Genomic DNA, 135860 nt, shown 5'->3' with positions numbered 1-135860 from the left:
TTCATTACCGCTCCAGAGATTAGAGGGTTCTATTGGACGAGAATGCCTTTCATTCTCTCATCCTTGATCTCGCCTACAAAATCCATCTGGCGTTTCAACCCTAGAAGCCTGAGATTGGTATCCATCAGAGCTTAACTGAGAAATGACAAAGAGGACCAGCTTGGCATTCTAAATATAACTCGCCCTCTTAATACATCATAATGAGCAACTACATGATGAGTTGATACGATGCAAGAGTGCAATCTTCAAGAATCAAGGTCATTATTGCCAACGCCTAAATTTATCAGGAAAAGGGCACCTCAACTGTCACATCAAAGAGGCAACATCACCTTGATTATGCTAAGAACCGTCAGGATGAGTTGATCGAGAAGTGAATTGACGTGAGATGTTTGACCATTACGTCTCACACATCTGCTGCTGCTCGCCTAATATAGGGGACCGAAAAGGTAAAATAGAGATGAGGATATCTAGGTAAGTTTTAGTCCTAAAAGAAGGCAATATCTACATAAATAATAATACCTATATATCCATGATCACATATATCTGGGAGCAAGATATGCCAGCACGTTTATATACCTATGCTCATTAATGTATGGTATTGCCTCCTTCTAGTCTTAAAGCTTATCCTAACGGAGCAGCAAGACTAAAAAGGCTAAATTTAGGAGTGATCAAATATAAGGAGGAAATACTTAAACATCTGAATCTGAGATGGATATATATATATATATATGTATGTATGTATGTATATATATATGTATATGTATATGTATATGTATATGTATATGTATATGTATATGTATATGTATATGTATATACATATGTATCTACATATGTATCTACATATGTACATACATATGTATATATATATACATATGTACATATATACATACATATATATTTATATATGTACATATATACATATATGTATGTATATATGTACATATGTATACATATATGTATACATATATGTATATATATACATATATGTATATGTATATATATATATATATACATATATATATACATATACATATATGTATATATATATACATATATGTATACATATATATACGTATACATATATGTATACATATATATACGTATACATATATGTACATACACGTATATATATGTATACATATATGTATATATATATATATATATGTATATGTATACATATATACATATATAGATATATCTATACATATATACATATATATACATACATACATATATGTATATATACATGTATATACATACATATACATATACATATACACATACATATATGTATATATATATACATACATATATATATACATACATATACATACCTATACATATACATATACATATACACATACATATATGTATATATACATACATACATACATACATATATATATATATACATACATATACATACATATACATACATATATATATATATATATATGTATATGTATGTATATATATGTATATATACATATATGTATGTATGTATATATACATATATGTATGTATATACACACACACACACACACACACATATATATATATATACAAATGTGAATCAAGGATCTAACTTAATATAGGTGTTAAGATGTGTGTGTGTGTGTGTGTGTGTGTGTGTGTGTGTACAAAATGCTTATATATCTATAAAGAGAATATTAATACATGTGTTGGGGATGAAAGTGCTTATCTATCCCAGATAATTCATGAAAGGGTCCTGGGCTGCAAGAATGTGAGATTATACTTGCATATACATACATACATATATATACATACATACATACATATATATATATATATATATATATATATATATATATATATATATATATATATATATATATATATATATATATATATGTGTGCAGGTGTGAGGCTAAATATAAGGATGGATGTCTGAGTCAAGGTGTGAGTCTAATAATGAAAGTTCTCAGATAAGTATATACAAAAATATTAGACGAGGGGCCTCTCATTGGGCTAAAGGATGGAAGACTAAATGGGTATGAAGGAGAGCTATAAAAATATATGATTGAGATTTGTGTTTTAATGATTATATCAGACCATGGATTGAGCCTAACTACCTGAGTTAAAGTCTGGGAGAACAGATATATGGGCATATTTAAACTGAATGTTTTTCTTAGTATATATACATATATACAGGGGGCAGGGAGAGGTCTAAATAAGGGGGTTAAAATAGAGTTTGGGCAAGAGAAACATAAGGGGATGAAAGGAGAAACATGCTAACAAACACTTAGGACTCAAAAACAAAAGAGGGGGTTGCCTTAAGGTGGCACAGACAGGAGTTTGATGCCATCAGATCCCATGTTGGCCAACTCATCCGCTCTTTTATTGCCTTCCCTATAAATATGATTGACTGTGAACCTATCAAAATCTCTGCATAAGTCAAGAGCTTTTGATAGCAAAGTGTTTAGTCTCCAATTAGGCATACTACCTTTCCTCAGAGCATTGACAATTATAGCCGAATCTCCTTCAATATCCAATTTCTTAACTCCTAGTTTCCTACATAAATGCAGACCCTCCACCAGGGCCATAAGTTCCGCCCAATTGTTGGTATTGATGTCAACTAGAGAGGCAAGGGTTGCTAGTTCTTTGCCTTCACAATTATGAACAACACATCCTATCCCTACTTGCCTTGGATTGCCACAGGATGCCCCATCAAAGTTTAGCTTCACCCAACCTTCACCTAGTGGCTGCCATATGCATGCATCCCTTGATCGAAGACTTGCAATAGGACCATCTCCTACAAAGGGAGGAAAGGATAAGCCTTCCCAATGTTTTTTCATCTTTTCATCCCAATAAGTGGTAGAGGCATTCTTCAATGTGCCTGATGACAGTCGGTTTTTCATGAGCTCAGTGATAGTTGATTCTATCATGTTAATGATTTTGGGAACCTCTAGTTTTTCATTCTTAAAGAGACGTCTATTTCTCTCCTTCCATAGTTCCCACATTATGGAAGAAGGAAGAGTTGTCCATAAGCCTTCAAATAGATAGCCACATCTGAGGAGAGGCCATGCCTTGAGCATTTCAAAGATGGTGTGGGGGAGGGCTGCAGACCATTCAAGTTTGTTGGTGAACCAGATCCAACATTTGTGAGCAAAGGGGCAGTTAAGGAGGATATGATTGGTGTCTTCCTCGTCTGCCTTGCAAAGAGGAAATCTACTAGGGCCATCATACCCCATTCTTCTAAATTTGTCCACAGTTAGGAGCTTGTTCTGAACCGCAAGCCAGGAGAAGATACCTGCCTTAGGCAGACAGTATTTATCCTAGCAAAGTTTCAAGGGAAGCTCAGTCATAGGTCTTATAAACGATTTGGAGATGAGAGAGTACCCATCCTTGGAGTTGTATTCTCCTCTTAGGGAGCCATCCCAGATGAGCTTTTCCTCATTATGACCTAAGGCAATGTTCCTTGATTTGAGAATTGCCATAAGTTTTTGTTTATCCTTTACCAGGATATCCTCTTCCTTCTCAATCCACTGCCAATCGGCCCCATCCTCTGAAAGGGAGATATAGTTATTTAATAGGGGTCCTTTATGTGATTCAAAAAGGATACGAGTAGCACCAAAGTCATGGATATTATCAATAGCCTTATACCCACCCCATGAATCAGACCAGAAAAGAGCTTTATCCCCAGACCCCAGGTTCCAAGTAAGTCTGTTAGAGATAATCCTCCTACAATCTAGCATAAAATTCCATAGGTAGGACCCTCTGGGAGGGTTGGTTTCTCTGAAGATTTGGATAGGATTCCCTCCATTAAGGTATTTGTGGTGCAGCAGGCGAGCCCATTTGAGGTTGGGGGCTATGAACATTATCCAAACCAGCTTGGCACCAAGGCTTTGCCCTGATCACAAAGGTTTTTAATGCCAACTCCTCCTTCTTCTTTAGGTTTGCATATCTTGTCCCAAGATATGAGTGATATTTTACGGTTGTCATCAGCACCTTGCCAAAAGAAAGTCCTGAGATGCTTGTTGAGCTCTGCAAGTTTAGAAGAAGATAAATGTTGACAAGAGAGCTGGTAAATGGGCATAGCTGACAAGACCGATCTAACCAAGGTTGCCCTACCTGCAAATGAAAGCCATTTTCCTTTCCAAGTGTTAATCCTAGACTTGATTTTATCCACCAAGTTGTCCCATAATTTTGAGGGTCTTCTATCCTTGTCAAGGGGAATGCCTAGGTATTTGCAAGGAAGAGTTCCTTAACTAATCTCCAGGACATTGTAGATCACTTTTCCTAAAGAGGGGTCTATGTTGAACATAAAAACTACAGACTTAGCTAGATTCACCTCTTGACCCGAGGCTAACATATAGGAATTAAGGATGCATTTGAAGGCGCTAGCTTCCCTTACACTTCCCTACCCAAAAAGCATCATGTCGTTGACAAATTGCTGGTGGGTAAAGGGAGGGAGGCCGCTAGTAATGGGGATTCCTTGGATCCCACCTTCCTCTTTAACCTTAGAGATGGATCTACCTAGGGCTTCAGCCATGATGATGAAGAGAAAGGGGGACATAGGATCTCCTTGCCTGAGCCCTCTCAAGCTACTGAAGAAACCTTCCGGGGAACCATTAACCAAGACAGAGAATTTGGGGGTAGATATACATTCAAAGATTAGGTTGATCCAAGATTTGGAAAATCCAAAGGCCTCCAAGAATTTATATAGGAAGCGCCAATCAACTTTGTCATAAGCTTTACTTATGTCTAATTTGACTAGCATACTTGGGGCCCTGTTGAGCTGGACCGAATGAATGGCCTCTTGGGCTATAATAACCCCACATAGATTGATCTATCTTTTATGAAGCCAATTTGTTCTTCACTAATGATAATGGGGAGAAAATTCTGGAGTCTAGCTACTAGGGTTTTGGTTAAGAGTTTGTACAGAGTGTTGCAAAGGGCTATTGGTTTGAAGTCATTAAAGCTTTCAGGATTCTCTTTTTTGGGGATGAGAGCTAGCAAGGTATTGTTGATCTCTTTGAGAATCTTACCAGAGTTCCTAACACTTTCTAAGGCGTCAGTGATCTCTGTCCCCATAAAACCCCAACATTTTTGGAAAAAGCTAGTGGGGAAGCCATCCGGGCCCGGGGCCTTGTCTGGATTCATCTTCATAAGGCAAGATTTAACCTCCTCAGAAAATTTCTTTAATAGGATATTATTGTGGTCATCGTTAACGAGTTTTGGAAGATTCTTGATAATATTGAGTTGGCCTCTGAGGTTGGAGCCTTCAATATTGTTTAAGATTTTATCAAAAAACCTTACTGCCTCGGAGGCAACATCATCCGGTTCAGACAGGATGGAGCCCTGACAATTCTTAATTTTATAAATTCGGTTGACCCATTGCCTCTGCTTAGTACTATTGTGGAAAAATAGTATTTCGGTCCCCATCACTCAACCAAGTCTCCCTCGATTTTTGTTTCCAGAAGATCTCTTCATTTGAGAGTGTCTTTTCATACTCAGAGAGTAGACCCTTTTCTTTGAGGAAGAGATGTTCATCCATCCCCTTCTCAAGAACCTCAATGTTACATTCTTAAGATCATTTTCTATTAAGAGTTTTTTTATCGAAAACATTTCCAAAATTGGTCTTGTTCCATTCTAAGAGCTTCCTTTCAATAAGCTTTAACTTGCTTGTGATAATAAACATCTTCGAACCAGAGAAAACATATCTTCTCCACTAGTTCTCAATTAAGTTTAAAAAGTTATCATCTCTAAACCACATGCTCCCAAATTTGAAGGGACATTTTTTAGGGGAGTAGTCAGATAATAAGTTTAGTTGGAGTGGGAAATGGTCAGATCCTAATAAAGGGAGGGGTTTTGCATTCAGGGTAAAATTAAGCTCCGAGAGCCCCCCATGGATAAAGAACCTATCTAGTTTATCAACAATGTTACAAAAACCAAGCCTTCTGTTGTTCCAGGTGAAGGAATTCTTTGTCGTTTGGAGTTCCAACAGGGAGTTCCTATTGATCCAATGATTGAAATCTGCAGCCGCTGGAGGAAGTTTGTTGCTACCTCCTCTTTTATCTGCTACCTTAGTGATAGCATTGAAATCTCCCCCAATGATGCATACATCGTTTGGGAAACTTCTAAGGAAAAACTCTAGTTCCACCCACACCCTAGCCTTATCCCTATTTTGGATAGGGCCATAAATGTTAATCAATTTGAATCTTAGGTTATTTTTATAACTTACTACTTCTCCTCCCATCCAATTTTGCTTAATCTCTAAAGGTGTAAATGAGATGAATCTAGAGTCCCAAATGATAGCTAAGCCCCCTGAGGCCCCTGTAGCAAGGGAATGCTTTAGCTGTCTAACGCCTAGTTTTTTCTCAAAAAGGACAATCTCAGAGGAATTCATTTTTGTTTGTTGGATTAACATTATATCTGGTTTAGAATCAGAGATGCAACACTTTAAGATGCGCTCTTTGTTAGGGGCATTCAGACCCCTAACATTCCATGTTATGATTTTCATGGCTCTGTGGGGAGGAACTTCCCCTCCCCTGCATTAAAAAGAGTATTTTAGACTGACCCTTGGCATCTCCATCCTTTGATCTTAGTTCAGCAAGGGATCTCCTACCTCTTCTCTTAATGTGTTTAGCACGGTGATGAGAGTCTTTACTTCTATTAGAGTTAAGAATGCCTAGAGTATTTGGGTTATCATTTTCTAAGTTATCTAATGCTATAAATGGTTCATCTGTTTCTAAGTCGACTCTGGTAACATCCACTAGATTTTTGACTAAGAGATCCCTATGTCTTTTGAACTCCTCATCATCACAAATTTCAGCAACCAATTGATCCATGAGGTCGTTTACTACTTCTTCCCCAACAAAATTGGCAATGATGTTAACTTCCCTAGCCACTCGATCACTTGAAGATTCTACAATTGTATCAAAAATAGCCTTCAAAGGTGGAGGGCAATCCTCTGCCTCCTCAAAGCCCTCCAATCTTGAGGCTAGAGAGATTGGTTGATCTTGCAAGGATGCCAATCCTGGATCCGGGGAAAGCCTATCCATCACTGCCGATTGCTCAGAGGTAATTAGTTCCATTAAAGGGGGAGACCCCAAGGGACTCAACGTCTTTGGTGGAATGAGAGATCTAGATGATGACATATTTGTTAGACCGAGCTACTCTTTCTAAGGGATAACCTCATTGATTTCACCATCTTCCAGATCTCGATTCTTGAGAAGAGAGTCAGCTATAGGTGAATTTATAATTAGCAGTGGAGGAAGAGAGGAACAAGAGGGCTTAATAGGGGAGCTATGAGGATATAGGTCCGTGGTGAGATGATTAGGGTTAATATCAATCTTATAGCCCTCTAGGGTGAAACACCCTCTTTCCATGAATCTGAATGGTGCAACATTAGCCTTGAGCAACGATTCAGGGAAAGGTTTCTCGAAGGGGATCTTCCTTGGCATATAATCTTCAAAAGGACCATTATAAAAGGGTAATTCTAGGGTTAAACAAGATTTATTGCATTTTAGAGTTATAGGCTCTAAAGATTTAATGTTAATATTCGTATTAACGATTAACAGCTGGTTAAAGAAGCTTAGGGTTGATTTTTTGACTTCTACAAATTTACCTATTTTGTTGCCTATTATTCTTAAAAAGTCATTATTTCACAATTCTACAGGAAATTTATCAAGTGAAATTGCTCTATTAACCATGCAGGAATTGAATTGAGATGGGAGAAAGAGAGGTTGCCATTCCCAACAAGCAAACCCTAGACCCTTAAATGTTAATATATCCTCGTTTAGCAATGAATTTCTCAGACTCTGATTACCACATTCAATAGCTAAGAAATTATCAGGAAGGATGTCAATTTTTACTTGGTTATTGAAGGAAGACGACACCCAGTTGGCAATTTGTTCAGACGGAATCCCCCAACCTTTCCACCGAGCAAAGATCATTCTATCGCTGCAATGCATTTGATACCTAGCTTGGGTATGATTAGCAATTTCAATGACCAACCCGTTAGGAGTAGCTGGGGAATTTGAAGGTAGATCCAACATTGGGTGCTCAACTTCCTTAGAATTGTGATAGCCAGGGGTTTCCATATCCTCTGATAATTTACCCAGAGATTTTCGTGGAGGAAAAATATGGCAAGCAGAGGAACTCTTTGACTGGTTAGGTTTTACAAAACCCTCCTCCCGACAATGATTGGAATTCCGTTTGGGGCCGTTTGGTTGCCCTAAAGCCCTTTTATTTCTGCGGCTCACCAAATGCCAATCTCGATCCCATCCCTTATAAAGAGGGGAGGGGAGCCCTAACTGCATTAACCAAAGAGTATTTTGTTTTTGCAAAGAAGGCCTCTTGATCGCGGGTTCGTGATATGACCCTACCAAGATCCTTAGTCCCAAAGTTATTAGCCAAAACAGTGAATCGATTTGTAGAGCCTCTATAATTTCCCCGCGACGGATAAGAACGCTCTAAAAAGGATGTTGATGCATTGCATCGCTTTTTCGCACGCAGAGGCATTTTCGCTTTCTAATTAATTATAATATTGATAGTTTTTATCATGTATATATAAATTGAATTAAATAAATCATGAAATTATGAATTGATTTTTTATCTTATTAATAGGTTTCATTTAATTTAGATTTGAAATTGAGATTTATTATAATTATTTATATCTTTTTTATAAAATTATAAATAATAATTAAAATTAATTAAAATAAATAAAAAATACTATACATAAATTTTATTAATATTAATAATTATTATCAGGTATATATAAGTTGAATTAAATAAATCACAAAATTATGGATTGATTTTTCATCTTTTTAGTAGGTTTCATTTTAATTTAGATTTAATCTTGGAATTTGTTTTTATTATTTATGTATTTGTTATGGTTACAAATAATAAATAAAATTAATTAACAATTTGGCTCATTATCTCTACCTCCCTCTTTTTCACTCCATCTCTCCTCTTTATCTCCATCGAGCTCAATTTCTCTCTCCTAACTCCTTGCTCCTTTTTATCTCTTTTTGTCCATACCCCCCCTCTCTCTCTCTCTCCATATCTTTGTCCACCTCTATCTCCCTATCCCTCTCAATCTCTCTATATCACTCACTAGTTATCTCTCTCTCTCTCTCTCTCTCTCTATATATATATATATATATATATATCACCCTTCACCCTCTAGTTATCTCTTTACCTATCTCTCCTCTCCCTCCTCTTCTCTCTCTTCCTCCTCTACCTATCTCCCCCCCATTCCCTCCCTCCCTCTCTCTGTCTCTCCCTACTAAACTAACCACACTATTGATAGGAACTTGACACATTACATCTCTTGTTTACTTATGCTAAAAAAAATTCATCACCCTTAACATAAACATAGAATGGATGCGAAATATAGTAATATTTTCGTCCAATATACAAAGGGTTCATTGATAAGAAGCTTATAAACTTTACAATGATGATATATTGAGGTCCATGGAAACAAAAGACATAAATCATGTAGGATGAAGTAAGTACAAATTTGTTAACAAAATAATTAGTTCAATCATAAAAGAGGCTTAAGGAAAACATATTGCACTACATGAATTATTCTATTCATAATGGTAACATGCTTTTATTCAAATATTATGTTTGCATTCATTTGAAGAAAATAAATTAAATTAATTAATTTTTGTGTGGGGGAAAAAGTGACACTAAGCAAACATGCCCTAATCTCACTTTCAATCACACACTTGTGGAATACAAAAGAGCCTAGAGGTATCACACAATTGGCTACTTCTTTTTGTGGAAGAGAGAGCCACGGGCTACCTATTAGGATTTCTATTCCTTTGTTGCAAATGATAGATAAGATGATGCAAGTTCAACTATTAACCCTAAAGTGTAAGTATGAACTAATAACAAGATTGCAGAATTGAGATTAAACAATGGAAAGCTGTAAACACAAGGATAAAAGGAGAATGCAGATGTGTACCTGGGGTTAAAATCTGAGTGAAAATGTTCAGGACGGGGGCGCGGGTGCCACTGTCCTGATTCTGCTGTTTTGCAACTTGAAAAGCTGTCGAAAAGTGCTGAAAACTTGCTGTCTGACAGAAGGACCAGGGCGCCCAGCGCCCCTGTCCTGGCAGGACTAGGGCGCCCCACGCCCCCTGTCCTAGCTTTCTGGGCTGGAATTTGGTGTGAAGTTTAGTCTCCGTCTGCTTCCGTCGGATCTACAACTTGCGGCATCGTCCGAATCCCAAAACCTGCACTTATATCTGAAAAGGTATGGTGGGTGGCTATATAGGGTTTTGCCTTAGTCAAACCCCCGCTTTGGTGATTTCCACCTCCACGAATAGCCAAGTTGTATTGTAAAAGTAGTGTGTGTGCAAGATCCTAAAATGCAAGTAAGCAAACTAGAGCAACCTAGAAAGTAAACCCTAATTGCTTGTAAATGACAATGTAAATGCTCCAAATCAAGATGCAAAGTGATCTAAAGCATGGATACAAATGATATAATGAGGCTTATGCAAAGACATGAAAACAACATGAAATCATACCCAACCCCAAGGGAGGGGTACAAGCCAATCTTCAGTCGGTAATCCCCTATTGCTCTTTAATGTCTTCAAAGCCCTAAATGGATGAATGAAATTGATGAATGCTTGATGGATGGATGTTGAATGTTGTTGAAGTCTTCAAAGATCTTCTCTTTCGCTGCATAGAAGGCCCCTTAAACCAAAATTTCGGATCCTTTCAAATGAAGAAAGAGAGCTCTTATGTATGAAACCCTAGGTCTTAATTTCAACTTTTGGCCGACCTAGAGATTGAATTTCCTGCCAATTTCTTGGGGTTAAGCTTTATTTTATGATTGGATCGCGCTCCTAAAATTTCGGGAAAAATGTCCGGGACCATGTGCACTCCGGGCGCCATGGTCCCGACAACTTTTCACCAAATTTTCAGGGCCGTCGGATATGATGATTTTAGAGCGAATCCCGAAGTTACAGGTGATTTCGAGATGTTTCGACCCCCGAAATCAAGCCCCCAACTTCAAAATAGGACCTAATTAGGGTTTTTGATTAAATGATGTATTAGAGGAATAAAATGAAAGGGGCACACTTTAATGAAAAGGGCCCAACTTTATGATATGGGAGATGATAAAATAGAACCTTAGACTTAATTAAATTAATTAATTAAGTGCTAAAGGGGAAATGCAATGCAAAATGCGCCAAGGCGGGTGCTAAACTAGGTGTGAAATTGTACCACCCTAGTAAGTGCGTACAATTTACGACGCTACAATTTTATTTGTAAAAACAACATAAAAATTTGAGCATGATGATGTACTGATATGAGCTTGAAAGTTGGGGGTGTAAGAAAAGATAAGTAATTGATGTCAAAAGGGAAACCCCCACTAGATATGTGAGAAGGCATTTGTTGGTAATTATTTTTCATGGAGTCTTCTTCCTCATTTTAAATTTGACTAATGGACTACCTTTTATTTTTACATATTGTTGGAAGGAGGAAGTAATGTAGATATGAATGTAATTGAAGAACCTAAATTCTAAAAATCTTATGATATCTTATATAAAATATTTTAAACATCGAATATTTATGAGTTTATATTTTTTTATGATTTTTGTGAATATAATTACATTATCAATATTTTTATTTATTTAATGTAAAAATTATTGTAATAAATATAATGTTATTCATAATTTCTTTGTAATGAAAATTAGTCTAACTAATTTAAACAAAACATCATTTTTGCTACTATACCTAGGTTAGGTAGTTAGGAGCTACAAAAAAAGTGTTAAAAGTTCAAATTAATAACAGTTCCATGGGGTTCACCAAATCCATTGAACACTAATAGTATCTCAAAATATTATAGAAAAAAAACCACCCCAAAACCAAACTAGAAAAGAAGCTACAAATAGCAAACCAACTTTATTAGAGAGCTTCCATTGTACAACCATACAAAATCAAAATATACAACCCAAATGCATATATTTAGACCCATCTAGTTATTGCCTCCATAGTGTAATATATACACATGCCCATGATGCATATATTTAGACCCATGATTCATAGTGTAATAAACTAACGGTTATAAAAAAATTAGGAAATTTGATCATTAGAAAAATGTGGACACACAACAAAAAACAAAGTTGGGGCCAAGTGATGTAGAAGCATCCTTGATATAGGGGCATTCCTCATCAACAAAAAATACATTTAATTTCAATTTCCATAGTTTAGGTGAACAAATGTTGTAGTTTGAATGAATATTTGTAATTAGCATAAATTATTTGTCAAATTTTGATCAAGTTGTAATGTTGCAACATTATGATGATTTGGAACCTAGTAATGACATCTTCTAAGCATATTTTTCGGAACATTCATCTTGGCATGAAAATGGGAGCTACATGATAGTAAATTATTCAAAATATTACATTTTCAATGTTTAGTCCAAGTGACAAGTGACAGTGCATGTCTTACAACATATTCTTGTGGAGTTATGGAGCTGTCATAGTTGACCAATTTTATTGGTTGTTAGAGGAGGTGGCTTATGACAATAGTTATGAAGCATCTTGTATTTTATTTATTATTTTATGCTGGTCTTCTTATTTGTATGTGGTATTTAGGGAAAATATGATTTTACATCGATAATTTATATTATTTTTCATTGATGGAAGTTAAGGTGGAGTTGTGTAACATTGTGACAACATTTAATGCAAATTTGAATGATTTTTGGAGAGATTTTCAATCTATACGTGTGATTTGGTTGGGTTACCCAAAAATGGGTTGTGGTAAACATATGGTGGTTTTCATGGCATCACATTTCAAAAAAGATTGAAGATAGGAATTGGAGGATTTAGTTTTATAGCTCCAGGTTGAAGCATGTGTAGCTAGTTGAAGGTATAAGGTCTTGTTGATGGTTATAGTTTGCAGGTAGAAGTGTGAGAGAACTTAGGAGAAGGTCTTGGATGATATATTACTATAGCATCATTTTGTTACAAGTTTATTTCAATTTTTAATAAGATTTTCATATTTGAATTAAAATCCAATAGGCTTGCCTAAATGTATTTTAGCTTTATTTCAATATTTGAATAGAAATTCCTCTATATTTCTTGCATCTTCTTGTGAGATTTTTGCCTTGAGTTTGTTGTTGTAAATCAGATTTGTCAAAGGTAGAGAATCCCTTTGCATCACCAAGGCAAATTGCATAGTCTCCCCCATTACTTTATGTGTCACATTTTCCATCCTTCGTCATGAATTGGGTGAGAAGCAACTATCTTCGTCTCCTTAGATGATTTGTCATAACAACATACCAACATGTTAAAGCTAGTCTTGAATGATAATTTCACATTCAATCTCTTCACTAATTTTGCATTTGCCTTGAGGAGACAACACACATTCTCACTCTATCCATGAAAAATACTTAAGATGACAATTAAGTAAAGCTTATACTTGGTTCTCAACACCGCTAATGTCATTGCGAAGAAGTTGCATGCTAGCATTAGAGGACATGATGACAAAATAAAAAAAATAACAATGAACCACAAACTATTTATGGTTTAGTATACCATTTGCATCATTGCAATACTAATCCCAATCCTTGGTGAGCTATCCACCTCCTTTGCCAATTCCCAAATTCTCATAATCCACAATTTGAAATTTAGATTCCTTGTCTCTTAAAAAGTAGAGAAATTATCTAGCATGTCCTCTCCATACACTTTTTCCTTTTACTCTTGCTCCTCATTTCTAATCCTATCACACTCCTCTATTAACTTTCCTTTACCTTTCCCCAAATTCAAAGAAGCAACCATATTCTTTGAAGAACACTATTATAGTTAGCCTAAAAACATGGGCCAAACACTAAATGCAAAAGAACAACAAACTCCAGAATGATTCAAACACCATTCTTTTGCAACATTATATGCATTAAATTGGAGAGATATACAAAACCATCTACTACGCCATGTCATCATCATACCCTACACCTCCCACACTTATATCTCCAACACTTCACCAATTGCATGAATGCCACTCTATCACCAAATCACTACTCTATGTCCTTGCCCCTTATAAGGCCACCCTAACTAAAACATTTTAGTTCTAGAATGTCTATATGAATTATTTAATATATGCATTATTAGTCTTTTTCCCATTTATCTTTTAATATAAGATTTTGTTCATTATTTCTTGGCTCTTTAATGAAAATAATTATGAATGAACAATATAATCAAAGTTAGTGTAATTATGTTGAAAGGTATTTGACAATGACTTTTAAAGAGCCTTATTTTAAAGTATATACAATTTAATTTTTATCTTAAATTTGATAACCTACATGTCAAAATATTTCTAACTATTTAAAAAATTAAAATTAATGATATCATTTAATAACAAAATAGATCTCAAATGCTAAGATGTTTATCTTAGATAAATCTATATAAAAGACCTTGAAAGAAATGTTGACCTGTTTTACATATCTAAAATTGGTGTTAACAAATGAAATGGAGAACTTTTAAAATGTAATCAAATATATATAAATAAATAAATAATCAAATATATATAAATATACAATATTTATTCGACAGTGCTAGGGTTTATTGCAATTCCCGCATAAGAAACCAGTTTTTGCTCGTTTGGCCTAATAAGATCCGGTAGTATTGAAATTATTTGCAGTCTTCTTTCCAGGGAGAATAAAAAATGTTGGGGTTGAAGGGACATCAGTATTATGCGACATCTCTGGTGAAGGGGGTGGCTGGGATGTTGAAGAATTTGCATGAATTGCAAAAGGGGTAACACATTTCTGTTTACATTCTTTGTGTTTCTTTAACCGCTTTAACAATTGACTTCGAATGCCATTACTTTTTGAATTCTATTATTGTAAAATTTTAAAGAACTTGTTATTATTACCCAGATTGTCATCTGGTTAATCTTCAAGTTTTAAAATTGGTTTGGGATTCCCCATTTTCATCCTACTACTTCCAAAGCATCTCTAGAGTCCCCGCATCATGGCTTTATCTACAATTTAAATGCCCCGAAGTTATGTTTCGAAAACAACATTTTTCAATTGATACGTTGAATAACTGTGCTGCTTCCCAACGACCACTTTAGAAATACTGGAAGAAAAATGTAGGTTGACGAAGAATATGCGGCAATATTGAATTTTTACATTTACTATTAGATTATTGATTATTTTATGATTGAATGGTGTTTTGTATGCGTATAGAATTTTCATAAAAACTTATCATTTAATGTGTCTGAGGATTATTCCCGAAGGTTTTGTCCTCTCTAATTGATCTACATGGTAGATGCATTGGGAGATGGGCATTCTTCTAGCCATATCTTAAAACCAGAAAACTCTTCTGACTCAGCTAAATCTCAATAACAACTGAACTTATTCTTTTATTTTCATTCAGTTTGTAAGTGACCGCTAACTATATGGAACTTTGAATGCCCAAAATGAATCCTGAGGGTGAAATTCAGCAGTTGATAAGAAACAACAGCACAGTAATTGAAAGTAGGGAATCCATTTGCTGAAGAAGCACCTGAAAGCTCATCCATGATGATATTCCATTGGTTCCTTATTTTAACCAAACAATACAAATTTTAACGTGTCCACAAAAATGAAAGTCTTATAGTTTCAAGTTTTTTGTTTTATTTCTCACAAAAAACGCTTAGTTTTTTTGGAAATCTGTATGAAATGAATTTATGGCCTAGGCCCTATCATATGAATGAATGAAAGATTTTAATGACGTCCACAAGACCAAATGGTTCAAGGGACCTAAGGCAGCAACCAAGAAAAAGCACTTGATTCAACCCAGGAAAACAAGGGGCCCACAGAAGCGTTAAGCAGTTTTGAGACTGTTTTTGATGTCAGATCATCTTCTGTGGATCCCTACGAAACCTGGGGACGCGTCCCCTACCTGAAAACCCCCGTCCCAGTCCCGGGGACGTTTCGGGGACTTGGGGACGGCCAGGGGACGTCCCCCCCCCGTCCCCAAATTGTCAAAATTTTGAGGGGACGTCCCCGAAACGGGGGGACGGCTTCCCTAGCTGTGGGGGACGTCCGTACGTCCCGGGGACAGCTGGGGACGGATTGGGGACGTCCCAGCCGTCCTGGGGACGGCCAGACGTCCCCCACATCTAGGGCTAGGGAAAAATATTAAAATAAAAAAAGTCGTATTTTCAAATTTTTTTTAATGATGTTTTTTGCGTAATTGAGGGAGTGAAATATCTCATGAAGGGTTTTTTGCCAATAGAAAAATAACACCCGATGCCTATATAAAATAATAAAAGTATTTTTGGCCTCGCGGGGCGCTGCCCCTCGACCCCGCCCTGTATCGCGACAGGGAGCGCGCAAGGGGCACTGCCCCTTGACCCCGCAAGGGGCGATGCCCCTTGACCCCAAGTTGGGGGCGCTGCCCCCAAACCCCCGTCAAAAAATATAGGGGGGAACTGCGCTGATGGAAGTAGTGAAAATTTAACCTCTGAGTCTGATTAGGCTCCATTATGTATTTTATTTCTTTAATATCTATTATGATATGCATATTGACAATGTGAATGAATTGAAATTCTGAATTATGAGTGCATATTGAGTATTGAGTCTATTGATAATGTTGTATGTTCGATGTTTGCATTCTAAAATGTTTTCATAGTATCATACACATGCTATATCCATGTTTTCATATGAATATAATGTATAGATGCATGCTTTATTCATGTTTTCATATGAACATTTAGAATTTTCCTATATATTTTAAATTTTCCCTATATTTTATACAGCCGTCCCCTTTGCTGTCCCCCCCCGTCCCCAAATTTGGCAAAAACATTTGCCGTCCCGGAAACTCGTCCCCTCGTCCCCCCGTCCCCCCGTCCCGGAAACTTGGGGTAACGTAGGACTGGATCCTGATAAATTTTTTTCCATTGATGAAGGTATTTATTACTGTTAATAGTGTTATGTTTTTGTGCATCACTGTAACACCCTCTTTGTGTTATATAAAACATTTAAAAACCACCTTTTTAATGGATTACTATTATTGCTTTCATTGGTCATGCTCACTTTGTATCACAATTAGTAGGCACTCAGGTAATTCATTATTTTCATTTTATCTCGTAACGGAAATAGTTCATTCACATTTAACATTGAAAACAGATAATCAAATGATCACGTCTATCTCAGACACATTAATTTTTTTGTTCTTGCAATTCGAATTGAATATTCTGCAACACTGCAATGATGATACAATAACTTTGAGATACACATAAAGATGTGCTACTACAATCTCTTCAAAGTCTGCTACAGTCTCCATGTTTTCCTTGTTCATCAGATGTAGCTTATCCTTAAAAGGAATACAGCCATCACTGTAGAGCACATGGACAGTCATACAGCCATCAAGATTAATCTCAATAGCCAATAGCTTCCTTAGTGTCTCAGAGCTTTGGCATTCACTTTTTTTCATTTATTGAACTTCTCAATTCTCCAAGGACCAATGATCTGCATGAATGGCAACTGTTGTGATACTAAGGGTCTTGCCTACTACGTGTTGCCACAGGAGTTTGGGATATTGGATAATTCATATCTGAATTCTATTTTTCTAAAAGTCCCTACAGGTCAATCATCAAGATTGCAACACTTGTCAAAATCCTAGGGATTGGTGTTGCTCATTCCTTTGAATAAGTAAATATTCACACATACTCAAGATTTTGTGTTTGGTTAAACAAACCTTAGTTTGTTCTTTCGTTTCTTGAGGTCTTGGAGACTTTGAAGTTTCACATTCATCCAGTTATATTGCAAAGAGTTGAGTTCTTGTGATTGTGACAGTTGCTACAGCCTTGGTTACTAATGGTTTTCAACATCATACTTATGCACTCTTAGATTTTTAAAATGTGGAGAGCCAAAGAATGATGATTGCCTTGACTCACCTGGGTAGCTCACAATTAGTTAACATATCTAGTGTTGCTTGATCATTGAGCAAATCAAGCCCTTAAAGACCTTTTACAAGGTCCAAGGGACAAATGAATTAGAATCTTTGAAAATAACAATAGTAAGCCTTGGGTCATATTGATTCAGCTTGGACATTAGGCAAAAATAAGCCTTGTTCAAAACAACTCGAATTAGATGACCTACAGTTGAATGTGGGTTACTTGAAGTATTGAAGAGGAGAAAGTTCATGCCTCAATACTCCTGAGCATTTGGATTATGATGTTATTCATTATCTCAAACTTAAACTAGGGCATTTATAATGAAAAAGCATTAGAAGTGCTGTTGCTAAGAGCCTAAGACAATTGGCTCTTAAATAAATTCATTTCTTCCTTAGATCTTAGTAAGATTAATACTCAAGGCCGTAGTTGATAAAACTTTATGAGTTGAGAGTTTCATGATTGTGACACTTGTTGAGATCTTGGACCTTGAGCTTTCAAGTTATTTGAAACACAACTCAAGCCTCTCCTAGGCAAATACTTTTGAGAACTCACTTTCAATCAAACAACATGATTGCATCAAAAAGTCCACATCCTCATGGGCATGCACATGAGACATCTATATGAATCATTTGGATTTCAGTAAGAATCTTAACTCTTTGTGAAGAACATCCTTCACTCAAGGTTCTTAGGATAGCGAAGTTTGGGATCTTGATGTTGTATAGTTTTAGGCTCTAAGAGACCACAATGATTACACTTATTGAAATCATGGGCCTTTGCTTCTCACCCCTTTTGTTGACTAGGATCTTACAAATCTAAACTTAGCATCTCAAAGGGTCCTGTTGTGACCTAATCACACATCACCCCATCTCAGATAGGGACCCCCTTAACTTTTAGCCCCTTTTGGTCATTTGGTCTTGGTTTTTTGTGGGTTTTGGTGGCAGTCTCGTCAATCTCTCCGCTTTGCGGATGTTCGGGGGTCAGTTAGAGTTGATCTGCTTCTCTGTCGAGCGAGTTCTATGAAGTCTAGGGCCTGTTTTGTTCCTTTTTAAGGTTTCTGCCTTTTGTCCTAGATTTTAGGGGTTTCTGTTAGGGTTTTGGGAAAACTGAACATACAACTGGAATCAGGACTCTTCAAGGAACCTCCTAGTAAAATTTGAGCCCAAACGGAGCAACTTTCTATTTTTAGAAAGTTCCTATTTTTTAGGGATTTTTCCAAGTCTTGGAATGTTGTCATTTTGCCAAAAATCAAACTTACTATTTTTAGTAATTTCTATTTTTAGTAAGTTTCTATTTATAGTAAGTCATTTCTGCACCCTGTCTAGGGGTCTAACACTGACACTTTGAAGGTTTCTATTTTTGGAAAGTCAGTACTGGCAGGGTTAGTCAGACATGACAAAGATCAGACGTTTGCAGACATTTCTAATTCCAGAAAGTCAGACAACAGATAGAGAAGGCCAAAATTGGTTAAGTGCTGGAAGCCCATGCCTAAAATGGAAAGCTCGAAAATTCACCAAGCTTCAGGAAAACACTTCAAAATCAGAAGGAGGTCAAAATATTCTAAGTCTGGGAGATTGAATGATGAAAAAATCCATGCCAGAATGAGAATTCCACCCAAGGAAATGATTGGGCGCTAGATGAGGCAGGTTAGGAAATGTTTAAAAAATTCATGAATCCTCCACATAGTCAAAATTCTGCCCAACTGTGGACTTGGGCGCTAAAAAGAGGGTCTCAAGGATTCACAAAAAAGTTGTGAATTCCTTCACAGTCAAAATTGCACCCTAGCTTGATGGAAGGTGCCAAAGTGGGGGGTGCATGGATAACATGAAAATATTGAAATTCCTTGCCTTGTTGGAAATTGCGCCCTAACAAGGAGGAAGGCGCCAAACCAGGATTCCCATGGACAATTCACAAATCAATGAATTCCATCACCTATGCAGAATTTCGCCCTAACACCTGGGAGGGCGCCAAATAGCAAGAGCCATGGAGAAAATGAAAAAATGAAAATTCCACGCCTCATGAAGAATAGCGCCCAAAGGAAGAGAAGGGCGCCAAAGTTAGGTTACCAAGGACAACAAGAAAAGACATGAATTCCTTGCCTTGTTGGAAATAGCGCCCAGGCATGCAGTTGGGCGCCAAATTGAGGAGACTAAGGAAGGAAGGACAAAAATGGGAATTCCTTCCACTGAGGGAAATGGCGCCTGGATATGAGCAAGGGCGCCAAAATGCAAGGTGCATGGATAATGGACAAAATGCAGAATTCCTTGCCTTAGCCAAAATTCCGCCCAAGGGAGTGATTGGGCGCCAAAATGGACATTCCATGGAAGGCGTGGAAAATGAAAAATTCCAAGCCACAGTGAATTCAACGCCCAAGCTTTAAAAAATTGAAATTTTGCCTAAGGCATGGAATCCAAGAGGTCAAGGAGGAATAAAAAGTAAAATTCCCCTCGAGCGAATGTTTGAATTTGCTATTTTTAGACACCGAATCTCAACGGAGTGTGGACAATTTTACAGATTCGGAATTAGGGTGAAATTTTCCATCCAATGAACCTGACTCCTAAATTTTAGGAGGATCCCTAAAAAATAGGGATGTTGAAAAGAGACATGGAAATTCCTTCAAAAGTAGTAGACGACAAGTTAGAATGAAATCAAGCAAATCCTGAGAGAATCCTTCGAATTCCCTCCAAAATTGGAAAATCAGCGAGTTGGCAAAGGGAATCTTCCAAGTATGACGCATGACTTGGAGCATTTAAGGAAATTTCTAAATTCAAACTCACTCGCATGGGAAGTTTCCTTTGCATGGCGTAGAAATTGGGGAAAGTATGATGGGTCATGAATGCAATTACTAATTTAATGCCTCCTAACTTAGCAAGACATTTTGAAGAAGTGGAGAAGTGAAGAGTGGTCATACTTAGTCTCGGTTTTCATCATTTTCAAGGTGCTTCTAGGATGGCGGAATCAAACAAGGCAGCTACTCTCTCTAGGCAGGTGTTGATCAAGGCAGAAATGAAAGGTTTCCTTCCCCATTCCCGGCTGAATTCAAGATGGGAAGAAATCAGCAATATTAATTTAGGCACATTCAATATGGCTGCATTCAAGATCAGAATGTTCGGGACAGCAAGGTACAATCCATCACCAATAGCTGTCAAAATTGTCAAAAGTGGAATTGTTGCGGCAGCTGGCTTTCCTCCTGCTATTCAGTGCCCGGACTTGGTCTAGGAATGTGCAACACATTATAATTTGGAGCGAAAGACAATCTCAACACCTGATGGCAAGCTGCTAGCAATATTGACTCCGGAATCAATTGGTGAGGCTTTCGGAATTCCTTTGCACTATTCCATGACATACAGGACCAACAGTGGAGCTTAGGTTGTATATGAAGCGGGTCCTGCTAGGTGTGCTGATTTGATTAATAAACACTAGTTGCTGAAGCCCAGAGTGCACGTTTCCAAGATGCCAAAAATTCTCACCATCTTCGAGTTCAAGCAAGAGTATGTGGACCTGATAAAAATGTTAAGCATAGTAATGGGGTGTTCACATTCTGTGAACTTCGAGACCTGGATGTTCTTCTATATAGGTGAGATCATGAATTCAAATGGGCTAATCAACTGGGCTAGATTGATCAGTCACTACTTGCACGAGCAGTTGAAGAACTTAAAAGAAAAAAGGTCCCAGCCCTTTTTCATGAGCTTCTACCTGTTCTATATGCTTACGTGAAGAGGAGAGATTATTGTCTGAGATTGTTGCATCAGGATTGTGAAGTAGCCAACTTAATGCATTGTTCAATTTGATGGTGTATTCTTGTTCTACTTTGGCAATCTACATGGTCTTGCTCTCTTCAATTAGATTAGATTTGCTTATATGTTGTTAGAAGAATTGGATCTGATAGGAGTGCTTGTTGTAGAATCCGAGCTCATACTTTTGGTGTGCAGCTGATTGTTGTACACCGTGCAAAGTTAGCCTGAGCCCTTTTGATGTGTATATGCTTAACTTCAATCATCAGTAGAGATTGTTCGATCCGATGGTCCATATTGATGATCTGAAAAACCTTTATGCACCCTTTGAAGATTCCACCGCCTTCGTGTAGTTGTGCTCTGTTGGTGAAACGAAGTGTGGTTTGATTTTGCATGAGTGATCTCGTCTCCTGTTCTTAGGAGTAATTTAGTTTTAGCATAATCTTCTCTACCCTACTCCTATTTTACTTTCCGCATATTTTGAAAAGTCCAAAAGATCTAAAACTAGAGCTTTCACTGCAAATCATTCGTGTAGGAATCCATGAGCTTGCATAAGTTTTCTTCAATTGAATACACGTAAGGCCCCTTGGGTTATCAGCAAACCCATCAAACAACTGAGTCACGTCCACGTACTAAAGGAACCTTGGGATTAGCCGTTTGAACTTTAAGCAATCCTAGCATACAGACTAATCTTGATCAAGAGAGGATAAGGTGACCATTGGTAACTTTATTCTGTGTTAGACGCGGTCATAAAAAACACGTCAACAGGTCCGACTCTGAGCATGCATTTAAAAAATTTAAACCCAACATATCCAATGCTTTGAGCATTCATTAAACTTAAGTCAAGCATTAAAATGTGAATACTTAAAGCTTGGGAGAAAATCACTCCAAACGCAAATTCATTAGGAGTATGACGATTAAAATGCTTGAGATTGTGACATTTAGTGCAACTCATAATCTCAATCCACAAACTGACTTAGGGAAACCAAAAACTAATAAATGGAGTTTTCTCAAGGTTCAATATTTGGGACTTGTCACAATCTCGGGGCTTTGGTTATTGGAAAATCTTCTTAGGTTTGGGTCATAACAACCCAAGTATATGCATCAAGAATCACGCTGAGGCATTCTAAAAGACAAGACTTGAAAGTCGAGTTCACCATTGTGTTGGTAAGCCAAAACATTAAGGTTCACTTTCCTAGACCTAGCAAATCCCTTCCAAATTCCTTACCAGTCTGTTGAACAAGAGTCATAAGACAAATGAGTAAATTATAGCTTTCTTTGCCATTGTGGATGCATAATAACTTGGATTGTCGAAGATCCTGGGCTGCTTTTTTTGTGTTAAATGCATTATTTGATGGGGAATCCATTTCTTGTACTTCTCTTACTGTTTTCCATTACCCTTGCTTTTGATATTTTGTAGTTTCAGTAACAAAGTATTGAATATGTTTGAGGGTATTATGGTTGATCTAAAAACAATGGAATTATTTGAAAGAAATACAAAATTACGCTTGAAGCATTTACAGTTGAATTAAGTGTTCCTTATAGCATTGTGTGCAAAGTAGATGAAGACTCATAATTATGATCCCTCTTGCAGGAATGAACATTATTTGATGAGATTACAGACAATGAAACTATACACATACCATCAGACAGGAAAGTTCGCTATGATCACTCCCACTCGTGTTCCTGAAGGAACTCATAAATATCCTTTAATGCTTGGATCAGTTTTGAAATTCAAAGAGTCTCTGTATGAAAGTTCCAATTATAGAACTTCATTCAGGATGAGACAATCTTGGAATTCATGTAAAGTAGCTGGATTTAGTACTCAGAGGTCAGATACTATTAAAGGGTCTCAGAAGTTATCAGCAGGCCAAGCTGGCAGTAATAAATCACAAGCTACACTCCTATATCTTCTTGCACTGGTTGTGGCAATGGTGGGTTCCACTTACGCTGCAGTTCCTCTGTATCGGAAGTTTTGCCAAGCTACGGGATATGGTGGCACCATTCAGAGGCGTGAGGTAAGATTTAGCATATATACCAGTATGTAGGTATCATGAATTCGTAATTTCAGCATTGCATGAATGTTGTACATGACAAGTTGGATCTTCTAGTTTTACCAATTGCAGTTTTGGCAAAATGATTTGGGGAGGGATTCTTGTTGAATGGATTTCTTGTCTTCCTGAAGTATGTTCATTTGTTGTGACAAGGTCTGAGTCTCTGCAGACTGTTGAGGAAAAAATTGCGCGGCATGTGGAAGGAGGCACCAAAACATCACGGTATGTGGAGAGAGTTGTTTGAATTTCTTTTTTTTTGTCATTAGATAGCTTTGACGATAGATGCTTCTATTAATGAAAAAATTCTACATGTTTCCTGTGTGTTTACCTCACTTTCAGCATGAAGCTGCTTTTGCTTTGTGAAATTTGCAAGTTCAGAATAAAAATTAATGTTGTCATTTCTTTTTAGGTATTGCACTAGAGAATACTATTAAAAAAATTAGTAAAATTGGAATTAATTTCCTAATAGACTGAATTGATTCTGAAGTTTATAAAGGCCAATGCCACCCAATTTTAAGATAGATACAGTGTTCCACAGCCGTTGGGGATGTGGGGACAAAGGGCCTAAGTTTGGGGACAACGGTGGGGGGGTGGGGGGTGTGTGCTGGGAGGAGGCGGTGCTGATATACAAATAGTGCTTGAAAAACTAGTTATGAAAAGATGTATAAGAATTATATTTCAAATGAAACTTTGGCAAATTAGTAAAATAGAAAAATTGCAAATTCTAAATACTAAGATTCCTGAATACTAAATAAAATTTGACAAATGAAAATGTCAAATTGGAGATTTCTATTATATCAAAAATATGATCTATGATCACGATTCATCATTGGCTTATTACTCGCTTTTTCTTAGTTTGATGGGGGTTTGGTGGCAACACCAAAATGAGGTTGAGGGTAGCACTCCTGGCAGGGGTCTGGGTAAGAGAGAGATGTAGAGATAGGTCTAGATCTTGGGGGAGAGAGAAGAGAGTGGGATTGAGAGAGGTAGAGAGAGCGGGTGGAGGAAGTGTGATAGGTAGAGAGATAGGCCTAGAGTTCAAGGTAGACAGAGAGAGGGAAAGAATGTTGATAGGAGGTTGCTGATTACTGAAATTTGACCATCTGAAATTAAATAGATCTGCTAAAACCTAGAATTTGCAGTATAGCTCCTAGAGATTTGAAACGACTCTCAAACATCCTGCCAATAATTACTCTCAAACTTCCTGCCAATGAAAAGTATTGACTGCCGACTCTTTAATAGTATATCAAAACTGACAAATCAAAACATTGCCTTGGGGAGTTACAAAATATGACCATATGTAGTTGTGTCCTTAACAAAAGTCAATCTCTATGGTTTACCAAATGACATCTATCTCTAGTACACCATACAGTGTATAAAACATTTGAGTTGTATGGACTTTTATGTGGAAAGACATTGATTGAAATTACTGAACAAGAGTTCATGGTGACAACCACAACAAATCAAATTCTCAAAACCAAAGTGAACATAATGACATAATTATGATATGCTATAAAAGGTCAATGCTCACAGAATCTCAATGAGCTGGCTACCTATATATATCCAGGACTTCAAAAAGGAACAGGAGATAGTCGATAACAGTGAGATGTCACAGTCAAAGAGTTGATTCAAATAATATCATTTTGAATGAATGTTATTAGCTTATTAAGATAGAGGGCTGATAGCTCTCACTACTAAAGGTTTGGTTTAACAAAGGATCTGATTCCTTAAATCATAACAAACTTTATCAACTCCAAAACTATATAAATACAAACACAGTTCAGGTACATAAGAGGAAAGCAACCCCCAAACCCAGTTTGGTGAGATAGGTTTCTGCAAAGGAATTACTAACTATTAGTTAAGACAACGAGCTTCTCAACTCAGTTAACTCAAAATACTAAGTTACAGATATAAGGTCCTTAAGGATGAGTTACGTAAATATCAAGCTCTCTAGTATGCTCATACCAAGGACAGTTCAACTGATAATAACATTACTTAGTTAAGTAAGAAAGATCTCTGTCAAGACTATATATAGCTCTATTTAACAGCCTCAATAAGGCAAGGATCCTCTGTCGACACTTCTAAGTAACACTTTGGTATAACAAGCCATACTTTCAATCATAACAACTGTCAGTTATGCCATTGTTAAGCTAGTGATTGACATAATTACAACGATAGTTGACATACAAGATTGATTCATATTTGTAATATCCATATGGCCAATCCATTCAAGAATGAAAGTAATTCTTGTTCAAGCAAAACTCCTAATACACTATTACATGTATTATTTATAAAAAAGAACAAGTAGAGATTATACTCTGAAAATTTAGGACTTGGAAACCTTCACTTGCAATAAGAACACATGCAACAATCTTTCTTCTTCTATCTAATACCATACATATGAAAGAGAAGAAGCCTGGAACTAGTTGCAGAATACGAGGCCAACAAAGGAACAAAAAAAGGATATAAATTCATTCTTTTAAGATCTTAGATGTCTGTCATGCTTCTAATCCTCATCTTAATATATGTTCTTGTGTTAACACAAAGAGATATCCAAGATGTTGTGCATACATTGGGTCAATCCAAATCAATCCTTTACATTTTCAGGTGATGAGAAAAGAAAGATTAGAGAAAACTTTTCTTAAAATTACAAACCTTGCAAATTTTCAATGCCTTGGTTAAGCAGTTCAAATTGAATTAAGTTAATATCAGAAAAGCACAGCGAAAGGAAATGGTGTGATAGATTTTTACAAAAAAACTAAGTTGCAATACCAAATTAATTCTGATTGGAGATCATCGCAACCACTCCCACATCTCAATTTTATTTGCTTGAGGACAAGCAATCTTGGGGAGGGCAGACTGTCATGCCTCCTGTAAGAAGAAAGGTAGAATATAATCAATAAATTAAGCAGGTATCAGACTGCCATGCAAAACACTACATTACAAAACAAATTGCAGCATTATAAGTAAAACATAGGCATTATAGTAGCTTTCCTTGTAAGAGGCCGACCGAGGAAAGGAATTAGTTATCAGCAATTAGAAAAGGAAACGGACCAAGAGAGAATGATTATAAACTAGATAGTAACAGCCCTTCATTGTGAAGGGACGACCTGAGGCTAAGACTAAAGAGTTTAATTATTAGAATTCTATTAAAGGAGCTGACCGGTTTAAGGATATTCAATTATTTAAAAGGGCCAACTAGTAATCATTAAGGGCAGCGGTTAGGGCAGTGTTTAGTTTGGAAGAGGTTCATTACTTTGCAATGGTCACCCCTTCCACTGCTGAAGATATAAAAGGAGGATCAATTCAGAAATCAGATCATCAATTATCAGTTTGAAAATAAATAATTATTATAAAAGGGCAGTAATGAAGAGTGATGATTCATTTCTTATGAAGAAGTTTGACTTCTTATAATTGAAGATATAAAAGAGGAGATCAATCCAATTGAGAAAGGGGGAAGGGGAATGATTGGAAAAGCAGAATTTTCTCTATAATACGAAGTGCAGATCTGATTTAAATAATAAGGCAGCGGTGAGGAGATATGATCCTTTAAATGGATTTCTCTTTTTAAAGAGATATGTCTCCTTATAAAATTTGAAAGTATAAAGGAATTGAACAAGATCAAGGAATTCAGATCAGAGCATCTCTAATATAAGAACTTGCATTTTCATTCAGCAATTTGGTGATATTGTAATGTCCCCTTCTAGGAGGCTGTCAATTCCTGTAACTTAATAATAGTTCTGATCTGATCTGATCGATCATGCCAGTGGATGCTTTTGACTCCTTTCCTTTATATTTCTCAATGTGAGGGAGAGGTCACACCTCTTCATTATGTCCTTTGGCAAGAGACACACCCTTTGAAAGAGTGCAACTCTTCATTACTTCTGCCCTTTGAAAGGGACACAACCTTTCACAATCAGATCTGCACTTTTTATTTAAATCAGATTCGCACTTCTGATTCCCCAGTTATCCCCCTCTCAAAATGAGGTTCTCTTCTCCCTTTTATATCCCATGTTTGAAGGAGTCGCAACTTTTCCTTCCATGTCTTTTGACCATTCATTAACTTAATTAAATTTTTAATTATATTATTTTATATTTTAATATAAATTTTATTTTTATTCTTTTCTATTTTAATATTATTATTATTATTTATTATTAAATTCTATTCCAAAGTGGGGACATTACAGTCCGCCCCACTCAAGATTGCTTGTCCTCAAGCAATGATCATGGAATGTTCAAAATGATTCCCAATATGAAATGGCTTTCGAAACACTTATAGAATAAAAATGCTGCTACTTTTTTATAAAAACCCTAGTTCTTGCCCTAATTTTATGTAGAACTACAAATGGAACAAGATGCGTACCTGGTTGAGATCCTACAATAGTCTAGGAAACCTTTGAAACAATAAAATATGATACGTACCCGATTGAGATCCTGCAATAGGTTATGTAGAAATAATATAAAGCTTCTAACTTTCTAAGAGAGATGATTAAGCATAGATTCTTTATACTTAGTTAGGAACTTTAACTTAACCATAGTCTTGTCCAACTCCTTATAGGAGCTCAATCATTAAAAAAAGTGGGAGTAAGAGGAATGATGAGGTGTCCAAGAGACCCTCTACCCTAGGCCTAAGAGCGGAGTGAAAGCCAGAGCCCTTTTGGCCACATGGGACCATCGGTCAAACTACCATGAGGTGGGCTACCTAGTGAGGTATCCTATCACCATTCCCCTTCATCACTTCCATCCTTATCCCCTTGATAATAATCAATTATGATAGAGTTTGGAAAGATGCAATAGGGTGTCTTGAATGTCCTTCACCTCTACGTCCAAGAACAGTGGACTCCGTCTTACACCCCCTTGGCCTCATGGGACCATTGGTCAACTACCATGAGGTGGGTTACCTAGAGGAGGACCTCATCACCGTTCTCCCTCTTGCACTTTCTTATACTACATACAAACAACATCTTTTGAGTGTGGGATAGAGGATGTAACTAGGTTCCTTGACTCGGGGTCCTTATGACCTCTTATGAGCCCTTGGGCACCTCCTCATTACACCTCACACCCTTTCCCATAAGATGGACAGAATTCACATCTCTTTCTATCCTTATACTCTAGATCAAATATGGAGCATACACGATGTATACACTTGAATGCATGAGAGCATACACTTAAAAACACGAAGGATACACATGGATATCTGCAAACACAGAGCATACATGTAAATATACATATTGTTAGATTCTTTTTCCTTGACTAGAATGATTCATTGATTCATCTTTAGATTCTTTACCGTGCAAGATGGCAGGATCTTTGCTCTAATACCACTGTAATGTCCCCTCCTAGGAGGCTGTCAATTCATGTAACTTAATAATAGTTCTGATCTGATCTGATCGATCATGTCAGTGGATGCTTTTGACTCCTTTCCTTTATATCTCTCAATGTGAGGGAGAGGTCACACCTCTTCATTATAGATGCCCTTTGGCAAGAGACACATCCTTTCACCATTAGCACCCTTTGAAAGAGGCAACTCTTCATTACTTCTGCCCTTTGAAAGAGGCAACTCTTCATTACTTCTGCCCTTTGAAAGGGACACATCCTTTCACAATCAGATCTGCACTTCTTATTTAAATCAGATTTGCACTTCTGATTCCCCAGTTATCCCCCTCTCAAAATGAGGTTCTCTTCTCCCTTTTATATCCCATGTTTGAAGGAGTCACAACTTTTTCTTCCATGTCTTTTGACCATTCAATAACTTAATCAAATTTTTAATTATATTTATTTATATTATTTTATATTTTAATTTTAATTTTATTTTTATTCTTTTCTATTTAAATATTATTAATATTATTATTTATTATTAAATTCTATTCCAAAGTGGGGACATTACAGATATAGTAAATAATTGTGGTATGCAATGTGATAGTATATTTAATACGTAACTTCATATATTTTGTATAGGCAATAATATGAAATGCTATTCCTTATTCATCAAGTTACTTATTCCCCAACAAGAAATCATGTGGAGGTGAGTAAGGAAATACAAGGGGGGAGAGGAGATAGGAAATTCCCTCTTAAGTAGGCCACCCCATGATGGATGGATGATGTTTTGACACATGTGGACAACCCATTGCAGTTTCCTCTCCAACCTCTATGATGGTTGATTTTTTGGAATAGAATAAAGATAAGTCACAATCATAGGCAGGTGAATAAGGTGACATGGATTGGGGGGAGACGCGTGCTCATCCACTAGGTAGACCACCCCATGTTGGATGGATGATGACCTGCCACATGTGGGCCAAGGGGTGTTGTATCCGCCCTTGGCCTTAGTGAGTGGGAGGCTTTGGGCACCCTATCGCGCTTCCCTCATTCAGCCCCTCTTATAGTCGAATTCTAGAAATGAACTTTAGATACTATGGTTTCTAAAGTTAAAATGGTTATTACATGATTTATCTAAATAGATTAAGATGATTGATTATTAATATATGTGCACTTATATGTTGTTGGATCCCGAACCGTTATAAAATATAATTGGTCTTATGGATTATATTTCAAATGTTATTTAGCATGAATGCAGGACCTAAACCAGGATTTATCTTGCTATAGACATTTTAATGGGTATTATAATTCTAACTATATTACATTGCTTATTTTACTTGAGCTTGTTATTTTAAAGCAAGATTTAGGATCATCCCAAAAAGGTGACATTACACTTGTACTTGACATGGGAGTGTTACAAAGTCAAATCCTGTCACCTTCCAAATATATTATTATCTGTTAAAGATTTTTTATATTTCTTATTTTTTTTCTTCATATAATAAATATAAAATATCCTTGTACAAGAATGTTGAAAAAAAGTTAGAGATGGGATCCAGATGCTCAAAACTGTGTGGGATGACAACAAGTTCAGCCTAAGGAGACTTGTCCAAACTCAGAAAAATGCCCATTGTATCCCAAGGGTGTACAGTTATGTGATCACCGATGAGTGCTGAGAGGGGAATGTGCTTGATCCCAGCATTGGGGAGAAGATTAACAGCTTTGTTGCATTCTCTGAAGCAATTTGTAAAGAAAATATCATTGAAACCCTTATAAAGACCAAGAGTCTCCTCCAAAAAATTTATAATTTGCTAGAGACTAAAACATTTTATTCAGTCTTGTGATCATAACTGAGCAATTGCTTCGAATTTCTTGTGTGGGGCGATGTATTGAACAATTCTTATCACATGCTAAGCTGGAGGTAGGGAGGAAATAACATTAGTTTCTAAAAGGGATTTGGATCTTATTGTTTCTACTTGCAGAAATAAGAGTCTGTAGTTGCTAGGACTGGTTTACTGTCACGGAAAAGAAAAACTGTAGGAACTGATGAATTGCTCTTAAAAAGGAAGTCAACATGATCAAAACTCTTGATCTCCAAAGCAGCTAGGTTTGTTGGTGAACGTAACCAAGATTTGACCATTCATTGTCTAAGCTAGGAATGTTATTGGAAGGGTAGTGGTATATGAAAGATATGCAACTTTGCAAGATTATGCAATCAAATTGTATAATCAATTGAAAGGAGACAAAAAAAAATACATGGCAGAAAGTGGAGTTAGCATTCACAAAAGAACTTGAAAAGTGGTATATGGAAGCCTAAATTTTGAAAGAATTAACTAGTTTTAATGTAATATCCCCTTTTTCTTTTTGTGATAATTAATTAATTAAATGTTAAATAGTCCTAAGTCCTATGGGATTATTTAAATTTAATTAATTAGCAGCTGGAAATACTTTATTTTATAAAGTGACTCTATAATAATGTCAATGACAAATTATAAAGTAAAGTCACTTTTGAGGGGAAAAGTAAATTAAAAGAGAAATAAAATAAAGTATTACTTTCGAAAAGGAAAAGTATTATAAAAGGAGAAAAAAGTGCAATGAGGATTGATTCTTGACTTGTTATTTTGAAAGAAACTTTTCCTTGAGAGCTTAGCTTGCAGGTTCAGTAAACCCTAGGACGGAAACTCTGGAGGTTTTGGCTGTTTGGACGAAAGCCTAGATCAGCGCACTTGGTGAATTCATCTCAGGATTCACAGTTGCACATCATTGACCAGTTTTCATGGAGATTCAATGATCTATCTTGCAGATTTTGAGAGGGTTTGTTATTTTATGTATGGAGGCATTTCGAGTACGTGTTACTTGATGGCATTAGGCATCTTTTGATTTGTAACAGCAGCATGTGTTTGTAAACGGTAATACTTTTCTATATCAAAGAATACCATTGGCTTATTTAGATTCTCTGTATTTCAGTGATTGATTTCCTTGAAAATCTATATTGTTCATCTTGCATGTTCAATCTGCATGTTTGCATCTCGCAATATTACATTATGATGAAACAAAACATGAGTAAAAATGAAAACCCATATCAGATTTGAAGCAATATTGGAGTCTAGGATATTTCAGTGGTATCGGAGCTGGTGATCTTGCCAGCTTGTTAGGGTTTCAGCAACGCATGTCAGATTTTGCAGTTGCATGTGTGTTGGATGTTATTGCATGGCAATTTGGTGAATACCCAGATGATTGCATGTCAGTTTAGGAGCAGTTTATGAAGAGGTTTACCATTGCATGTTATTTCCAAGTAGTCCTAGTTAGTGGATTTGCATTGCATGTCAATTTGGTGGATACCCAGATGGTTGCATGTTACTTTTGATTAGTTTGGAGGATACCCAGATTGTTGCATGTCAAAATTTATGGTTGCATGCTGCTTCTAATCAGTTGCATGTCAGAATTTATAGTTGCATGTTGCTTCTAATCAGTTGCATGTCAGTTTGAAATCAGTTGTTTCAGCCACATACAACAAGTTTATAAAGGTCACAACAATGGGTAGAATTATAGATGGAAGATTGCCACCTACTTTCCTTCCAAAATTAGTGTCACATACAATAGGTGTAAAAAAGGTTGCAACAATGGATAAACGCATTACAAGTTCATCAAGGAAGGATAGAAGGGATAGTATATGTCCACAAAGAAATGATCGACATATGGACGAGCTTATGAATGGTATGAATGACTTCTTTCAAGCATTTCAAAAATATCAATCAGATATGTTATTATTGTTAGAGAAATTGCTTTTGGAAGAAGCTAAGAAGATGGATAAGAGGCATAACTATGATGAACACATTGAAGTCACTAAAGATGAGCATATAGATCATTCCAATGCTGAAAATTCATTTGAAGAAGAGGCACATGAGACTTGTGGCAGCTATGGTAATGTTGCTGAAAGGGAGGAAGTTAATTCTGATTTGGTTATGCATAATAACATCGGTATGTTAATTTTTCATGAACCGGTACTTGAACATGCATCTACAATTGTGGATGTTGTGACTAATAAGGATGACAAAATAGTAGCCATGGGTACAAATTTAGATTTAAGCAATTTTGAAAGAGACATTGTTCATACATATGAAGGTTTTGTGGATCAAAGACTTCTAGCACGACATGATTTGAATGATCAATCTATGGTTGAGGAAGAATATGTGGAAGGGTGTGTGGAAAAGAACATTATTTCAGATTGGAAAGACCTAACCCATCACGAAGAACTCAAGGAATCCACGTATGTTTCAGAATCACACCATCATGACTCTTGGGTGGGACATAACGCTTCAAAAGAGGAATTTTGTGAAGAAGAGGTCAAGGAGGTAGCTGATTTTGAGAGGCATGACTTTGAATGCAAATCAGAAAAACAATTCTCTAAGGCAGCCACACCTATGGGGCAACTTTCACATGAAGATGCAAATTTCAGTCATGAGATAGGTGCTACGACTTTTGGGTCAATCAACAATGATGTGCATAAGGAGGAGCTCGCAGATTTAAGCTACTTGCAAGGTATGACCGCCCTTAGTAATTTTGATATTCCTTGTTTTGTGCACATGATTACATTGGAGGAATACTTGTCAAGATTAGATGAGGCATATTGTCTTAGAGAGCTGATTATAAAGATTAAGAGATTGCCTAACAAGAAGATCCTACAATTTGATAATGTTTGGTTTGTCATGGATACTTCACCATGGAGTTGGTTGGAATGCAAAAAACATAACAGCTAAGGAGGTGCAGGTATGGATCAGTTTTATGATAGCTAAGGCAGCTAGGAGAACATGTGACTTCTTCTTGAGGGTATCAAACGGTAATGGATCCTTGTTTGTTGGTGATAGTGGAAGCATTCCCAAGATGATTCTAGGTCTGATTTTTTGTTCCAGCAGTGTTGTTGCCTTTTGCACCAGCAATACGGAGAGGATATACATGTCTGATTTTGCACACATGATGGATACCTTTCAGATTTTCATGAGACCCATCAGTCCTAGAGTGATATACTTTGATGAGGGACATTTATCCCTTCATTTGCAGCCTATATGATGATGTTCATTCACCCCTCTCTTGTTATAAGGGTGAATGGAACAACCAGTTTCTTTTGGACAGCGGTTTGTCACACAATGTTTTTCATGACTCACATGCTTCCGTGGTGTCTAGAGAGAGTCTCTACACGGATTTTTCAGTTCTTATCAGAGCAGAGCAACATAAACATTGTGGAGCAAAGCAGAACTTTGGTAAATTTGCTGATTACATGAAGAGGATCATTGTTCTTTTGAGAGTTAGAGTCTTCAAGGTTCTCTTCACATCTATGTTGTAACATTGTATACTTCATGTGAGACCATGCAAAGGTCCTAGATTAATTTGGGATCCAGGTATTGGCTGGAACATTTGAGCTTAATGCAGATTTGATACATGTGATTGCTTGAGGACAAGCAATTTTGGGGTGGGAGTACTGTAATGTCCCCTTTTTCTTTGAGTGATAATTAATCAATTAAATGTTAAATAGTCCCAAGTCCTATGGGATTATTTAAATTTAATTAATTAGCAGCTGGACATACTTTATTTTATAAAGTGACTTTATAATAATGTCAATGACAAATTATAAAGTAAAGTCACTTTTGAGGGGAAAAGTAAATTAAAAGAGAAATAAAATAAAGTATTATTTTCGAAAAGGAAAATTATTATAAAAGGAGAAAAAAGTGCAATGAGGATTGATTCTTGACTCGTTATTTTGAAAGAAACTTTTCCTTGAGAGCTTAGCTTGCAGGTTCAGTAAACCCTAGGACGGAAACCTTGGAGGTTTTGGCTGTTTGGACCAAAACCTAGATCAGCCCACTTGGTGAATTCATCTCAGGATTCACAGATGCACATCATTGACCAGTTTTCATGGAGATTCGATGATCTATCTTGCAGATTTTGAGAGGGTTTGTTATTTTATGTATGGAGGCATTTCGAGTACGTGTTACTTGATGGCATTAGGCATCTTTTGATTTGTAACAGCAGCATGTGTTTGTAAACAGTAATACTTTTTTATATCAAAGAATACCATGGGCTTATTTAGATTCTCTGTATTACATTGATTGATTTCCTTGAAAATCTGTATTGTTGATCTTGCATGTTCAATTTATATGTTTGCATGTCACAATATTATATTATGATGAAACAAAATATGAGCAAAAACGAAAACCCATATCAGATTTGAAGCAATATCAGAGTCTAGGATATTTCATTTAAATAAATCAAAAAATGAGTACATTAAGAACTATAGTAGAAGAATGCTTATTTTAGTTCTGGTGCTAGCCAACCCCATTGGCAATGACCTAAAAAAACAATATTTTGTATTCTTGCGACCTTAAGTGTTAGAGAATATCTTAAGACTAATGTCCACCTCTAAATACCAACACATGCATCTAAGAAGTTTGGATGTAGAACAAAAGCTTTTACTTGTGAAAATGCACATGAAAATGATGACAAATCCAATTTAGATGAAATTATCAAAAAATCAAATAAAAAGGACAATTGAATAGTACAAATCAGGGAAGCTGGGTTGTAATGTGCCTTTTTTAAATGAGATTATAATAATAAATTAAAATATCAAGTAAAATTAAAATAAAAATAAAAAATATTAAAATATAAAAGATAATATAATTATAAAATATAAAATTAAAATATTAAACTTTATATTAAATAATATTAATTTCTCTCAAAGGTCATGAAGGAATGTGAGGTGTTATGGCCATTGAAGGAAAAAGGTATTTGAAAAGAAACCAAGCAAGGGGAAGGGATCATAGATAAACATTTTATTATCTGATTTTACTCCTTGTGGAGCGTGAATTATGGTTCAATTAACCTGAGGATGAAACCCCTCATGGCAGAAATTATAGGACATAAACCCTTTAATTTCACTCACTGAGTGTACGGAAACTCCTGATTCAGCCAAATTCTAAGACATTTCAAAGGCATTTATAGCAGATTGGAGGAATATTTATAGCAGAGATTGAGTATAAATTCTCTCTTTCTGAGGTACATGCTAAGCATTAAATATGAAATATATAATGAACTGTTAAAACTGCAATTTCTAGGTTGATTGCATAGTTATAATTAATTTTGCAACTATTATTATGAGTTAGATTTTATTATTTTTAAAAAAGAAGGAAAAGTTAGAAAAGGACATTACATGGGTTTTGATCTTTAAAATGTAGGAGTATAATATGTCGTTCATGCTTTCCCTTTTCTCTTGTATGTGGTCATTTAATCCCAGTTTCAGTGGTGTATTATAATCGTTTTTGATCAGTTTTCTGACCATGGTTGCATCAATTATACAACAGTTGGTCTCATTGATTGATGGAACCATGCTCAGAAAACTGATCAAACTTTTAATGAACCTCTTGTCACAGCCATCACGATTACAAACAATCAAACTAATTGAAGTAAATGACGATCAATTGATGAAAGGCATGTGCTATTGGTAGGAAAAGATGGTGTTCCCAACATAACTATAGAAATCAGAACACAATTCTCCTGAATGCTTTAATCAGTTGTGAATTTATCATTGTTAGATTCAATTTAGCAAATCAAGAAAGAAAGGGTCTGCAAGGTATCTTATGAGGCCAAGATATAATGATAGTATTTAAAATAATAAATACTATTTTTGTAGTCATAATGATAAGAATGAAAAGCATGATAAAATTTTAAAATGCAATTTTGGGATATATATTCCTGGAAAAAGTGGGGTAGCCATGTTTGGGAACATAAACCTGTCAAATTTAGAACTGGTAAAGTCGAGTTGACCATGGACACATTGATGAATCATATAATTGGTGAAGAACAGAGCAATTCTAGTGGTTGAATTTTATCTTGATAAAGAGGGTGTACTACTACCATTGGAAGACAATGGATTACTTATTGATGCCTATCACATGGCAAATGGGTGATGTAAGATTGTGAAACCTTCACACCTAATATAGTTTATTGAAATAGAACCATTTGTAATAGAAACAAAACAAGTAATAAAACCGAAAAATGATGCTTACCTGATAACAACAGACTGCTTGATATATTGCAAAGAAGACACCAAATATCCGATTTAGGCTACATTGTGGGAAACTACCGTGTAGCAATTGCTGTAAGATTCAACTCAGTGATTGTTAAATAGAGAATGACTAATGAACAAAATACAAACCGACAAGTGATTGCCAAATGGGTAGAACAATCAGCAATCACTGACAAACATTATCAATTAAAGGAATGGATGACCCAACTGCACACAAGGACACCTGTGAATGGATGCCATGTCTCGAATAAAGTGACTATTCATTGGGTGATGGTTTGCAAGGCAATCAATTAAGTAAACACCACACAATTTATTGAATGATGATCGCCGATCAAAGGATTTGACCAATAACTGCTAATTAAGAGGTAGCTCCTGATCGACAAGCTTTTAGAACACACAACAATAGATATAAATATAGCATCAATGAAGCAGTGTGAATGTTGAATGAAGAGATGCCACTTAGCAAGATTAATTGAACAGTCCAACTACAAGGAAAGAAATAAGAGTTGAAAAGTAAAGGCTTTTTCATGTTTACAGGCTGAAGCATAATATGGATGACTTATGTATTGTACAAAAATGTTGATAAAATGCTAAACAAGCTGTGCGGGTTAGACATGGACTTTTAATTGGCATTAGTGTTGGTTGAACTTGAAAACATGATAGCAATACTTTCTCCTTAGTCACAAGTCTAATTATTTTTATTTTTTGAGGGGTTGGGTTTAGCGTGTGTATTGAAAAGGTATCCTTAAAGGTTGGAACCTTTGGTGATAATCTCATACTCATATACAGATGTAATGTCCCCTACTAGGTTTAGACCTATTTTAACCATAATTAATCTATTTCTATGTACTTATGGCTTGAACTGACTTGATTAAGGGACAAGTCTATCTTAATGTGAATCAAAACTGTGATAATCTCTCTCTCCTTAGGCTAACAAGTACTTGCTAATTTACCATACTAGATAATTAATCTTATTCTGACTCATTATAAATCATTTACATATTTATTAATAACTAGTTATATGAATCACTCCGATTATTACGTCCTCTTAATCCAAGATCGGCACAATTATTTTATCAACTCCGCCTTAAGCCTGCCTCGGCTCTACGTTTTTTTTCTTCTGAAAGTCACTTTCAATCTGTTAAGTTGGAGGATTCAAGAATGGGGGGGGGACAGGCTTAGACTGGAACCCAATAAAGTGGATGAGTTCAAAGCTAAACTGGCAGTGTGGTTTGTCTGCTCGGAAGGCGGCATTGACAAATTCATGGAGAGTATGAAGGAAAATGATGAAAGACTATCTAGACAATTTGTGACTTTCTGGGAAGATAGAAGGGTGACCATGGGGGGAATCTCTTTCGAAATCAATGAAGAGGTTATAGCCCAGGCGATGGGTCTTTCTATGTGTTGATTTGTTTTTTATGCACATGCAAACACAGAATAAAATACCGAAGGATCTTATCCTCTCTTGAACAAAGTTCCCGACTGCTGAAGATCTCGCTGAAGGATCAGTCGGAGTAACTCCAAGGTTCTGTTATGTAGGATCTCTATGTGTGGATAAGCTCTCTGTGGTATGATGTGATTTTGCTGGAATCACAAGGGGACTTACACTTGACGACCTAAACGTCTGATTTGCTGGGATCACAGAATTTCACTAGCCTAGATTTTGAAAAAAAAGAAAAAAGGATGAGGGCGAGGAAAGGATCTAATTCTGACTTTAAGAATGTAAGAGCAATGATTGATCTTTGATGAAATTCTAACTAAGTCTTGTTTTGACATCCTAGGACCATCTCCACAAGATTAGTGCGATCTTCGGAGGAAAGCTTTATGATGTTCAGATCATCGCTACAGGCATAGACACCATTAGGCTGATGCATATCAGTGAAGAAGCGATAATTGAAGTTAAGCTTAAGCTGAATGATTCCAGTTGACTACACAAAGCAAGTCTGCAATCAACAAACTGCTAGTAGTATGGATATACAAATTTCACCATCAGTCAAACACATTTCTTCCACTCATCTAATAACATGAAATCAAATCTGAGAAGTATAGAGACTATGCAAATTGTTGAATCGACCCATAGATTTCACCATTTCTTCAATGAAGTTTTACAAGCCTTTTACAACAACATCTTGGCAACAATCTTTGCCTTCTCTTTCTAATCTACTCTAATTGCTATACTATTAACTGACTTATTCACTATTTCTAACCATTCAACTTCTAACTCCTGACTACCTATTAGCCTTTACAAATGAGGAGCCAGGGCTTATATAGCGCCCTCAATACAATTAAATGGCTCCGATCAATTTGAGATCAATGGCCGAGATTTTACAATGAAAACCCTAATTAGGGTTTGTTACAACAAACTCAATTCTGGCCAATGAAATAATTGCATTATTTGGACACATGTCTTCTCTGGAATATTCGACCAATGGAGAACCGGGGTGGGTACATCGAAGTTTGTGCCATCTCCCATGAGTCAGGTACATTGAATCTGGACACGCTGAGGTGGATCAATTCGACTGGAGGAGTGATGACTGGGATGCCACCTTGTCTGACACTTGTAACTTGGTAGATATTCAATTTGATGTTGCTGAGAAGCTAGCTTTAATTAACTCTTCTGAAACTGTCCGCTTCTTCAACGAACCCTTGCTTTAACTTCCTTTGTCTTCGATGTGCAGGATGGATGGTGTACCTTTCCTTCGAATGTTGGACTGGAAGAGGTCGTCCTTGATGATGCTGGACCGGAGAAGGCTGTCCTTGATGATGCTGGGCTGGAGAAGGTCGTCTTTTAACTGCAAGACAAACAAAAAGATGATTAAGGACACATAATAAATTCATTTCAACATAGCATTTTATACCTTAAATCATCAACAAGAAGACATCAAAATTAAGTTTGTTCAAGAGTCTTTCCAGGGACAGACCCTATAAGAATTTCGCCCTGGACCCTTTGGAAGGGTCAAGAGTGAAATTCCAGTTTTAGGTCTTAATTCCTCAACTCCTTCACTTCAATTCATCCTATAGGGCAAAGAAACATCATTTCAACCTCAACTACGCCTTAGGACTCAAAGTCTTGACTTGACACAAGGAGAAAATAGGGATTTTGATGAATTTCGCTCTAGACCCTTTGGAAGGGTCAAGAGGGAAATTCCAATTTTAGCTCAAAATTCACATTTTTGAAGGTGAAACATCTTTCCAAGGCATTCTAAATAGCTTCTTTCACTGTAATCCAGGCCTAGTTTTACTCAAATCTTAAAGGAAAAGGTATCTTTAGTGTTTTTTGCTCTGGACCCTTTGGAAGGGTCAGGAGCGAATTTCTTTGCTTGTAGCTCATTTTTCATCATTCCAACTTCAATCCACCTCACAAGGCTAGGAAATAGTTCTCTTCTTTCACCCAATCCAAGTTTGATTTGTTTTTGCAAGGCAGAATAGGAGATTTTAGGATTTTCGCTTTGGACCCTTTGGAAGGGTCAGGAGCGAATTTCCTCCTTTGGCCTAAAATCATCACTATTGGAAACAAACATCAACTCAAAGGTAGTCTCAAGGGCAATTTTTTTACCTTAGTTTAGTCTTGTCTTAGCATAAATTTGAAAGGAATAAGTAGGTTTTAGGATTTTCGCTCTGGACCCTTTGGAAGGGTCAGGAGCGAAAATCTTGTTTTAGGGCTATTTTTCCATCCTTTCAACTTCAAATCACCTCCAAGGCATAGAACATCTTGTCTCACTCCTCTCCGGGGTATAAAAACCAAAATCTTGTCTTGAATTGCAAGGAAAAGGTGAATCTTAGAAATTTCGCTCTGGACCCTTTGGAAGGGTCAAGAGCGAAATTTTCATTAGGCTTTAAAATTTGCATTCTTGGCAACGAAAATCCACTATAAGGCAATCCAAATGCCTTCTCACACTCTTGTCCAAGCTTGGTTTTGTTCAAAATTTGGAAGAAAAGATGTTTTTAAGGATTTTTGCTCTGGACCCTTTGGAAGGGTCAGGAGCGAAAATCACTTCTAGGCTCAATTCCTTCATCTTTCATGGTCTCTAGCAACTTAAAGTCACTCTTAAGGGCAACTTCCTCTTGATTTTACCTTATCCCACACTTGATCTAGCAAAAACTTGATAGCAAAAAGAAGTTTTGAGAAAATTCGCTCTGGACCCTTTGGAAGGGTCAGGAGCGAAATTTTCATTTTTGACCCAAAATCATCATTTTTAAACTTGAAACTTCTTTGCAAGGTAGGATTTCATCCTTCATTACCCCAGGAATAAGGTTTCATGTCCAAGAAAGGTCAAAAGGTAGGTTTATAAGGAATTTCGCCCTGGACCCTTTGGAAGGGTCAAGAGCGAAATTTCCTTTCCTGGCTAGAATCCTTCATTTTCACAACTTCTAAACATCCCCAAGGATTTCAACATGTTCATTCTTTTTCTCATCATGTCTTGGACACCAAAACTAGGCCAAATAAGGCAAGAAATGTCTCTTAGAGAGATTTTCGCTCTGGACCCTTTGGAAGGGTCAGGAGCGAAAATCACTTCTTGGGCTAAATCCTTCATTTCTCCCTTTCAAAGCGACCTCAAGAGGCAAAAGCAAGTTATTTTTCTTCCATCCATGCCATAACAAATCAAAAACTTGACTTCCTTTATTGCAAAAGTAAGAGCTTTTTAGGAATTTCGCTCTGGAGCCTTTGGAAGGATTAGGAGCGAAATTTCCTTTTTGGTCCAAAATCCTTCATTCTTATATGCTTTCAAACCTTCAAAGGCAACAAGGATGTCTAACCTTTTTTCCAAGATACCCTGCAAATCAAAACTTAGCCAAACTCAGGAGGAAATGAGCTTTAAGAAGATTTTCGCTCTGGACCCTTTGGAAGGGTCAGGAGCGAAAATCTCATTCCAGGCTAGATTGCTCACTTTTCAAGCTTCAAACCACCTCATAAGGCAAAATTAGATCATTTTCCAAGTGAGGAACAAGGCTTCTAGTCTACTCAAGGCAAGAAACAAGGTTTATGATGAATTTCGCTCTGGACCCTTTGGAAGGGTCAAGAGCAAAATTCCCCTTTAGGCCAAAATCTTGTTCTTCAAAAATCCACCAACTCCATCTCAAGGCAAGATCAAATCAATTCACCCTCAAACATGCCCTAGAAAGCAACACTTAGCCAAAACTGAGAAGAAAAGGTGGTCTACAAGGATTTTCGCTCTAGACCCTTTGGAAGGGTCAGGAGCGAAAATCATAGTTTGAGCTTGATTCTTGACCTTTTGAACTCCATTTTTCTCTAAGAGGCAAACATATACCTCTCTTCACACATCTCCATCAAGATCCTGCCTTTAGCCAAGTAAAAATGAGAGCTTTCAAGAATTTCGCTCTGGACCCTCTGGAAGGGTCAGGAGCGAAATTCATCTTCTTGACTAAAATCCTTCATCTTTCAATCTTGACAAGGCTAGAACATTCAAAAATACCTTCAAACATGCCTTAGGAACTAGAAATTTGGCCTTGATAAGTGAGAATTTGAGGTCTTCAAGGATTTTCGCTTCAAACCCTTTGGAAGGGTCAGGAGCGAAATCCCTATTCTTGGTCAAGATCCTGACTTCATTTTCACATTTCTTCATTCAAACAAGTGCTTTTGCCTTCATTCAAGCCTAGGAATGCGTTAGTTCTAGGTTTTGGTCAAAGTAGAATGTCTTATGGAGAATTTCGCTCTGGACCCTTTGGAAGGGTTAGGAGCGAAATTCGCTTTGGACCCTTTGGAAGGGTCAGGAGCGAAATTCGACATTTTGGACTCTCCGTCAGGATCCTTTTATGGAATATAACATTGAAGTATAAGAAAGAAGAAAGATATATCCATATATACTTTCAGGATGTTTGAGAGTGGTTTCGGACATCCAGGAGTTATATTGCAAAATCTAGTTTTTGGAGGATTCTTCAGTTTTCTAGACTTAGTCAAATTTCAGGATCAAGACATTTCAGACTTAGCCAAATTTCAGGGCATTTGAAGATCAGGATGACATTCTAGACTTCATCACTCACCAACTCGACCTAACTCGGACCTTCAAGAATGATACCCTCTCACAAAGCAAGACACAATTAGCAACAAGAGCAAAACCAGGCCCTAAGGAAGACTCTCAAAGAAACCCTAATTCTGGGGCCCTGTGGACTCACCCTGGCTCAAGCAAAGCCTACAATCCAACGATCCCCTCGACAACACTCATCCTGCAAAGGCTAACAGACAAAACCCTAAAACCAAGAAAGCAAACCCTAGAAAGCCAAAAATAGCAGGGGTCCCCATTTGCAATGGGGCGATGTGTGAATATGTCACAACACTATGGAGGGAAGGAAATGGAAAAAATAGAGCTGTATTGCGAATTCCACTAGCCTTAACTAGTTCTTCCACCAGGGCGAAAACCCTGTCAAGAGGGCGGGCGACTTCAACAGGGAGGAGCTCCCTCACCCGTGGGATGAGGTCTGCTATATCGTGATGAAGTATTTTACGCTGGAGGGAAGGTATGGCATATTCTACTACTACCATCTCCCTTTCCTAAACCACTTGAGGAATAAAGACTTCATTTCCATTCCGTTCTTTTTGCTGCATTCTATGGACGTTAATGTTAAAGATATAGCAGAAGCTAAGAAAAAAGGGAAAGATTTTCCCATACTGCACCAGGGCCTCATTCTCCGCCTGTATAACTTTCACCTCGACCTCTACCCACCCCGTTCCATCCCTGTCCAGAACGTCAACCCTTCGACCCACCCTCTTGCTATTAATGATATTAGCCCTCCTCGACTCCCAGAAATTGGCTCCTGCAGCAAGAAAACCAAAAATCACTTTCCGGAGGAGTTTAGAACCCCCAAGAAAGTCAAAATCCAAGAGATTGACTCTGATATGGAAATTACCGAAGAAGCCAATACCCCCCGTCGTTCTAGCAGACTGGCCTCTAAACCCTCGAAAAAATCCCTAAGAGACCCCTCCTCCTTGCACGACACCGGCAATTCCATTCCGATTGATAAAATGCCCTTGGCCCAGCATAATCTGACCCCTCATTCTGTGAGCTCCACCCGAGTTTCGGAAAGCCCCATTTCATCCAAGAGTCCGAAGCCATCCAATTTCCCCTCCCCGACCTTCAGGCTGGAAAAAATGATGGTCGTGGAGGAGGCTAGCAGTGTGAAAGAAGAGGAGGAAACCAACTTGGCAGAGCTGGAGAAAAAAATGGAGGCCCTCTCTGACAATGTGTAGGTGATCACCAGCAGACTGGAGGCAGCGGAGTCCAAGATGCATGATGTTTCCAAATTTGCTCTGAATGTTATTCGATTCTCGGCTACTACTCTATGCCTCATGCAGGAAAGCACAACCAAAGGGAAAGGCAAGGAGGATGAGGACTACAAAGCCTTGCTCAAATTCCTCACTAAGGAATGGGCTAGAAAGCTGCTCCCTAAGAAGAGCCATGGGAAAAAGAAATAATTTTCTGCATGTGGAGGATTTCTGGTTTTTTGTCTATATCTAGTAGCCGCTGGGCGGATAAGGCTAGTTTATGCTTTTGTTTATACTTATATGTTTATTGCCCTGCGTGGCAAATGGCTAAAACTCTGATTAGTATTACTTTATCGCTGATAAACTCTCGTAGAATGATTTTTGTTTTTGATAGAGGCAAAAGGCTGCTACTATGCTCTGATTATATGCGGACAGTGGTTCTGCCACTGACCTTCTAATTGTTCCTATGGGTCAGCCCCCTCGTTTTTAGCTGCTTCTAATATCAAAAACTAGTTATATGAATTATTATGCATTACTGCAAAACAGTTTCTAAAAGATATTATAATAAATATAATCATAATATTAATATCTATATTTATAATCATTATATTAATATCTATATTTTTATTATTATTAAATTCTGCATATGATCATTATTGGGCTTCATATCTTAACCATCATATTGACAGTTCTGATCTGATCTGGACAATCTTGCTGACAATTACCACATAGATAAATCTATTATCCTTTTCTGACTTGAATGTAAATAAATTAAAGAATTAAATTATATTATCAAATATCTATTTATTTTCTAATTACCAAATATATATAAATTAATAATACTTATCACTGCCTAAAAAGCAATAATTATATCTAGTGGAGTGTAAGGGCAGACAGATCTGACATGCATCAGATCTGGTCTGCTACTATATAAGGAATTAAGAATGACAGTCATACGTGTTGCAGTCTATTAATATTATTATTAAATTCTGCACTCAAACATTATTAGACTTCATATGTTAAGCATATGTGTTCAGCCTCCCTACTTTCAATTTGCTCAACCTATCTCCAAAAATAATTTCCGAATTACCCCCTCTATCCAAATTCTGATTTCTATATAAATAATTAATTATATTATCAAATATAAATAAATTAAAGAATTGAATTATATTATCAAATATCTATGTATTTTCTAATTACCAAATATATAAATTAATAATACCTATCACTGCCTAAAAAGCAATAATTATATCTAGTGGAGTGTAAGGGCAGACAGATCTGACATGCATCAGATCTGGTCTGCTACTATATAAGGAATTAAGAATGACTGTCATACGTGTTGCAGTCTATTAATATTATTATTAATTTCTGCATTCAAACATTATTAGACTTCATATGTTAAGCATATGTGTTCAGCCTCCCTCCTTTCAATTTGCTCAATCTATCTCCAAAAATAATTTCCGAATTACCCCCTCTATCCAAATTCTGATTTCTATATATATATCTTTGCATCAAGTGGTCGTACCTTTTCCTGAAAGATGTTTCATCAAGGGAGTCATATCTCTCTAATAGTTAATTGTATCCCTTTGTTAATTGTATTAGCAATCTACTAATTGTAGGTGCTTCCTTTATGAGGATCGCTGCCTTTATAATAAACATATTACATAGAAATGATGCTTAATAAACTTGCACCTCTTCAATACAATTGCTCTTCTGTTTCAATCGCATCCCTTCAGAATTGATTCGTTGTTTGTCTTTCCTTAATGAATACGATTTATCGATTCCTAATAATGCCGTTTCTCTTAACCATCATTGTTCTTCTCACGGGGATCGCTGACTTCTTCATTAATACTGATCACTGCTTGTACTTGATTATGAATTGACTGAGATTGCATCTCATATTATATTGCCAGGTATAGCTGTTATATGCTTTATCCAGTTGAATATTCTGCTATATTCTATTATTCAACTGCACTATCACATTTTTTATATTGCACTTCGCCAAACAAGCTGTAAAAGAATACATCAGATCAAATGCATATTAACATTATTCTTTGGAATATTTTGCCATTGTGCCATGTTGCGTAGTATTTTTAGGTCCGAAACATAATCTGCTTGATAACAGGTCCAAAGTAAGGGAAGAATGTAGTAACAATTCTTAGAAAATCATCTCAAGTGGCTGTCTCTTGGTGACTGATATCATTGTTATCTACTTCCGTTTAAGGCCCAACTGTTTGCCGGCAATCAAGTGTTGGTCCCTCAAGGTGCAATGTGGCAAACTGTACTTTGCGAAACTCACCTATGTTTGTTTGTCTGAAAAACGATTAGCTGATCCAAGCCCTAGGTTTATTATAATTACTGACTTCATCAATCCTTGGAATGGGAATCTTCTCAAGCAATCTTAGATTTGTACCTTTCTTCTCTTCATCTTCTTATAGTTATCTATTCGCTCTTGTATTTCTTGCATAATGGTTCTTCCATTCATCAGAGTCCTCAGCTTCTCTCCTTTGGTTTGGTGGTGTACATTAATCCTCTTTGTCATTTTTCTGTCTATCTTTTTGTTCTCTATTTTCCATGGATTCTCTATTTTGCATGGATAGGAGAAGAGTATTTAGAGTCCAATTCATGGCCATGATACCACTGTTTAAAATATAGATCTAGGGGATCTATATGGGGCCTCATCCCAACTGCAGTAAACCATCCAGCTATTACAAGAGCAAGACTACAGTAACAATCCTTACCAGCGTGCAGCAGTAGCATATATTAAGCATTGTACAAACATAATAAAACATAACATAAAATTATACCAAGGACATCATAGACTATTCAGTGAATGGATTTACAATCTCCAAGCCCTACCACCTCCCAGATGAATAAAGTTCGTCTAATATACTGCTCCAAAATATTTTACCTAAATTTTCAGCTTTCCACAAGTTTTTCTATGCAGGCATTTCGTCACACAGTTTTTAGACAATATTGTTTCAGCAGATTGTCACAAATAGTCACCTTTAAAATTAAATTCCTCAATTGCAGATGATGGGATCAACCTTTCTTTACAAAATTAGTGATTTCATAGGCATGGCAGTTATCATATGATAAATATATAAATTGCTGTTGCAACTGTTACATCCAGAAATACCAAACAGAATAGTTTATGCTCATAAACCTACAAATATATGATTTGTAATTGCTGACCTCTACTAAGATATTGATGGAAGTCCAATCAGCACCTTTGACCTCCTTTGAAACCTGTATGACACTTCCCTTTGTGGTAGGACACCTCCAAAAATGTGTACAACAGCCTCTTTTTACTTTTAGTGCTGCAGCTCCTTAAGCCTTCCCTTTGTAGGCAGTGCTGGGAAATAAAAAGGCTTTAAAAGCTTTCCTTATGCATTGGCTACTCTTTTTTTCTTCACAATATGGTACGACCCCCTTTGAAGTGACACTATGGTATGGCTGGGGTACTCTCAGCATTAATTAAAATATTTTTTTTCACTCAACTCTTCCATTGCACACATGACACCTTAGTTTCTATTCTTTCCCGTTTGCACACACAACACAATAGTCTCTGATAGATATATGCACTTGCACATGACACACAAATTTATTATTTGCTTGCAAAACTTGTATAAATGTGTTACGTGTAAACTTGACAAACTGTAAATCAATTTACTTCTGACTCTCACTCTGCAAACATTGAGCCCAAAAGTGAACTTTGGGTGAATCAACCTTTGAATTCTTTTTTGCACACACTGTAACTCTGAATGAATCACACACTATTGGCTAGGGATTCACCAGCATAACCAATTTCAACTTAGGGTTTCATGTAAGGCAGAAAATATGAACAATGGTCAATCTCACAAGGAAAATAGAGTAAAATGAAATATTCCAAATGAGCTTCTTCTCTTCCAAATTCCTTTTATAAGCACTTTTGGAACTTTCCAGAATTTATAATTTAAAATCACCTTTTAATAATAATCCTTCAATTCCATAAGCATGACTGCATTTTATTATTTACTTTTTCGAGCACTTAAGTCATTTAAAATCCACCTTAATAAATAATTAATATAAATTCTCTTGATTTCTAGTGAAATCCATTTTGAAAAGGTGGGCACTCTCCAAGAAAGTGGAGCTTCCAGAGATGTTGGAAAGACTATAAAAGGGTACATTACAGTTCCAACGCTCAAATGCCCTGCTATAAATGCCTAAATGTAACACTAGTATAAGCTCTACTTTTGCTTTCACCAGATTCACGCCCATCTTTGACAAGGTATGGAATTTTAAATCATGCACTATAGAGTCTCTGTGCTCAGCAATCATGCCGTTTTGAAAGGGACACAACCTTTCACAATCAGATCTGCACTTCTCATTTAAATCAGTTCTTCAATTGTGATTCCCCAAATTATCCTCCTCAAATGAGGTTCTCTTCTCCCTTTTATATCTCATGTTTGAGGGAGTCACAACTTTTCATTTCTTCTCTTTGACCATTCATTAACTTAATTAAAATATAATTATATTCTTTAATATTTTAGTTTTAATTTTATTATTATTATTTACCATTAAATTGTATTTCAAAGTGGGGACATTACATATAACCACTAGTAATTTCCACAGCAACTTTATGCACTGATACAACTATATATCACATTACCATATTCGTATCTTGCATGTAGGATTCCAGAATGTCCACATGAATCTCCCATTCTTTCATGTCTACCCTCAATCTCTGCATCGAATACCTTGCTTTTGTGCCATCCATACTTCTCTTTTCCATGTTTATATGTGTCTCATGCCCTCCCCAATCCAGCTTGTTCAAATCTTCCTTAGCTTCCATCCCATCAGGTACAAACAGAACCCATAAGCCATCACAGAGATCCACATTATAATCATCGCCTGTAAATTCTCTCTAAAATATGCCATTACATATCACTCTATGATACCACTGTTAGTCTGGTTTAAGGTTCCTTGATTCACACATTGAACTAGTGATTGCTTCCTCCACAGACAATGCCACTTAAAATCTCCAATTTCTGTCTTCTTATGTGGCTGGGATTGAAGCTATAATTAGTATTATCACAAGGCTAAGAAATTTGTTTGGATCCCATTTTTGCAAACCCAACTAAAGTTGGTTGCATTGCTGCCAACTGTGGGCCTGAAAATAGACATCTGAAGTTTTGACAATTCCATAATTTTTTTTTAATAAGTCCTATGTGAGGAACCTAAATCTATGCTGGACTCTGAAAAGAGGAAAACACTCGAGTTCTGAAATAATTTTGAAAAATTCTGTAGATAAAGAACCACAAAGCAAAAATATAGAATGCTGAAAACTTGTATTTGAACTTTTCTTTAATTAAAATTTGAAAAATGAGAGAGAACAAAATATGGAACTGTTGGAAAATAGAGGAGTTAATGCCAAAATAACCTGGAAGGATATAGAGGTGTTGTATTGCTGAAAGGAGATCCAACTAGTGGATGCAAGAGGAGACCTTTCCTTCAGTATGAATACCAACTCAAGTTGAATTCAGGACAATATGCTTGGTGCCTTGGCCAAAACACAGTCTTCAAATTGTGCATAGATAGTTTCTTCTAGAAACAAAAAGCATCGTCTACTACATCTAAAGGCATTTAGATAGTTTCTTCTAGAAACAAAAAGCATCGTTTACTACATCTAAAGGCATTCTTTTTATAATGACTCCCACTCTTGTGAACTTTTACTTTGCGCATCTGCGTAACTTAAAACTTTCTTTTGTTTTAGAACTAAAAAAATACGTTTAACTTTAATACCTATAACCGGCATACAAAAAATATATATCCATCTTCTTCTAAATAATCCCCCGTGTTAAAGTACCTTAGTTTTCGATATTGTAACAAATGCACCTATCTTATTTAGTGCTGATTTTAATATAATTGTCATTTTTAATCATTAACAAATACTCCATTGTCATAATCATTGCAAATGCTTAGTCTGAAATTTTTCAAGGGTGTGTTTATCTTGGATTTCTCAAATACTGCTGGTAACTTTAGAAACAATTCAGTCGTCCTCAATGGAATGCAGTTTTCTTTTAAAAAATGCCCACTTAATAGACTCTTTCTTGTTTTCCTACCTTAGGTTCTATTGCAGCACATAATGGATTGATTGTTTTTGTTAGTTTTCTATGTAGGCAAATATTTAAGAATCCCTTATTGTGTGTTTTTCAATAGTCAAACATTTTTCCGTTTATTTTCTATCTTTTGTCACTAATAGTTGCATTTAATGCAAAATGACTATTGGCATTAAATCTTTGATGATATCTCAACTCTTCAGAAGACATTTTGAATTTTTGATGAAGTTCCTCAAGAGGCTCGCTTACAAGGAAGTTCCTCATAAGTTTCTTCCAAAACACATTGCCTTCAGATTGAGTAGAAGTTAGGCAACCTACTAAATTGTTCCATTATTCCGTCCCTCATTCTATTATTTGTTGTTTTGTATAGTAATTCTAGACTGCTAATTTGATCAAGTTTTATTATATTACATCGTGGTCTTTTTTACTTGTTTCCAAGTATAGTGAATGTCCGAGTGCTAGCCATTTTGAGAAACTTAACTTAGTAGGATAATAATTTATTTCCAACAAACTCTTATTCATTCTTGATTGATTCAGGGAACTGGTGATTCAATTCAATGCTGATGTAGCTGATGGTATGCCATGGAAGTTTATACCTTCTCAGAGAGAGGTAAACATTTTTCTGTTCAGGTTCATTTAAAGAAAATGTACTGAAGAGTACCTTCATGAACGAAGCATGTCTTAGTAGAGGAAGAGCCGTTAAGAAAAAAAAATTCAGTTTATGATGCTTCCATCATTGGCTTGTTGTTTTCATAGGTGAGGGTGAAACCTGGAGAGAGTGCTCTTGCCTTTTATACTGCTGAGAATTTTAGTCCAAAAGCCATAACAGGAGTCTCAACATACAATATCACTCCAATGAAGGTAAGCATTTTACAACATTTTCTAAGTCAGACTATTCATGCTATTATTTACATAAGTTTGCTGATAAGAATGCAATTTATATAGTAAAAAATGAAATGCAGATGTCACCCCATAGACTGGTGACAAGGTAAGTGATCATTCGTCTGCTTGTAAAACCTAAACTAGCAATTGGTTATTTGCAAGGTCTTTAAGTTATACAAGGGCACAGGGGAGAAATTCTGTATATTCTCTCTTTCTTGATAAAAGGATAATTTGAAAATATTTGATGATGTGTATTGATTGTTTTATATTTAACATGACAGCTTATATAATTATTGGTAGCATTATAGGGGCGATAATCTTATTTTATTTATAATTATAACAAAATTGGTCACTTGCTTGCTTAAGCAGTTTTTCATCATTGTTGGTGTAATTCTTTTTTAGGTCCTAATTACACTTTACTTAAGCTTACTTAGGGAATTGCATAGGAGTAGTTGGAGCATCTCCACTTAAGGTGGACTGATCACTTTATCATATCCACCTTTCGTGGTTACACTTTTCCACCTTTAGTGCTGTTATCATGCGATCACTTTTCTACTTTAGGTGGGATGATAGCTTTTTGCTCTACTTATCATATTATGATTGTCTCATTCACTGACCATGGCTATATAACCAAAGGGGTCTCCTATGCTTTTTTGGTCCAGCTTATTGCTTCATTGATGAGAATAGTTTGTTCTTGTCTCTATTATTCTCTCTTGTTATTGTGCTATTCAATAGGCCTCTACATCGTGGGTGGCTATTTCCATAGCCAATTCTTACATGGTATCAAAACCTATAGGGTGCCTTTGATAGTCATTTTTTAGAGAGATCTTGGTGCATTTGAAGGTTGGCATCTTGGCAGATTTGTGTTGCAGTGAAGTTTTGGGGCATCCTAGGCCAAATCTGACTCCACCATTGCATTCGGGAGGCCGTTTCCATGAATTTGACTATACAATTGCTTGTATTGGGTGAAAGTTGATTTTAGAGCAAACTTTGTTAGGAGACACTACCTGCGCAAGTGCTATGATTTGTATTTTTGAAAAAAACATATATATTATTGTACATATATTTTATATTTCAAAATTCTTTTATTTCACAAAATATTTTTTATGCATTGCAAAAGTTAAAAAAAACAAAATTTCAAAAAACTATATGCTTTTTATGGCCTTACGACTTGCGCAAAGTCTGTACAATTGCGCAGACCATAGGTTCGTAAACACACTGTGGTTCTTGCCCTTCCGCAAACTATTGGTCACCATGTCCAGCTTGTGTAAAACTTTGTGCAGACCGTAGGTTCGTAAACACACTGTGGTTCTTGCCCTTCCGCAGACTATTGGTCACCATGTCCAGCTCGCATTAGTCTCCAATGGTTCTCCTTTCTCGGCCTCCCATCGATGCCAAATTGCACACTTCGAACGACACGATCCACCCAAACAACCTCCTTCCACTGACAACCCCAGACTGTTCTGGCAGTGTTTAGCATGTTGTGTTTTTCTTCGGCTTCTCTGACCATGATTGCTGACCATCGACTGACGGTTGATCCACGAATCCCGACAATGCTTTTTATCTTGGACCTGGTACAACCCTTTCTCAGCTTCCAACCTTGGCAAGCTCCACTACTAGTAACATTTTTCTGGCCACCTCCCACGCACTGCGTGCACCCCTCCAGTGAGGCCACACAACCAACTTTCATTTGTTAATGCTAGTGCTAAGCAGATTTTCACAAGATGCCATGTGGGTTTCTAGTGATGATAGCTGGTGCGCTTGCAGTCACACCACGTGACCCCTGCTTGCCATGCAAATTGCTCACATGTATAGTGGCAAGTCAACAATCAGGCAACCACGTAGTCGTTGTCCAGCAGTGTTCCACGGGCGTTGGGGACGGGGGGACGGGGGGACAGGGGGGACGCGTTTCCGGGATGGGGGGACCAAGGGCCTAAATTTGGGGATGGCGGGGGGATGGTGGCGGGGTGGTGGTGCTCATATATATACATATAGTACTTGAAAAACTAGTTTTGAAAAGATTTATAACAGTATAACAGTATAAGAATTAGATTTCAAATGAAACTATAGGAAATACCAAGATTAGTAGATTACTTAGATTAGTAATACTAATTGCTAAATGCTAAATAAAATTTGACAAATGAAATTCAATTGGAGATTTCTCATTTTTATCATATGAATATCCAAAAGGAAAACGAAAATACAAATATCTGATGCCATTGCAAAGTCTATAATAATAAAGATGATTACATAATTCATCATTACAATGAGTAGCCAAATACAAATACGTGTAGCAATAGCATTACAAAAGAGACTAGAGTCAAAGACAAAATGACAAAACTCAAAATGTAGCTAATGGAGGCCTCTAATCATCTGCGAACTCCTCCTCACTGGAACTGCTGGACTCTTGAAGATCAAGGTCCCTCAAGCTCACACCAACTAGCCCTGTATCTGAAGTGGTAGGATCATCCTCATCAATCTGTGAAGGCTCCTCTGGCTCTACATCCTATCGTGCCGTTGGACTCTCCTTGTACACGAGTGTCTTGCGGTCTATGAGACGCAAAGCACTGTGTACAGCCACAAGCTTCTCTGCTCTCTTAGAGGTAAGTCTGTTCCTCTTAAGAGAGTGGATGAAGCTATATGTAGACCAGTTCCTCTCAGCAGCTGAAGAACTGGAAACCTGGGATAGCAGACGGATGGCTAGAGTGGTGGTCAAAGATTTCGGGCCATGACAAGTCCACCACAAAAGTGGGTCCTCCTGTGCCATAGTGTCTATATTCATCTTTGCCGCATCTGAATAACCTCTAAGAGTGGCAAATCTTCCCCACTCAATGCGCATTGTGCCGGCATCTCTGGAATCAAACATCTTCTCTATGCACCTAAAGAAATCCGCCTTCACCTCATCATCCTCAATCGGTGTCATTCTACCCGGTCTAGCCTTGTACCACTTAGGATTCAAGGCAAAGGCAGCCATATGCAAAGGAGTGTTCAACTTGTCCCATCTACTCTGAATGATAGGCCGGATTTGCTCATTGTAGAATGCTAGAGAGGGGTCCTTCACTCGCACAGTAGCCCTCATCTGGTCAAGCATAGAGTCAATGCACTCATACACCTCTCCAAGGTTAGGTGCATCCCCATCCCCATATCTGATCACCTGGAATACTGGAGAAATGATGGAGACAATGTATTTCGCATCAGTCCAAAACACATCACTCTTCACTATCTCCTTCACCCTTCTCCCCTGCTCTGTCTTGGCCTCAGCCCACCTATTCCACTCATTAGTCATAACCATGAGTTGCAATGCCTCTTGCAACTCAATCATTCTCTCCAAGAGAATGAAATAGGATGCATATCTAGTCTCAACTGGTTTCAAGAACTCCTTCGCGAAGGTCCTGAAGAGTGCATGTGAAGTGTGGTGGTTGCAGATAAACATCTGCTCATCTCTCGCATCGGTGACCACTCCTCTAGTCCAGTCAATCTTCCCCATGTCCTTGAGTGCATTGTTCATGGCATGCACACAACATGGGGTCCACCAAATGTGTCTATAGGCTGCCTCAACGAGTCTCCCCGCTGCTCTACACACATAGGCTGCATCTGTCACTACTTGGACCACATTTTGTGGCCCAACCTCCTCAATAGCCTCCCTGAGGACCTGAAACTGGAAATCAGCATCTTTACGATGCCCTGTACAATCAACTGCTCTAAGGAAGTATGGGCCCTCTGCACATGTGACCATGACGTTGATGAGTGGGCGATGGCTAATGTTCGTCCACCCATCCATAACTATGCTGCACCCCGATGCTGCCCAACATGCCTTCATCTTCTCCATCAAAATATTGATCTTGGAATAGCTTTTATCCAAGATCGAGGTCCTCATTTTCGTCTCCCTTGGTGGCACATAAGATGGTCCTCCCTTGGCCACCATATCCATCATCTTCCTATAATAAGGAGACCGTGTAACATGAAATGGAATGCCATTGGCAAAGAAGAAATTACCAATGGATTCATCTATCTCATCTCTCAGCTGCACATTAAACATATCTGTATGCAACCTACGTTTCCCAGCCCTGGCAGCAGTAGAAGTGGAAGTAGATGGAGATCCAAACATCATTCCTCCCGCCTGCGAAGCATGAAAAGTATGTGGCACTGGCACATTCTGGTTGTCGTGAAGTGATGCCCTAGCAGACAAAGTAGTAAGCATTGAAATATTTGTGTCATCTGGAACCCCCCAAAGCTTGTTAAACTCAATTCTGTATTGTATATTTTTGGGTTCCTCCAAAAACTTACAATGTTTCACGCCTTTTCCTCTCCAAAACAGAAAGTGTGCATTCACCCTGCTAATGCTACCGAACCATTCTCTGTCACAAATATTGCACTTCCACTTCCTTGTTCCCCCACTTGAATGTGATGCAGTGCCTTGTACTGATATTTGTGAAGCAAACTGTTTTAGAGGAGACTTAGGATCAAAATGACCCCTAGCATATGGTGCCAACAACTCTGAAGGGCAACCTGTACTAGCTGGTGCACTTGCCATAGAACTAGATTGGGCTCCAGGATCAGCCCCATGGTCACCCCCCTCATTTTCAGGTTCATATTCTGAATCATTCTCACTATGAGAATGGATTTCCATGTCATCTTCACTCATGCCTTGGGAGCTCATTGTGAAATTGACACTGCATTTCACAAAATAAAAATAAAAATAAAATCAGCCTTGTTTAACAATATATTTTTAAATTTTTTTCCTATTCATCTCAAAATGAGATTTGATGTTGAATCTTGAGGGCAAAATGATGAATCATTTTGCCCTCAAGATTCAACATCAAATCTCATTTTGAGTCTTGAGATGAATAGGGAAAAAAAAACCAAAAATGACATAGAACAATGAAAATCAGAAAGTAAAACAAAAAAAAAACAAGAAGAAGTTGAAAAACCCTACCTTGTGCTTGAAAAATCTCTCCAAAATGTAGAAGAATCTTCTTCTTCCTCTTCTTCTTGCTTCTTCTAGCTCCTATCACACTTGCAGTCACTTTTCTCACCCCTTCAATCAATCTTCTTCAAGTATTTCCTCCTCTTCAAGTTGCTGGAAAAAAATCAGTTTTCCAAAATGAGAGTGAAAACTGAAATCCAAAATAAACATGCTTTTGTGTTGTTTTGGGGGGGTAGGGTGGGGCCCACGTCCAATTAGGGTTACCCCTTAACCCCCCCCAAAACGCACATGCTTTAAAAAAACTTAAAAAAATGAAAAATCTGACTTTTTTCGCGTGGGAACGCAGGAGACGTTTGGGCGTCTCCCCGTCCCTCGAGAGACGCTTGGATGTCTCTTGAGGGAAGGGGAGACGCCCAGGCGTCTCCCAGGAGACGTCCCCACGTCTCGATGGTGTTTGGGTGGCGGTGGCGGGACGGCGGGGGACGTCGCGTCCTCGTCTCCCCGTCCCCGAGACGTCTCTGACGGGGGGACGCGCCCAAAAAGGGGGGGGACGCGTCCCCGTGGAACACTATTGTCCAGTCAGTGTGCGATTTTCCCTGTGTTACATCGATTCGATCGTACATAATAGTCAATGTTGCCACGCCACCCGACACATCCGTACTGCCACGTCATTGACCAGTTGGCGACACCTCAACTGCAACCTCAACTTGCTGTACATCCAGTCACATAGACACGTCAATAGTGCGTACTATATGGACAACCCACATAGGCAAGAGGTTTTTTGTTGCGACTGTCATACAACTGTCAAATTTAACCCAGTGAATTGCTAACGTCGTCACTTTTTGAAAATTTTTAGACCCCTCTTTGTTGAGCTTTTCAATTTTGTAGCCCAACTTTGAAGGTTCATATCTTGGTCATTTTGAGGCTTTTTTCAATGCAATTGTTTTTTATGATTTAGGCTAATTTTTCATGTACTCCGATGTGGTGTGGTCATTTTCTAATTTTTGTGGACAAATTTTCCAGAATTTAATTTTTCACAACTGTACTTGTCCAATCCTTGTTTCTGCAACTTTCGAGGCTCCATTCAAGCTCATGCAACCTCCTTTTCAAGTGCCCTTTTTTTTGAAAGTGCATGATTTTTCGTCTACTTTGCTTTGGTTCTATTCATTTTTCATCATTGTGAGTAGAAACATCACTTTCAGAACATGGTCTTTTTTGCCCTATTTTGGCATATGTAATGCTTAGATCTCAATTAGGTTTTTTGCATTAGTAACTTGAGTTTGCTACTTTGGGCAGTTGTAAATATTGAAATTAGAAGTACACTTTTGCTTTGGTTTGCAAGTGGTCTCGTGTACATACACGAAGTATAAAGTGCCAAATCATCTTTTTTTGGGGGGGAGGGGGAGAGGGTTTTTTGATTGAGTGAATTCGGGGGTGTCGTGTGTGATTGTGCCTCTCTCTCTCTTGTGCTCTTTCATTTTCAATTACGGGTTCTCTTAAATTTCCACTTCTAACTCCACATAACTATTCATCTTAGAAAATATATGCTTGGAGTTAATTAATGGTTCACGAACTAACTCATTACATTGATGGAACAATTGAAGCACCATCAGATCCTAAGGCTAATCCAAACACTCAAATGGAATGGCTTAGTAAAATTACTATGGCTCTTGGAACTTTGAGAAAGTATGTATCAAATGATCTTATCTTTCACATTGATAAGTGTAAGACAGTTAAAGATGCTTGTGAAAAGCTTGTTCAATTGTATGGCCAAGTTGATGAGATTAGGGGCTACAAGCTTGACAATAATCTCACAAATTTGGATCCTAAGAGTTTGGATACAATCCAAGACTATATAACTAAAACAAATGAGCTAACAACAAGACTTGAGGATTGTGGTATTGACAAAAAGGATGCGTAGTTGGTCTACAATTTGTTGGACAAACTCCATTAGAGTATGTGACTTTTGTTTCTAGTTTCCAAACCCATCTATTGATAGTGGGTAGCTCATTCATTACACCATCATTTGATGCATTCATAGAAATATTGATGCTTGAGCAATCAAAGTTGATCAACATGGGAATTCTCAAGACTTCCAAGTCAAAAGATTTGGTGGCTAATCAAGGGAATCAAAGGGATCAAGGAAAAGACAAGAACAAGAAGCAATCTAAGCCAAAGTCACAATAGGATAGAGCACAATCATCCTTTCCACAACAAGGCAATTCTTCATCTTATTTCAAGAAGGGAAATTTAAACAAGGAGAAGCCAACTTGTTCATAATGCACAAAAGTTGGTCATGATGAACATTGCTGCCGCACTAAGTAAATTGATGAGTTGACAAATGTCATCAAGAAGAACAACATCAATTTGCCATCCGCTTACAACAAGAAGGATTCATCTCCTTCCACTTCCTCACAACAACAATGGATACTTGACTTAGGTGCATGGGTTCTACAAGGGAACAATTTTCTTCCTGCCATCCAAGGTACCTCACATTTTCATAGGTGATGATACGTAAATGGAAGTTAAGGAAAAAGTTTGGTTGACATGGGTGATGGAACATTTGAGAACGTTCTCTACGTTCCTAACTTGAGCACCAACCTTCTTTCAATCTACCAAACTGCTCATTTTGGAAATGGCAAGAAAGTTGAGTTTCTACCTGATTCAGTTGTGGTCAAAGAACTTAAGGATGATGCCTTGGTTGCAGCGGGACAAGCCAATCACAACACTCAACTTTATTCATTCTCCCACTTTATGCCTCAAGCGGTTTCAACATCTCAATTACCAGTATCTTCAATAGCTTAGCTCCAAGGATATGGTCACAAGTCTCCCTCAAATCAGTTTTTCAGATTTTGTATGTCCAGGTTGTTCTATTGGTAAGCATCCAGAAGAGAATTTCGACAAAGGGAAGTATTGAAGAGATTTGGAAGTTGTTCAACTTATTCATAGTGATGTAGAAGGCCCATTTCCAGCGTTGCCATTTAGCAAGGCTCGCTATGTCCTCACATTCATTGATTACTACTCGCTTCACTTGGGTCTACTTTCTTTGTCACAAGAGTGAAGTGTGTGACAAGTTTCTAGCCTTCAAGGCTCATGTTGAGAAGCAATCAAGGAAGCAAGTCAAGATTCTCCGTATGGATAATGGAAGGGAATATGTGAACAATCAACTTGTGAACTTTTGTACTCTTGAGGGGATTGATCTTGAACACTTAGTTGCCTACACTTAACAACAAAATGGTGTTGTGGAAAGGAAGAATAAAACCCTTAAGGAGATGGCTAGTTGCATGATTCATGCTCGTTCTCTTGGTCTTGCATTTTGGGCAGTGTTGACGTGTATTTTATACACCATCATACACAGAATAAAATACCAATAGGCATCTTATCCTCTCTTGAGAAAATAGTCTCTAACTGCTGAAGATTTGCATAAAGGATCAGTTAGGAAGACTCCAAGGTTCTGTTAGTAGGGTCTCTACGTGTGGACAAGCTTCCAGCGATATGATGTGATTTGCTGTTTCCTCCAAGGGGCCTTACGTATTCCGAAAGCTAAAGATTTTACTAAAACTAAAGAAACTTTTCAAAAATAACAAAAGAGTAGGGTTTGAAAGAGGTCTAATCTAATCTAACCCTAAGAATGACTTCGTGTAGACAAGACTTGGCAAGATTCAACCAATTTCAATTTCGCCATAAGATAACAACTCTATTGAAATTGATGCGATCTTCTAAGGTAACAAAATGATATTCAATGCATCAAAGATCAAAGACACTACCACGAAGGTACATATCCAAGATACAATAATGATTGAAGATTAAAGGACTCAAAGTATTCTCTAGTCGACCACGCAAGGCGTTCCTACAATCAGCAAGAAGCTAGTGGTTTGGATTACGAATCCTACCAAAGATCACGTCTCACACAATGTCCTTCAAATTAACACTCTACTTTGATTGAGCATGATTCAAGTAGATTAAACAACCATGAAGATAACCAAGAAAGTTGCAACAAAACACCATAACTTCAATATTCTATTGATTTCCAAGTCATCATGTACAACAATTGCTTGAATTCCTCTCTTCAAAAACTCAATCTTGTTACAAAATAAAATTGCTTCCAGCTCTAATCTCTCTAATACAATAAACTCTCTGATATCTAACTATTGACTATCGACTATTACCAAATGAAATGAAAAATGGGGGTATAAATAGCATCCCCAATTACAATGAAAGGTCCAGATCGAAAGTAGATCAACGGTCAAGATCATGACACCTAAACCCTAATTAGGGTTTGTTACAAATGGCCTCCTTTTTACTGAACAATATTAAATACATAGCCAAATATTAAATTTGGCACAAAAACCTAGGAGACATAAACCAATGACAAATAAGATGCCATGTCATCTATAACAACCTTTCATCTAGAATCTTATTCCCTTTCCAATGCTCTTTTTTGGCATATGCAATGAATCTTGTCACGATTCCTTCGATTTCTGCAATTGGAATCTCGGGAAGATTCTTCATACTCTCTTCCAAGTGGATGACCTGATCGAATGCATCTAGAAGAGCTGCGTCCCAAGTGGATTCAAGTTCCTTTGTTCTTTCAATCAGGAGCATGGTGGCAAACATCTGATCATATTGCTCATCTGTAACATTTGCGTCCTTGCAAAAGATGACCTTGATTCTATCATCTAATTCCTGCATATCCACATCTGTCTCGACCTCGATCCTTCTGCCAAGAATGGTACGAAGTACCTCAAATACTCTATCCTGGATCGGATTGATCACCTCCTCAACTTGGCCACATTTAACACTGATGTCTTCGAAGAAAACATTCTTCATATGGAGTAAGGTTGACCACTGAAATAAACTGTGAGATTCTCCATCCAAGATGAAATCCAAAGGCAATCTAGAATGCATTTTTCGTTTCACTTCAAGATCATCTAAGAGATTCATCATAAAATCCTCTATTTGGTACTCATGCCTAAACTTTCTGCCGACTGTCTCCTCTAAATGTCCATGTGGATCAAAGCTTTCTCTCAAAGCAAAAGATGAAAAAGAATACAAGGCTAACTCCTTCTCTGCGTCATCCATGGCTAAAGCATTAGGACATACCTCAACTGAATTGCCCAAAATGATAGGTACTGGAACTCCATTCTGATGTCTGTGTCTGAATGCCTTCACATATGCTGCCAACTGTCTTGTTACTTCAAGTAACACAATTCTGTCTGTCGGATATCTCGGCAACATGTATGGAGGTAAAGGACATCCATGCACCCTAATATAAGTGAACCTCGGGAACTGAATGAACCAAGCATCGTACCTCTTTATGAATTCCTGTGCATCCTGAGATAACCTGTTGTGAATTCCACCTTGCAACGTCCTTGTGATGTGCATCGTGAAGGTATCATTAACTAGCTTATAGTTGCTCCCTGGCGGATGCTGCAAGTAGGCATAGGAATCACAAGCTCTGACCTCGCCGGGTCCTCTTCCAATCACTCCTCTGTGAGGTAGTCCTGCGTATTCAACACTCTTGATCAAGGCATAGATGACGTATGAACTCATGTGGAAGGACTTGGTAGCCTTGAGTCTCCTCAACTGTACGTCCAAGCAATGGCTAATAATTCTAGCCCAATGTATCGTACCTTTCCCTTGAACGATCACCTGGATGAAGTAAAACATCCACTTCTCAAAGTAGAAGGCGTGAGGGGCTCCTGTAACTCGGTTGAGCATGGTAATCAAATCTCTGTACTCCTCCTGGAAATCAATCCTGTGTGGTGTGTTCGGGACCTTGCTCAGACGGGGACGACTCTTGAGTAGCCAGTTCTTGTTGATAATGCTTAGACAAGCATCTGGATCATCTTCGTACATTGATCTGGCTCCTTCTATGCTCTTGTATATCATGTCCCTGTGCTCTGGAAGATGGAAAGCTTCACTTATAGCTTCCTCTGAAAGGTACGCCAAAGTGTTTCCCTCATTGGACACGATCGTTCTGGACTGTGGATCATAGTGACGAGCACACTCGATCATCAACTCATGGCACTGAATAGCTGGAGGAAAGCCGGCCGCCTTAATGATGCCACTCTCGATTATTCTCCGGGGGACAGGTGATGGCTTGCCAATGTAAGGGACCTCTCGAAACTTCTTTGTGCTGAAGTTGCCTAAGTTAGTATCTCCAATGTTGCTCCACTTCGACACGATCTTGGTCTCCACTTCTTCGGTCTTCTGATCTTCTTTCATGAGAGCTGAACGACTGGTGGATGCTCCCGCCTTCGGGGTTGCCATACCTACACAACATTTCATAATGAGAAACTAGATTTTGCAATAAATAACATAGATTAGAGAGAAGATTTTTTAGGAAACCTCATGATAAGTCTTTAGAGTTATCATTTCCTAAAATAAAATGATTGAGCTAGGAATTCTAAATTCAAAATTCAAAATTTAAGTTATGACGATCAACAAATAAAACAATAAAGCAAATATCGCCATACCTCAATAGAGAGCTAACTCTAGAATGCAAAATAAAAAGGATTCGCCTAGGCAAAATTGATGTTATGTGGCCTCAACGTGATCTCTCTTCAAAATATCAATTTCACCACCTTTTGATATGTCCTCGATGTGATCTTCAAAGCAACGTTCCTCTTATCAAGTTCGCCACCCTTCAAGTTTTTTTTTGACGTGATCTCCAATGGATTTGAAAAGTTCGCACAAATGGAAACCTCAAGTTCGCACCACCTTGCTTGGAATGAAATTCGCTCCACCTTGGATATCAATTCGCACTTCTTCCTTTGATCGCATATGAGATGAAAATGATAATGTGAAAATAATGATTTTCACCTCCCCTTTATAGCGCTTACCTCTCATTCACCATATAGGCCGACTTTGGTAAAATAAAGCAATTTTTAAACGATTTTTTAATAAGTAATAAAGGCCGACCTCCATATCTTAGCGCTCTTTTTTGATTTTTTTATTAATTAATTAATAATTAATTAAATGCCTTTGTTTTTAAATTATCAAATTCGATTTTTTAAAGGCAAAATAATTAATAAATGTTAAGCGCAATATTTAAATGCCATTTAATTGAATTTTCAAAACATATCGAATTTTAGCATTTAAAATAAATTCAAAAATATTTGTTTTGGGCGCCAAAATTTGAAAATGAAATATACATACCTCATCGCCCTGGTCCCTGACTGAGGGACAGGAGCGATCCATCAATTTGGTCTTGAAATTCATCGTTTTTGATTCTAACTCTTCGTTCATTGCCTTCCAAATGGCGTTTTAGACCTTGTGCAATTTTGCTTTAACGTGATCTTTAAAGGATAACAAGTGTTTTGGCAAATATCGCCCTGGTCCCTTGGAGAGGGACAGGAGCGATCCTGGTGTTTTCTCCTTGACCTTGCATCTTTGATCTTTAATCTTCATTGTGATGGACAAACAATGCTATTCTTTCGCTCCCCTTTCGTTCCACTTGAATTCTACAAGGTGTTTAGACATTGGAAGGATCATCGCCCTTGTCCCTTGGAGGGGGACAGGAGCGATCTTGAAGCTCTAGTTAAAACGCATCATCCTTCAACCTTGGTTCCTTGTTCATTGCCATTTAAAGGACGTTCTTGATCCAGCGTGAACTTGCCTTGTCTTGGTTTTGACGGAACATGAATGTTTTAATGAAATCGCTTTGGTCCTTGTCCAAAGGACAGGAGCGATATAGGCTCTTTGCTTAATTGATAGCACTTTGACATTTGGAACCTTTGTAAATCATCTTCAAATGATACCTTATACCTTGTGTGATCTCGAAAAACCTTGACCTCACGTGATTTTTGAGAGATTTAGCCAATATGATTAACATCGCTTTGGTCCCTTCCTGAGGGACAGGAGCGAACTTAGGTATTTTGAGCTCGTGTTTACTTTGTTCAACTTGCCATCGCCTTCATCGCATAAAATAAAGTCCTTTTGATTCCCTTGGACATTTGGAACGTGATCATTTTTCAAAATTTAGAGCCTTTATGCAAATTTCGCTCTGGTCCCTTCCTGAGGGACAGGAGCGAACCTAGGTATTTAAGTGCAAATCTTTCAATGTGGTGACCTTTGATGCTTTGTGCTTGATAGAGATGCCTTAAGACTTCCTTGCCACCTTGTTCTTCATCTTGAAGTGGTTTGAACTCGGAGGAATAGCAATATAATCATTATATCGCCCTGGTCCCTTGGAGAGGGACAGGAGCGAACTTGTTCTTGTGGGCTTCATTTCACTTCATCACCTTCAAAAACTATCTTCAACGGATTCGTAATGTTCCATTCCATTCATCCATGCCTTGAGATCGGTTGTAACTTGGCAAGAAAATCATCTATAACAAAAATCGCTCTGGTCCCTTCCTGAGGGACAGGAGCGAACTTAAGCGTTTTGGTCCTTTGTTGGCATTTGGTAATCTTCAATTTATCTTCAACAGTTTCAACTCACCTCTTTTCTTGCCTTCAAACTTATAACTTGCTTGATTTTTGCCTAGAACATGCCCTATGAAGAATTTCGCTCTGGTCCCTGGGAGAGGGACGGGAGCTACAAAGAACTTCGCCCTGGTCCCTGACTGAGGGACAGGAGCGATTTTTGCATTTTGAGTCATTCTCCTTCACGGCGGCACTTCGAGTTATATTCATTTGATAAAACATCTCTCCTTGGACCTCTTCAAATCGTCAAATCATTAAAATCCTGCAAGTATAAGGCAATATTTGATTTGTAGCTCCTGTCCTTCACTGAGGGACAGGAGCGATTTTGCTCTTACAGGTCAAAATAACATGATTTCACAAGTATAATCAATTCACGAGGCCAAAACGAATCATTCCCAATGCCTGGGATCAAAAATCAAAAAAGTCAAAATTTGGTCAAAATATTCCTCAATTGGACAAAATTCACATTTCGTCTTCAACATTTAGACAAATTTAAGCTCTGCATTCAAAAATTCCAATAAAAAATAGACCATTCTGGTGAATTCATTTCATTCAAAATTGCATCTTGCAAAGAAGCTCAAAAGCTCTCAAAACTGACTGGATTCTGGCCTAAAAAAGACAATAATTAAAACCCTAAGGCTTGACCCTAAATCCAGACAATTGACAAACTAACAAAATCCTAAACGAAGGCAAAAAAAAACGAGCGAAAAACGAGCAAAAGAGGGGGTCCCCATTTGCAATGGGGCGATGTGTGAAATGGTCACAACAGGCAGACACCATTAATTGTGCCACACACATCCAAAATTGGGTTCCCCACAAGGCATTGAAAGGTATGACTCCTTTTGAGGCTTGGTGTGGTAGAAAACCGATTGTGAGACACTTTAGAGTTTTTGGCTTACTAGCTTGGGCATGCATACCTCCAAAGAAGCGCAAGGCATTTGAACCTCTAAGTAGGCCTTGCATCTTTGTTGGATATCCTTATGGCGTCAAGGCATATAGAGCCGACTCCCTTTTTTTCAGGGTTCAAGTTTGAGGCTAAATGTTCCACTCCACTTGTTGATGCCACTTTGTATTGTCAGCTTGCTGGGAGTCTCATCTACTTGACTCACACACACCTTGACATTTCTTTTTTGGTTGGCATGGTTTCACGCTTTATGCAAGAACCACATGAACTTCATTGGAAAGCTGCCAAATACATCTTGAACTACATATAGGGTACACCACTTTTGGATTCACTATGTAGTAGGTACAAGACTTGCATGCTTTCCCTATGAATGCATTCTTAACTTCTTTGTCACTTCCCAAATTCATCGTTTCATAGGCACTTCCACTTGAGTCATGCGGTCTTTCTACTTTCATTTTATCTTGATCAAATATTATTTCTAGCTCTATCATCCCCTTAGGAATGAAATTTGTCTTCAAATCTTGGATACCATCTGAATCATATTCCGCTTCCTCGGCTTCCTCTACATCAATAATTTGACTCAGGAAAATGTCTGTATTTGTCAGAAAATCCAATATATTCTTATCATCTTAAAAAACTTGGAAATTGGTGACATTATCTGGTACGGATGGAATTGATGCAAGCTCCACTATAAACTTCTTCAATCCTTCCATGGCAATGGGTGCCAAGGAACTAGCAGCCCGTGCGAGTGCATTTGCCACTCGGTTTTGTGATTTGTATACTGACTTGATATTAAAAGCATCAAAGCTTTCGATGGGATCCCATACTCTATTGCGGTATTGTTGACGTGTGTTTTGTACACAATCATACACAGAATAAAATACCATTAGGCATCTTATCCTCTCTTGAGAAAATAGTCTCTAACTGCTGAAGATCTGCAAAAAGGATCAGTTAGGTGGACTCCAAGGTTCTTTTAGTGGGGTCTCCACGTGTGGACAAGCTTTTTAGTGGTATGATGTGATTTGCTGTTTCCTTCAAGGCTTCTTACGGATTCAATAGTTCGAAGGTTTCACTAATCTAAAAAGAACTTTCAAAAAATGGAAAAAGATAGGGTTTAAGGGGTCTAATCTAGCCTAACCCTATGAACGACTTAGCATGAATGAGATTTGGCAAGACTCAACCAACTTCAATTTTGCCATAAGATAACAACTTAATTGAAATTAGTGCGATCTTCTAAGGTAATAATGGTATTCAATGCATCAAAGACCAAGGACACTACTACGAAGGTACATATCCTAGGTGCGAAAATGCTTGAAGGTTAAGGACTCAAAATGTTTTCCAGTCGACCACGCAAGGCGTTCCTACAATCAGCAAGAAGCTAGTGGTTTGGATTGCGAATCCTACCAAATATCAAATCTCACACTTAGCCTTTCAAATTAACAAACTACTTTGATTGAGCGAGATTCAAGTACATCCAACAACCATGAAGATAACTCAAGAAATTTGCAACAAAACACCATAACTTCAATATTTTATTGATTTCCAAGTCATCATATACAACAATTGCTTGAACTTCTCTCTTCAAGACTCAATCTTGCTACAACATAAAAATTGCTTACAATTCTAATTCTTCAACTCTATTCTCTATTTCTCTATTGACTATTCTATTACAAATGAAATGAAAAATGGGGGTATAAATAGCATCCCCAGTTACAATGAAAGGTCCAGATTGAAAGTAAATCAATGGACAAGATCATGACACCTAAACCCTAATTAGGGTTTGTTACAAATGACCTCCTTTTTACTGAACAACATTAAATACATAGCCAAATATTAAATTTGGCACAAAAATCTAGGAGGTATCAGCCAATGAGAATTAAGATGTCATGTCATCTGTAACAACCTTTCATCTAGAATCTTATTCCCCTTCCAATTCTCTTTCTTAGCATATGCAATGAATTTTGTCACAATTCCTTCGATTTCTGTGCTTGGAATCTCGGGAAGATTCTTGATACTCTCTTCTAAGTGGATAACCTGATCAAATGCATCTAGAAGAGCTGTGTCCCAAGTAGGTTCAAGTTCCTTAGTTCTATCAATTAGGAGCATGGTGGCATACATCTGATCATACTGCTCATCTGTAACATCTGCGTCCTTGCGAAAGATGATCTTGATTCTATCTTCAAATTCTTGTAGATCCACATCTGTCTCGACCTCGATCCTTCTGCCAAGAATGGTACGAAGTACCTCAAATACTCTGTCCTGGATCGGATTGATCACCTCCTCAACTTGACCACATCTAACACTGATGTCCTCAAAGAGAACACTCTTTATATGGAGTAAGGTTGACCACTGAAACAAACTGTGAGAATCACCTTCTAAGATCCTCTCTTGTGCTAAAATTCTTCTAGATGTATGTCTTATAACCTTCAAGACAGGAATGACAACGTCCTTGGTATGGGCAAATGCATCTACTGTTGCCATCAGTCTGTGGATTATCTCAAGGACTTGGTTAGCCTGATGGGTGATCTTCGACATCCTTGTAATAAACTCAATGGCCACCGTGTGAGATCTATCCATCCAATTACATGTACGCTGAACCATATTCCTGAATCTTTCTGCTTCATTGATTGATTGAAGGGGCAATGCCTGCAATGGTGATCTAACTGGATCCTGACGTCCCAAAGGTTCATTGATGTGACTGAAATATGTCCTCCATGCACCGACCTCTCTCTTGAGCTTTCTATTCTTTTCTACTTCTTCTCTAAACTTATCCTTCAATGCCTCAAATGTGTCGGTGGCATCATCTAAAGTCTGCTCTGCTGTGGATGGTCCTAACTCAATAGTCTGTATGTGATAGTCCTCTGCTAAGATCTCACCCTCATATTTGTCTGCTGTCGGTGTAGCTATCTGCAGTTTTCTAGATCCAGTCTCATCTCGAATCATCTTGGACATCTTTGTAGCCTTCTTCTTCTCTGTTGTCATATGTGAGCGTCCAACAAGGCTCTCTAAATCGATTGCACTGTCCTCGTCCTCAATTACGATCACCTTAGTCAATCTTTCCTTCAACCAATCTGGGATATTTGATCTTGTCTCTTGAACTTGAATTTCTTTGTGTACTACTTCTTCTTGTCTGGGAGGAGATGTTACTTCATTATCTTCTTCTAAATCATAGTCTTGGAGAGATCCATCGGATGAAACATGCTGTGCCTGTTCTTCCTCCTGCCTGTCATTCTGTACCATCGATTCCATGGATTCTTCCACTCGAACTGTTCTATCTTCTGGCCTGGAAGAAGTACCTGGTGTTTGATCTTTGTTAGCACCTTGCTTTTTCTTGGAAGGCTCTTTCTTTTCTGATCTTTCCTTTCTCTTTGAACCTCTCGGATGGAGATTGCCCTCACTGGCACATCGAAGGTTACCTTCACCTGAATTCCTAGGATTGGGATTGCCTTCACTAACACTGGCTCCTCCTTCGGCTGGCTTTTCTTCCAAAGTAAAAGACATGGCTATGCCTTGTTCTCTCAACTTCTGATGTTGAATGTCTACCCATCTGCGAGTACAAGACAAGACTGGTGCCATCAATTCATCTAAATCCACGGCCTCGGGCTCATTCCAATTCAAACTTATTGTTTTGCTTTCTCGATCATATGAAGATTGGATGTGCCTGCCGTTGTCCTGAGCTTGGTCGGCTACTCTGTAAATCTTACATTTCCTGATGAAATCCAGAGGCAATCTAGAATGTATCTTTCGTTTCACTTCGAGATCATCTAGGAGATTCATCATAAAATCTTCAATCTGGTACTCATGTCTAAATCTTCTACCGACTGTCTCCTCTAAATGTCCATGAGGATCAAAACTATTCCTCCAAGCAAAAGATGAAAAAGGATACAAGGCTAACTCCCTCTCTGCATCATCCATGGCTGAGACATTGGGACATACCTCAACTGAATTACCCAAAATAATAGGTACCTGAACTCCATTCTGATGTCTGTGTCTGAATGCCTTCACATATGCTGCCAACTGCCTTGTTACTTCAAGTAACACAATCCTGTCTGTCGGGTATCTCGGCAACATGTATGGGGGTAAAGGACATCCATACACTCTAATGTAAGTGAACTTGGGAAACTGAATGAACCAAGCACCGTACCTCTTGATTAATTCCTGGGCATCTTGAGATAATCTGTTGTGAATCCCTCCTTGCAATGTCCTTGTGATGTTCATCGTGAAAGTATCATTGATTAACTTGTAGTTCTTCCCTGGTGGATGATGCAAGTGGGTATAGGATTCACAAACTCTGACCTCGCCGGGTCCTCTTCCAATCACTCCTCTGTGAGGTAGTCCTGCGTACTCAACGCTCCTGATCAAGGCATAGATGACATATGAACTCATGTGGAAGGACTTAGTGGCCCTGAGTCTTCTCAACTGTACGTCTAAGCAATGGCTAATTATCCTAGCCCAATGTATCGTACCCTTTCCTTGAACAATCACCTGGATGAAATAAAACATCCATTTCTCAAAATAGAAGGCATGAGGTGCTCCTGTAACTCTGTTGAGCATGGTGATCAAATCTCTGTACTCCTCTTGGAAATCGATCCGGTGTGGTGTGTTCGGTACTTTGCTCAGACGGGGACGACTCTTAAGTAGCCAGTTCTTGTTGATTATGCTTAGGCAAGCATCTGGATCATCATCGTACACTGATCTGGCTCCTTCAATGCTCTTGTATATCATGTCCCTGTGCTCTGGAAGATGGAAGGCTTCACTTATGGCCTCCTCTGAAAGGTACGCCAAAGCATTGGACACAATTGTCCTGGACTGTGGATTGTAATGACGGGCACACTCGATCATCAACTCGTGACACTGAATGGCTGGAGGAAAACCGGCCGCCTTAATAATGCCACTCTCTATTATTCTCCGGGCGACAGGTGATGGCTTGCCGATGTAAGGGACCTCTCGGAACTTCTTCGTGCTAAAGTTTCCCAAGTTTGTATCTCCAATGTTACTCCACTTGGACACGATCTTGGTCTCCACCTCTTCAGTCTTCTGATCTTCTTTCATGAGAGCCGAGCGACTGGTGGATGCTCCCGCCTTTGGGGTCGCCATACCTACACAACATTTCATTATAAGAAATAGATTTTGCAATAAATAACGCAGATAAGAGAGATAGATTTTAGGAAACCTCATGATAAGTCCCTAGAGTTATCATGTCCTAAAATATAACGATTGAGCTAAGAGATTTTCAAGGATCAAAATTTGAAATATGACGATGAATGAATAAAACAATAACAATAAAATCGCCATACCTCGATAGAGAGAGCTAACTCTAGAATGCAAAAACAAAATTTGCCTAGGCAAAATTGAGGTATAAATAATCTTCAATATGATCCCCTCAAGATTGACCTCGCCACCTCTGGATAGAATGTGATCTTCACTTATCGCCTTGGACGTGGTCTCAAATGGATCTTCAAATTCGCACAAATAAATCTCCAAGTCTTTAGCAAATTCGCCTTAGGCGTGATCTTCAAATTCGCACCACCTTTGGTTTGGAATCGCACCACCTTTGATAGCTAAGCGCGCCACCCTTGGATGAATGAAACTCGCACCACCTTGGATAATATTCGCACTATCTTTAAACACACTTAACACTTTCCTTTGTCTTCCTTGATTCGCATGTAGAGAGGTAAAATAATGATGTGAAAATAATAGTTTTCACCCCCCTATATATAGTGCTCTCATCGATTTATCTCTTTGGCCGACTTGATGAAATATAACAATTTCAAACGATTTTTAAATGATTTGCAATGACATAACAAGGCCGACTTCCATATATGAGCGCTTGAAATCGATTTTTTATTGATTAAATAATTAATTATTAATGCCTTGCGTTTTTTTTTTTTTTTTTTTTTTTGCAAATTTCGATTTTTAAATAAGGCAAAAATAATTAATAAATGTTAACGCCATATTAAATGCCAATAAAAAATGGATTTTCAATTTTTTAAATTGATTTAGCATTTAAAGAAAATTCAAATTGTTTTAATTTGGCGCCAAAAATATGTAAATGAAAGGGACGTACCTCATCGCTCTGGTCCCTTGGAGAGGGACAGGAGCGATTCACCATCTTTGGCATGATTCTTGCGTTTTCAACGTTCAACTCCTTCATTTTCCCGTCCCAAATCGATCATCTGGTGGTCTTTCGAACTTGAATTTCTTCCTTGTGCGAGCGAGTGCATCCTATGACCATTATCGCCCTGGTCCCTTGGAGAGGGACAGGAGCGATCTCCATGTTTTTGCGTTCACCTTGCATTTTTGACCTTCGAAATATCATTGCTTGTGTCCTTTGCGCTTATTTCCATTTGCTTTTGCAAGGTACCTTCGATGTTATAAGGATCATCGCCCTTGTCCCTTGGAGAGGGACAGGAGCGATCCATGTCCTTTCCTTGACCTTGTCAACTTTGTACTTCGATCTTCATGGTAATGTCCTTCAAACGTCGTCCTTCACCTTACCTAACCTTGCTTCGCTTTGACCTTGAAGGAACGTGCGTGCTTTTGATGATATCGCCTTGGTCCTTGTCCAAAGGACAGGAGCGATCTTGATTTTTTCACGTTCAATATGCATTTTTGACCTTCGATCCTTCATTGTGATGTTTTCCAAACGCCGTCCTTTGTCTTGCTTAACCTCGCCTTGCTTCGATTTTGGAGGAATATGAGCGCTTTTGATAGGATCGCCCTGGTCCTTGTCCAAAGGACAGGAGCGATGGGAGACTTTTACCTCGATTAGCAATGTTTGGACGTTAAAAACTCTTGCAAATTGTCTTCAAACGATGCCTTGGACCATATGCTATCTTAAGACGTCTTGACTTAGCTTGATCTTGAAGCAAAACAAGGAATCCAAAGCAAATCGCCCTGGTCCCTTGGAGAGGGACAGGAGCGATCTAGTCTCCATGCTCAAAATGATGCTCATTTCACGTTCAAAACTCTTGTTTTATCATCTTTTACCATATCATGGACCTTCCAAAACATTGCAATGTCTTGTCCTTACGTAAATTTTGCATGGATTAATCTAATATATCAATATCGCTCTAGTCCCTTCCTGAGGGACAGGAGCGAAGTTCATCATAACATGCTTGTTCTTGTTTGTACCGACTTGCAATCATCTTCATTGCGTGGAATGATGTCCTTTCGACCCTCTTGGTAGCTTGAAACTTGCTTGTCTTTTGAAATCGATGCTTTAATAGAAATATCGCTCTGGTCCCTTGGAGAGGGACAGGAGCGATCTAGGTCTTTATAATGCAAATCCTTCCATGTGATGACCTTTGCAACGTTGCGCTTGATGGAAATGCCTTGAAATGTCCTCGCCACCCTTCGTCCTAACTTGGATCGGCCTTGAACCTTGGAGGGACGACCTTGAACTCTGGAGGGACGCATCATCACCATTGTATCGCCCTGGTCCCTTGGAGAGGGACAGGAGCGATCCTTCCTTTGTGACCTTCATCTTACTTTGCCAGGTTCCAAGTTTATATTCAACTGAATCGTCCTTCTTCACTCTATCCACCCATGCCTTGACATTGTTTGGAATTTTGCAAAAAGAGGTAATTATATCAAAAATCGCTCTGGTCCCTTCCTGAGGGACAGGAGCGAACTAGGCATTTAGCACTGTTATGGGCGTCCCAAAAAATCTTCAATTTATATTCAATGCATTCATCTCATGTTCTCCTTCGTTTTTGAACGTAAACTTGCCTTGACCCTTGTCTGGATTTTGCAAAATGGAGGAAATCGCTCTGGTCCCTGGGAGAGGGACGAGAGCTACAAGGTACCTCGCCCTGGTCCCTTGGAGAGGGACAGGAGCGATTTAGTCAATATAGGTCATTTTCCTTCATTTTTTGCATCTCAAATTATATTCATTTGGCAAAGTATCTTCCTTCGGACGTCCTCCAATTGCTGAGTCATCAAAATCTTGCATGGACATGGCGAAATTTGAATTGTAGCTCCGGTCCTTCACTGAGGGACAGGAGCGATTTTCCTCCTGGAGGCATTTCTGTGCTCATGAAAATCTTCAATTTATATTCAAATGAAAGATCTTGTCGTTCTTTATCATTTCAAACGTAAAATTTGTCTGGACTCTGTAGGGACGATGAGATATTTGAAATTGAGCTCCCGTCCTTCACTGAGGGACAGGAGCGATTTTGCTCCTACAGGCCAAAATAACAAGATTTTTCACATTTTAACACTTCACGAGGCGAAAACAAATCAATTCCAATGCCCAGGATCAAACTTCAAAAAAGTCAAAATTTGGTCAAAATATTCAATCAGACAAAAATTCACATTGACGGTCATCATTTAGACAAGTTTAAGCTCTGCATGAATATTCCAATTGAAAATTAGACCATTTTGGCGAATTTATTGCATTCAAAATTTGCATTCTAAAAAAAAGAAGCTCAAAAAGCTCTCAAAAGCGACTGGATTTTGGCTTGAAAAGGCAATATTTAAAACCCTAAGGCTTGGCCCTAAATCCAGACAACTAACTAACTAACAAAACCCTAAAAACGAAAGCGAAAACGAACAAAAAACAAGCAAAAAGAGGGGGTCCCCATTTGCGATGGGGCGATGTGTGAAATGGTCACAACAGGTATCTTGTCAATCTTTTGTCGTGGCAGACATATTGCTTCCGCACTTATTTCACTACAATCTCTAAATCTCCAAACACATGTAAGATCTTCATTTTCTTCTGAATGGCTAACAACAACCCACGAACTAAGGATTCATACTCAGCAACATTGTTCGTACATGGAAACTGTAATCTATGAGAGGCCAAATAAGTTTCCCTTGAGGGACTGATCAATTCAAACCTGGCTCCTGATCCTCTCTTTGACTTTGAGCCATCAAATCTCAATGTCCAAACTTGATCTTCATCATCGATTTTATCTTCTTTAGTTTTATCTTCAATTTCCTCGCCTGGCTTAGGAGAGGCCTCCATAATCTCTTCAAGTTTAAAAAATTTAGGAATTCTCTTGTGTATTTGATTCAAAGCTATCTTGCACATTGTTCAAGAGAATTCAGAATGAGCAGCATTTGAGCAGCATTGTGAATTCGGCACCAATTAGGCAACAATAAATCTTGAATGCGAGCACGGTTGCCTAACTCAACTCCCTGCTGAATATTCTTGAATACAAATCTTCTGAAACTCTCAAACATATCTACTTCATCCATATTGTGATCACTTTCAACTACAGCTTCTGTGGAATTCACAATCTCGTGATTTTCTTCTATCTCTTTAACTGGGCTTTGAAGCATCAAAACCTTTGTTGCTTTCGGTCTGTAATTTCCCAGATCGGTTTCTAGGAAAAGAATCTCATTGTTTTCCTTGTATTCTGTTATCATCAATCTTAATCTAGGGGTGCTATTAATCTTGATCTGGTTGGGTACACCTCTCCATGGCAGCCACATGTGGGAGAAATCAGTTGAAAAGTAACCATTCAATCTCCTTGACCAATCTTGACTCAGAAGCATGCCATATCGTGATCACTTTCAACTACAGCTTCTGTGGAATTCACAATCTCATGATTTTCTTCTATCTCTTTAACTGGGCTTTGAAGCATCAAAACCTTTGTTGCTTTCGGTCTGTAATTTCCCAGATCGGTTTCTAGGAAAAGAATCTCATTGTTTTCCTTGTATTCTGTTATCATCAATCTTAATCTAGGGGTGCTATCAATCTTGATCTGGTTGGGTACACCTCTCCATGGCAGCCACATGTGGGAGAAATCAGTTGAAAAGTAACCATTCAATCTCCTTGACCAATCTTGACTCAGAAGCATGCCATATCCATCTAGAATGTCTACAACTGATATATCCATGATGTGCTGGAGTCTTGGATCTGTAGCCAACTGCATATGAATATTGTTTAACTCTCCAATCACAGGTACCTCTGTCTTATCTAATTGTGTAACTCTTTTACTAGTTTGTATGGGAATGAGACCCAATTTCTCGCATATAGCCTTTGGCATTACATTACTCGAAGCTCTGGTATCTACCAGACAATTATGTAGAAGCTTGCCGAAAATTCTTACTAAAAGCAAGAATGGGGTTGGCTCATCTTGATAGTGTACTGCTGGCTTATCCCTATGAATTTGCGAGTTCTCTTCTTTCTTCACACTTTCTTTGGAAACTTCATCATTTTTGACTGCATCTTCGACATAAGCAATCTCACTCTTTGGAAGGATTTCACTCTTAGTGGAATTTTCAGTCGTAACTGGTGAATCCTTAATCCTCTTTACGTTATCTCTTGTGAGTAAAGCTTTGCCTTCTAGCATATCTTCTTTCTTTGGCACTTTTGCCGTCTTCGTTAATTCTTCTTTGTTGGGCATATTAGATGAATCTTGAACTACATATGCCTCTTTTGACAATTGTTGAATATTTGGTTCATCTTGAACCACATTTATGCTTGCTTGATGAGCATTCGTAGTACCTTTTTGAATATTGGAACTGGTTTGAGTCGTGGCTCTTCCTGCAGTATTATCACTTAATCCATTTATGCTTGCTTGATGAGCATTCGCAGTACCTTTTTGAATGTTGGAACTGGTTTGAGCCGTGGCTCTTCCCGCAATATTATCACTTAATCCATTTAGCAATGTATCTCCGATCTCAGGTACCTTCATTAGTTCAAATAATGGCAGGCTCACCTTGACTTTCTTGAATTCTTCTAACACACACAGACTTAGCCTCTTCAATTCTTCTCTTGGAGTAGGAACATTCTTCTATCTATACTCAAGTGAATCTTGTGGATAGCTTGGTGTATTACTAGCATTCGGATTTGGTGGGGTAGCAAAATTGTTTGGAGGAATGGAAGTAGTTAAGGGCTCTTGATTCCTCTGATTCCTTTGATAAACTCTGGGTCCAGGGTTTCCTGACGATTGATGAAACACCTCCTTTATTCCTTCAACCAAAGCACAATTATTCAATGGTGGGAAATAGTAGTCTGAATCTTCAATAGGCCTATTGGCTGAAGTAGGTGGGAACTGAGAACTAGGTGGAACCATAGGTCCATTTGCTGATTCTGGAGGAAAGCTCCCACTTTGTTCACATATTAAACTTTCTTCATAAACTGGAGGAAATTTGAAATCCTCAATGATTAAGTATTGGTCATATCTCGTAGTAGGGACAATTTCATATCTCGTTGTTGGAGTGCTTTCTGATGTTTCACTATTTCGCACCTCCTGTTGGAAAATGTCGGCAACAACCTTGAATTCGGGACAATGCAACTCTGAATGCTGACTAGTGTTGTGTAATCTGCACCAATTTGGCAAAGCAGCCTCCTCAAGGAAAACTTTATCAGCCGGTCGACTCTCCGAAGCTGGCAGATTGTCAAGAGGTGATGGCACATTTCCATTATTGGGCGCAGTATTCCACGTTCTCTTCTGATAGTTTTGATTATTGCCACGATATCCTTGGTTGTTACCACTTTGATTATTCTGATTGTTGCTTTGGTAATTTTGATGATTGTTTTGAAAATTTTGATTGTTCTGATAATTTTGGTTACCACTTTGGTAATTTCTATGCATACTGTAGAGCTGATTGTTCTAATTCCTCAAATGAGTAGCCTCTATAGATAACTTCTTTACTTGGTCTATCAACTCTTTCATTTCTTCTTTCTCCTCTTTTGTCCTCATCGATGTCATGACATTTTGCATACATCGGATGTGTTTGCGGAGCTTGAGAAATGGGTGCTCCAGGATGGAGTACCAACTGATTTGATGACTGAGCAACTATATACATCGGTTGTGGAACTTGATTCATTATTGGCATATGATGTACCAAAGCTTGACTTAAATTCTGAATTTGATTTGCGGCCGCGGGTGACCCCAAATTGAGCAAAGGTCCGCTAAGATTCTAACGCAATATTTTACTAACTTCTATTGCCTTTGCATATGCTTCATTCAAATTTGCTGGAGAGGGTATTAGTCTGCACAAACATTGCTGTAAGTGGACCTAGAGCATGATAGTATATCTCTCGAGCATCTGGAATAAGATAAGGAGTTTGCAATCTTGTATAAGCCTTCCGAAATCAGTTGTTGAATGAAGTAATAGGTTCATTCTCTTGTCTTTTACATTCAACAAACTGTCAATGCAATTCCAATGGGGAAATCTGGATACCAAATTTTCCAACGAATGCATCCTTCAATTCCTCCCATGAGGTGATGGATCCTATAGGTAGATGGATGAAACAATAATACGCTTCTTCTCCCAAGGAATAGGAAAAAAGTCTGCAAGCCACATCTCCATACTCAATCAGTCTGTTTCTCAAATGGTCTTCAAACATTTTGATGTGATCTTGCGCCGTCCGACTTGAGTCTAGCATTGTATTTCGAACAGAAATTCTCCGGATTCTTAAGCATGTGGATGTGAATCTTGATTCTGAGCCATCTCTTGGTCTTCTTCTTGAAACTACCGGGCTTCTTGATTTGGATCTTGAAAAATGTTTCCTCTTCCTTGCATGTCCTCTTGATTGAACAATCTATCTCTATCTTCTATATCTAAACTTGGTGAAGCTTGCCTTCCAAATTTGGATCTGCAAGGAGTCCTCAACTCGCAATGCCTTTGTTCTCCAGGAGCTGATCTTAGAATTCTCTGAAGTCTCTCAGGTGAGAAGGGTTATCATGAACTTCATGGTCAATCTCCATACTGTTGATGTGTATTTTGTACACGACCAAACACAGAATAAAATACCTAAAGGTACCTTATCCTCTCTTGAACAAAGTTTCCGACTGCTGAAGATCTCGTCGAAGGATCAGTCGGAGCAACTCCAAGGTTCTATTATGTAGGTTCTCTACTCGTGGATAAGCTCTTTGCGGTACGATGTGATTTTGCTGGAATCACAAGGGGACTTACACTCGATGATTTGAACATCTGATTCGCTTTAAATATTACTAGAACACAGGATTTCACTAGCCTAGATTTTTGAAAAAAGGATAAAAGGATGAGGGCGAGGGAAGGATCTAATTCTGACACTAAGAATGTAGGAGCAATGAATGACCTTTGATGAAATTCTAACTAAGTCTTGTTTTGACATCCCAAGACCATCTCCACAAGGTTAGTGCGATCTTCGGAGGAAAGCTTTATGATGTTTAGATCATCGCTACAGGCATAGACACCATTAGGCTGATGCATATCAGTGAAGAAGCGACGATTTGAAGTTAGGCTTAAGCTGAATGATTCCAGTTGACTACATAGGGCAAGTCTGCAATCAACAAACTGCTAGTAGTATGGATATACAAATTTCATCATCAATCAAACACATTTCTTCCACTCATCTAATAACATGAAATCAAATATGAGAAGTATAGAGACCATGCAAATTGTTGAATCGACCCATAGATTTCACCTTTTCTTCAATGAAGTTTACAAGTCTTTTACAACAACATCTTGGCAACAATCTTTGCCTTCTCTTTCTATTCTACTCTAACTGCTATTCTATTTGCTATTAATCATTAGCTATTCTAACCTTTATGAACTAACTATTAACCTTCTAGATATTAATGACTAACTATTAGCCTTTACAAATGAGGAGCCAGGGCTTATATAGCACCCTTAATACAATTCGATGGCTCAGATCAACTTGAGATCAATGGCCGATTTTTGACAATGAAAACCCTAATTAGGGTTTGCTACAACAAACTCAATTCTGGTCAATGAAATAATTGCATTATATGGACACATGTCTTCTCTGGAATATTTGACCAATGGATAACCAGGGTAGGTGCATCGATGTTTGTGTCATTTTTGATGAGTCAGGTACATTGAACTTGGACATGTTGAGGTGGACCAATTCAACTAGAGGGATGATGATTGGGACGCCACCTTGTCTGACACTTGGACCTTGGTAGATATTCAATTTGATGATGCTGAGAAGCTAACTTTAATTAACTCTTCTAAAACTGTCTACTTCTTCGACGAACCCTTGCTTTAACCTCCTTTGTCTTTGATGTGCAGGATGGATGGTGTACCTTTCCTTGAAATGCTGGGCTGGAAGAGGTCGTCCTTGATGAATGTTGGGCTGGAAAAGGTCGTCCTTGTTGATGCCGGACTGGAGGAGGTCGTCCTTGATCTGGCCTGGTCTTCTTTCATCTGCAAGACAAACCAAAAGATGATTAAGGACACATAATAAATTCATTTCAATATAGTATTTTACACCTTAAATCATGACACAATGGGGAAATAGTGATTTTGATGAATTTCGCTCTGGACCCTTTGGAAGGGTTGGGAGGGAAATTCACTTTTTGCTTGCCTAATCACACCCAATTTGACATTCTTCACTTCATTTCATCTGGATTCCCTCACATGGAATCCACTTCCCAACTTGGCAACATTGGTTTGATCTCCACAAGGCCTAAAAAATCAAATTCGCTCAAAAAAACTAGCCAGGGACAGGACCTATCCAGAATTTCGCTTTGGACCCTTTGGAAGGGTCAGGAGCGAAATTCCAATTTTAGCTCAAAATTTGCATCTTTGGTGGATAAACATCTTTCCAAGGCATTCCAAATAGCTTCTCTCACCCTAGTCTACGCTTGACTTAGCACAAAATTTGGAGAAAAGGATGGTTTTAGTGTTTTTCGTTTTGGACCCTTTGGAAGGGTCAGGAGTGAATTTCTTGTTTTGAGCTCATTTCCTCATATTTGATGACCTTTGGCAATTCAAGGGCATGCCCAAGGACACCTTTAATCTTGATCCACACTAGACTTGGCATAAAATTGATGGAAACGATAGGTTCTGCACAATTTCGCCCTGGACCCTTTGGAAGGGTCAGGAGTGAATTTCTTCCTCTAGCTCAAAATCATCATTTTTGGAGACAACAATCAATTCAAGGGCAATCTCAAGGGCATCCCTCACCTTGGTCTAGGCATGGCTTGGCACAAATTTGAAAGGAATAGGTGGATTTTAGGATTTTCGCTTTGGACCCTTTGGAAGGGTCAGGAGCGAAAATCTTGTTTTAGGCTTATTCCTCCATCTTTTCAACTTGAATTCACCTCAAAAGGCAAGAAAACCAATCCTGACACTCATCCAAGCTACAAAAACCCAAGTTTGACTTGATTCTGCTAGGAAAACAAGTGATTTTTAGGAATTTCGCTCTGGACCCTTTGGAAGGGTCAGGAGCGAAATTCACTATTTGGCTCAATTCCTTCAATTTTGATAATCATTAGCAATTTGGAATCATTCCTAAGGACTTCTCCGACCACAATTCACCTTAGTCTGCACTAGGCTTGGCACAATATTGGGAAAAAAGGTGGTTTTGAGAAAATTCGCCTTGGACCCTTTGGAGGGGTCAGGAGCGAAAATCTTAATTTAGGCTTATTCCTCCATCATTTCAAGTTGAATTCACCTCAAAAGGCTAGAAAACACTTCTCCTCTCACATCCAACCCAAGCTTGACTTGAATTTGCAAGGGAAAATAGGTGGTTGAAGAATTTTCGCCCTGGACCCTTTGGAAGGGTTAGGAGCGATTTTCCAATTTTGACTCAATTCCTTCAAACTTGATAATTTTTGGTGATTTGAAGCCATCCTTCAGGCCTTCTTTGATCTCAATCCTCACTAGACTTTGCATATATTTAAGGGAAAAGATAGGTTTTGCACAATTTCGCCCTGGACCCTTTGGAAGGGTCAAGAGCGAATTTCCCTTTCTAGACCAAAATCATCATTCTTTCAATCCCAATCTTCTTTGCAAGGTAAAATCTCCTCTCTCTTCGCCCTAGGAACAAGGTCTAAGCTCAAGCAAGGTTAAAAATATAGGCTTGTAAGGAATTTCGCTCTGGACCTTTTGGAAGGGTTAGGAGTGAAAATTTCCTTCCTTGGCTAAAACACTCATTCCTCAACTCTTTCAAACATTCCCAAAGGCCACAACATGTTCATTCTCCCTTTCAACATGCCTTGGACATCAAAATTTGGTCGAACAAGGAAGGGAAAGAGGTCTAAGTAGATTTTTGCCCTGGACCCTTTAGAAGGGTCAGGATTGAAAATCATTTTTTAGGCTTGATTCTTCATTTCTCCAATTCCAAACCACCTCAAGAGGCAAAGACATGCTATCTCACTTCCATCCATGCCATAAAAACCCAAGGACTTGACCTTATCCAAGGAAAAATAGGTGTTTCTAGGAATTTCGCTCTGGACCCTTTGGAAGGGTTAGGAGCGAAAATCTTAGTTTAGGCTTGATCACTCACTTTTCAAACTTCAAACCACCTCAAGAGGCAAACTTAGATCATTTTTCACCGAAGGAACAAGGATTGATGCCAAAATCAAGTAGCAAATGAGGTTTATAGTGAATTTCGCTCTAGACCCTTTGGAAGGGTCAGGAGTGAAATTCTCTTTTAGGCTAAAATCTTGATCTTCAAAATCATCCAATTCCCTCTCCAGGCAAGAACATACCAATTCATTCCCCATCATGTCAATGCCTAGCCAAAACAAGGAAGAAAACAAGAGATATAAGGATTTTCGCTCTAGACCCTTTGGAAGGGTCAGGAGCAAAAATCATGTTTTGGGCTTGATTTTTGACCTTTTCAACTCCAATCGTCTTTGGGAGGCAAACATAGATCCTTCCTCTTGCATCTCCACCGAGATCCTGACTTTAGCCAAGGGAAAAATGAGTGTTTTCAAGAATTTCGCTCTAGACCCTCTGGAAGGGTCAGGAGCGAAATTCTTGATCTTGGCCAAAATCCTTCACATTTTCACATCCCATCACCTCAAAACTAGAACGTTGGTTTAAACAAGGGAGAAAATGAGGTTTTCAAGAATTTCGCTTTGGACCCTTTGGAAGGGTTAGGAGCAAAATTCCTACTTTAGGCTAATTTCCATCATTTTGTCACCTCAAATCTCCTCTCAAAGACAAATGTGCATCAAAACCTTGCCATCACGCCCCAGAAGTCAACAAACTTGGTCATGTCAAAGAGAAATGTGGAGAAAAATGAATTTCGCTCTGGACCCTTTGGAAGGGTCAGGAGCGAAAATCATCCTTGGGCTCAAATCTTGACTTCATTTTCACATTTCCTCATTCAAACAAGCATTTTTACCTTCATTCAAGCCTAGGAATGCGTTAGTTCTAGGTTTTGGCCAAAGTAGAATGTCTTATGGAGAATTTCGCTCTGGACACTTCGGAAGGGTCAGGAGTGAAATTCGCTTTGGACCCTTTGGAAGGGTCAGGAACGAAATTTGATATTTTGGTCTCTCCGTCATGATTATTTTATGGAATATAAAATTTAAGTATAAGTGACATTTCCTTATATCTTTCTTCTTTCTTCTCACTTATACTTTAAGTTATATTCCATATATACTGTCAGGATGTTTGAGAGTGGTTTCGGACCTCCAGGAGTTATATTGCAAAATCTAGTTTTTGGAGGATTTTTCAGTTTTCCAGACAGTGTCAAATTTCAGGATCAGGACATTCCAGACTTAGTCAAATTTCAGGATCAGGACATTCCAGACTTAGCCAAATTTCAGGGCATTTGAAGATCAGGATGACATTCCAGACTTCATCACTCACCAACTTGACCTAGCTTCAGACCTTCAAGAATGATACTCACTCACCAAGCAAGACACAATTAGCAACACGAGCAAAACCAGGCCCTAAGGAAGACTTCTCAAAGAAACCCTAATTCTGGGGCCCTGCGGACTCACCCTGGCTCAAGCAAAGCTTGCCATCCTAGTGATCCCTTTGGCAACACTCAGCATGCAAAGGCTAACAGACAAACCCTAAAACCCAGAAAGCAAAACCCCACAAAGCGAAAAAAAGCAAGGGTCCCCATTTGCGATGGGGTGATGTGTGAATACGTCACAACACATACTTGAACCTTTGGACTTCTTGAATGCAACATCTTCTTCAAAAGTAACATCTCTACTAACTTTAATATACTTCTGACCTGGAATGTAGATTTTGAATGCTTTGGAGGTTTTGCTGTAACCCACAAGAATTCCTCTCTTTCCAGAAGGTCCCAACTTGGTTCTCTTCTCTTTGGGTACATGAGTATAGACTGGACTTCCAAAGATCCTCAAGTGGTTGATGTCAGGTTTGATCTCTGAAAATGCTACTTCTGGAGTCATATCTTTCAATACATGGTGAGGGCATCTATTCTGAATGTATGCTGCTGTTCTAGATGCTTCAGCCCAAAGAAAAGTATGCAGGTCCTGATCATGAATCATAGCTTTCGTAGAATCAACTATAGATCTGTTCTTTCTTCTGCAACCCCATTTTGTTGAGGGTTGTAGGGAGCACAAAACTCCCTCTTGATTCCTGCCTCAATACAAAAATCATGAAAACTACTCGAGGTGTATTCACCTCCATTGTCAGACCTTAAAACTTTAATTCTTTTCCCAGATAGATTTTCAGTAAGGCCTTAAATTCTTTGAATCTACCTAGGACTTAATTAGATTCTTTTGACTTTAAAAAGCAAATCCATGTTTTCCTAGAGTAGTCATCTATGAAGATTACATAATACAAGAATCCACTTGGAGAAGCAACAGACATAGGTCCACATAAATCAGAATGCACAAGAGCTAATTTCTCTTTAGACCTACTTTCAATTTGACGAAATGGACTCTTAGTGTTTTTCCCCATAGCACAACCTTTACATGTATCATCATGAATATGACTAAGTTTAGGCATACCTTTAACCATCTTCTCTAGGATAGGAAGGGCTCGGAAATGAAGATGTCCAAGTCTTCTATGCCATAGCTCGCTTGACTCAGGTGCTTCATGAATGAGAGCTTGAACTGGACGAGCTGAAAGCTTATATAGGCTCCCATACCAATTCCCAATGACACGAGCTGATTTGATGGTGGGCTTCTTAGGCCATGCAAGAACTCTTCCCTCAGAAAATGCAATCTGATAACCTTTATCTTCCAATTCTGATATGGAGATAAGGTTCCTCTTGATTTCCGGCACAAACAATATATCACTGACGTGAAGAGAAATTACAAAATCTAAGTTAAGGGATGTAGTACCAAAACCTCTTACAGAATAGCGTGCATCATCTCCAACGATCACGTGTGGGTTGGACTCCTTCTCCACCAAGTCTGAAAGATGCTCCTGGTAGTCGGTGATGTGTCTAGATGCTCCACTATCTGTCAGCCATGTATGACTGTCTATAGGAACATTGCTTGACAAGGCAGAGGTGAAGAGGAAGTCTTCAGCATCATTCTGATTTGAAACTTCATTTATGTTTTCTCCTTGTTGCTTTGGCTGGGATAAGCAGTCCCTAGCATAGTGACCGAACTTGTCACACCTGAAACACTTGATGTGTGAAAGATCCTTCTTCTTCGTCTTTGAATCAGGGGCTGGATCAGACCTTTGGTCTCTATTTCTCTTGAAATTGTTCTTCCAATAGTGCCACCTTTCTTCTTGATGGACTGGGCAGCAAGAACATGATTGTCTTCTCCATGAGTGCTTTTGATAACTCCTCTTGTGGCTAGTCTTGATTCTTCTTGTATGCAATCTTCTGTATGGAGGCGGTCAAACTTGGGAAATTTGGATCTCCCACTTATGCCTTGGATAAATGGCTCCCAAGAGTGAGGAAGACCATTTAATGCAAGCATGACAAGATCCTTGTCCACAACTTCATCTCCAATGGCGCTGAGCTGATCTCTTAAATCTGAAATCTTCATGAAGTAGGTGGTGACTGATTCTCCCTTTGCCATCTGGACTTGATGAAGTTGCTGCCTCAATGCAAGTGCACTACTTGTGTTGTTGATCTCATACATGCCTTCCAAAGCCTTGAACATATCTTTGGTTGAAGACATCTTGGAGATGATAGGAACAAGATGATTTTTCACGGAGTCAATCAAAATTTTCTTGGCTTTGACAGCATTTTTCTTGAATCGAAGTAATTCATTTTTGTCTTCAGGCACAGGCTCATCCTCTCCTTGCACAAACTCTAGAAGATCATTTTCTTCTAGGGTGACAAGGATTCTGAATTTCCATGAAGTGAAACTCGAAGCTCCTTCAAGTCTGTCCTCAACTTTCAGACCGTACACCATCTTGGATGTTGGAAAATGGTGTGAAGAGGATGAGGAAGGAGCACTGCTATCGCAATGTCCGATCACAACTGAGTCAACCTTAGCTTTGATACCATGTAAATTTTAGATCAGACTGTTAGATATAGATAGCAATAACAGAGATCAAGGTAATGAACACAAGGAACACCAAAAATACCCTGAGAAAACCTTCCCCTTGGCGGCGAAAAACCCAGCAATAATCTCAGATCTTATTATGTGATAATCAGTAGGTATCTTTACAAATCTGCTTCAACACTTGAAGCACTTAGAACAGTAGTATATGCAAAAATGAACCCAAACTAGGGCACAGTAATACAATGTACTTATCTGCTGATCAAGAAAGACAGATCATAAACACCATTTGCTGATAATGGAGTGTTTGCTGCCTCTGAATGGATTCTCTGTCCTTGGAATGAAGCTCGCTGACCTCAAATGATGTTTGTTGACCTCGAATGATGATTCGCTGACCTTAGGATATGGTTTGCTGCTGATAACGATGGAATTCCCTGATCACTGCTGGTGTAAGATCGCTGTGTAAGTGAATGTGTGTTATGCATGATGGATGCTTTGAATATATATGTGCCTTAGCCTTCCAATACACCCTAGGTCGGCTTTCAAGGAGAGCGATTTAATTACAACATAATATCTTAAGTTTGGCGCCCAATATAGGGTCAGCTCCATACACGTTACAAGTTACATTGTGTTTATTGCACATAAGGCGCGACTAAGACCAAGGGTCAATTAGCCACATACACGTGCTAGGTCGGTCCTAGAAGGGATCCGACCGAGCTATAACATCAATACAAACAATATTTTTCTCCTACAATTTCCTTCTACAGTCTGTTGGTCATCAGTATTAATTTATTAAAGCTTCGCTGTAGTGATCCTCCTAGCTTCTGCATGTATTTAGATATATGTATATATGTAGATATGCTAGGGTACAATCTATTTACTCAGTGATACTGAGAAGATTAGCATGCTTAGACCTCTGGACATCCTGACAATAAAGGTGAATAATTTTCTTTAAAGTCCCTAGACGTTTGCACAGCACATTCAATCACTTAGATCTCCAAAGAGTACTTCCCTTGCCATCATGGATGATTCTTGGAATTTCAGAAGTTGATCTCAGTTTTCCCCTGGCTGCATCCCTGGGTTGTTTTCACTTGTTTTCGGAATGGGCATGTGCTGGGAATGGTGGGATGGGGGACAAAACTTCCTCTTATTGCCCCTCCATGGGTGGTTCTTGCAGGGGACGGTTCTCCCTTCTTGGGGCGTCCAGGGATGTGCTGCCCTCCCCTAGATGGCCTGGGGGCTGCTTGGACCCAAGGTAAAAAAATGCACATTTTTTTAAAATCACAGTTTTCCTCTGGAAATTTTCTTTGCGATTCTGAATCGTCATTACTATTTTTCTGGAAGCAGCTGAAGTGAAAAGAGTAGAAAATAAGGTTCATCCAAGTGTGTTGGCTAAGTGGTGTTGTTGTTATAACCAAAGAAACGGGACTTGGACTCGGCTCGGACTTGGCAAGGCTGAATCGGACTCGCACTCGGAGTCGGGACTCGGAGTCAGACTCGGCTGGACTCGGGAAAGTGAAAAACTCAAGAAATTTAGAGATTTTTAAAGATTTAAAACTTGTTTCAGGCACCCTTTATTGAATACACCTTAAAGACACAATAACATCATCAAACTCGGCTCATTTGATTACATACACAAGTATACATCAATCACATAAGCATAAACGCAAATTGTAGCTGAAGGAAATAACAAACATAGATATATAAATATTGTCAAATGTATACAATATTACACCTGAGATTTATGATCCGTATATGTTCATACCGCATGTTATTAACTTTGGCCTTATTGCACTTATGTCTGTGCGTAAACTTTTCTTTTTCAAAATGATCTTCTATTTTTAAGAACACTCTACTTATCACACAATAATAGCCAATCAATCTCTCTCGTTCTGCTTCGAAAATGGACACACAAATAACAAAAGTTTTCCTACCACTCATAACTGAGTTGGTTCGTGGTTACCAAGTAGTTTGTGTATAGTTACAACCACCAACACTTAATATTGTTTTAAGCCAATGATAATTTGTATGTCAAAGTTTATAAATACCAACCGATATCAGTATTGTTTCCATTTGATTCGAATGCCTTGGTATTGTGATAGTGTGAGGAAGATTTTATAGCCCATGATCTGAAAAATACGTGAGGAAAAATACAGATATCAATCTGAAAAGTCTTATGCTGTGAGAATACATGTCACACAGATATCAATCAGAAGTTTTATGCAAGGTGATCAAGATCTTTGTTTTAACTATTTCAATTCTTCTCTGCCTTTATATGAACTGTATCATACGTAATTTCTTTTTGCAGATGATACGTGTCATATTTTTCTCTTGAATAGACAGTATATAAAGTACAAATTTCATTTCAGAATCTGATCACAACTGTATGATTAGAGGACATATTGTTGATGCAACCATGTATAACCTGAAGACTACTACATTGACATCAATGACAACCTGTGACATAACCTGACAAATATATTAAAGTTTATTTATTTTAGTAATTTTATAAAATTATTTATTTATATTAGTCGAATTTAATGTTGATTTTTTTTCGAAGTTTTTCATTTGCTGAATTTCATCCGATTTTTATTGTTGCCGAACACGAATTCAAATTCGAATCTTGTGACTTAGGTTATGACCAACAAGGTTCAAATCCCCATTGGGACATTGTGATTGCAAGCTTGTGCCTTCCTTGATCCAATGTGCTTGTGGGTTTGAGCCTCAACATTGATAGTTTGGGATTAGGTCTCTTGTTTGTGACCTCACCTGCTCATAGCTCCGGGTCAAAAGCATTTCATGTGGCAGCAGAGGACGTGTCGTGCTAGCGTCACTGGTAACTTTAAAAAGTTTACCTGGCACATAAAAAAAAGAAAAATAGAAAATAAATAAAAAGATGATATATCATTTGTTCAAGTGTATTGAGGTCTTGTGGTGGAAGCAAGTTTGGCATAAGTTGTCTTGGCCCAAGTGTAATTTTTTCTTATGGTTGGTTGCTCAAAACCGATGTCTCACTTGGGATAATTTGTGCAAGCGCGGTTTCAATGGTCCCTCAATGTGTGTGCTTTGTTGTGATGCTACGGAGTGCGTCTCTCATATTTTCTTCTAGTGTTATTATGTTAGGGAGATTTGGCATTTTTGGTGGAGGGCGTGGAATTTGCCTTATAGGCATGTTTCCTCATGGACTGAGTTTGTGGATCGGGGGGTAGAGCCCTTGTTTCTACTTCCTTCCTTCAAATTGCTTGGGCTATTGGACCATCCTTTATTATTTGGAAGCTTTGGTTGGAGAGAAATCATCGGATTTTTCAGGATGTGCGGTTGATGGCCCCTCACTTGTGGTGGAAGATCTTGCATTCTCTAGGAGAAATTGTTGAGGCTAAATGTGATATGACTGAATCAGTGGCTCCTTGTGATGTTGGATGTTTTGATCTTCTTCATCTCCCTTCGCTGCAGAGTCAGTTCATGCATAATAGATGTAGACATCCTACTCCGAAGGTGAATAGAGAGGGAAGATGGTCTCCTCCTCCTTAGGGTGTTCTAAAAATTAATACAGATGGCTCCTCCCGTGGAAACCCTGGTCACGCTGGCATTGGGGTTGTGGGTCGGGATAGTTCTGGGCAAGATCAGTTTATATTTTCTGTTTATATGGGTCTTCATACTAATAATTTAATGGAGGCTCAGGCTATTTTATTTGCTCTGGAGTGTGCCAGTAAACTGGGATGGCGCAGGATTATATGTGAGACTGACTCTCAGGTGGTGGTCAATTTGTTGAATAGGCGGCATTTAGATGGGGTTATCAGATTCTCAACCTTGGTGCTTATCTTGAGTCTGTTTCTTTTAACCATATTCCCCGTGAATGTAATGGGGTTGCTGATTGTTTGGCCAAGTGGGCCTCTGAGCAAATTCTTGATTGGAACGTTGTGGATTGGGGTCAGTTGCCCCCTGATTTGTTCTTTTGCTGGTCTCTAATAAATTTTTACCCCTCCTTTATTTTAATAATCTATATTTCAATAAGACATAATATTATATAGTAATCAGTTTATTTTTTGATGCATATTACTATATATATTATTTATTTATTTTTAATTTCTTTACTATTTTATAATTCATTTTTCATATTCATTTTTCATATTGCCCTGAGAGGTGTTAAATAGTGGCATCAGGGCATGGATTGTCATGTCGCGGTTGTTTGCATAAAAATCAAAACAAAGGTGACATATATCTGAAAAAATAAGTAAGTGTGTTATATTTACTACACTTTTCATAGTGAAAACAAAACAAAATGGATACCGAAAGAATGAACAGTGACTTTTTCAAAAGTAAAATTTGTAGTTACGTTGTATTACAAACAAACTAATAGTAAACAATGTAGATAAAATCATGGTAACCAGGAGATGTGTCCCCTTGAGGCATCTAGTACCGGAGACGTCCTTGGAAATGTTCTGACATGGTTCTTTTGGCAGCTATCTCCGAAGTCTCCAGATCAGAAATGTATGTCTCCCACCAGAAAACTTAGGGCAAAATGCATTATAAGGCAAAAAAAGAAGGAAGGCAAATAAATAAAATAATTCTGCATAATGTTTCATGTTGATATTTTGGATGATACTAAAATCCGTGCAAAGTTATAGTGATCGGATCTATTGACAGTGTACACTTTTTGAGAGGGACATAAATAGTTGTGACTGATTTCTGTCATTGTAATGGTCTAAAGAGAAATCGCCTTTACTATTTACTGTTCTTGTATGACTGATTTGTTTTCAAAGTTCTATGTCATGATATTTTTTGGAAATTATTAAATTATGTCTCCTATTTTTGAAAATTAGCTGTACCGGTACCAGTCTCTGGGTTTCCAAGAACCCCGTTTCCGGTGATAAAGTGAAAATGTAGATGAAATCAAATAAATAGTTCTGAAGTGAAATAAAATTACTTTTCTAGTAAATAAAATATCTCCCAGCATTTTTTCATTAGATGTAATAAAGATACCTATACTTGTTTTATATATTATTTATGCAACTGTTCCATCTGCCACCCGCAAATTCTGAGAAAAAAATTGTGCCCTTGTATCTCCTGTTCCGAAATTCTGTGGAGCACTGGTCAATTATCTCATTTCAACTTTGGCTTTCCAAGGATCCAAATAGAAAAGCAACAACGCAATTAATTGTCAACCAGCGTCAGAATGCCTATTTCAGAATTTTCATAAGCCACTTACACCACTCCAATCATCTCCTCCACATCTCCAGCCATTTTTCCTCACTCTTAAATTTTCTATGTGAACTTGTAAATGGCTGGCATTTTCCTTTTAGATAGTTCTATTAAATATATAATTATGGGAAGATAATGTACTGATATATAGCTGAATTTTTTTTTACCACTGGCAAAGGTGTAACACAGTATGCAGGACGTTTTATATAATTCTCGGTAACCACCACTAGATTCCAGAGAACATGCTTCATTTATACAACTTTTGAATCCATTGGCCACAATTTTCCATTATAGATATATCTATGTTGTTAGATATCTGTCATCTGCATCATGCATACGTTTCTCAATAACAAGAAGGGGAACATTAAATTCAGTAGGTACCTTGTGGATTACGTGCGTTGCTGCTGTTTCTAATCTAGGGCATACTTGTTATTGTATCAGGCTGCTGTTTACTTCAATAAAATTCAATGCTTCTGTTTTGAAGAGCAGCGTCTACTTCCTGGCGAGAAGATTGACATGCCGGTAAGAACACTATTTTCTGTGATTTGACCCTATGTTTCCATCTTGCTTGAATTGGTAGACCTTACACTACTTTTTCTATACAAATGCAGGTTTTCTTTTATGTTGACCCAGAGTTCGAGTCAGATCCCAAAATGAATGGCATAAATAATATGATCTTATCATATACTTTCTTCAAAGTAGAAGATGAGGAAGTGTAGATCACAATTTTAGATGCATGGAACTTGGTATCAGCTACAATAAGCAGCGGAGCAAACTTTCAATGGTTGGTGAGGAAGGCTGGCCAGGGATCAATAATTCCTGGTCTCTACCTAATATGTATGCGATGCAGACAATTATTTATTTTCACGTCTGTTCGAAGTTGAGGCAGAATAAGTTTTCTCAAGTTTTGTACAGAACATACTAAATTGATTATTGATCAATTTTAAATAAGTCTTGGTTGCTGGTTCGTTGAAACATCAAGGAAAACATGAGACTTCATTGATTATCTTAATATTTTTAGAAATCTTCTCTCTAGGAGTTAAAACATGTGAATGGAGGCATACGTATTTTGTAGACAATCTCGCGGCCACCTATTCATAAGAAAATCAGAGGCTCAGTGCCTCTATTTTTGTATTAACCGAAGTGAAATTGGATATGTGGAATGCCAGTTCCTCAAGTTCTATCTGGATCGACCCTTGACAATCAATTTTAGACATAGTACATATACATTTTTAGAACGAGAATTTTACCGAGTTCTTATGGGATCATTTGGTAGTCTTTAGCATTATTCTTGAATTTTTTAAGCAATAGAATTTTATTGGAGAAACATATTTGTATTTTACTTTTATCTGGTTTTTCCAGATATATAACAAATTAGTGTTAACATGCGATTTTTCTGGAGGAATCCTTCGAATAATTGGTAACTTATATGTTTTAACTACTTTTTGAAATATGGTTAGAGACTTTAAAATGATGCAAATCAGACTTACGACTTTTTACATATTCACATCTTAAAATTAGTAAAGTGATATTTAAACACTCTCTATAGATAGTAGTAGTGTGCTTTATATATATCCAAGCTGACTTGTTTGTGGTAGAGACTAATATGATGCACATGCACATCCACTTCTAAACATGAGTAATTTGGATGTAGTTCATGAAATAGAAATGACTTGGCTTAACATCATAGTATTTTTTATTAAGGTAAATGTTTTTGATTGGAGTTATGAACCAGAACAAAAGATTTTGAATGGGTTCTTCTATTATATAGAGCATGGAAAGACAAGACAAAAAGTCGAAAGTAGTAAGAAAGCGACTATATGAAGCCAACAAAAAAAACTCAATAAGACAACAAAAAACAAGCAACCAACTCTCAATAGGGGCATATAAATCGAATTAGGCAAAAGCCCCAAAACAACAATGGAGCTCAACAGTCAAGGTTGCTTGAAGACAAACTTCATTGGGCAACTCTAGACCTTGCCATCAACCTTATTCTTAGCTTCATATAGACCAAGATGCTTTCTAATCAAGTTTCCAAGATATGAATTTGTGGGGCAAAGGGGGCCATAGAATGCTCCTCAATTGAATTATCTTCCTATTTTCCGTGTTTGAAGTTAAAGATTGATGCAAGACCATCCAAGGTACAAGGGAAATCTTGCAACACTAAAAAATATTGTTTATTACTATTTTTGGTAGGGTTACTAGATTAATAAGTTGTTAGTTTGGCACAAAATCTTGCACAAAAATCTTGAGTGGTGAAATAAAGCCAATAGTGAAAGGATAATCACAATATCTTGCGGCATTCGAGAGAGATTTGATTTTTTTGATTTTTTTTTTCCCAATACAACTTCAAATGCAATTTTGGACAGGCTCAAAAGTTGGCTTGCAGTCTGACATTGTAGATCTCCTCGCAAGCTTTCCAACGATTTATGATGATTGAAGATCCGATGGTCGATTTGAAAGTTATGGTTTCTAGAAGTTCAACTACCAAAAATCCAATAAAATACTTTATTAAGAAAGTGGTTGACTAGTCTTTTGGTGCCCAAAAATGAGGGATTCGACTTTTTAGAATATTCTAGGGAGGTTATACATTCTAGATAAATGTAAATGAGGTTACAAGACACAATTCCAATAGTGCAAATTGTGGCTCTGGCTTGTAGATTATTGTAATGAGAAGGCCTATGTGGTTGTATCATGTTATTTTCTAAATGTCGTCATTTCATTTCATTGGGAAATAGAAGGCGCATGTTTCCTTTTTTGCATTTTTTATTTATTTTGTTGTTGTTGCTGTTGTATAGGAGGAATGAGACTAAGAATGACATTATCAAAATTTGATGTATCATGAAGAGAGGCATCTGCATCCCCATCAAGGGGTGCCAAATGGGGATGCCGAACCAATCTTCAAAGGAACAAGCCCATCTTTTGGACTTTTGATTCCCAACCCTACACCCATGAGAGGCATGACTAGCCATGAAACAATAATAGAAAAAATATAGAGTGTTCATTTTTTATTTGTTTTGTCCAATCTCCCAACTTAGAGGATAAAGTGATCAGAGAAGGAATCATCTTCTCCATATCCACATTCATGCAAAATCTTGAGAATAAGAACCATTTTCTACTTTGTCACATTTTCAGCAACAATGAGTTGGTCGAAGGTGCTAGCAATTTTTGACCAAATCTCTCCGTTCCAATATTGAAACGGTAAATTAAGTCTGAACCAAGCTTGTATTGTCCTGTTAGATTCTTTAGATCAACACTTGTATTATTACCTCTTTATTTACCCAAAGACCATGTCCCCCTCAACAGAGTACAAATATAGTCTTCATGGATGGGAAAAACAATGAGAAAGAAACCCTTCACAAGCTTTGAGATCTTGATGGAGCCTTGTAGAGTCCATTTTCTCTTAGCCCAACCTTAAAAAAAAACAAGGGCTAAGCCATGTACATGCATTGACTTTTACGACAACGGATGGAGATAGGACCCCTACAAGGGCATAGGTAGAGGATTGTATTCCTCTATCACATAGACTAGTCCTCTCTATTCGAGGTGATCACCAAAGAATAAATCATATGGACCATATAAGATAAGCTTATCCCCTTAAGATTGACAATAGTCAAGAAGTGTACTACATCGATGGGCTGCCAACCGTACCACCTAGTTAGTGGATGGTTATTACCAATTGCATGTAGGTGAGGGATACCCCACATTGATCTAGGGTATTGGGTAGATTTCGTTAGGAGCATGTAGGCTTGGGGGCTAGTTGTATGCGGAAAATGGATGTCCTTGTTGCTTAGCCATTCGATGGAAAAGAATAGAGTTTCTAATGAAGAATATGTAGGTAATAATTGGACCAATCTCATTGTATAATTTTGGGCATATCTTGATTTGGAAATGGTATACTTGACCTTGTTAGGATGAAGACGAACACTTGATGTAGCATGGGATACATTTAATCATGATCCCACTTGATCATTGGTGCAGAAGATTAGAAAAAAGAATGTGTCCCACAGTGTAGTGCACAGTGCATTGACATTCCTCTTATCTGGGATGCACTACAAGCAAGTGATAGTTAGCCATTATGGATTTGATAGTCTCTCACTATGTATATGCTAGTCACTATGTATGTGATGCCTACTAAAGCCAACCACTTTGTATGAGTAGTGTATGTTGGAGCTAGTCCCTATGAATATGTGATATATGCTAGAGCTAGTCACCATGTGTTTATGGGAAGTGAATTCAAGTCACTATCTATGGAATTGGGAGTTTTGGAAGGATATGACCCCAGTGTAATTTTGTATGTATGTATACTAGAAGGTAATTAGATATTTCTTTATTATTGTTGTGCTAATTCTAATAATAAGTCTTGGTTTAAAGAGAGATCAAAGATCTCATACTAGAGGAGAGAACGAACTCCCTCTAAACTTTAAGGGAAAACTACAAAGCCTCTGACTTCCTCCAATGGATATGTAGGTAGGGTCATTGGGAATGAACCCTCAAGGCTTAGGTTTAGGTCTAATGGGGATCGTAACCTCAAGAGCTTACCACCTTTGAGCGCAAACATAAATGGTAGTGTAGAATTGTCATCAATATGGCAATTGAAGAAATTAAGGGTCGACATTTCTAAGTTAGATCAAGAAGTTTAGTCGCTTAAGTTGGTACTTGTGAATGTAAAAAAAAATTGTAGTGTCTGAGGGGTAGATATTACAAATAAAAATACTAACGATAGCTATTGAGTCTTCTAGGAATTATACACTTAAAATAAATAAAGATATTTTTTTGAAAATAAATTAAATGTGTCTAATTTTTCATTTATATGATTGCGTCTTTATCGAAAATCTTTTCAAAATCTCTACTTACCTTAATAAAAAGTAAATTATTATTTTATCTTCTTATGTTTAAAGATCAAATGATATGTGTGTGTACACACACACACATACATATATGCATGCATATCTGTGTGTGTGTGTGTGTGTGTGTCTCTCTCTCTGTCTCACACACACACACACACGCACACACACATACATACGTACGTACACACACACACACACACACACACGTACGCACATACGTACACACACACACACACACAATGTTTGAGCGTAGAAATCCAAAATCTTCAACTTCAATCAAGTTTTCAAACTTTTATAAGAATAAATATGTTTTGATAATGAACATTTAAAATATGTAACTTCACTCAATTGTCCAAGGTTTTGGTAGAGTTTATTTGCAAGAGATTCAAGAACTTCTGGATTAGATGCCACAACATGAAGACTCATCCACATACATTCTCTATGTTGTATCTTTCGGCCATGTGTTATGGTAGGCCCTAAAAATTGATAGAGCTCTTCTTATTTTGGAGATCTCTACCTTCTACAAATTTGATTTTTGGAGGATGATTGTTGCTGCATTGAAAATTGATTTTGATTTGTTATTTTCTATTGAATATTTTATGCTTAGACATTGAACATTTGTTGCTTTTGAATTGAAATAAAGAAAAAAAGAAGATACATTCTTTTATAGTCTATGATATCAGACGATCTGTGTATTACCAATGAATTACATTTCAGCCTATTGCTTTGATGTAAAATCTACAAAAGGTGTTGAACAACTTTAGAAATTGTAAAGAAAGTGTTACTGTTAAAAACAAGTGAGAAAGTGTTGAGAGAATATTGCAAATAGTTATAAATTCATATTTTAGCAGTCCACAGGTTTCCACATTCATGCAAAACATTCGATAATTTTTTTTGAAATATCTCAAGAATATGAAAATGTTGGAAATACTAAATTTGGCATGCTATAAATCCATTCTCATATCACATTGGAAATATTCAAAGGTAAAATGTTTTTTTTTCTTTCATTAATTTCATTTCCATATGATTTGATCTCATAACAAAATAACTTAATGATAGTTCAAGCATGTCCTTAGACTGATTGGACAAACTGTGGGTTTAGAGGTTTAGAGGTTTTGAGATATAGTTCATTCAAAAGGCTACGAGTTATATTTTTCTTGTTTACATTTTTTTTTGTTTAAAAATGGAACACTTGGAGATATATAGGTCTATACTTTTGCCCATCAAATAAATAAGGTTATGTTGAGGTGTATAGGGTTTAAGATTAGATTTTTAAAATGCATAATGATTTGTTAAAGACAAAGCTTTTGTAGAATCTCTATTACCATGTTGCATTTTTTTTCATCGCGATTAGAATAATGAGTCCCATGGAAAAAGTATGGAGACTAACATTTCAATGATAGTTGGGATTTTGTTGATAACTCATGCCTCCTAGTAATGGTACTAAGTTACTTTAGTTTAAAAAATGAGATAAGAAAGCATTTGCATTAGTTAAATGTTTTTTTGTTTTGCATGTCATCATTCGCTTGGAAAACAATCAAAGGCTTACATGATAAACAACTAGTATTTACGAAAAATTGATCTCCTTATGTAGATGTTGAATACCAAACTTAATATTGATAAAAATGTTTATGAATACATTTCTATGATGGAAAACTTCAAACATGCTTGTAATGCTATAGGAAAAAAAAATTGATGATAATATGCCAATCTCTATAATTTTGAATAGACTTGGTTCAACTCAATACAAACTTTTAAGAAATGTTTCAACTTATTGGTAAAATCAATAACACAACTTTTGATTCCATTTGTGAATTTATTACTCAATAACAATGTCAATTTATTATTGACCTGATGTCTTCCCGCTCAATACCCTCGGCCTCTTTGCAAGTGCTTTCTCTGGGTGCCTCCACTTCGGTGGGGGGGGACTGATGTTTTCGACAACTCTAATGGAACGATCCATGCTGGTGATGATGTTCCCGTTGTGCCTCCATTGACGTCTGCTTGCTGTGTTGACTCAACCGCCTGTGTCTCGGGTGCAGATTGCTCAGGTTTTGGGGTCTCTAGGGGATCTTATGTGGATCGTCTGGATTTTGGAAGGAGTAAGGGATCTGCTCATGTTGAGACTAAGCCTTTTCTTGTTCATCAGTCTATTGCTATTAATCTGGAAGAAAAGACAGTTGAAGAGATTGATCAGGTTGCCTCTGATCTTTCTTCTACTGTGGTTATATGCCAGTTTAGGGGTTTTTGGCCCAGTCTCCTAGGATTCCATGAATGGATCTCTAAGCATTGGGAACCCCTCATTTCGGATTCGGTTCATATTTTTCCTTTGGGAAAGGGTTTTTTTATTGCCAAGTTTGATAAAGTGATGGATAGAAAGACTATTCTATGTGATCACTGTTTTTTGGGAGAATCGTTTCCCTTTGATGATTAAACCCTGGCATGAGGATTTTAATCCCTCATCTGAATCCTTTTGTAAAATGCCGATTTGGGTTAGACTCCCCAACCTCTCACTTCATCTTTGGGTGGACCAACTCCTTGAGGAAGTGGGTGAGGCTTTGGGAGATTTTCTTATGGTGGATGTGGAGTCCTTTGATATCCTTCATTCCACCTATGCTTGTATTTTGGTAGATATTGATGCTTATAAGGGGATACCAATAGAGATCAAACTTTCAACACCCAAGGGTTTCTGGATTCAACCTTTGGATTATGAAGGGATTCCCTTCAGATGTAGAAGATGCTTCAAGACTGGGCATGTCGCGGCTAAATGTGATTTAGAGAAAGTTAATGTGAAGAAGCCCTCTTCACGGTGGACAGGTGCCTCTTATCAATATTATACAGTATTCAAGAGATCTTCTCAGATGGTCGGGCATGATCTTCCCATCAATGGCTCTAAAGAGCCTATGGTGGATTCTGCTGGATCTATCCCCTTGGTCCCTGGGACGGGATCTGATACTCCTTCAGTGGATGTTGTTGATGGTGTTGTACCTTCTACTGATGTTTCAAATGGTGTTCCTACTATGATTCCTTCTAATCCATCTGGTGGCCTTGATATTTTATAGATTGCTGATTCTGCCCTTGCAGCTGGGTGTGATAGGATTTTGGATGGTACGTTTATTGGTGCTACCCCTATACCTGTTTCTATTTTTGGTTCTGTTTCGGCTTTTGATGCATCTGGTTGAGCTATCCCTTTGTTTGTTTCTTCCTCCAGGGACATGCCTAGCCATGGATCTCCTGACTCTTCGATGTTTGCTGGCCCCTCCTTGGGTGTTGGGTTTCTCGCATTGGATTCGTTGGAGTGGCAAGCTAAGGCTGCTAAGGTTGAAGAAGACTGAATTTTAGTTAAAAGAAAACATTCTAAAAGGTCTTTGCCCTCTTTTGACATGACCCTTAGATCCCAAAAGAAGGGATCCAAAGAGAAATCCTATTTTGTTTCTCCTTTTGGATATTGGACTGCATGTATATTTCCCATGTATATGCTTTTATTTGTCAGGCAACTTTTCTTTTTGGAGGGGTTAGTATTTTTCGATCCACTTTTCTTGGCTATGTTCCGTCTCGTCTTAGCTCTATTTCATTTAGTGTTTTTTCTTGAATATCTTTAGATGTGGGTTTCAAGTTCCCCCTAATTAACCTGCTTTGTACAGGGTTTTAAAGGGACTCAAAACCCATTTTCCCTTATTAAAAAACAATGCCAATTTATTGGTAAAATTATGGAAGTTTACAAAGGTATATAAACACATAGTGGTAAGAAAATATGATAAAGTGAAGCATTTCCAATGCATTCTCTAGTAGTCCTTCACATTGCTCTAACCATCAACCTTAAGATAAACATGAGCATTCTTCTTGACCTTGTTATTGTATACACCTAAAAATGGTCTGAAGATAATTAATTAAATAAACAATTATTTAATTATTCCCCCTTCCTAATTTAATTGAATTCATTAGGCAATTTGATTAAATTCTCCCTTTCATCTACTTATTAATAAATCTAAGGATTTATTCATTAAGTTCATTCCATGGTCTCCTTTGATTAATTAATTCAAATTAATTAATTCCCCCCCCCATTTCAATCAATTCTTCTAATCCCCTAATTAATTAAAACAAATCAATTTATGAGTTGTTGAGAGTTAATTAGTCTTTTCCTATTATTTGAATTTTTAAAATTCAAATTACCCACATGCCTCCTAACTTCTAACCACCTAACCTAACCATCCCTCTAACCTAACCCATTCCACCTAACCTTGGGTTTAACCAACCCTATCCTATCTTGCACATTCTAACCTCCTTATCCTAACCTCCTATGGTGTGGATATTCTCTCCTTGAGACACATGACACTTTGGCCACATGTCTCCTCTCTTGGACACTTGCCCTTTTATGAGCAAGGCTCAAGTGTCCCTTCCTCCAACCTCTTCTCCAACCTCCTCCAATTTCACCCTTGATATCTTCAGACTCAATCTTGACCGTTGATTCCTGCCACCTCACCCTTGGCCTTGGAAATCCTATAAATATCCCCCATTTTGGAGCACAAAGGATCCCATCTCATTATCAATTTAGGCATTGTTACTATAGGCATATCATTTGAGCATTGTTGCTATAAGCATTTGCATTATCTTAATTTGATCATTTTCTAGTATAATTGTTGAATCATGTAGCTTAATCAATCTCTTTTCTAGCTTAATTGCATCATCATCATAGCTTAGTCATGCATATCATTAGCTTAATTAGTCTCTTGGATCAATCTAGCTTAATCAATCTCACCTTTACATATCATTATCATTTCAAATCCTCCATCTATTCGGTGTGGAGCCTGATCAGTCTCCAAGTGGGAGATTGTTGAAATGTGTCCGACTTTGTTTATTGCCCTAAAAACACATGTTATAAGCGGCTGGGATGCTTAAGGCATTGTAAGGTTGATGTACTGTTTTTGCTGGATAATAAGAAAGATTGGACGACTGTGTATGGTGGACGTAACCCATTCTGGGTGAACCACGTTAAATCTCTATGTTATCTGTGTCCTATTTTATTTCTTTATCTTTTGTATTTAAATCTGCATATAATTGTTAGTTCATATTTGCTTCGGATCTGCTTGAAACCCTAACAATTGGTATCAGAGCGAGGTTTTCTGTAAATTGGTAGGACTTTTAGATTTGAGTGGGAGCAATGGAGGATTCCAAATTCAAGGTCAAAAATTTTAACGGCCAAAATTATCAGTTATGGAAAATGCAGATGGAGGACTACTTGTATCAAAAGGATTTGTGGCGGCCATTGGAAGGAAAGGCAAATAAACCGACCACAATGTCAGATGAAGAGTGGGACATTTTAGATAGAAAGGCACTGGGATCCATTCGATTGTGCCTTGCACCGTCTGTAGCATTCAATATAATAGAAGCAAAAACGACTGTAGATTTGATGGCGACATTGGCTAAGTTGTATGAGAAACCCTTGGCTTCGAATAAGGTATTTCTTATGAAGCATCTGTTTAATTTGAAAATGAGTGAGGGAGGATATGTAGCGGAGCACTTAAATGAATTTACTACAATTACTAGTCAATTGTCTTCGGTAAAAATTACTTTTGCAAAAGAGGTTGGGGCTCTTTTGATTTTATGTTCTTTGCCAGAAAGCTGGAATAGCTTGGTTATGGCTGTAAGTAACTCTGTCTCTGATAAAATACTTGGGTATTTGATGATATTGTTGGTGTTATCCTAAGTGAGGAAATGCGAAGGAAAAGCACAGGTGAGACTCCAACATCATCGGGTAGTGTTTTGAATGTGGAGAACAGAGGAAGATCAAAGGAAAGACGAAAAGGCCCTGGGAATGATAAGTCATGAGGGAAGTCAAAGAAAGGACGCTCTCAATCTAGAGGAAAGAAAGATTGCTGGTACTGCGGAAAGCCTGGTCATCTAAAGAAAGACTGTTGGTCTCAGAAAAACAAAGAAGGAGACAAAAATGAAAATGACAGTAAGGAAGCTAATATTGCAAGTAATACTTTACAAGATGCTTTAATCTTATGTTTGGATAATGTTAATGATTCCTAGGTAATAGATTCTAGGGCTTCATTTCATGCTACACCCCATAGAAAATATTTTCTAGATTATGTTGAAGGTGATTTTGGACAGGTATATTTGGGTGATGATGAGCCCTGTCATATTGTTGGAAAAGGAAAGATAAAGATCAAGTTGCAGAATGGAAATGACTGGTTTCTGCAGGACGTAAGACATGTTCCTAATTTAAGAAGAAATTTAATTTCTGCAGGGCAACTAGGTAGTGAAGGTTGCATAGTTACCCTCTCAGACAATATGTGGAAGGTCGCTAAAGGATCATTAGTAATAGCTAAAGGTGCGAAGGTAGGCACATTATATATGTGTACAGGTAACACTTACTCTACCCTAGCTGCTACAGATAAAGTTACTGCAGGGACAACAACAATAAATGTTGCAAGAACAGATTCGATAATGTGGCAATAGAGGCTTGGGCACATGAGTGAGAAAGGGATGAAAACCTTTCACTCCAAAAATCTATTGCCAGGACTAAAGAAGATTGATTTAGAGTTCTGTGAAAACTGTGTTTATGGTAAACATAAAAGAGTCAAATTTCTCAAGGTTGGGAAAGAGAAGAAGAGTGAGAAGTTAGAGCTTGTACATTCAGATGTATGGGGACTGGCTCAGGTATCATCTCTTGGTGGCTCTTGTTATTATGTTATTTTTATTGATGACTCAACCAGAAAAACATGGGTATATTTCCTAAAACAAAAATCAGATGTTTTTGAAACTTTTAAGAAATGGAAAGCTTTGGTTGAGAATGAGACAGAAAAAAAGTTGAAGTGTCTCAGATCGGATAATGGAGGTGAGTATTGCAGCAAAGCATTTGAAGATTACTGTTCCTTAAATGGGATTTGAAAGCAGAAGACAGTTCCAAGAACTCCACAGGAAAATGGTGTGTCAGAGAGAATGAATAGGACTATCATGGAACGCATGAGGAGCATGAGATTGCATGCTGGATTGCCCTTACATTTTTGGGCAGATGCTGTACATACTGCTGTCTATTTGATAAATAGAGGACCTTCAACCCCTTTGGATGGTGGTATCCCAGAGGAGGCATGGACTGGTAAAAAGGTAAATTATTCTTTTCTGAAAACCTTTGGTTGCGAAGCTTTTGTCCATGTTGATAAAGAAAATAGAACCAAGCTTGATGCTAAATCTCAGAAATGTACCTTCATTGGATATGGGATAGATGAATATGGCTATCAGTTATGGGATTTTGAAGATAAGAAAATAATTAGAAGTAGAGATGTTATATTCAATGAGAAGGTCATGTATAACGAACAGATGCAAGAAAAGAAACATGAACAAAACAAACAAGAATATGTGGTGTTGGATGAGATTCCTGAAAATGAAATGCCATAGGTACCTGATGCTCAACAACAACAGATTGTCCCACAAACTCTTGCAAGTGTTAGACGTTCTACGAGGACAAGTAGACCCCTTGAAAGATTTTCTCCTTCTTTGTATTCTATTTTATTAACGGATTCTGGTGAACCAGAAGAATATGAAGAAGCAATGTAGGTGGATGCCAAACAACAGTGGGAGCTAGGCATGAAAGAGGAGATGGACTCCTTGATGAAAAATAAGACTTGGGACTTAGTCTCTTTACCTGCAGAAAAAAGAGCCTTGCCTAACAAATGGGTTTATCGGCTGAAGGAGGAGGAAGGAGGTCAGAAAAGATATAAGGTCAGACTTGTGGTAAAAGGTTTTGCACAAAAAAAGGGTATAGATTATGATGAAATATTTTCTCCAGTTGTAAAAATGACTTCAATTAGAACTATACTTAGTCTTGTGGCTGCAGATGATTTACATCTTGAACAATTAGATGTCAAAACAACTTTTCTCCATGGAGATTTGGAGGAGGAAATTTACATGTTGCAACCACAGGGATATGAGGTCAAAGGTAAGGAGAACTTGGTGTGCAGGTTGAAGAAAAGTCTGTATGGCCTAAAGCAAGCACCCCGACAATGGTATTTAAAATTTGATAGTTTCATGGCTGAACATGGTTATCATAGATGTCATTCTGATCATTGTGTATATTTTAAGAGATTTGATAATGGCAGTTATATTATCCTGTTGCTTTATGTTGATGACATGCTTGTTGCTGGGTCTAACATGCAACATATAAATGATCTTAAACAGAAATTAGCTAGGTCGTTTGCTATGATGGATTTGGGTGCAGCTAAGCAAATTCTTAGTATGAGGATTACACGGGACAGGAAAAATAGAACCTTGAATTTGTCCCAAAGTGAGTATATAAAGAAGGTGTTGAAAATATTTAACATCCAGGATGCAAAAGCAGTTAGTACACCTTTGGCTAGTCATTTCAAATTGACTAAGGAGATGTGCCCAAAGGCACAGGAAGAGGTTAATAAAATGTCTAACATCCCGTATTCATCAGCTGTTGGCAGTCTGATGTATGCAATGGTATGCACAAGGCCAGATATTGCACATGCAGTGGGAGTTGTGAGCAGGTTTATGTGTAATCCGGGTATGGAACATTGGAATGCTGTGAAATGGATTCTTCGGTATTTGAAAGGAACTACTACGAAGGCATTATGTTTCAAAGGATCTAATGCTGCTTTGAGTGGATTTGTTGACTCTAATATGGCGGGTGATATTGATTCACGGAGGAGTACTACAGGGTATGTTTTTACTAAAGGGGGAACTGCAGTTAGTAGGATTTCTAGGCTGCAAAAGGTTGTTGCACTTTCAACCACTGAAGCTGAGTATGTTGCTGCTACAGAAGCCAACAAGGAGATGATTTGGTTGCAATGTTTTCTGGAGGAATTGGGTCAGACACAAGAGGATAGCCCATTGTATATTGATAGCCAAAGTGCCATTCATCTTGCGAAGAACTCTGCTTTTCATTCAAGGACAAAGCACATTCAGCTCAGGTACCACTTCATCCGGACTGTTTTGGAGGAGGGTCAATTATGGCTTGAGAAGATTCACACAAGTGAGAATCCTGCTGATATGTTCATGAAGGCAGTTCCACAGGAGAAGCTAATTTCTTCATCAGTTTCTGTTGGTCTTCTTGATTGATAATTGTGGAATTTATACCAGTCGAGTCCTAGTGTTTTATCCAGCGGATGCTACATGTACAGTGGTATCGTGTAGTATCAGTCTCCAAGTGGGAGATTGTTCGATGTAGAGCCTAATCAGTCTCCAAGTGGGAGATTGTTGAAATGTGGCGATTGATCTGCAAAGTACTGTACACTTTTTTTGCCGTTTTTTCGTTGATGAAAACCGACATTGTAATAAAACCCTAAAAAGGTCGACTTTGTTTATTGCCCTAAAAATGCATGTTATAAGCGGCTGGGATGCTTAAGGCATTGTAAGGTTGATGTACTATTTTTGCTGGATAATAAGAAAGATTGGACGACTGTGTATGGTGGACGTAACCCATTCTAGGTGAACCACGTTAAATCTCTGTGTTATCTGTGTCCTGTTTTATTTCTTTATCTTTTGTATTTAAATCTGCATATAATTGTTAGTTCATATTTGCTTCGGATCTGCTTGAAACCCTAACACCATCTAGGTGTAGTCAAGTCACTGGGATTGCTTATCCAGAACTGAGAGAAAATCCATAGGTCTCTTTGTCATGGTTCATCTTTATTTGATTTTAATTTGCTAACCATGCTTCTAATGATCTATTGAGTGTTTGTGTTGTAGCTGCAGGTATCACACTTCATAGGCACGACAATTATTACTAAAGTGACTTTTCCCCATGTACTAGTTCTAGTAGTCCCACAAGAAAGAAAAACTATTATAATTGTGGTGGCATATGACACTGTGTTGATTTATGCCTTCCTAGAAGACAGTCCTCTAGACATAAACAAAAGGTGGGAACACATTATGTTGCTCATTCAAGTGGAGGTTCTTTTTATTATTCTAGTTATTTTAACACATCATTTGATCATGAAACAACCTATGTGGTAAAATTCTATCAATTTTTTTTTTGATTGATAAGAGTCCAAGGTTAAAATAGAGGTTAGAGGACACAGTAGGAGGTTGAAGGATTTTTTCCCCTCTAGTTAGCTTTTTTCTTCAAGAATGTGCAAATTTGTTTGACATTTGTGGTAGGAGTTTTTGTTTTTAGTGTTCTAGTGTTGTAGTTTTAACATGTTCAATTTTAATTTTCTTTTCTTGGGCTTTGATTAGGAGTAGACAATTGATTGGACGTCTTTTTTTGTTGTAAGAAATTCTCACCTCTTAAATAATAAGGGGAGATGATTATATTGTATGAGTTGAATGAGGTTTCTAGTAGTAGTAGTAATGAATAAAGTGAAGTCAATTTTGTTGGACATCATGACAAATGTGCCATAAAAAATATTGAATAGTCTAGTTGACTTTTGTGTGGATCTCAATGGTTTGATGTAGTTGATTAAACTACAAACGTTCTTATACTATAGAAGAATACAAAATGGTCATAAGTGATGAGCATGCTAGGTAGAATGTTCATCATTCACATTGACACCCACAAGGCAGTGGGCTTCTATGTGAAGTAACATTGGTTGATCATTATAAGATGAAATTTTGTTAATTTGCAAGTCCAAAAGAATCTATTGGATGACTTCATATGCATATATCCTTGAGATTATCTTCTAGACCCCTTTTATAAAGGGGTTTTTGTTGGATCTTGTGATCCAAAGTTTTGGTTTTACTATTTATTTAGACATGTTTGTTGGGCATACTTGTCCTTGTGAGACACAACTTTTGATGTTAGTAAATGTCATATTAATATGCTAATAAATATTAGAATAAATAGTGGTGTAATTGGACATAAAGTAAGTTTCTCCTATGATAGTTTTGTGAAGAGCCTTTAAAAGACCTTTTAAAATCAATGAAATTAATCCCGCACAATATGTCATTTGTAGTTGTGATGTAAAATTGCTTTTGTTATTTTACTTGCAATCTATTGTTAATTGGTTTTGCTTCACATCTATGGATGTTATGAATGAAATGACATGAAATAGATTTTTTTAATGACGTTCATGAAATCATACAGTCTATGAGACCCAAGATTGAAAACAACACAGTGACCCAAATGAGCGTATAGTTATTGCTCTGCTTGGTGTGAAATCTAGATGGTGCCAACATTCTTCATTTATTTTTTCTCTTAGAGCAGTGTGAGCTTCTTTGGGATGACACAAATAAGGGATTTTGGGCTTTATCAATGCTATTGACTGTTGATTAGCTATGTTTTTTTTTAATCTTTGGAATAAAGTTGTTATATGAAAATGGTCAATTCTTAGGCTCTCAGCCTATAGGTAGAACATTATTATGTGTATTTTGGATCATTTGGATATACTTCGTCTCTATTATTCCATCATTGACTATATTTTTAATTTTTACTAAAGATTTTTGAATTTTCATTTTGATGGTTGTTTGAGTGCTTTGCAAAAAAATGATCAAACATTTTATTTGGAATCCTATTCCAATTATTTTATCAAAGATGTATACACATTGCACTTGTAGTTGAAGGACCATATTTACATTAAGGTTCATGAAAAATATATGTAGATGTTGGTTCTTAGGTATAAGCCATGGAAACCTACTAGCAGGCTTCACCACATCAGAGAAGAGACACAAAAAATCACTGTTATTTTTCTTAGTGCCACGTTGGTCAAGCATTGTATGTTTGAGTTCTATATCATATAAAAAATAGTTGACAAAATTCTCTACAAGGTCAACAAATGATGTTATATTCCCTTTGGCAAATGTGAGAACTAGTTTAGATCTTAACCCCTTAAGCTACACCAGAAGAGGTGGAGTTAGTATTCATCATTGTAAGCCACATCTTGGCATGACATGTAAAAATTATAGGTGTGATTTCTTGGGTTGCATTTTCTCTTATATTTGTCAAACTTACACATTACAAAGTGGGAACAAAGGGGGTTTGTGTCATAGAACTATCAAAGGGGTACAAGAAAAGATCTTACAACTTGTCCCCTTTAGTAAAGGATAATCACATTTGAATTCTTCTGAGTGTATCTTATATTCCTTTCAACTCTTGGTCAAAAGATGTCTTAGGTGGTTGATGCTGGTTGGATGACTCATGAAATCCACAAAAAAGAGGATTTTCATACTTATGAGTCTTCTTATGAGAATCAAGATAGGAAAGAGAGATTTATCTAATTCTATTTATTATTCCCTAAGATTCTATTGTTTTCAAGAGTTTTACGATTTATCAAGATTTATTGTGTTCATAATTATGTTTATGGTTGTAGTTTTTTTTAAGATTAAAAAAAATACAACGATCTATTTGGTATAGTTAGTGAATTTTTTGTTCTATAAATAAAGGAAAAATGATCTTCTCTTTCTTTTGACACATTTGTTTTCATTGAAAATTATTTGGTTAAGTTCAAACCTTTGAGTTCTCAATTGGCTATGTTTTCTCTTTGTTCAAAGGTGCAATGAGTTGGATGAGTAAAATATAACCCACATATCATTTTCTACCATAGAATTAGAGTATATGGCTACTACACATGCTCTAAGGAATCTATGTGCTTACAAATACTTGGTACAAGTATTGATTTTAGTTGTAGGAATATAAGGATCATATGTGATAGTTAGAGTGAATGTTTGGCCAAAAATCCTATGTATCATTCTTGTACTAAGAGTGTTGATGTACAATATCACTTTGTGTGAGAAGTAGTTGAGAATGGTAGGCTCTTGTTAGAGAAAGTTGACAATTTGGATAATGTTGTAGATTCTTCACAAAAATAACAACCATAGATAAGTTATCTTGGTGTAGGAAGACTATAGGCCTTGATCACTGTAATAGATTATTTTTCTTTATTGTTTCCTTATGGATGTAATTATAATGTATGATATCAAGTGGGAGAATGTTAGGATAAGGCGACAATAACCTTGCAATCCTAAGTCATTTTAATGTGTCTTCATGATGCTTGGAAGGTGTACTTGGAAGCCTAAGGATATGTAGGACAAACATATTTAATATTTATTTATTGATGATAAATTGTAATTGTATTTATAAAGGAGGATCCAATTATTGATGGTGGTTATAAGGCATACTGGTAGAATATTCTACCTAGGCATCAATTTTGGTGATGAGTTCACTTAGCCTTGCATGTCAATGCATGTTATTTGAATGTTATTCTTGATACGGTTCCATGTTGTGCATGTATTCCATTGAGAGTAACTTAGGATTGCTAGTTATTGCTTTCTTATTAGCTTTGAGCTAGGCAACCATGTGAAGGCCATTTGATCATTTATGATTTTTTTGTTATTTTCATAGACTATCCATGATGTGGGGAATATGGTTTTTTTAGGTGGATTTGATCCTTATTTTGAGATACCACAATGGTATCATCATCCCATTTCTTCTATAAAATGGAGACTTTTTTAGAAGAAGTCACATTTTTTTGTAACGTGGAGAAGAATCAAAGTGCTGGAAAATTTTAGAGAGAGAAGTTGTAATAATGTAAACTCATTTGAAGGTTTGATGCAAGCTTTGGATATGTTTGGGTATGAATTTTTCTACCATAAAGGTTCATCCACATAAATACTATCACTTGTTATTTTTTACTTTTTTGTATTGTTGTTAAATGTGCTAATCATAGAAACATCTATTTGGGCAAGCTTTGATAAGATCTACTTTCATAGTTGCATACATTCGGTTGAAGCTTTATTTATAGGGGCTTCACTAGCTAGGTAATATTATATCACATGTGATCATATTGGGGGGTTTAATATCTCAAAAATTAAAAAAATAATATATTGGGCCTATATGGTGAAAATAGGGGTTTTTTAAAATTTGGGTTGTGTATTGGGAGGGGGTGACAAAAAAGAAGTTTAGTGCAATATATTTTGAAAATAGGGGGTTTCTTTAGTATACCATGAACACACGTTTCACATTGTATTTGTAATAGGATTATTGATGTCAATAATGGATAGAAAGATGGGATTAGAGATGAGAAGTTGGAAGAGGGAAGAGATGTAGGATGCAATTTCTAAGGGCTCCATATCATAGAAATGATATGATCCTACCCTTATTATGTTATCATTCTTGGCCACAATGACGGATTGTTGATACATGTTTCAAGATCTTGTCCGTAGTCTTTATCTAGGTCAAAAGTGAGAAATAAAGATAAGTACTCATGAATGGGGATGTAGATGGATGAGATGGTATGATAGTATGATCACATGGATGCGTGACTAATGATTGAAAAGGATGAATGAGATGATTGGGTGGAAGAATATTTCCCCCAAGTGCAGGATACACATAGTCTACCGATTTATATATGATTCCCATGAATTGTTATTATCATGGTACTTGCTCAAGAAACCTTAGGAATGGTTTTCATTGTTGGACATTTTTTTCTCTTTACCTTTTCTTTTTAATATTTTTGGATTTTTTTTTTTGGTTCTCAGACATGATGCATGTGAATATATTTTCATCATGGTGACTAATGCAACATAAAAATATTTTTCACTAAAGGATAATTTACTATTTTTCATTTTTTTAATTTTTTAATTTATTTTTCTATGTAATCAAGTGTCTTCTTCCATTGCAAGATGATAATATTCCATTGTATATGACCACTTCAAGTGGATCATGCTACTAATGTTGTTATCAATGGATCATTCGTGAGATTTGATAGTTGCTAGGTTGGCTTCTCTTAGATAGTGCCATAGAAAAAAGAAGTGGGAGGTAGGTTATGCAAAAGTTTGGATGGAAGGGGTAGAGTGATAGAGATACGTGGGATATTGGATTGGAGTAGGTAAGAGGGGTGGATGGAAGGATGAGAACATGAAGGCCTACATAAATGTATTGGGACTAATAGGAGGTGGGACCAATAAAATCAAACATCATGCTCGATTTGAAGATGGATTCTTTTGAGGCATGTGGTAGTGGCCTTTTGGTTTTCTAGAATTTTGGGCTTTGTTGGTTTTAAGAGATTCTTGATTTGTAGGGGAGTTTTAGATTTGAGAGTGACTACCCATATTGCCCAATTTTGTGAGCCAAATAAGTTTTGTGATCTAGTTTGTTGGATCTTTACTAAGTATTTGGATTGCTGAATTTTGTGGTCTAAGTGGATTGTTGATATTTAGTCTCTCTAGATTGTGAACTACTATATTTTGGCTTTATATTCATGGTTTATTGCTTTGAGGTCCTTTGGATTCAAGGCTTGGATTAATAAACCCATATGAACTTTGTACATTAGAATTTTTAGCTATTAATATTTGAGGTTTTTTATTTGGAATGATAGGCTTAAGTGTATAGGACTTTTCAACCCATCTAGACTTTTGGGTCTTTTGCATTGAAATTATTGGGATTGAGAATATTTGGATGTAGGCATTCAAATATATGATCCATGATCCTTAAGAGAGACACGATCTTGAATTCCCATGAAGGTGGCAATAAATTCATCATTTTGGAATAGGTCAAATGATGTGTGCTTTTTTTTGATCCAGGGCAATCGACAAAGGAGGTGGATGGTTACAATTAGCGATGAGGTCAATGAATTTTTTTATAGTTCACTGGAGTAATTATGTGAGGTATCCCTTTTGATGATGAGAGAAGTTACTCTAGTATTCATAATATCAACATCCCTATTATTCTCAATAGGAGAATTATATCCAATACCTTTTTCAATGTATTGACAATCTCTTAATGTGTCCAACAATGATAACATAATAAGGGTAGGAGCATATCATTTCTAGATATGGAGCCCTTGGAAATTGCATCCTACATCTCTTCCCTTTTCCACCTTCCCATCTCTAATCCAATCCCTCTATCCATTATTGACATAAATAATCCTATTACAAATACAATGTGAAACTCTAGAATAATTATGAATAATAGGGATCTAGAATTACTTTTTCATGGATGCCTAATCCTTTTCCTTGATAATTGACAATATATAAGTTCAATTTGTGATGTGATACTAGTCACTTTGAAAACAAACCACAAATACACCATTTGGTAACTTGGAGTTATTGGGATCTTTATATTACTTAATTTTGAGGAATCTAAACCAAACAAAGGTAGTTTGGCCTAATGGATAATATATTGCATCTTGTATGGGGTTGATGGGGGTTTGAGAGGATGCTTGTATTTGATTAGGACTAATGAGATCAATGGGGTGCTTTGACCTTGTGTGGGCAAGGATCTTGATGTTAATTTTGTGATATGGGTGTGTTTCCTTAAAGCTTGACGTGTCCTTGATAAGCTAGTTCTTGAATGTATCTCTTCAAATTTGTCTATCAACAAGCAAGATGTTTATGGATTTTATAAGGCCTATGAATCTATGATTTTATGGATAGCATGAAAGGGGTGGATGGAATCAACTTATACTTTTATGTGGATTGATTTTAGGAATGGAAACACTAGGAGGATTTTGGATGACACCAACATATTCATACTTGTGATGTGTATGACATGACTCCTTATATTCATGCATTGATTCCTTGCTAGTATCCCTTGGATAACATCCTTTATGGCTATGTTGGATTGATGATTATTTTGATTCTTGGGATTTCTTGATCTATTTGATTAAATTCATTAGTTTGTTGCTCAAGCTTTGAAGGTTCATTTGTTGGAGGATTTATGGAAGGAGATAGTATTGTTGTTTTCTCATGTGAGATATAGAGTTGGTTAAGCACATCTTGGTTTTGGACTTGGTTGAATCATGAAAGCTCCTTTTGTACTAGAATAGAGTCCTCTTGATGGTATTGAAATGTGAAATTTTCACTAGGAGTTTCATTGGTCAAGGGATTAGGACCTATGGAGATTGATATATTAGAACTATGGTAGGCAAAAGATTGAAAGATTTGAGATTTTTATGGGCTAATAGTGAGCGTAATGGATGAGGGCTTAGATGTTTAGATAGATTGTTTAATATTTTAAGATTTAAAAGGTTTTTTTTGGGGATCAATGGATGAGGAATTGCAAGCTTGGATAGAGGATTTAATGATTTAGGATTTGAAAGGTTTCCCTACCTAGATGTTCAAGGGTATAGTTTGGTGGTAGCTTGGCTCCTATGCCTATACAGTGTCCAACCGTGTCTTCTTTTTTCCTACTTAGGAAGACTAGATCGATCAATATAATTTTTTGAAAGGGTTCATCGGTATATTTTTTTGAGCAACAAAACTATCACCATCATCATCACATTTGAAAGAGAGGGGTCCATTATGCTTGTTTTAGATCAGTTTTGAGCCTTCTTTTCAATTCAAACAAAGAAAAAGACAGAGGAATTATTCTTAGGCTCAATATGGATATGTCTATTAAAAAAATAATACAATTAGGCTCAATATGAATATGTCTATTAAAAAAATAATGCAACTAGTAGATAGTAGGGGGAAGTGGGTATTAACAACACTGTGCAACGACAACAAACAAAAAACAAAAAAACATATTACAAAGAAAATTAATAAAATTTAATGGAACATGAAAAATAAACCATAGTAATAATAAGAAACATAAGACTATATTTTTCAATTCATAAAAAGAAAAAGACAAAAGAAATATTTGAAGACTTAATATTAATATATTTATTTTAAAGAAATGAAAAATGAAAAAGTAAGTGTTGTCTACAAAACTGTACCCAAAGTCTTAAAAAAATAAAAAAAATAGTGAAAGTAAGAAGAACATGAAGTGGATGCTATAGAACTATTGATAATTTTACTATCTATATGTGTTACGTTAACATATAACCATGCATGACCATATTTCTCAATTATATATGTTCAACCAAGATGAATTAATATGACTATACACTACACTTACAACAATAGCTTTCTATATGATTCATTTATCATAACTTCATGCCTACGTTAGTTCCATATTTTCAGTTGAATGAAGACTTTAAAATAAGAAAATATTAGCTGAGGACAACGTCCCATCAAGTGTGATGAATGTAAGCGTGCAATACTAAAATAACATAAATAAGAATCAAACACAAAATAAAAATTAATTATTCTAACATGCATTCAAACCTCTTGATATAATGTTAATAGAATATTATTAATTGTGATGTTTGTACTTTTTTTTTAACATTTAATTGTTCAATTAGGATTGCAAATTGTGAAAGATGATGAATGAGGATCATGGAATAGATAAAGATAAGATGGCCATTGTTAGTTGTCATGATACATGATCTTGTTTAATTTTTTATTTTTATTTTTGGAAGATTTACAAGCATGCTTAAGCAATAAGTTAACTAATTGTTTGATTTGGTTTGTTTTGTAAATTGATTTGTAGCTATTTGAATTAAAAATGTACTTTAATTATTAAGTTTAGGAATTTATAGACAATGATAATATTTAATTTAATTAAATTATATAATTTTTCTTAATTAATTTAATTTGATTAAGTGGATTATTTGATGATTTAATCAATGATTAATAGTTGATTTTAATTAATAGGTGTTTGCTTTGATTAAAGGGAAGGGCCTCGATCTATATACTTAACTATTAATGGGTGTTTGTTAGACATGATGGTATTAGTGATATTTAAGTGTCTACAATAACCACCTTGATAATTGATGGCATAGTCGCAAGATATAGGTTAAATCTACATTGAGAGAAAATGTTTATAGATGATGTTATAATTATATTATTGAAATATGTAAATGCATGTAGATGCATATTGAAGGAACAATAGGTGGATGGAGTTGGTTATGCATCAACTCACATGTAGGGTGTTTGTAAACCAACATGATATGAATTTGGGAATGAACTTGCATTGTAATTGGCACAATATGAAGTCATGTAAATAATGTAGGAGTTGATAGTGAACTTCAAGACATTGATAGTAAGCTCCTATAACTAGGATCACCCGCAAAACAAACAATACCTTCCACAAGAGAGTAGAGAAAGATGATGAATTGTTTCATTATGGATGCAATAATGTACAATGATCAATATAATGGATCAATGATACCCCATCCTCTATTATGATAGAACTACATAAGCGATCTTGTTTCTATAGGCAAGGTGAGAGATAGAATTGGACAAGATCATAACAAGTGGCTTAATCCCATGACATGAGACAACAAGCATTAAATGACCTAGGACAGAAGAATAAGATAAGATAAGATACGATCTAATGACAATTAAGGATTTTATAAAGATTCTTAAGGTCTAGGTAAACTAAACATGCAAATAGGATATGCTAGGTGAACTAGTTAGGCAAAACACCTTATTCACACCAAAAAATAATAATTTATAAAGAACTAAAGGCTTGTGTTTGTGTTCTTTGATGATATGTGTTGTAAACTAACATAATGAGTAACATGATAGAAGTTGCTGAAAGCCATTTGAATATATGAAATATATTTAATTGTGAAAATAGATCTTTGATGCATGATAATTTACTATATTGCAAGGATTAATGAATAAATGCATGTATCAACACATGACTTGAAAGATGAGGATTGCTTTTAACCTTATAAAATTGTTTGAAAATAGTAAACAGAGGAAAAATAAACCACTTAAGAGAAAGGATAGTGGACTCAAAAGATAGGAAAAAACCTTACATGAAGGGACCCAATCCATTTTTCCAATGTTTTTTTGGGAAGGTTGAAGGAACAGGCGAATAGAAAGTATGCGGCCATTTTGGGGCATGATTTCAAAGTGGGACATTTAGAAAGACTAGTGTAGGGGTGACCCAAAATAAATGTGTGGATCAACAAAAGGTGAGCTTCAAATTTGTGTAAAAGATGTTAACGTGTCTCTATAGCAGGCAGAATGTTGACTAGCCAAAACCTATGGAATTCTATGCTTCAAAATTCCTATGCTATGTCCATGAATTAAATCCAGATGAGATATTGTCATTGTATTGAACATAGAATTTGGTTAAAAGGTCTTACGAATCTCCTTTACGGCTGAATATGGAATATTGTGGCCGTCAGCTTACCATGGGAATATTCCATTTCCATTAGCAGATGATTCTACATTACAGCATAAAATCCTCCTCTTTCTTTCGTGCAATGAAGTACCCTAATCTTGAAGTAAGAACCATTATTACCTTTGTTTTTTATGCTTTTATGTTTAGAATGGTAAGCATCAAACACGGTATGTTATATGGTCTTGCTTGTGGATGCTAGTATTTGAGGAGTTGGCTTGTATAAGATGAAATTTCGAATGAGCAAACATTTTCTTTTCTAATTATTCAAAATTAATTTTGGACTATGAATTAATTTCTACATATTTTGGCGAACACTTATCATATAATTGAGGGAATTAGACTGGGGTTTTATAGGGAGGCTTCAAGATCTATTTTAAGATGTAGGGTCCCATGAAGCAAGTTTTTTTGACACTTTTTAATCATCTAAATTTTTTAGATTCTTGTGAAGGAGAAATTTGAACAAAAAACTGACTAACTTTATTTATTTAATCTTTGTATTTACAATTCAATCCACCAACTTTCTTAAATTTCAGAGTTTTAAACTTTTAAGCTGAACTACAATTCTAGTTTCGTGGAACCACCAACTTCAAAATATTCCTAGAAAATCTCAGCAACACCTATTGAAATTTTTCAAAAAGCCCCCATCCATGAGACCCCAACCTCATAATCTATTCAAGGACGTCCCCCTTTTAACCACAAATATTAAGAACAAGATTTCTAGCACTGTTGTAAAGTTTCTTTTATGTTAAAGGCTTGAATTTGTTAGTATATGCCATTCTCTTATAAAAATATAGTGGTTTTTTTTATTAATACATCCATTTCCTCCAAACATAGTTGCAACAAGATTGATATTTCTAAAGTTTATTTGATTCTTCTCAAGCAAGGAATGTTGTTAGAGAATTATTTTTTAATCTCCACCACATTGCTTTTATGCAAGCGAAGGATATTAAATTTAATTATCATTATAGTGTATGGTTGGTATAAGTAAATTATTACAAGATCTTGGAGAATAAAAAACCATATATTTAAATAGTTTGATTGCCTATCATAGCCCTATATTTCTTTGTGACATGTTGTGAAACAAATTGGGTACCACTTTACTTGCTCCTATAATTCATAGGGAATTTTGTCAAAATAATTCACATGCTTTGTTCAAGCTTAGATAGTGCTATCATAAAAGTTTCCTCAAATATTTTTATGTTAGCCAAAATAGGTAGTACGTCTCTTTACTCATTATAGTGATTTCAAATGTTAACACCCTATGCTGCAACACATGATATTTGTGAGATGTATGCTATTAGATTAATGATGATTTATTATTGCCATAAAGCACAATCAAATTGACGATGAACAAAACAATAGAAGAATGAGCAAGGGATTCTAATGAACTGAGAACATGGGGTTAAAATCTAAATGTCAAGGTTCTTAGCATGAGTTATATCTATTTGCCTATATAAATGTATTCGATAATTGTAATTAGAAACATGTGGATACTACCAAGGATGGTTCTAAGGTCAATTACTTGTTGGGACCATTGATAGTTTGGATCATTCATACTAATCATATGTTACTTCTCCTAAGTTAGGTAAGATCCACTTATTCTACCGTGTCAAGAGTTCTACTTTATTATAGTAGCAATCCATTTAGTTGGTTAGTTGAGGTTATTGCTTATCACTTTGCTTGCTAATGTATCGACACTATTATATGTTTGTAAAAACACCACCTTGGATGGAGAATAAGGTTTATTGTGTAGCCAATGACTAATGGGTTTAATGTTGATTATGATCCTAGCCTTAGTAAGCGAATTTGATGGTTGAAATTGAGTTACTAAGTCTTATGAGTGTTGATTAGCTATGTTTTGAATCTTTGGAATAAAGTTATATGATAATGGTCAATTCTTATGGTCTTGCTTGAATCAACATATAGGTAGAACATTATTATGTGTATTTTGGATCACTTGGATATGCTTTGTCTCTACTATTCCATCATTGACTATAATTTTTTTTACAAAGATTTTTGAATTTTCATTTTGATGGTAGTTTGAGTGCTTTGCTAAAAAATGATCAAACATTTTGTGATCAAAGCTTTTTTTTATTTGGAATTCTTTTTCATTATCTCATCAAAGGTGGATACACATTGTACTTGTACATGAAAGGTCATTTTCACATTAAAGGTTCATGAAAAATATGTGTACAAGTTGGTTCTTAGGTATAAGACATGGAAACCTACTAGCAAGGCTTCACCATTATAGAGAAAAGACATAAAAAATTCACTATTATTTTTCTTAGTGTCACATTGGTCAAGCATTGTATGTTTGAGTTCTGTCATATAAAAAATGTTTGACACAAACCTCTATAAGGTCAACAAATGATGTTATAGTCCCTTTGGCAAATGTGAGAACTAGTTTAGATATTGACCCGTTAAGCTACATTAGAAGAGGTGGAGTTAGTATTCATCATTGTAAGCCACATCTAGGCTTGACATGTAAAAATCATGGGTGTATCTTCATGAGTTTCTTTTTCCCTTATGTTTGTCAAATTTAGACATTACAAAGTGGGAACAAATGGTGTTTGTGTCATATAACTATGAAAGGGGTACAAGGAAGGATCTTACAACATGTCCCCTTTGGTAGAGGATAATAACATTTGATTTCTTTTGAGTGTATCTTGAATTCTTTTGAGCTCTTAGTCAAAAGATGTCTTAGGTGGTTGATGTTGGTTGTATGACTCACGACATCCATAAAAAAGAAGATTTCCATACTTATGAGTCTTTTTACAAGAATTAGGATTGGGGAGGGGGGTTTATCTAATTCTATTTATTATTCCCTAAGATTCTATTAATTTTAAGAGTTTTTACGATTTATTGAGCTTCATTATGTTCACAATTATGTTCAACATCGTAGCCTAATTTTTTAAAGATTAAAATCATGGGGTAACATAGCTCTTATTTTAAAAAGTTTTCTAACAATTCAATCTCAATTTTCTAGGATAAAGTTTTGGATTGAATTTATTCGAATAATTTGGTTAGGTCATCATCATACTCACTATAATTATTGAGAATACCCTCATCACTACCATGATCCAATATATTTTATTGAATTTTTCTTAGCTTCTACAGATGATAGGGGACATACAACAACTTGTAATCTTGAATTGGTTTTAAAAAAGAGATAATTTTATGATTGTAGACTTGGTTTAAATGGATTATAGACCACACACAAATAAATTTCTAGAGAGATATCATTTAAAATTCTTATAAGTTTCCACTTTGGGCTATTTTAAAGTGGGGAGGGTGACCTAATTTCTTTAAAAATGAAGTGTCTAACACACCTTAGGACTAAGAGGGAGGATGAATCAGTCGAGACATAATACTTAAACTTTATTACTTAATCCACAAATTCTTTAACCATATTCTTATTAACAACACTGAATTATATACTAGTAAAACACCATGCATAAGAGAGAACTAGATTTACATGAAAAACTCTAATAGGGAAAAACCATGGTGAGAGTCAACTCACAATATATGAAATGATTACAATATAGTTTTAGGCTCTTTTCCCAAGAAGCACGTTGTTTCCTGAAGGAATTGCATGCTAGAGCTCACAACCCTAGGGAAAGATACACAACTTGCATTCTAAAGACCACTTCCCTAGAGTACGTTACAATGAATATATGAATAAAAAACAAGTCTAGGCCTTCAAAAATATTTCCTCTAACAATCTTCTAACATGAAGCTATCCTTGAACCTATGTCTCAAGCGACCAAGTCCACAATAATCACCACACACTAACTTTGTCACAATTGAATTCTGAAACTAATATAATCACGTAGACGCAATACAAACATTGATTCACATACACATCAACACTCACACACTCTCTCACACATTCAACTTCAATTTGATCTTCTATTTATACCTTCTTCTTCGTTGCAAATATCAATTAGGTCGTCTGGAACGAATGACAAGCATAAGTCCTATCAAATCGGCCACCAAAACATAATTATGGTGAAAGTGATCCAATCTAGGAGATAGAGAGGACCTAGAATATATTAATACATATTTCCAAGTAGGTAGGAATAATCAACACACTATCAATCATTCTCCAAAGGTCAGCAACAAGGTAACATGTAGAAATACTAAACAACATGCCACAAGTTAGCCCAAAACACATCTTCTAGATGAACAAGCTCAATTGAAATCCTCACATACAAAGATAGGACCCAAAATCAATGCAACACAAACTTCTAAGAAAGAAAAGACATCCAAGGATTCACCACACACCAAGGAACCACACTAGTCGGTCGAACCAAAATAGTTACCTTGAAACATAGATTCTAATCACCATGTGTCATCAAATAGACTTTCTAGCAATATGCAGAGCATACTAGGATGTTCTATGAACATCTAGAAACGCTATTAAATACTTCTTTTACTTCATATCAAGATCATACTAGCACAACATAACTAATACTAAACACTTCATTTTAGAGATTCAGTCAAACACAAAGCACAAAATCATTACATGCAAACTACAACACCATCTGATAATTGATCTAAGACACAACATGCAAATGTTGTAAACATGTCCTTGTAGACACGTAAAATTAATATTTAATTAATTTAAGCCTATCAAGACAATTAAATAATTTAATTGTGTTATCCTTGTTCCTCTCAAAATCAATTAAATCAAATTTAATTAATCCTGTCACTATTGTCCAATAATTAATTTATCAAAGAAATTAATTATTCCCTTATTCTTCTAAAGTCCCCTCCAATAATTATTTCCTCTAAACCCACTTAGTTAATTAATTTTAATTAATTAACCTAGTCATGTGATTCCTACAAATCACTTTTCCTAATCCTATTAGCCTAATTAATCCTTCTAGAATCTTTCATAATCATGCTTATCATTATCTCTCAATTTTTAAATCCCACTCATGTCACATCAACATTGAGTCTCTCAGAGAAATTCAAATTTCTTTGAATCCCTCAATGCATCCTTATTTTGGAATTTTTAATTCCTCATATTTGAAATTCAAATTTCTCCCCCCTTTTTCCCAAGGAATTTTATATTCTTGTTTATTTTCCCAAGGTACCCTTGATCCATGCCTTCTATCTCAAATCAATCTCAACCCTTCATAATCAAATCAATCTTGGTCCTCCATTGGCCTCCTCCAATCTATAAATTGGAGCCTATTCTCCTCACAAATCATCCACTTCTCATGCATTGTCATGCTGCTCTTTTCTCCTCTATCTCTTCATAATTGTCTATCAAATCCATCCATCCAAAATCTATCCAATAATCCTATCAAATCCAATCTATCTTGTTGAACAAAGGAGATCAATCCAAATCACAATCAATCAAGCAACACATCAAGTGGAGCATCAAGGGCGCATCCTCATCATCCACTTCATCAAGCTCAATCCGAGGGAGAAGGTAAAAAGGTTGTGAGGTATATGCATCTTTATTCATGTTTTCATGTGATTTGAATTATATCTTTTGGTTTCATGTATTTTTGTGTTTGATTTGCATGTTTACAATCTAATCCACTTCACACTCCTTTTCACCATCTTCAGTCCTCAAAGCTGCAACACCAAAACATCAATGCAAAGAAATGCAGAGCATTTCTCAGACCACTTGTAACAATGAACTAGACTGTTAGCCAACAACAATTACTAACCACATCAACTGCAACACTAGGGACCTAAAAATATAGGAATGAAATTTCCACAAGGCATAAAATTACATCCAAGTTTGCAAGACCATATCATAAATGTAGAGGAATGCAGAGCATTTTTTCATACACACATCAATAGATAGAGGAGTTTGCACTTTTCTCTTGATTTTGAATTGGATCATTGGAGGAGATAGAAGGGATATTATGATCTTTCTTAGGAGGTGGATGTTGAATGAGATTGGGAAAGACACTCTTCTTTGGAGATGAAAGGTGATCTTCTTGGATGGAATACAAAAATATCAGGGGATCATCATAAGACTCTTGACAGGTGGGGTCTTGATTGAAAATTGGATTAGATGAAAGAGTTTGTTCTTGATCTTGATTTATTTTAGGAGTCATTTCTTTTGATTTTGGATTATCCTCTTGACACAAGGTAGGAGTTTGGATATGCATGGGAGAATCTTGGAAGATTTCAACACTTTGGCTTGAAGAGAAAGGATTTTGAATGAGACTCTTTATAATAGGTGTATATGATGTGATTGGGTCTTGAATTTCTGAAGCATGGAAGGGACTAGCATCATGAATTGTATTAGCTTGGAAACTTATTGTGGATAACCCTTGGGAGATTGCATTATTGGCTCTAGAGGTGGTGTGGAGTGCTCTTGTGTCACTTCAGGGTATGAGAAAATGGTGGAAGATACAAAGGCTACTTGAGGTGCAATGTCTTGATGAGAAGAGCCATTTCTAGACATGGACATATGACCTTGTTGCATGATAGGTGACATATTGACCATGTTTGATTGATGTCCAAAGGGTGAAATGTTTGCAAATATACTTACATTTGTTTGGGATGCCCTTGGTGGTGTATTTGAAGACAAAGGAGGATATTCATAGACATGTGGTGTGATTGAAGGAAAAATTGATTGTGTAATTGTGTGTAACCTTGGTAGTGGTTGACTTGTTTGCACAATTTGTGGTGCTAAGAGTTGTGTTGTTTGTTGTATTGGTTGTTGGACTTGCATTTTTGGATGTTTTTGCTGTTGATATTAGTTTCTAATGTTTTTTTGTGTGAGAATAGTTGGTATGTCTGATTGTATAATAAGAGATCGCACATCAACTGGCTCTAAGTTTGTATTGGGACTTAACAAATTTTTAAAATAGTTTGGACCTCTTGTGTTGGCATTATTGGTATTAAGCTGTCATTGATGTCAACTGGTTTGGCAAGGTCACCGATGAGTAAGAAGTGGTGGCCGGTATAAGAGAAGTAAGATATGATGATGTCAATCCATATGTGAGTAAGCAGACAAAAGGAAGGTTACCGATACACATGGATTGTGTCATTTGTTGGTAAAGCAGGCTCACCGGTAAGGCAAGCTAGCAAGCAAAAGAAGAATTGAAGGATGTAAACCAGTATACTTAGAGAATATTAATGCTGCCAGTAAATGGACTGAGTAGTAGGACCAACATGTTTGATGGAAGACCAAGTTGACCCACTGACAGAGAAGAGGTTTGCAGGTATGAAGGCCCACCAGTGGAGTTAGGTTATATCGGTAAGGTGAGTTGAACCGGTAGTCAATATTGGTCAACAAAGAATGTCAAATCGATATAGAAAACCAAGCAGAGGTGAATGTCGACAAAGATGATAGCTAGAAGCTAGGTGATGATAGTACACAGGTTGGTGAAGTGTGCATTGACGTAACAATTAGCAAGCAGGTCGACGTTTATGAAGAACCCACAAGTCATGGAGGATGCCAGAAGATTGTGGCTGGAGGAAGACATGCTGGAAAGCAATTGAACTTATCCTGTAAGAAGATTTGATCTTCGTACCCGTTTATTGAAGGAAACAGCCGAGCCATTAATGGCGTGTGACAGAGAAAAGCAAAAAAGCATGATGCAGACCTCTAGATTTAGAAAATGCACATTGGAATGCGATGCGTTGGTGATGCTGATCGATGACATGTAGATCATCTCTCTGGAAAAGAAGATCGAGTCAAATTTAACACGGCTCAAGTTGGTGAAGGCAAAACCTAACACGACATTGTTTGAATGCTTCTTTGGTAGGAACCCTAGAAGATAAATGTGTGAGCTCGAGATTGAAATTTGTTGACGCTAGATGCGAAGAGTGAGAGAGAAGATAGCAGGAGCAAGGAGAAAGATCATCTTCCTTAGAGTTTTTTTCAAGAAAGTTGTAGAGTGAGTTAGCAGGTGAACAAGTGAGACAGAGTAACTGATAAACTGTTACAGGTCTAACAATTAAGCTAACCGGTGAGGTGTGATTGATCAAGAAGGCATCCGAGTTTGACATAGTGTGGTGTGAGGCTGAGAGAGAGAAAGAAGAGAGGCTAAGAGTAACCAGCAAGTGATCAGAGAGTCATATGATAACCGACAGTGAGATAACCAGTGAAGAAGAGAAGTTTGTTAATCAATAGTAATCTATTGATCAGGTGTTGCAGAACTCATTTGCAACCAAGTACTATAACTGCATCAAAATTGTATTTCATTATAGATCACTAAGTTGGAGCTTGGTGTAGGCACTAGTACATTTGGAGTGGTTTTCCGACGAGCATTTCCAATGAGCTATGGGATTTGTTTTGTTTTGTCGGATTATTATTATTTTTTTTTCAAAAATTACCGTGTTCATCAGAATTTCGATGTATTAAAATTTCATGTCAGAATTCAGATGAAAAACCAACGAATATTTCCGACCGGCTATGGGATTTATTTTGCTTTGTTAGATTAATTTTTTTTTTTTAAAGTATACCCCATGTTCATTGGAATTCAGATGTGTTGAAATTTCATGTCGGCATCCCGACGAACATGGATTTTACCTGTTGATCGGCATATGTTGGTCTGATGATTTTCACAGCCTCTTGATTTCTTCTTACTCATTGGGATAACAAAAGCCGATGACCTCTCTTCCTATTGATCGGTGCGAGTTATCCCGCTAGTCTCATCGGGCATCGGGATAGCTTAAAATGTGTTCAGGCGATGGGCATAATTTCCCCAATGTCTTTTCTCTTGGCTTAGCTCCTCCTGATATGTTATGTCTCCTCAACATAAGCTTTGACCCTTTATCACCGTAACCTTTGCCGATGCATTTTACTTTTGCCAGTGTCTAGCGGGATAAGTTTTACTGATAGCATCATCGGCTATCGGTAATACAATATTTCTCCATTTCCGGTAGTGTGCACTCTGTCGATGAACTTCATCGGTGTATTCTATCCCGATCACATGCTTCTACCTATGTGTTACCATCAGGTTGAATTTTGTTGATAGTGCAGATTTCATATTTCATGTCAGAATTCCATCAACATATGTTGGTCCGATGATTTTCATAGCCTCTTGATTTCTTCTTACTCATCGGGATAACATAAGCTGATGACCTCTCTTCATGCTAATCGATGCAAGTTATCCTGCTAGTCTCATCGGGCATCAGGATAGCTTAAAATGTGTTTAGGCGATGGGCATAATTTCCTCGATGTCTTTTCCCTTGGCGTAGCTCCTCCCAATACATTATGTCTCCTTAGCATAAGCTTTGACCCTTTATCGTCGTAACCTTTGCCTCTGCATTTTACTTTTGCTAGTGTCTAACGAGATAAGTCTTACCGATAGTATCATCGGCTATCGACAATACAAGTTTTCTCCATTGCCGCTAGTGTGCGTTCTTTCGATAGACTTCATCGGTGTATTCTATCTCGATCTCATGCTTCTACTTGTGTGTTACCATTGGGTTGACTTTTGTTGATAGTTTAGATTTCATATTTGATGTCAAAATTCTGACAAACATGAGGTATTTCAAAAGAAGAAGTAATTATGCGCCATCATTATACATGAGCTCAGGGTGCAAAAATTGGGAGAAAGCGAGCACAATTGCTGCAGATAGATGCTCGACAACAACTATATAAGAGGTTTGTCCTTTCATTCTTGCCATCAAGAATTTTTTGCAAGTTCCTTTGCTTTCCTTGCATTCTCTTGTTCACTTTATTTTCAGCTGTAACTAGCTTTAATTCTTGGTAAATGGCCCCATAGAATAGTAGGGCCTTTTCTTTTAGTTTGACTGAATTGGAATTTAATTTAAATGAAATAGCCCTACAATTCTATGGCCTTTTCTTTTCGGGTTGGTTAAATCTTTTAAGTTTACTTTTGGTTTTTGCATTTGTCCGAAAAAATTCCATAAAAAGAGGTTCGTAATGCTTCCCTTTATAATAGTAGGGGCATGAGATTATGTTATTTCTCTATTCCTATAGAAAGAACAAATTGCATGAGATTGTATTGTCTGTATTCCTATAGCAAGAACATATGGGCATATCCCTTGCCCAGATGACGAACTTTCCACATCATCTATATTCCTATAGCAGGAACATGAACGGTAAGAAAGGGGGGAGCCTGGGCAGAGGGAAGAGAAGTGGGGAGCTAGGGCATATAGGTGGGTAGCCTCCATAGCTTCTTCCCCAGCCATCCCCTCCCTGTGTAGGGACAGAGAAGTTAAGTGATTTGGAGCTGCCCCTACTGGGGCCTCAGTTCCTTGCTACATGAATCCTGAGTTATACAGTTAAGAAAGTTGCGACCAAATTATTAGCTCGAATTCCCTTGCCAAATAGTAGGGCGTTAGCAACTAGTAATAAAATTATGACCAAATTATTAGCTCGAATTAGCTCGAGTTCCCTTGCCGAATAGTAGGGCGTTAGCAACTTGTTCACTTTATTTAATGGTATCCGCTTTGGAAAAATATGGATCCTCAACCTCCTTAACCTCTTCATTATACGACTTCCAATTATAAAGACAAGTCACTTCATATATTCTATAGGGATCAACAATTCTCTGCGACTGTAAACCCTTCCAACCCTCAAAATAACCCTTTGTATGGAAGCAACTTTTCTATGATTATTTGGGATTCTATAGGCAGTTGCTTGTATAATTTTCCCCACTGAAAGGGCCTCTTCATTTTCTCCAGTTAGCAGATAAAATTCCTCATCCCGGGATGGCTCTTTATATGGTGTTCGCCAATCCTTGAATCCATGTACCAATTCAATCTTTATGTCAGCAAGAGTTTCCTGCTTTTTATTGGATGTCTGTTGTTCCACACTTCTAGCATATTCATCAATATCAAGGGCCTTTAACACGTGGGGATATTTTTTGACATGTTAAACTACCATTTCTTGTGTCTCCTCATCCATATCAACTATATCCTGTCCTACATCTTCACAGTATACATCCTCAACCATTTTCTTGGCTAGTTCATATGACTCTGGATGAATTCTAGTATCATCCAATGGATCCATAACATGGTTCCAAGAATCTGCTTGCCCGATCCTTCTAACCCTTAAAAAACCAACAACATTTATAAAGACAAGTCGCTTCATAACTTCTAGAGGGGTCAACAATTCTCTACGACTGTAAACCCTTCCAGCCCTCAAAATAACCCTTTGTATGGAAGCAACTTTTCTAGGTACAAGGCCAAATACAAATTGCATATTTTATTTGTTAGATGCACATTTTGTTATGGGTTAATAGAAATATGGGTATTGTATAGAACTTTAAAAGAATTGATGGAGTAACTGTAACAACTGCATCAATTCAGTAACTTTATAGAACTTCGTGTATAGAATTGATGGAAACACTCCATCAATTCATTAACTTTATAGTAGCTTTATAGTGGAATTCATAGATTTCATTTCCTTTTGTTACTACATGATGGGCTCAACCCTCATGGGAGCCATATTTTTCCCCACATATAGCACTCATGTTCATGTATTAAGCAAACTCTGTAATTGATGCATATTTAACTATTTTATCCTTCAAGTCTTTCATTAATGAACTTCAACAACAATGATCAAATAAACTATTCTTCTCAAGTTGAATGGAACCTTTTATACCAATGCATCTATGTTTTCCTACCCTCATGGATCAAGACTTGACATTAGCTAAACAATCTTGTTTATGTCATAGCATTTCTTTGAAGTGCCTTTGGCATGCTTTAGATGTGTTAATATTAACTAGATTGAATATATTTTTAAAGTCTCTTGACACATTCCATGACAAGAAAATGAATCATTTGGATTAAGGAGTACTTTCCTAAACCATTCCTTCATATTCAACAATCCCTTCCCACACCCACATCATAATTCACATCCATGTTAGTTTTAATGAGTGTTTTAAACCAACAATCAATGAATCATAGGATAGAAGAAAACTCGTTATACACAAGGATAAGTATTTCAATCACTGATTCTTAAACATCCATCATGATTAAACATCACATATCATAAGCCTTTTTAACAATCACTAGGGTTGTACATAATATTTAATCATATCACAGGATATAAATTATCAATAATTATAAAGAAAGAGAAAGCCAACTATATAAGCTCATCAAGCCACCATACAAAAAATATATTTTGTAGAAAATAAAATAAACTATATGTTGACATAGCATATATATTTTATATAAAAATTATATGTTGACATAGCATATATATAAACTATGTAATTCAAATTTTGACCGCACGCGCCTAGGAGCACGACATAACATACTGCACCAAGACCCTAACTGAATAGTTGCACCAAGAACCACTACATATAACCCTTGATTGGAGATTTGTGAGACTTCACTGGATGAGTGCTACAAGGCCATTGAGTCGAGGAGGAAGTCTAGGAACCATTTGGCAGGAGGAAAGCCAGAGCAAGAGGTGAGGGCACTCAGAAAGGGAAAATTGACCAAGGGACAATGAATGTAAGTGATTTTTGCCCACATTTAGAAATTACATTCAAAACTATCCACAAATTAGTCCTTAAAACCAATTGTTAAACCTTCCAAAGCCTAACCATAATTTATCGACTACACCTAGGGATTTAGTTATAATAACAAAGCTACAAACATCATCCAAAAAGTTTAAGCTGCATCAAAAAAACTTGTACTGCTTTGCTTGATCTTGAAGCACAACAAAATTTCATCCTCACACAATGAAGATATCCCATCCTTTTGCCTTTTCAGCAAACTTGCCATCTTGACAAAGTTTTAAATCTTTGAGCTCATATTTGTTACAATATTGTTATTAATTAGCTTTCTATTGTAGGAGAAGTAATTTTTCTAGTATAACATATGCTTTTTTTTGGGATCGATAATTGGTATTTATATTATTTAATATGAAAACGAGTACATTTGAACCAGACAAAAGTGGTTTCATAAAACCACCAGTCAGCCCTACCACCCAAAAAACACTTCTACAAAACCACCTATTCAGACCAGATGCAGAGACCCCCATGACATATACAAAAAACCCTATATCCACACACCCAACAATACAAAATTAGTGTCCATGACACTAGCTCAAATTTACAGAGTTGGGGACTAAGTCCCAGACACCAAGGACATGAAACACATTTTATCAAAGCAGAAGCCAGACCAAAAAAACTAGAATCCAAACCAAGCACAACAATTAACCCATAAGTGGCTTGTACACTAGATCATTGTTTAAGTCAGAGAGGGACATCATTTCTTGTGCCATCCTCTACCTTGGTTGCAACTCCCAACCCACCTCCGCTCTGGCCACCTTGTGAAAAGCCTATAGAATCTCCTCCGTTGTCATCAACTTAGCAAAGGTTTTGAATTCTTCCCACCCACGACGAGCTAGGTCCTTGCAACGGGCCTTCAATCCATCCTCCTGCCATAAGATAAAAGGTATTGGTGCACTTGGTACATCCTAGCCTGCAAAGGTCCTAATGACCACACATAGAATTGCTCGTTCACAGATATCATCCAAATTAAACAGGTAGTCTAAATCAATCAAAGTTCTTAGAGCCCTCTTCACCTTCTCCACCTCTTCCTCAAATTGCAACCCCCAAGAAATAATCAAAGAGTACACTTCCATTTTAGTCTGATATCGATGACTCACATGGACAAAATCTTCCCCAAGCAACATTTTAACTGCCTCATATAGACGATGGTCTTTGAAAAGGAAGAGACCTTTCATCCTCCTATCTGTTATCTTGCCCAAAAATGGCACCAATTTCTTGTCAGTCAAGAATATGAAATTCGCTTCCATTATGCACTGACCAAAACCACCCTACACTTGCAGCTTTGAGCAAGAAAACAAAAGTGACGACCACAAAAAACCCCAAGGCTTTAATTTCATTAACATCGGTCATTGGAATTAAAGGATTTAAATGCATTAACACAAGAAACATCATTCCTCGCATCTACCAGACTATGTGCACTATCCTTCCGCATGGGCTGGCATTGAATACACATTCATATATTATAAATAATAATAATAGTATACTAAAAATAATAATAGTATATTAGAAATAATGGATTAACATTTTGTGGATTAGACTGAGCAGTTTAGAGACAAACCAACTTACACCTTCAACCCAAAGAGGATTTATATAGTCATTACAACCCCTCACCAACTATTTTAACTAGCTTTCTAATTAGTTGGTTGTTCATCCATGACACATTTAGTGCTAGCACAATTGATCATGATGATCAAGATGACATTGATGTTTTTCATGATGTACCTCTACTTGAGAAGGCATACGAGCCCCTTTACGAAGGCTCCCAAACAACTCTTCTCTCCGCTGTATTGTTGTTGGTGAACTTGAAGGTTATGAACAATTTATCCAACATAACAATCTCACGTGTGTTAAGGTATGTCATATATGTCATCTTTTTTCATCTATTTTTGTTGTTATTTCATTATAGTTATTAAAGGGTGAAACATGCACCATTAAGATTCTTTATATTAACAAATTATATTTTTGGTTGTAGATTGATAGGTGGGTTTTTTGTTACCACCATCAAATATTCTACCTCGCTCAGACCGAGAATTATTTATCATTATGAAAGGTATTGGAATGGAGTATCAAGCAATAGATGCATGCCCCAAAGATCATATTATATATCATAAACAACATGAATTTGCCATACTTTAAACAAGAACCTCATAATCTCAGGCTTTCATTGGCAGCGGACGGTGTCAATCCATTTGGAGAGATGAGATCTACTTACTCGGTGTGGCCTGTTTTTGTTATCAACAATAACATTCCTCCATGGATGTTAGTAAAGAGGGAGCACATAATGTTGGCAATGATTGTTCTAGGTATTTTTTCATTTAATAGTCATCCACATTAAATTATAAATATTGTAGAAAAATGGTCATAATAATTATGTAATGTTTTTGTTCATTCAACTAGGTAAGTACCAAGTTTAAGATATGAACGTATATATTGAGCCTCTTATCGATGAGTTGTTGGAGTTATGGAATGGTTTCACTAGGTATGATGTCTCTAGACCAATAGGACAAAGACAATTTAAATTCCATGCAATGCTTGCATGGACATATCATGATGCCCCAGGGTTAACACATTTTCTGGTATGTTATAGCGATCAACTTGTAGATAATTATAAATATAAAAATTATCATATTTAATCCAATTATACATGATATTGTAGGTCTTCAAACAAAGGGAAAATTTGCATGTCCAGTTTGTGGTCCAAAGATGAAATCTCGTTATTCAAAAAGTTTAGGAAAGAAGGTGTTTGATGAGTATAGGCACTTCCTCCACAAAAATCATAACTATCAAAATACTGTTCTTGATAGTCTTGCTGCTCACTATTTTGTAGATTTTTCCTTAGGCATGTGCACTATCACATGTTGCCCTTTAAACAAGGTCTAGGACTATACCTAACCCTACACTGTTATCCATGACTGCATACTAAGTTCTAGGTCTCTATCTTTATAATATCCTCCTTTGATAGTATTTTTAAACAACAATATGACTATCTGTATGACAATTTATGAATGCTTTATGTACTGGTTGCAAGACATTTTTGGGATTTACTATTATGATTCCTTATGATAATTCTTCTCATGCATTCTTGTAGCTATTTCATCTTTATCTTTTTGATAATGAAGTACCTACTGCACTTAATCCTTTGTAAGCTCACTGATATTAATGCTGCTAATACTCATCCTTTGTAATTAGCAAAAGTCAACCCGATGGTAACACCGACAAGTAGAAGCATGTGATCGTAATAGCATACATTATTTAAGTCCATCAACAAAACACACACTAGTGGCAATGGAGAAATCTTGTCTTGCCGATAGCCGATGAGGCTATCAATATGACTTATCCCGATGGACACTGGCAAAAAGTAAAATGCATCGGCAAAGGTTACGATGATAAAGGGTCATCGGTGTAGACAAAAGCAGTCAGAATTTTTTTTTTTTAATGTTGGGGAAGGTCGGAATCCTGATGAACACCAGAAGAAAACCAATGATGTTTCCATACCATGACGACAAAAATATCATAGGATGCAACCTCCTCCATCATCGTAATTGTCAAAATTTTGACATCTCCTTGAAGATGGTCTATTGATAGAACACACACTAGCGGCAATGGAGAAATCATATCTTGTCGATAGCCGATGAGGCTATTGGTAAGACTTATCTTGATGGACACTGCAAAAGTAAAAATGCATCAACAAAGGTTATGACAATATATAAAGGGTCATCGAAAGAGGTTATAGCGATAAAGGATGCAACAAGGTCGGAATTTCAACATCTCCTCATCAAAAAAAATACCGCAGGTGCATAGAAATTTCGACGTGGTGTTGTTTGAATTTCGATGTGAATCTCGTCGTCGGAATCACTGATGAAAAAAATAGCGACAAACAAATACGTTAAAATTCCGATGTTTAATTGTTTGAGTTTCGACCAACGATCGTCAGAAAACTGCTCCAAATGTACTAGTGAGGGGTTGGTGCTCCTTGGGTTGGTGCCTTAAATCAGTAGGGGTTGGTGACCTAAATCATTGTAATCCATTGTTTCATTGTGAGGTTGGATTGGAGTAGTAGACTCCAATAGCATTTCTCACCGAGGTTTTTACCATATTGGGTTTTCCTCATACATCTGGTGTTGTGGGTTGCATTTTTGTGTTTGCCTCTTTTGATATCCATATTTGTCTAACCGGTTTGATTGTTTAGTGCTTAGGGTGATAACCAGTATACCAAGGTTGTTTAAAAAGAAAAGAATTTAGATACCAACGATTCATCCCCCTCTTAGTGGTACATTGTGTTCAACATCTTGGATCTATTGTCTTCACTTTTTTTTAACTTTTTGTTCCAAGATCTCTATTTCTCGAGCTAGTTTCTCTTCAAATGGTGGAGAAATAGGTATGAAACTTGTTTGTTCCTGATAAGTTTGATGCACGTTTTGGGACATGTATATGTTGGATTGAGATGATTCATTGTTTGGTTGCAATGACATGGTCCCACGAAAGTTGGAAGTTTGATAAGGGTAATGTTGTCTCCTAGAAGTCTAAGAGCTTGTTTCAACCATTGCACTATATGCCATTTTTTTTGGATTTTTGAAGTTTAGGAATGAAATGAAATGCTACTAAGAGATGAAAGTGCAACCCTATTTTTTTTTTTGGATTTTGGGAATTTTGAAAATGGACAATGCAACTGAGGATGACAAATGCAACCTATGTTTTTGAATTTTTTTGAGAAATTGTATTAAGGAATGACAAGATGAAATCCTAAAGAATGGCAATGCAACTTTGGACTTGGACTAGGGAACACCCTAATTTTGAAGATAATACAAAATGGAGATTATGATTTGACCCTATACCTTATAAGGATGAAGACAATGCAAGGACTAAAACATGGATTATGACTACTGTGCAAGGACTTATAAAAAGATTATGACACCTATGCAAGGATTATATGTCAAGATTATGATGACTATGCAAGGACTTATGCGAGGATTATGATGACTATATGATGATTATATACAAAGATTATGAGGACGCTAATGGGATACAAATGAGGACTTTATAAGGGCTATGCAAGACTATGCAAAGAAAAGGATGCAAATGAGGACTATAATGAGGATGATAATGAGGACTATGCAAGGACTTATACAAAGTGAGGATGTAAATGAGGATGATGAAAAATCTAAGGACTCTAGGAAAACCTTTGGTCATAAGTATGTAAAATTTTGGACTTTGTTGGAATATTTGATGTTTCAAGGTAAACTTTGTTTCAAGTAATTATGTTTGTGGGACAGGTCTTTTTTCAATTCTGAGAACACTGTCTGAAGATAAGTATAGCTGGATGAACTATGTTCTGACAAACTCTGAGAATGAAGCCACGCAAGGCAGGGCCTAAGATAGTCCAAATACTGACTCAATACTAGTTTAGCACAATGGTACATACAAAAACATAGAAGACAATCTTAGGTTGGATATTGGAAACCATTCAAAGAGGCCCTTATAAAATACCAAAACAAGATGAACAAATATAGAGTTTGGCAATATTGGCTCCACTCCATGACACACACTTCTCGAGCATGCCAGTCTCTCTTACCTCTAAGATCCGAAGATCTTATCACCAAGGGATTTGTGTCTCATAATGCAAGGTACATGAAGGGTATCTATGGGGTACGATCCGCATTCCCATAATCAATTAATGTGAGATTTGGGCTACTAAGTTGGTTCTTATTGTAAATTTAAAGGGGTCCCGATCCAACAACAGATTCTCTGAGCAAGCCACTTAAGGCTTTAGTTAAGCTTCTCGGTGCAGGGAAGGCCCCCACATACGTTGAATTCACTCAACACTCTAGCCGCCTGACCAATATATTTATATAGTGACTCGAAAAACCTGCTCAAGAGTACGTTGGGAGAGATGATATCCCCAACGTATCCCAATTTGAAGTACCTCTGTGGGGTGATGAAATCCCCAATCAAAGATACCCCTCAATACTAAAAAGAAAAAGTGGGTGTCGTTATCACCTTTCCCTCTTTCCCAAGACCCTAAAGGTGGGTGGAAAGGTACTTAATGCAACAATAGGTCCACCCAAGGCACAACAAAGTTCATTTTTCCTTAAATACCATAATGTGTGATTTATTCTATTCACAAGGCAGATTCACGTCAATTTTAAAGCCCAAACCGAGGTGTGAGATACGCATGTTTATGTCTATTCTAAACACCAAAGTGAAGTGTGAGAGCGTGCATGTCAATTTTAATCCAATATTTATTTTAAGCACCGATATGAAGTGTGAGAGCATGCATGTCAATTTTAAACCCAAAATCCAAAAGTGAGTTAACCCTAAAGGATCATGCAATCAAATTTTCAGTAGTTTCAAAATAATCTAGGATGATTGTGCCTTCTCTGTAATTTTGCCACATGTTGGAAATAGGGAATTAGTAACCAGAAAACCACACAAAAAATCAAAAAACAAAAAGCCAAACTATATATTAAATGAATGCATGATACTAACTAAATGAATGCATAATGATAACTGAATGAATGCGTAATGATAATTGAACGAATGCATAAAACTAGCAGGACAAATGCGTGAAACTGATAGGAAAAATGCGTGACAGATAAATAGAGAATTAAAAAACCCTATCAAAAGCATAAACTTCACCAAAAACTTGTAAAATAGAATGTCACACCCTAGCCAGATCTCTCATCAACCAATCTATATAACTCAAGTCGTATTTCATTATATATGATTGAACAAGGTTGTTGAATCTGGAAATAGCTTTTTGGTCTTCTAAATCTTGTATTCTCTTTTCTGCCTTCAGGATTCATTGGTAATGTCTGGCTTTCCTTCTCTGTTTAGTTGTTCTTTGAGCACCTGAAATCTTAAAATTCACCTTATGTGCCATGAGATATCATATATGTAAACCATCATACAAATATAAAATATCCAGATTTGCAAAATTGAATGGGAAATTAAACATAACAGAGAATAAGAAATCGGAAAAACACAATCAACAGAATGCAAAACTAAAAATTATGAATGTATAATGATGTCTACATGAATGCATAATGATGTCTGCATGAATGCATAATGATGTCTGCATGAATGCATAATGATGTTTGCATGAATGCATAATGATGCCTGGGTGAATGTGTAATGATGTCCGTGTGAGTTCGTAATGATGTCTGCGTGAATGCGTAATAGCTAGGTCTGCCTACGAAATCCATACAAAACTTGCAAAAAATATCAAAATCTGTATGATCCTGCAAAAACACAAAAGAAACACAAAGGGTTAATTAGCTGTTTTTCACATCGGGTTCACCAAAATGTATATGCTTAAAATCATCATTGTTAAATAGGAAATAAGGAAAATCATGAATTCCTTATCTATTCAAGCAATCCAAACATAAAGAAATGAAATAATACAATCAAAGCAATAAGGATGTAAAATATTAATCAAAACTCTCTATTCCATGATCGCATGTGGTTTCCATTATTCTTCTCTTCTTTGTGGTATGGCAGCTCTCAGATATCGCACTGGTAACCTGCAATTGACACAAAGATTCAAATTTCATGATTCGATTGAAAATGAGGAATTGATGCTGAATTTATAAAATTTTGGAGAGGATTGAATGATAGGTGGAACATAATGATTAAGAGATGGAACTCAGGTGAGATCACATGCTGATTGATAGTTGAACTGCTAATTTGGAGGTGGAACTGAATAGATTGAATTGTTAATTGAGTTAATTGATTGAGAAAAAAGTTGATTGAAAGATGAAAAAGAATGATTGGAGGATAATTGATTGATGACAAAGAAAGCCTTAT

General features: G+C 37.0%; 1 protein-coding gene across 1 annotated transcript; it reads left to right on the top strand.

Moving 5' to 3' along the window:
* The first annotated feature begins 14537 nt into the window (after positions 1–14537).
* LOC131053085 (cytochrome c oxidase assembly protein COX11, mitochondrial) lies at positions 14538–92045 on the top strand. Its single transcript, XM_057987690.2, has 7 exons — positions 14538–14738; positions 23194–23617; positions 23823–23875; positions 50907–50979; positions 51126–51230; positions 91249–91329; positions 91419–92045. The coding sequence occupies exons 1-7, from the start codon at positions 14647–14649 to the stop codon at positions 91524–91526; spliced, it is 936 nt and encodes a 311-aa protein (XP_057843673.2). The 5' UTR covers positions 14538–14646; the 3' UTR covers positions 91527–92045.
* The last annotated feature ends 43815 nt before the right edge of the window (positions 92046–135860 follow it).

The sequence above is a fragment of the Cryptomeria japonica genome, chromosome 1 (genome assembly GCF_030272615.1).
Source record: "Cryptomeria japonica chromosome 1, Sugi_1.0, whole genome shotgun sequence".
NCBI lineage: Eukaryota > Viridiplantae > Streptophyta > Pinopsida > Cupressales > Cupressaceae > Cryptomeria > Cryptomeria japonica.
Note: the sequence above shows the minus strand (reverse complement) of the source record. Positions and strands in the feature narration are given on the sequence as shown.

Bases quoted from the DNA above. Each gene is read 5' to 3' on its own strand.
- LOC131053085 (XM_057987690.2), top strand. From the start codon at position 14,647: ATGTTGGGGTTGAAGGGACATCAGTATTATGCGACATCTCTGGTGAAG. The intron at 23,876-50,906 runs GTATGTGGAGAG...TGATTGATTCAG, and splicing joins GGAGGCACCAAAACATCACG to GGAACTGGTGATTCAATTCA. The intron at 91,330-91,418 runs GTAAGAACACTA...ATACAAATGCAG, and splicing joins GCGAGAAGATTGACATGCCG to GTTTTCTTTTATGTTGACCC.